Source organism: Oncorhynchus mykiss, chromosome 14 (genome assembly GCF_013265735.2).
Source record: "Oncorhynchus mykiss isolate Arlee chromosome 14, USDA_OmykA_1.1, whole genome shotgun sequence".
NCBI classification, from domain to species: Eukaryota; Metazoa; Chordata; class Actinopteri; order Salmoniformes; family Salmonidae; genus Oncorhynchus; species Oncorhynchus mykiss.
In genome coordinates, this window is record NC_048578.1 from 33,963,272 (window position 1) to 34,093,271 (window position 130,000).

Sequence of the window (130,000 nt, forward strand, 5' to 3'; positions counted from 1 at the left end):
TTTGCTGCTTATGTTTTTTGTTTGACATTTGTCTTAGGTGTTTTCTAATTGTTTTACATTCATTATCAAACCATTTGTCAGTAACATTTTGATTTTTGCTTCTGATGTTGCATTGCTTTGGTTTTCTCAAATTTGCTTTCAATGCTGCTTTTTGTAATATGCAGTTGATGTTTTGGGTAGCTGAATTGACACCATCTTTATTGTTTTGGTACTGTGAGTTATTGAAAAACTGTATAGAGTTCATCATTTCATTTGAGTTCAATGTTTCAATGAATGCCTCTGCACTGTTTGGAGCCCATCTGAACGATTGGTTTATGTTGTAAAGTTTATTGGGCTGTTTTTTTGAATGAATATTGCCGGTTAATTTCTTCAGAAACACGTTGATCTGACTGTGATCTGACAATGGTGTCTGTGGTCTGACAGTGAATGCACTAATGGAGGAAGGGTCAATGTCAGTGATGGCATAATCGACTACACTTGTCCCAAGAGCTGAGCAGTAAGTAAACTGACCTAAAGAGTCCCCTCTGATTCTACCATTAAGCATGTACAGGCCTAAGGCTCGACAGAGATGTACTAACTCTTTTCCATTTTTGTTCAGTATTTGGTCAGGACTGTTTCTACTATTTATAATAGGGCTACTGTACAAGGAGGGGTGTCCAAATATGTGGTGGTTACCTCCCGCATCAGTGTAGTCAGGCTCAGAACCTGTTCTTGCATTGAAATCTCCACAAAGAAGCACTTTACCCTGCGCCTGAAATGTAATGATTTCTGTCTGGAGATTGTCAAAAAACTGATCATCATAATATGATGAATCTGAAGGAGGAGCATAAGCTGCACATATGTATACATCATTGTCACAATAGATTGTACCTTTGTTAAGTTTTAGCCAAATGTGAGTGGTACCTTTTTTCATTTCATTCAGTGCTAAGTCCTGCTTATGCCAAATGATGATTCCACCTGAGTCTCGGCCCCGTTTAACATTTTTATGTTTGATTGATGGTAGTAAACTTTCTCTATAGCCTGAGGGACACTGAGTATCTATGTCTCCACGACACCATGTTTCCAGTAGGATTATGATGTCCTGTCCCTTGATGTTTTTAATCAATTCTGGATTAGTTGTTTTATAACCAAAATGTGAAGAGTATAGGCCCTGGATATTCCAAGAGCTGATAGTTAATGATCTCATTTATTATAAGTGATATTCACTGGTTTGAGTAAAGTACATCGAAAAAAACAAAAAAAATAAAATATGTATATATACACATATACATACATATATACACATATACATACATATATACATACACATACATACACATATATACATACACATACATATACACACATACATACATACATACATACATACACACACACACACACACATACATACACACACACACACATACATACATACATATATATACATATATATACACATACACATACATATATATATATATATATATATACACACATACATGCACATACACATATACACACATACATACATACATACACACACACGTGCACACACACACACACACACACACACCATTACATATAATAATTATTATAATACCGGTGTCAATACATTTAGGAATATTTGTAAACAAATGAATAAGAATGGAATAAGATTGCATTGTACTTATGTTATGTGCAATCTGCAACCCTGTGTGTTTGTGTGTGTGTGTGTGCGCGTGCGTGCCCGTGTGTGAATTAAAGGGACTGTCTAGCTCAGTAGTCTGCATATTAGTTGCAGTAGTTGGCGCACCTCTCCTATCTCTGATTGTTCTAGGGGTCTTCTGCCAGAGGTTACCTCAGCATATGTAGGCTGACGATCTAATTGATACATGGTGTGGACTGCATCGTGTGGTCTACTTCCCTGAAGGGCAGTGTTCTGACCGACCCTGGAGTAGTGGTCAGAGCTGTGTTGTGATGGGCTGGGTCTAGTAGAGCTGTGTTGTGATGGGACAGGTCTAGTAGAGCTGTGTTGTGATGGGCCGGGTCTAGTAGAGCTGTGTTGTGATGGGCCGGGTCTAGTAGAGCTGTGTTGTGATGGGCCGGGTCTAGTAGAGCTGTGTTGTGATGGGCCGGGTCTAGTAGAGCTTTGTTGTGATGGGCCAGGTCTAGTAGAGCTGTGTTGTGATGGGCCAGGTCTAGTAGAGCTGTGTTGTGATGGGCCGGGTCTAGTAGAGCTGTGCTGTGTTGGGCCTGGTCTAGTAGAGCTGTGCTGTGTTGGGCCTGGTCTAGTAGAGCTGTGCTGTAATAAGCCATGTCTGGCTCTTTTCTCCTCGGGATGGTGGAGGTACTGTTGTTTCAGAAGGTGGGGCGGGGGACCTTTGTTGCTGGGGTGATGGGTGTGTGGGTCCCTGCCAAGTGTTGCATCTTTTAGGTCCTTGGCAAAGGTTCTGATACTGTCCTGATCAAGATGTATATTATCATATAAGTGTTGACATGTCAGAGTGGGGTGGTGAGCCGTTCTGACGTTGAGCAGTGAGGCACAGTCCACAGTGATCTGTTGATTTATTTTGTCGATCAACTTTTCTGGGAAGTCTTTTCTTGGTAGGAGGGTGGACACAACTATATTGGTTGTTGGGAACATAGCCTGTGCCCGTTCTGCCACTCTTCTCACTGCCCCAGATACATTTTCACCTTTGGCATGAAGGTCGTTTGTGCCAGTGTGGATGATGATGTTGTCAGGGGTGTCAATCCTGGTCTGACTGAGTAGCTGCATTGCACTCTCAGTTGTAGGACACCAGAACTTATACACCTGGTGTCTAGGGAATAATCTTTCCTGGACTAAGAACTTCCCATTTGAATCAATTAGAATTGCAGTTGTGGGTGATTGTCTGGGTGGAGCAGACTGGGAGGCTGGTATTCTGACCTGGGCTGGAGCAGACTGGGAGGCTGGTAGGTTAACCTGGGCTGGAGCAGACTGGGAGGCTGGTATTCTGACCTGGGCTGGAGCAGACTGGGAGGCTGGTAGGTTGACCTGGGCTGGAGCAGACTGGGAGGCTGGTAGGTTAACCTGGGCTGGAGCAGACTGGGAGGCTGGTATTCTGACCTGGGCTGGAGCAGACTGGGAGGCTGGTAGGTTGACCTGGGCTGGAGCAGACTGAGAGGCTGGTAGGTTGACCTGGGCTGGAGCAGACTGGTAGGCTGGTGCAGTGTCATCCGGCTGTGTAGTGGAGGCCATGCTGGTCTCAGGTTCTGCTTGTGTTGTACCAAGCTGGTGGACATGTTTTCTAGATGCAGAGGACACAATGACTCTCTGCCGGTTGAGGGTGTCAATGTACCTCTCTTTTTGTTCGAGCTCCTTTCTAGTTGTGCTCAGATGGTCTCTGAGGTCATCATTTGTCTGACTCAGCTTGTCCATTCTGCTTTCTAATGTAGCTATGGATGCTCTGCTCTCCTCCCTGAACTGTTTCATCTCTTCTTTGAGTTTCTGGACAGTGTCCTCCTCTTGAAGCTTCTTCTCTCTGAGTTCTATGACCTCTGCTTCGACTAGAGAGAGGGTGTTGTGGAAACGTTGCATAGCAGGTGTTCTTATTGAAATTGTCATGTCCTTGACTCTGTCTGCTGCAGGTGAGGTAGGTAAAGGGACGTTGAGGGCTTCCTGCTGGGTCACAGAGACCATTGGGGTCTGCTTTTCTCCATCTCCCTCCTTGACTTTTTCCTCATTTTCTGAGATGATGTCAGCGTCTTCTTTTAGGGTAGCAAACCTATTCTCAAAAGCCTGGAGGCTTGAATCATTGCCTTGTATCAATACAGTTCCATTATTATATAAGTTTACTGTTTGATATGTGTTGCTCTGGTCAGCTTCTTCAAAAATGCTGATCTGACATCCTTGGCTGATGCCCCTCTTTTTTGAGAAAGGGAAATGGTTGCAAATAACCTTTTTCCATATGTTCCCTCGATTGGTATTAAAAATTAAATTTGCTCTTGTTTTGTAACTGGTAAGATCTGCAAACAGGCATTCATGGTTCTGTCCCATCAACAAACCTTTGAAACTTTTCTTAGCTTTCTCTGTTTGGATGTCTGGTGGGTAAACAATTTCCATAGCAACGCTGGTGATGTTGGCTACAATGTTGCAATAGAAGTGCTGTTTCTTGTATAATGCTCTCTTGTTTCTTCAGAGGACTGTTTCACTTTGTTGTCCTTTTTTCTTTTCCTTTTTCTTCTGTCCTTATTTTGTCCTTATTTTGTCTTCCTTTCTTCTGTTAACTAGATATTTTTTTTGTTATTCTTTGTAAGCTAGCTAGCTTCTTCCAGGAGAGTCCCTAGCAACTGCTTAGCAACATGTAAACAATTCAGCTAACAATTCAGCTACAATTGATTCAGCTAGCTAAGATAACTGTATAATTTTATGAAAAATAGTTACTTTTTCAAAATCCTGTCTTTTTGGTTTGTTGCTTGTATTGTCTTCTATTGAGTCTTGCAGTTTTCTTTTGATTTTTTCGATGTACTTCACTCTAAAAAACCATTTAAATCTCAATATATACAGGAGCTCATTTTTCAGCAGCTGCTCAATTTGGAACTCCGGAACTCTCTCTCTCTCCCTTTCTCTCTCTCTTCCTTTCTCTCTCTCTCTCTCTCTCTCTCTCTCTCTCTCTCGCTCTCTCCCCCTCTCTCTCTCACACACATACACACTCCATTGTAGACCGTAAGGGCTTCTCATGGTCCCTTCCATCTGCAGAATCTATCTTCCTGGGAAGAGAAGAAAGCCTGCAAATCTTGTCGAGCTCAGCGAGTATGGAGCCGCACACCGTATATGAACGCTGCATTAATGCCTGGGGGGGACTATTGTTTTTCACGCGCAGTGACATCACAATACAGACATGACTCACAGTAGATCATTCTTAACCTGTCAGATCTTCTCTTTCCACACATCAACAAAAGTCAACTAATAACCATGATGCTACCAAAACCAACTACACTACAGTACTGCAGCGTGATACACTACAGCTGGAGCATATTCATATGCCTCTGAATGTCTGTCAACCAACACACAAACAGCGCAGACTAGGTCTCTGTCCTAAATTGAACCCTATTCACTACATAGTGTACTATCACACCTTGGTCTGTTTCACCTGTCTTTGTGCTTGTCTCCCACCAGGTGTCTCCCATCTCCCCCCCTATTATCCCCTATGTTTTTATACCTGTGTATTCTGTTTGTCTGTTGGCAGTTCATCTTATCCCGTCAAGTCCCACCAGCATGTTCCTGTGCTTCCTGTGCTTCCTGTGCTCTAGTTTTTGTTTTTCTTCATCTTCCCAGTTCTGACGTTTCTGCCTGTCCTGACCCTGATCCTACCTGCCGTCCTGTACCTGCCTGAATTTGAATTGGGTTACGACTCTCTGCCTGCCTTGACTTACCTTTTGCCTGCCCCTTAGTTCTATAATAAACTCTGAGACTCGTACTGTCCGCCTCCTGTGTCAGCATCTGGGTCGTAGCCTGAGTCGTGATAGTGTACTACTTTGGACCAGGGCCCATCGATCCACATAACTTTAGGTACACAGCCCCCTGTTCAACCAAAACACATCCAAAGAGAAGCACATATTCCCTATGTAGCGCACTGCTTTTGACCAGAGCCCTATTGGTATGAAGTGGACTAAAGGCTGCAGGAAATAAGATTCTACTTGGAATGTAGCCTCATGTGAAAGGTGTGGCTGACTTTTCCAGAAGCCGTCTGATTCTCCAACTGATTGTTGTTGGCTGCTTGGATGAGGGGCGTGTCCTGCGTGCTTTAGTTGAGCCCTCAGTCACCAGCTTGCCAAACTCACTTCTATTACTTTCAGTGGTTTTCTGACTTGCTTTGTCTCCCTTGGTTGGAACTATTTATTTTTCTAACTGTACATTCTATATTGAGCACTGCAGCAAAACATGGGCCATTTGTTTAAGATGAAAGCAGTTACTCTAAGAACTGTGTGTGTGTGTGTGTGTGTGTGTGTGTGTGTGTGTGTGTGTGTGTGTGTGTGTGTGTGTGTGTGTGTGTGTGTGTGTGTGTGTGCGTGCGTGCGAGGGCGTGCGAGGGCGTGCGAGGGCGTGCGTGTGCGTGTGTGTGTGTGTGTGTGTGTGTGTGTGGGCAACACAAATAAAACAATGTACCCTAAATATCCATTGGTAATAGTTCACCAACTATTTGACCGCAAACTTGCGAAGGGACGCTGACAGTGTTCCCAATGTTTTGTGACAAGGTAATGCTGCCCCCCTGTGGTTCTGCCACAGCGTAGCATATCCAAACAGAGGATGAAGGGTTCCTCATACTCATACTGTAATACTGTGAAAGGTTAAACCAAGGCCAAATTCCCAATATAGTGCACAATATATCTACACTACCGGTCCAAAGTTTTAGAACACCTTCTCATTCAAGGGTTTTTTGTTATTTTTACTATTTTCTACATCGTAGAATAATAGTGAAGACATCAAAACTATGAAATAACATCATGTAGTAACTAAAAAACCAGCTTCACCTGGAATGATTTTCCAACAGTCTTGAAGGAGTTCCCACATATGCTGAGCACTTGTGGCTGCTTTTCCTTCACTCTGCGGTCCGACTCATCCCAAACCATCTCAATTTGGTTGAGGTTGGGGGATTGTGGAGGCCAGGTCATCTGATGCAGCACTCCATCACTCTCCTTCTTGGTCAAATAGCCCTTACACAGCCTGGAGGTGTGTTGGGTCATTGTCCTGTTGAAAAACACATGATAGTCCCACTAAGTGTAAACCAGATGGGATGGTGTATCGCTGCAGAATACTGTGGTAGCCATGCTGGTTAAGTGTGCCTTGAATTCTCAATAAATCACAGACAATGTCACCAGCAAAGCACCCCCACACCATCACACCTCCTACTCCATTCTTCACGGTGGGAACAACACATGCAGAGATCATCCGTTCACCTACTCTGCATCTCATAAAGACACTGCGGTTGGAACCAAAAATCTCAAATTTGGACTCATCAGACCAAAGGACAGATTTCCACCGGTCTAATGTCCTTTGCTCATGTTTCTTGGCCCACGCAAGTCTCTTCTTATTATTGGTGTCCATTAGTAGTGGTTTCTTTCCTGAAATTCGACCATGAAGGCCTGATTCACGCAGTCTCGTCTAAACAGTTGACATGAGTCTGTTACTTCAACTCTGTGAAGCATTTATTTGGGCTGCCAAGAGTGTGCAAAGCTGTCATCAAGGCAAAGTGTGGCTATCCAGACCCAGACACTTGGATCTATCTATGTGAAGCTATCCACACCCAGACACTTGGATCTATCTATAGGAAACTATCCACATCCAGACACTTGGATCTATATGTACAGTTCCTTCAGGAAGTATTCAGATCCCTTGATTTTTTTCAAATTTTGTTACGTGCAATGGAGATGCTGAGAGTCGAGAAGCAGGTGAAACGTTTAATTAAACAACCAACATGGAATGAGACAACATAACAGTAGTGTCTACGCATAAACACAGGAACAACACTGACTGGAGAAAGACCTAAGGGAGTGCCAGATTAAGGGGAAGTAATAAGTGAGGTAATGGAGTCCAGGTGTGTCTGATGATGACGTGCAGGTGTGAGTAATGATTGATGCCAGGTGTGAGTAATGATTGATGCCAGGTGTGAGTAATGATTGATGCCAGGTGTGAGTAATGATTGATGCCAGGTGTGAGTAATGATGGATCCTAGAACCGGTGGTTAGTATATCCCGGCAACGTTGAACTCCGGAGGGGAGATGTGGGAGTAGACATGACAGTATTCCCCTCGCCCCCAACTCACGACCCCAGCCGCAGGACGATGACAACCAGAGGGATGGCCCCGATGACAAGGAGCAGGCTGGTCAGGGACACGAAGATGGACATCACAGATGATGTTGGGATCCAGAATGTCCTCCACCAGAACCCAACACCACTCCTCTGGGCCACTCCTCTGGGCCAAATCTGCAGCAATCTACACACAACAATAACAAAGTAAAAACAGTTTTTTTGACATTTTACCACACTTATTTAAAATAGAAAACAGAAATACCTTATTTACATAAGTATTCAGACCCTTTAATTTGAGACACATATTGAGCTTAGGTGCATCATGTTTCCATTGATCATCCTTGAAATGTTTCTACAACTTGATTGGAGTCCACCTGTGGTAATTTCAGTTGATTGGACATGATTTACACCTGTCTCATTTTCACCTGTCTCAGTGGACTAATGCATTGAGGACTCCGGGGTGACGCCACAGTCCAAGAATATGGGGATTGTGGCTCAGATGCACAAGGAACATCTCTCTCCAGAATGCGCTCTCTCCCGCCATTTCATGGGTTCACAGTTTCATAAAAGGCACACAATTGTCAATGAAAGGTCCCACAGTTGACAGTGCATGTCACAGCAAAATCCAAGCCTTGAGGTCAAAGGAATTGTCCATAGAGCTCTGAGACAGGATTGTTTCGAGGCACAGATCTGGGGAAGGGTACCAAGAAATCTGCAGCATTCACCCAAGAACACAGTGGCCTCCATCATTCTTAAATGGAAGAAGTTTGGAACCACCAACACTCTTCCTAGAGCTGGCCGGCGGAAAAACTTCACACTCCACCAATCAACTTCAGTTAAAATAGCTACCATCCCAACTTCATTCAAGGCTTCAATAGCCACTCTGTGCGATATGGCTGACCCGATAACACTGGAGATCCTTGTCAGAGAGCTGGCGAAATCATGTAAAAGTTTTGCAGAAAAACTCCCCGAATTTCTGAATAACTCACTGGCGGCTGCTCTGGCTCCAATTCAGGCAGCCGTGGAAACCAAAAGGCAGCAGAACTCACCAAATTACTGAACAACTCACTGGCCGTGGCTCTGGCTCCAATTCAGGCAACCACGGAAACTATAAGGGGTTCTGTGGCATCGCACACTACCACACTGGTAGAAGTTGAGTCCGGGCTGTCGGGCCACAGCGACCAACTCACTACGCTGGAAAGCAGGCTTGACGATGTGGCTGCCACCAACAGCTCTCCGCAGCTACAAGTGGAAGATTTGATTTCACGTTCAAAACGCCAGAATATCCGCGTGATTGGACTGCCAGTTCATGGCAGAGCTGTTCAAAGAGGTTTTGGGCGATAAGGCTTTTCCCAATCTTCCTGAACTCAATAGAGCCCACCGCAGCCTTGCACCGAAACCTCACCCAGGTGGCCGACCGTGTCCCATCATAGTGTGGTTCCATCGATACAAAGAAAAGGAGCTCGTCCTTCGGTGGGCAAGGGAACATGGCGACATCACTTTCCAAGGATTTATGTTCTAGCCTGGCGAAGAAACTGGCCCCATTCAATGACATCAAGTCCACTCTGTACAAGAAGGGATTCCGCTTTGGTCTAATCCCAGAACACTTACTCCTTCCGGGATGGCAAAAGCTATTTCTACATTCATGACCCAAATGGGTTGTGTTGATCCATGGCGTTTCCTCCACCCGGTCACAAAATACTTCTCCTACTTTTCTCATGTTCATCATGCCTAGAGCCCTTCTCCCCTAAGTTAAAACTACAGAATATTCTGCGATAGTGATTTCGGACCATTCCCCCCCCACATTCTGGATTTAGCTCTTGCTCTAAATGCAAAAATTGAAGATTGAATTGAAGATTTAACATTGTCTAACAAAGAATTCTGTGACATTATTTCGACCAACATAGATGTATTCATTCAAACAAATAAAAATGATGGGTCCTACCCATCTCTTTGGGAGACTTTCAAAGCTGCATTACGGGGAATTAATTATATGCAGATTGGCTGAAACTTCAAACTCCATTTAATCTGCTGGTAGAGCAGAATTTCTGTTGCAACGAACAAAGGGGACGTCCTAGGAATATGGTGACAAGGCCAGATATGGTGACAAGGCCAGATATGGTGACAAGGCCAGATATGGTGACAAGGCCAGATATGGTGACAACGCCAGATATGGTGACAACGCCAGATATGGTGACAAGGCCAGCCGCCTTTTGGCACACCAACCTAAAGACCAGTCGGCATCTCATCTCATCTCTCAGGTATATGACTCCTCCCGTAATCTTACAAGTGATCCCTCTAATATTAATTCAACTTTCGTGTAATTTTATTCTAGCCTCTACAAATCCTAACCCCGTCACATAATACGGCTATGGACAACTTGTGCCCCTACTGTCCTTGTGTCCTTCAAAGTCTACTGGAAACCCCATTGTGTGACCCATTGTGTGCTTTGAAGATCTGGAGACAATTTCGTCAACATTTTAGACTTTCTGCCCCTTCTCTTCTAAGCCCAATCTGTAACAATCACCTATTTTTACACTCCAAACACTACCAGGCTTTTGTTTTGTGGCGAGAGAGAGGTTTGGTATGTTTCAAATATTTATTTTTAGATGGGAAGTTTGGCAGTTTTAATGATCTCATAGCTAAATGTAGTCTGTCTCATTCTAATCTTTTCCGCAATTTTCAAGTCCGAATTCATTTTCCCACCTTTCCACAACTACCTCCAAAGACGTTGCAGGAAGAGACCCCCCCCCCCCCTACACACACACACACCCCGTGGAGTTGGCAAGGTCTGATTTCTGGATTATATGATATTATGCTGTTCTCTGAACTTGAACTTGACCTTGCAGATGACTGGTGGGGTGAGGCTTTACAGATGACTGGTGGGAGGAGGCTTTACAGATAACTGGTGGGGTGAGGCTTTACAGATGACTGGTGGGGTGAGGCTTTACAGATGACTGGTGGGAGGAGGCTTTACAGATGACTGGTGGGGTGAGGCTTTAGAGATGTCTGGTGGGGTGAGGCTTTACAGTTGACTGGTGGGATGGGGCTTTACAGATCACTGGTGGGGTGAGAATTTACAGATGACTGGTGGGAGGAGGCTTTACAAATGACTGGTGGGGTGAGGCTTTACTGATGACTGGTGGGGTGAGGCTTTACAGATGACTGGTGGGGTGAGGCTTTACAGATGTCTGGTGTGAAGAGGCTTTACAGATGACTGGTGGGAGGAGGCTTTACAGATGACTTGTGGGATGGGGCTTTACAGATGACTGGTGGGAGGAGGCTTTACAGATGGCTGGTGGGATGGGGCTTTACAGATGTCTGGTGGGAGGAGGCTTTACAGATGACTGGTGGGAGGATGCTTTACAGATGACTGGTGGGATGAGGCTTTACAGATGACTGGTGGGGTGGGGCTTTACAGACGGCTGGTGGGATGGGGCTTTACAGATGACTGGTGGGATGGGGCTTTACAGATGTCTGGTGGGATGGGGCTTTACAGATGACTGGTGGGAGGAGGCTTTACAGATGACTGGTGGGAGGAGGCTTTACAGATGTCTGGTGGGAGGAGGCTTTACAGATGACTGGTGGGAAGAGGCTTTACAGATGACTGGTGGGAGGAGGCTTTACAGATGACTGGTGGGAAGAGGCTTTACAGATGACTGGTGGGAAGAGGCTTTACAGATGACTGGTGGGAAGAGGCTTTACAGATGACTGGTGGGAAGAGTCTTTACAGATGACTGGTGGGAGGAGGCCCTAGTGTTAACTCCACATCCTCATGTGCTCGGTTAAGTTTCATTCAGTTCAAGGTCTTGCACAGAATTCACTACACCAAAGAAAAACATAGTAATGTGATAGATGTTCATTCACACCGAACCACCTGACCACAGCCATATGTTTTATTCGTGTTCTAAGCTGTCTGAGTGGTGTAAGAGGTGAGTAACTGTCTGCAGGGAAGTCAGGCGCAGGAGAGCAGAACTGGGTAACAACCGGAGCAGTTTAATGAGACAAAACCGACGGCACTCATAACATCAAAATATGGGTTGAAATAACCTGTAGCAAACCAGTCTATAATGCACATGCACTTTACAACAAACAATTCCACACACAGACATGGGGGGAACAGAGGGTTATATACACGTCACGTAATGAGGGAATGAAACCAGGTGTGGGAAAACAAGACAAAACAAATGGAAAATGAAAGGTGGATCGGCGATGGCTAGAAGACCGGTGACGTCGACCGCCGAACGCCGCCTGAACAAGGAAAGGAACCGACTTCGGCGGAAGTCGTGACAATTGGTCATCCTTTTTAATACTCTCTCTAAAATTCTAGATCTTGACCTGCAGCCTTGCCCTCTGATAGCTATATTTGGAGTTCCATCTTTGTTGCCTAGTCTCACTAAAAGTAAAGTGGAAGTTGTAGCGTTTGCCTCCCTTAGAGCCCGCCAGTAGATCTTGCTTAGCTGGAAATCCTTCAAACCTCCCACTTTATCATCCTGGTTGAAAGATCTAATGTCTTTTCTACACTTAGACAAAATGTAATATAGTATTTTGAGAGACTGTACTTTTAACTTTTTCTTGAGATGGCAGCATTTAATTTCCTTTTTTGAACAGTTGCCTTCTATTGATCAAGAGTATGAATTTCGGCCAACAGGGGATACGGGAGGGCGTGTGAGGGAAGGGATAGTATGTTGTGATATTTTCTATCTATTTTTGTGCATGTGTATTTGTGTGCATATACAGTGGGGCAAAAAAGTATTTAGTCAGCCACCAATTGTGCAAGTTCTCCCACTTAAAAAGATGAGAGGCCTGTAATTTTCATCATTCAACCATGACAGACAAAATGAGAAAAAAAAATCCAGAAAATCACATTGTAGGATTTTTAATGAATATATTTGCAAATGATGGTGGAAAATAAGTATTTGGTCAATAACAAAAGTTTATCTCAATACTTTGTTATATACCCTTTGTTGGCAATGACAGAGGTCAAACGTTTTCTGTAATTCTTCACAAGGTTTTCACACACTGTTGCTGGTATTTTGGCCCATTCCTCCATGCAGATCTCCTCTAGAGCAGCTTCAACTCCCTCCAAAGATTTTCTATGGGGTTGAGATCTGGAGACTGGCTATGCCACTCCAGGACCTTGAAATGCTTCTTACGAAGCCACTCCTTTGTTGCCCGGGCGGTGTGTTTGGGATCATTGTCATGCTGAAAGACCCAGCCACGTTTCATCTTCAATGCCCCATGAATCTCACGATACATGGCCCCATTCATTCTTTCCTTTACACGGATCAGTCGTCCTGGTCCCTTTGCAGAAAAACAGCCCCAAAGCATGATGTTTCCACCCCCATGCTTCACAGTAGGTATGGTGTTCTTTGGATGCAACTCATCATTCTTTGTCCTCCAAACACGACGAGTTGAGTTTTTACCAAAAAGTTATATTTTGGTTTCATCTGACCATAAGACATTCTCCCAATCAACTTCTGGATCATCCAAACGCTCTCTAGCAAACTTCAGACGGGCCTGGACATGTACTTGCTTAAGCAGGGGGACACGTCTGGCACTGCAGGATTTGAGTCCCTGGCGGCGTAGTGTGTTACTGATGGTAGGCTTTGTTACTTTGGTCCCAGCTCTCTGCAGGTCATTCACTAGGTCCCCCCGTGTGGTTCTGGGATTTTTGCTCACCGTTCTTGTGATCATTTTGACCCCATGGGGTGAGATCTTTCGTGGAGCCCCAGATCAAGGGAGATTATCAGTGGTCTTGTATGTCTTCCATTTCCTAAAAATTGCTCCCACAGTTGATTTCTTCAAACCAAGCTGCTTACCTATTGCAGATTCAGTCTTCCCAGCCTGGTGCAGGTCTACAATTTTGTTTCTGGTGTCCTTTGACAGCTCTTTGGTCTTGGCCATAGTGGAGTTTGGAGTGTGACTGTTTGAGGTTGTGGACAGGTGACTTTTATACTGATAAGTTCAAACAGGTGCCATTAATACAGATAACGAATGGAGGACAGAGGAGCCTCTTAAAGAAGAAGTTACAGGTCTGTGAGAGCCAGAAATCTTGCTTGTTTGTAGGTGACCAAATACTTGTTTTCCACCGTAATTTGCAAATAAATTCATAAAAAATCCTACAATGTGATTTTCTGGAATTGTTTTTCTCATTTTGTCTGTCATAGTTGAAGTGTACCTATGATGAAAAGTACAGGCCTCTCTTATCTTTTCAAGTGGGAGAACTTGCACAATTGGTGGCTGACTAAATACTGTATATAAGTTGCAAAGAAAAAGCCATATCTCAGACTGGCCAATAAAAAGAAAAGATTAAGATGGGCAAAGAACACAGACACTGGACAGTTGAACTCTGCCTAGAAGACCAGCATCCCATAGTCCGCTCTTCACTGTCGACGTCGAGACTGGTGTTTTGTGCTGCTTTTGTGCTGCTTTTGATACCATCGATCACCACATTCTTTAGGAGAGATTGTAAACCCAAATTGGTCTACACGGACAAGTTCTGGCCTGGTTTAGATCTTATCTGTCGGAAAGATATCAGTTTGTCTCTGTGAATGGTTTGTCCTCTGACAAATCAACTGTAAATTTTGGTGTTCCTCAAGATTCCGTTTTAGGACCACTATTGTTTTCACTATATATTTTACCTCTTGGGGATGTCATTCGAAAACATAATGTTAACTTTCACTGCTATGCGGATGACACACAGCTGTACATTTCAATGAAACATGGTGAGGCCCCAAAATTGCCCTCGCTAGAAGCCTGTGTTTCAGACATAAGGAAGTGGATGGCTGCAAACGTTCTACTTTTAAACTCCGACAAAACAGAGATGCTTGTTCTAGGTCCCAAGAAACAAAGAGAACTTCTGTTGAATCTGACAATTAATCTTAATGGTTGTACAGTCGTCTCAAATAAAACTGTGAAGGACCTCGGCGTTATTCTGGACCCTGATCTATATTTTGACGAACATATCAGGACTGTTTCAAGGACAGCTTTTTTCCATCTACGTAACGGCGGAGATCTTTGTGGGCTATACTCGGCCTTGTCTCAGGATGGTAAGTTGGTGGTTGAAGATACCCATGTAGTGGTGTGGGGGCTGTGCTTTGGCAAAGTGGGTGGGGTTATATCCTGCCTGTTTGGCCCTGTTCGGGGGTATCATAGGATGGGGCCACAGTGTCTCCTGACCCCTCCTGTCTCAGCCTCCAGTATTTATGCTGCAGTAGTTTATGTGTCGGGGGGCTCATGTCAGTTTGTTATATCTGGAGTACTTCTCCTGCCCTATCCGGTGTCCTGTGTGAATTTAAGTATGCTCTCTCTAATTCTCTCTTTCTCTCTTTCTTTCTCTCTCTTGGAGGACCTGAGCCCTAGGACCATGCCTCAGGACTACCTGGCATGAGGACTCCTTGCTGTCCCCAGTCCACCTGGCCATGCTGCTGCTCCAGTTTCAACTGTTCTACCTGTGATTATTAGTATTTGACCATGCTGGTCATTTATGAACATTTGAACATCTTGGCCATGTTCTGTTATAATCTCCACCCGGCACAGCCAGAAGAGGACTGGCCACCCCACATAGCCTGGTTCCTCGCTAGGTTTCTTCCTAGGTTTTGGCCTTCATAGGGAGTTTTTCCTAGCCACCGTGCTTCTACACCTGCATTGCTTGCTGTTTGGGGTTTTAGGCTGGGTTTCTGTACATCACTTTGAGATATCAGCTGATGTACGAAGGGCTATATCAATACATTTGATTTGATTTGATTTTCTGGGTACTATTTAATGAAGCTTCCAGTTGACGACCTGTGAGGCGTCTGTTTCTCAAACTAGACACTCTAATGTACGTGCCCTCTTGCTCAGTTGTGTAACTGGGCCTCCCACTCATCTTTCTATCCTGGTTAAGGATAGTTTGCGGTGTTCTATGAAGGGAGTAGTACACAGCGTTGTATGAGATCTTCAGTTTCTTGCCAATTTTTCGCATGGAATAGCATTAATTTCTCAGAACAAGAATAGACTGACGAGTTTCAGAAGAATGTTCTTCGTTTCTGGGCATTTTGAGCCTGTAATTGAACTCACCAATGCTGATGCTCCAGATACTCAACTTGTCTAATGAAGGCCAGTTTAATTGCTTCTTTAATCAGTACAACAGTTTCAGCTGTGCTAGCATAATTGAAAAAGGGTTTTCTAATGATCAATTAGCCTTTTAAAATGATGAACTTGGATTAGCTAACACAACGAGCCATTTGAACACAGTGATGGTTGCTGATAATGGGTCTATGTATTCCATTCAAAATCAGCCATTTCCACATTAACAATGTCTACTGCATTTCTGATCAATTTGATGTTATTTTAATGGACAAAAATCTGCTTTTCCTTCAAAAACAAGGACATTTCAAAGTGACCACAAACTTTTGAACGGTAGTGTATAAACATGCACAAAAATGTATATTTATATATCATTATTTCCAATTGTATGTGTACATTTATTTGATTTTTGTATGTATGCTGCTTTTGTTGTTAATGGGAGGAAGGTATTTCAATAAGTACAGTGCCTTGCGAAAGTATTCGGCCCCCTTGAACTTTGCGACCTTTTGCCACATTTCAGGCTTCAAACATAAAGATATAAAACTGTATTTTTTTGTGAAGAATCAACAACAAGTGGGACACAATCATGAAGTGGAACGACATTTATTGGATATTTCGAACTTTTTTAACAAATCAGAAACTGAAAAATTGGGCGTGCAAAATTATTCAGCCCCCTTAAGTTAATACTTTGTAGCGCCACCTTTTGCTGCGATTACAGCTGTAAGTCGCTTGGGGTATCCAACCTCACTGAGCTCTATCAGTTTTGCACATCGAGAGACTGAATTTTTTTCCCATTCCTCCTTGCAAAACAGCTCGAGCTCAGTGAGGTTGGATGGAGAGCATTTGTGAACAGCAGTTTTCAGTTCTTTCCACAGATTCTCGATTGGATTCAGGTCTGGACTTTGACTTGGCCATTCTAACACCTGGATATGTTTATTATTGAACCATTCCATTGTAGATTTTGCTTTATGTTTTGGATCATTGTCTTGTTGGAAGACAAATCTCCGTCCCAGTCTCAGGTCTTTTGCAGACTCCATCAGGTTTTCTTCCAGAATGGTCCTGTATTTGGCTCCATCCATCTTCCCATCAATTTTAACCATCTTCCCTGTCCCTGCTGAAGAAAAGCAGGCCCAAACCATGATGCTGCCACCACCATGTTTGACAGTGGGGATGGTGTGTTCAGCTGTGTTGCTTTTACGCCAAACATAACGTTTTGCATTGTTGCCAAAAAGTTCAATTTTGGTTTCATCTGACCAGAGCACCTTCTTCCACATGTTTGGTGTGTCTCCCAGGTGGCTTGTGGCAAACTTTAAACAACACTTTTTATGGATATCTTTAAGAAATGGCTTTCTTCTTGCCACTCTTCCATAAAGGCCAGATTTGTGCAATATACGACTGATTGTTGTCCTATGGACAGAGTCTCCCACCTCAGCTGTAGATCTCTGCAGTTCATCCAGAGTGATCATGGGCCTCTTGGCTGCATCTCTGATCAGTCTTCTCCTTGTATGAGCTGAATGTTTAGAGGGACGGCCAGGTCTTGGTAGATTTGCAGTGGTCTGATACTCCTTCCATTTCAATATTATCGCTTGCACAGTGCTCCTTGGGATGTTTAAAGCTTGGGAAATCTTTTTGTATCCAAATCCGGCTTTACACTTCTTCACAACAGTATCTCGGACCTGCCTGGTGTGTTCCTTGTTCTTCATGATGCTCTCTGCGCTTTTAACGGACCTCTGAGACTATCACAGTGCAGGTGCATTTATGCGGAGACTTGATTACCCACAGGTGGATTGTATTTATCATCATTAGTCATTTAGGTCAACATTGGATCATTCAGAGATCCTCACTGAACTTCTGGAGAGAGTTTGCTGCACTGAAAGTAAAGGGGCTGAATAATTTTGCACGCCCTATTTTTCAGTTTTTGATTTTTAAAAAAAGTTTGAAATATCCAATAAATGTCGTTCCACTTCATGATTGTGTCCCACTTGTTGTTGATTCTTCACAAAAAAATACAGTTTTATATCTTTATGTTTGAAGCCTGAAATGTGGCAAAAGGTCGCAAAGTTCAAGGGGGCCGAATACTTTCGCAAGGCACTCTATAGGGGATAAAAGGACGTATCTGTTCAATTTGTAATTTGTATTTCTTTATATATCCAATATTTATATATATATATATATATATATATATATATATATATTTGGGACACAAACAACAGTGTGTAGATTGATGAGGGAAAAATACATTTTAATCCACAATTTGAGTTAGACCTGCCTGCGTAACGCTAGTGGGATGTTCAAAGAGAAGAGTGGAGATAACATCTTGCTGTCTAAACCTTCGGCAGGATACTGACAAGGCAAGGGGATATTCTTCAACAGAATACGGATCATTTCAAATCAAATCAAATCAAATGTATTTATATAGCCCTTCTATATCAGCTGATATCTCAAAGTGCTGTACAGAAACCCAGCCTAAAACCCCAAACAGCATGCAATGCAGGTGAAGAAGCACAGTGGCTAGGAAAAACTCCCTAGAAAGGCCAAAACCTAGGAAAAAACCTAGCGAGGAACCAGGCTATGAGGGGTGGCCAGTCCTCTTCTGGCTGTGCCGGGTGGAGATTATAACAGAACATGGTCAAGATGTTCAAATGTTCATAAATGACCAGCATGGTCAAATAATAAAAATCACAGTAGTTGTTGAGGGTGCAGCAAGTCAGCACTTCAGGAGTAAATGTCAGTTGGCTTTTCACAGCCGATCATTAAGAGTATCTCTACCACTCCTGCTGTCTCTAGAGAGTTGAAAACAGCAGGTCTGGGACAGGTAGCACGTCCGGTGAACAGGTCAGGATTCTATAGCCGCAGGCAGAACAGTTGAAACTGGAGCAGCAGCACGGCCAGATGGACTGGGGACAGAAAGGAGTCATCATGCAATTGGCTCATTCATCCCCCTCCTCTCCCCTGTAACTATTCCCCAGGTCGTTGCTGCAAATCAGAACGTGTTCTCAGTGAACTTACCTGGTAAAATAACGGATAAATAAATCAATAAAATGCCAGGTAGTCCTGAGGCATGGTCCTAGGGCTCAGGTCCTCCGAGAGAGAGAAAGAAAGAGAGAAAGAGAGAAGCATACTTAAATTCACACAGGACACCGGATAAGACAGGAGAAGTACTCCAGATTTAACAAACTGACATGAGCCCCCCGACACATAAACTACGGCAGCATAAATACTGGAGGCTGAGGAAGGAGGGGTCAGGAGACACTGAGGCACCATCCGACGATACCCCCGGACAGGGCCAAACAGGCAGGATATGACCCCACCCACTTTGGATATCAACAGACCACCAACTTACCATCCTGAGACAAGGCAGAGTATAGCCCACAAAGATCTCCGCCACGGCACAACCCGCAAGGGGGGGGCGCCAACCCAGACAGGAAGATCACGTCAGTGACTCAACCAACTCAAGTGACATACCCCTCCTAGGGACGGCATGAAAGAGCACCAGTAAGACAGTAACTCAGCCCCTGTAATAAGGTTAGAGGCAGAGAATCCCAGTGGAAAGAGGGGAACTGGCCAGGCAGAGACAGCAAGGGTGGTTCGTTGCTCCAGAGCCTTTCCGTTCATCTTCACACTCCTGGGCCAGACTACACTCAATCATATGACCCACTGAAGAGATGAGTCTTCAGTAAAGACTTAAAGGTTGAGACCGAGTCTGCGTCTCTGACATGGGTAGGCAGACCGTTCCATAAAAATGGAGCTCTATAGGAGAAAGCCCTGCCTCCAGCTGTTTGCTTATAAATTCTAGGGACAATTAGGAGCCCTGCGTCTTGTGACCGTAGCATACGTGTAGGTATGTACGGCAGGACCAAATCAGAGAGATAGGTAGGAGCAAGCCCACGTAATGCTTTGTAGGTTAGCAGTAAAACCTTGAAATCAGCCCTTGCTTTGACAGGAAGCCAGTGTAGGGAGGCTAGCACTGGAGTAATATGATAATTTTTTTTGGTTCTAGTCAGGATTCTAGCAGCCGTATTTATCACTAACTGAAGTTTATTTAGTTCTTTATCCGGGTAGCCGGAAAGAAGAGCATTGCAGTAGTCTAACCTTGAAGTAACAAAAGCATGGATTAATTTTTCTGCATCATTTTTAGGCAGAAAGTTTCTGATTTTTGCAATGTTAACGTAGATGGAAAAAAGATGTCCTTGAAACAGTCTTGATATGTTCGTCAAAAGAGAGATCAGGGTCCAATCAGCGGATTTCATCATGGAATCAAAGAGTAAATAATGAGTATGTGAAGAAGGAACCTGCTGATGTAATAAAACAATCTTCTGATGTCATAAAATCTGATAATTCAGTCAACCATTCTTTACCATTTAGAATACTTTCCTAAGGCACTGTAGGAAGCTATCCACACCCAGACAGGCGGCAGGTCTGGTTGCCAGGAAGTGCTTTGAAATGCTAGTCATGGCTCACATCAACACCATCATCCCGGAATCCCTAGACCCACTCCAATTCGCATACCGCCCCAACAGATCCAAAGATGATGTAATCTCTATTGCACTCCACACTGCCCTTTCCCACCTGCACAAAAGGAACACCTTTGTGAGAATGCTATTCAGATAACAGCTCAGTGTTCAACACCATAGTGCCGTCAAAGCTCATCACTAAGCCAAGGACCCTGGGACTAAACACCTCCCTCTGCAACTGGATCCTGGACTTCCTGACGGGCTGCCCTCAGGTGGTATATATCCATGTGCTCATATCCCCGAGCTGACAAGGTACAAATCTGTCGTTCTGCACCTGAACAGGCAGTTAACCCACTGTTCCTAGGCCGTCATTGTAAATAAGAATTTGTTCTTAACTGACTTGCCTAGATAAATAAAGGTAAAATAAATAAAAATAAATAAACATATTGGTTACTGTTAAAGTGGCAATCAGCAGTTCAAGCGTCCCCCGTCCCCCAGCCCCCGTCCCCCACCCCCCACCCCCCGTCCCCCGTCCCCCACCCCCCGTCCCCCGCCCATGTTTCGGTAAAAAGCCGAGGGACGGGTCTGGAGAAATGTAACCACTCTCAAATTCATAGACAGAGATATGGATGCAAAGACTGACCATCCATGGTATCAACATTATCCTTTGAACCATGTTTTTAGGCTGTAAAGTGTTTGTTTACATTTACTTTGTTTACAAACATTGGAGTAAAACAAGCTTATACTTTGGGTTCTGATGGGGTACGACAGTTGAACTAAGCTCATGAGGCTTTTATAAGGTATAATCTTCAAGAATCAATGGGTACATATCATTAATTCACAAGTCCAAAATTGTATGTAGCAATTGAAGATTGCCCTTTTAAAGCTACAGCAGGGTTGAGTCCTGACTCTAATCTTTGACAGGATGCAATAGAGATAACAATCTCATACACACTCACTCTGAAACAGCAGCATCGACAACAGAGCGGTGATAGAGAACAACATTTATTTAATTAACAGTCATCAACATGGTCTAGTTGGTGCCGTTTCGACCAATACTGAAGGATCAGTAGTCTTGATAAATCCCTAAAGCGTATTGCCTGATGTTTCAGTTAGTAATGGTTGACTGAATTATCACCCTAATTCCAACAGATTTTATGACATCAGCAGGTTCCTTCTTCACACACTCATCAATTTACTCTTTGATTCCGTGATGAAATCTGCTGAAATTATCTAGTGGTATTTAGTCATATTCTGTAGAAGAATATCCCCTTGCCTTGTCAGTATCCTGCCGAAGGTTTAGACAGCAAGATGTTATCTCCGCTCTTCTCTTTGAACATCCCACTAGCGTTACGCAGGCAGGTCTACCTCAAATTGTGGATTAAAATGTATTTTTCCCTCATCAATCTACACACAATACCCCAAAATGATGAAGCAAAAACAGTTTTTTTATGTTTAGAAAAATTAACTGAAATATTACTTTACATTAACTACCGGTCAAAAGTTTTAGAACACCTACTCATTCAAGGGTTTTATATTATTTTTGGTATTTTCTACTTTGTAAAATAATAGTGAAGACATCAACACTATGAAATAACACACATGGAATCATGTAGTAACCAAAAAATTATTAGGCAAATTAAAATATTATTTTAGATTTGAGAATATTCAAATAGCCACCCTTTGCCTTGATGACAGCTTTGCACACTCTTGGCATTCTTTCAACCAGCTTCATGAGGTTGTCACCTCGAATGCATTTCAATTAACAGGTGTGCCTTCTTAAAAGTGAAATTGTGGAATTTCTTTCCTTAATGCGTTTGAGTTGTGTCGTGACAAGGTAGGGGTGGTATACAGATGGTATACAGATGACAGCCCTATTTGTTAAAAGTCCATGTCCATATTATGGCAAGAACAGCTCAAATAAGCAAAGAGAAACGACAGTCCATCATTACATTAAGACATGAAGGTCAGTCCATCATTACATTAAGACATGAAGGTCAGTCCATCATTACTTTAAGACATGAAGGTCAGTCCATCATTACTTTAAGACATGAAGGTCAGTCCATCATTACTTTAAGACATGAAGGTCAGTCCATCATTACATTAAGACATGAAGGTCAGTCCATCATTACATTAAGACATGAAGGTCAGTCAATACGGAACATTTCAAGAGCAGTCTCAAAAACCATCAAGCGCTATAATGAAACTGGCTCTCATGAGGACCGCCACAGGAAAGGAAGACCCAGAGTTACCTCTGCTGTGATGAAACTGTCTCTAATGAGGACCGCCACAGGAATGGAAGACCCAGAGTTACCTCTGCTGTGATGAAACTGGCTCTAATGAGGACCCTCACAGGAATGGAAGACCCAGAGTTACCTCTGCTGCAGAGGATAAGTTCATTAGAGTTACCAGCCTCAGAAATTGCAGCCCAAATAAATGCTTCACAGAGTTCACATAACAGACACATCTCAACATCAAGTGTTCAGAGGAGACTGTGTGAATCAGGCCTTCATTTTATTAATTTATTTTCATGTATTTATTTCACCTTTATTTAACCAGGTAGGCAAGTTGAAAACAAGTTCTCATTTACAATTGTGACATGGCCAAGATAAAGCAAAGCAGTTCAACACATACAACACCACAAAGTTACACATGGAGTAACACAAACATACAGTCAATAATACAGTAGAAAATAAGTATATATACAATGTGAGCAAATGAGGTGAGATAAGGGGGGTAAAGGCAAAAAAAAGGCCATGGTGGCGAAGTAAATACAATTTGCAAGTAAAACACTGGAATGGTAGATTTGCAGTGGAAGAATGTGAAAGTAGAAATATAAATAATGGGATGCAAAGGAGCAAAATAAACGAATAAATACAGTAGGGGAAGAGGTAGCTGTTTGGACTAAATTATAGATGGGCTATGTACAGGTGCAGTAATCTGTGAGCTGCTCTGACAGCTAGTGCTTAGAGCTAGTGAGAGAGATAAGTGTTTCCAGTTTCAGATATTTTTGTAGTTCGTTCCAGTCATTGGCAGCAGAGAACTGGAAGGAGAGGCGGCCGAAGGAGGAATTGGTTTTGGGGGTGACCAGTGAGATGTACCTGCTGGAGCGCTTGCTACAGGTGGGTGCTGCTATGGTGACCAGCGAGCTGAGATAAGGGGGGACTTTACCTAGCAGGGTCTTGTAGATGACCTGGAGCCAGTGGGTTTGGCGACGAGTATGAAGTGAGGGCCAGCCAACGAGAGCGTACAGGTTTGCAGTGGTGGGTAGTATATGGGGCTTTGGTGACAAAACGGATTGCACTGTGATAGACTGCATCCAATTTATTGAGTAGGGTATTGGAGGCTATTTTGTAAATGACATCGCCAAAGTCGAGGATCGGTAGGATGGTCAGTTTTTCGAGGGTATGTTTGGCAGCATGAGTGAAGGATGCTTTGTTGTGAAATAGGAAACCAATTCTAGATTTAACTTTGGATTGGAAATGTTTGATGTGAGTCTGGAAGGAGAGTTAACAGTCTAACCAGACACCTAGGTATTTGTAGTTGTCCACATATTCTAAGTCAGAACCGTCCAGAGTAGTGATGCTGGACTGGCGGGCAGGTGCGGGCAGTGATCGATTGAATAGCATGCCTTTAGTTTTACTTGTATTTAAGAGCAGTTGGAAGCCACGGAAGGAGAGTTGTATGGCATTGAAGCTCGTCTGGAGGGTTGTTAACACAGTGTCAAAAGAAGGGCCAGAATTATACAGAATGGTGTCGTCTGCGTAGAGCTGGATCAGAGACTCACCAGCAGCAAGAGCAACATCATTGATGTATACAGAGAAGAGAGTCGGCCCGAGAATTGAACCCTGTGGCACCCCCATAGAGACTGTCAGAGGCCCGGACAACAGGCCCTCCGATTTGACACACTGAACTCTATCAGAGAAGGAGCTGGTGATCCAGGCGAGGCAATCATTTGAGAAACCAGGGCTATCGTGTCTGCCGAGGAGGATGTGGTGATTGACAGAGTCGAAAGCTTTGGCCAGGTCAATGAATACGGCTGCACAGTATTGTCTCTTATCGATGGTGGTTAAGATATCGTTTAGGACCTTGAGCGTGGCTGAGGTGCACCCATGACCAGCTCTGAAACCAGATTGCATAGCGGAGAAGGTGCGGTGGGATTCAAAATGGTCGGTAATCTGTTTGATGACTTGGCTTTCGAAGACCTTAGAAAGGCAGGGTAGGATAGATATAGGTCTGTAGTTTGGGTCAAGAGTGACCCCCATTTGAAGAGGGGGATGGCCGAAGCTGCTTTACAATCTTTGGGAGTCTCAGACGACACGAAAGAGAGGTTGAACAGGCTAGTAATAGGGGTTGCAACAATTTCGGCAGATAGTTTTAGAAAGGAAGGGTCCAGATTGTCTAGCCCGGCAGATTTGTAGGGGTCCAGATGTTGCAGCTCTTTCAGAACATCAGCTGACTGGATTTGGGAGAAGGAGAAATGGGGAAGGCTTGGGCGAGTTGCTGTGGGGGGTGCAGTGCTGTTGACCGGGGTAGGGGTAGCCAGGTGGAAAGCATAGCTAGCCGTAGAAAATGCTTATTGAAATTCTCAATTATATTGGATTTATTGGTGGTGACAGAGTATCCTAACCTGAGTACAGTGGGCAGCTGGGAGGAGGTGTTCTTATTCTCCTTGGACTTTACAGTGTCCCAGAACTTTTTGAGTTTGTGTTGCAGGAAACAAATCTCTGCTTGAAAAAGCTAGCCTTGGCTTTTCTAACTGCCTGTGTTTATTGGTTTCTAACTTCCCTGAAAAGTTGCATATCACGGGGGCTGTTTGATGCTAATGCAGAACGCCATAGGATGTTTTTTTGTTGGTTTTAAGGGCAGTCAGGTCTGGAGAGAACCAAGGTCTATATCTGTTCCTGTTTCTACATTTCTTGAATGGGGCATGCTTATTTATTTATTTTTAATTAACCAGGCATCCTCTACTGACGGGATGAGGTCAATATCCTTCCAGGATACCCGGGCCAGGTCGATTAGAAAGGCCTGCTCGCTGAAGTGTTTCAGGGAGCGTTTGACAGTGATGAGTAGAGGTCGTTTGACCACTGACCCATTACGGATGCAGGCAATGAGGCAGTGATCACTGAGATCTTGGTTGAAAACAGCAGAGGTGTATTTAGAGGGCAAGTTGGTTAGGATGATATCTATGAGGGTGCCCGTGTTTACTGCTTTGGGGTTGTACCTGGTAGATTCATTGATAATTTGTGTGAGATTGAGGGCATCAAGCTTAGATTGTAGGATGGCTGGGGTGTTAACTTCTTATGGCTGCAGGGGCGGTATTGAGTAGCTTGGATGAAAGAGGCCAAGAGGTGCCCAGAGTAAACGGCCTGCTTCTCAGTCCCAGTTGCTATATATGCATATTATTATTAGTATTGGATAGAAAACACTCCGAAGTTTCTACAACTGTTTGAATAATGTCTGTGTGTGTAACAGAACTCATATGGCAGGCAAAAACCTGAGAAGACATCCAAACAGGAAGTGGGAAATCTGAGGTTGGTCAATTTTCAACCCAGCCCCTACTGAATACACATTGGTAATGTTGCACTTCCACTAGATGTCAACCGTCTTTAGAAACTTGAATGAGGATTCTACTGTGATGTGGGGCCGGATGAGAGATCTTTGTGGTCTGGCAGAGAGCCAGGTCCTGGTCATGCGCATTTCACATGAGAGCGACCTGCGTTCCTACAGACAATGGAATTCTCCGGTTGGACCGTTATTGAAGATTTATGATAACAAAACCCTAAAGATGGATTCTATACTTAGTTTGAAATGTTTCTACGACCTGTAATATAACTTTTTGAAGTTTTTGTCCGACGTTCGGCTGGACCTGCATGAGCGTTTGGATTTGTGTACTAAACGCCCTAACAAAAGTAGCTACTTAGACATAAATAATGGACATTTTCGAACAAATCAAGCATTTTTTGAGGATCTGCGATTCCTGGGAGTGCATTCTGATGAAGATCATCAAAGGTAAGGGAATACTTATAATGTTATTTCTGATTTCTGTTGACTCCAACATGGCGGATAATTGTATTTGTTTTCTGAGCGCCGTCTCAGATTATTGCATGGTTTGCATTTTTGGTTAAAAAAAATCAAATCTGACACAGCGATTGCATTAAGGAGAGGTATATCTATATTTACATGTCTAACAACTGTATTTTCATCGACATTTATAATGAATATTTCTGTAAAAGGATGTGGCTCTCTATGAGACACAGTGCTGTTTTTTGTCAAGGGCTTCAGTGATATCATTTAAAATATTGGAACTAGTGAACGTATCGCGCCAATGTATACTGAGATTTTTTTATATAAATATGAACTTTATCAATCAAAACAAGCATGTCTTGTGTAACATGAAGTCCTATGAGTGTCATCTGATGAAGATCATCAAGGTTAGTGATTAATTTTATCTCTATTTGTGATTTTTGTGACTCTTCTCTTTGGCTGGAAAAATGGCTGTGTTTTTCTGTGAGTTGGTGGTGACCTAACATAATCATTTGTGGTGCTTTCGCTGTAAAGCCTATTTGAAATCGGACACTGTGGTGGGATTAACAACAAGATTACCTTTAAAATGGTATAAGATACATGTATGTTTGAGGAATTCTAATTATGAGATGTCTGTTGTTTTGAATTTGGCGCCCTGCACTTTCACTGGCTGTTGTTATATCGATCCCATTAACGGGATTGCAGCCCTAAGAAATTTTAAGCATGTCCCAGTTTCGGTCACCGAGCTCTGAAGATAGATGGGGGGCAATCAGTTCACATATTGACAGGTCAGGGAATCAGTATAAATATCATTCATCAGTGATTTAAAAATACCAATCGGGACAAGTTCTTCCAGTTTAAAAGTATTTTGTAAGGCGTTCCAAGACGATGGCGCAGAGTACATAAAAGCCCTTTTATCAAATTCAGTTCGGACATTTGGAACAGTTAGCAGGATAAAGTCCAGTGAACGAAGAGAGTACCCACCACATTTCTGAACAATAAAAATGCCCAAATAAAAAGGTAGCAAACCCAAAATGGCTTTGTAAATGAAAGTATACCAGTGCCTGAGCCTACGAGTGACTAGAGAAGGCCAGCCAACCCTGGTATAGAAAGTGCAGTGGTGCATAAGGGTTTTGCAGTTTAAAATAAATCTCAAAGTGCCATAGTAAAGGGTGTCAATTGATCTCAAACACTGAGCGGAAGCATTCATATATAAAATATCCCCATAGTCTAGTAAAGGCATAACTGTAGCTGATACTAGCCCCCTTCTGGCTTCAAAAGAAAAACAAGGCTTATTCCTAAAATAAAATCCCAATTTCAGCTTCAATTTTTTTGTAAGAGTTTGAATATGCAATTTAAAAGAGAGGCCGTCATCAATTAAAATTCCAATATATTTATATGAGGTTACAACCTCAATCTCCTTGTCCTGACAGGTAGTAATAGGTGAAAGGTTCAGAAGTCTATTTCTTACTTTAGAAAACACCATTAGTTTGGTTTAGTCAGTATTGAGGATAAGCTTCAATTGACATAAGGTATGTTGAACAGTATCAAAAGCAGTTAGCAAGTTCTGGAAAGCTTTTGTAAGAGACGTGGCACAACAGAAAATAACAGTATCATCAGCATAAAAATGAAGTTGCGCATTTTGGACATTTTTGTCTAAATTATTTATATAAATAGTGAATAAGAGAGGACCAAGTACAGAGCCTTGGGGCACACCATTAAAGACAGACAATTTAACAGACATAAGCCCATCAAATTAAGTGCACTGAGTTCTATCAGACAGATAGTTAGCAAACCATGCAACTGCATGCTCTGAAAGACCTACACTCGACAATCTCTGCCTTAGTATGGCATGATCAACTGTGTCAAAAGCCTTAGAGAGATCAATAAAAAGTGAGACACAGTGCTGTTTTTTGTCAAGGGCTTCAGTGATATCCTTTAAAACCTTCACGGCTGCTGTAATTGTGCTATGCTTCTTCCTGAAGCCCAATTGGTACATTGATAAAATAGAGTTAGTATATAAAAACTATTTTAGCTGTTCACTCACAAGGGTTTCAAGTATTGTCACCAGGGGTGACAGCTTTGAGATTGGCCTATAATTATTTAAAATAGTTGGATCTCCCCCTTTTAAAAGTGGTAGCACAAATGCTGATTTACAGATTTTACAGATTTCTCATTACTTTCCAGGGTTAGATTGAACAGATATGTAAGTTGTTCAGCTATGAAATCAGCTGTGAGATTTATAAAGCAGGGATCCAAAAGATCAGGACCTGCAGGCTTTCTCTGATCTAAGGATTTCATGGCTTTATATACCACCTGCACTAAGAATGGCAAAAAGCTAAAAGTTTGACCTGCTCTCACTGGTTCAGAGGCAGAGGACACTGAATCAAATAGCCTACCATATGATACAAAGTGCTCATTGAAACAATTCAGCATTTCAGTTTTGTCATATACGGCAACAGAGTCCGTCAAAACACATGACGGTAATTCATTAACATTACTGTTACCAGACATAGACTTAATATCCTTCCAGAACGTTCTAGTGTCATTCTGGTTATCAGTGGTAACAGACATAACATATTCAGACTTGGCATCCTGAGAAGAAAAGAACACTTGTTTCGTAACTGCCTAAAAATAAGCCAATCAGCATCAGAACATGATTTCCTTGCTTTAGCCCAGGCTAGATTACGGTCGGGAATAATACAAGACAGCTCAGAAGAAAACCCTGGATTATCCCGCCTTTAAACCCTGAACCTGTGGAATGGAGCATGTTTGTTTACTATTTGGAAAAAAAACATAATGAAAGAATTTCCAGGCAGTTTCCACATCAGGGATAAACTCAATCTTACTCCAGAGATAAACTCAATCTTGCCTGATGACCGCCAACCGTGGTTAGCTGAATACTAACGTTGGCTAGATTCTGGCTAGCTTCCGACCTCAACCAAATTGAGATGGATTGGGATGAGTCAGACTGCAGAGTGAAGGAAAAGCAGCCAACAAGTGCTCAGCATATGTGGGAACTCCTTCAAGACTGTTGGAAAATCATTCTAGGTAAAGCTGGTTGAGAGAATGCCAAGAGTGTGCAAAGCTGTCATCAAGACAGAGGTTGGCTACTTTGAAGAATCTCAAATCTAAAAAAAATTTTGATTTGTTTAACACTTGATGATTCCATTATGTGTTATTTCATAGTTTTGATGTCTTCACTATTTTTCTACTAAGCAGAAAATAGTCAAAATGAAGAAAAACCCTTGAATGAGTAGGTGTTCTAGAACTTTTGACCGGTAGTGTAAGTATTCAGACCCTTTACTCAGTACTTTGTTGAAACACCTTTGGTAGCGATTACAGCCTTGAGTCTTCTTCGGCATGACACTACAAGCTTGGCACACTTGTATTTGGGGAGTTTCTCCCATTCTTCTCTGCAGATCCTTAGACGTTATGACAGGTTAGATGGGGAAAGTCGCTGCACAGCTGTTTTCAGGTCTCTCCAGAGATGTTCAATCGGGTTCAAATCCGGGCTCTGGCTGGGCCACTCAAGCACATTCAACGACTTGTCTCTAAACCACTCCTGCTTTTTCTTGGCTGTGTGCTTAGGGTCGTTGTCCTGTTGGAAGATGAAGCTTCGCCCAAGTCTGAGGTCCTGAACAGTCTGGAGCAGGATTTCATCAAGGATCTCTCTGTACTTTGCTCCGTTCACCTTTCCCTCGATCTTGACTAGTCTAGCGATTTTAACGAGTTACAGTTAATTAAGGACTGGGGCGAAGGTTCCTCTTCCAACAGGACAACTACCCTAAGCATACAGCAAAGACAACACAGAAGTGGCTTCGGAAAAGTCTATGAATGTCCTTGAGTTGCCCAGCCAGAGCCCGGACTTGAACTCGATCGATCATCTCTGGTGTCGTGTCTTCGGAATAATTTTGCACGCCCAATTTGTCAGTTTTTAATTTGTTAAAAAAGTTTGAAATATCCAAAAAATGTCGTTCCACTTCATGATTGTGTCCCACTTGTTGTTGATTCTTTACAAAAAAAATACAGTTTTATATCTTTATGTTTGAAGCCTGAAATGTGGCAAAAGGTCGCAAAGTTCAAGGGGGCCGAATACTTTCGCAAGGCACTGTACTTTGTAGTATCGTCGTTGTGTGTTAGACTGGATTCGTCGTCCATCCTTTCCTAGCTCAGGTTTACAGCAGCCGCTGCTAACTCAACGGCTAGGAGGTATCACTTCTGCAGTGAATAAGAGTTCAAAGTTCATACCATTCGCAACCAACGCTCACGCTGAGGTTAGCTTCGTTCTGTAGTTATCTGAATCCTTCTGACATCGGACCGTCGCCCTAATGTACCCGGAACAGCAAGTTATTTGCCCTTTTAACGCAGAGGCTGCAGGCCTCGCGTACTCGGAACAGAAGGTTACATTTTCATCAAGGGCTTATATAGTGGAGGGAGAGAAGGGTGTGTTTCATAGTTTATAACTCATGTCTCTTCACAGGGGCGGGCCACTGATTGAGCAGAGCTCTAACCTTTTGAAAACACAATTCTCTAATTTGAAAGCAAAAATTACATTTAATCTTTTTACAAATAGTGTCAAATTCAAACATTTAAATTGCACAACAATTCCATGTGAATCTGATAACTAGAATGTGTAGACTTTCCCAGGTACAGTTTATGTCGTCCTGTCATCAGTCATAATGTCTCAGATGACAACCGAACTGACATCCTATTCATTATGTACCAACGCATATTTTCAACTGGTTCTATTACCCAAATAATAGTTCCTTTCCCCCCACTTGTTTGATGTTCACAGACTCTCTATGTTTAACAAAGGCTATTCAAGAGTCCTTCAGTAGAGTCAGAGAGAGAGAGGGGAGAAAGGTATTAATGGAGAGGGTCATAAACCAAGGCCAATGTCATGACTGTGTCATTGACTTGTTTGTGTTATTGGCTTGTTTATCGTTTACTCCATGTGTAACTCTGTGTTGTTGTCTGTATCTCACTGCTTTGTTTTATCTTGGCCAGGTCGCAGTTGCAAATGAGAACTTGTTCTCAACTAGCCTACCTGGTTAAATAAAGGTGAAATAAAAAAATAAAAAATGACACTGGAGAGACTTGAAAATAGCTGTGCAGCAACGCTCCACATCCAACCTGACAGAGCTTGAGAGGATCTGTAGAGAAGAATAGGAGAAACTCCCCAAATACAGAAGTACCAAGCTTGTGGAGTCATACCCAAGAAGACTCGAGGCTGTAATCACTGTCAAATATGTTTCAACAACAAAACAAGTACTGAGTAAAGGGTCTAAATACTTAGGTAAATGTAATATTTCAGTTTTTTTTATACATTTGCAAAAATATTAAAAACCTGTTTTTTCTTTGTCATGTGTTGTGTGTAGATTGATGAGGGGAAAAAACAAAGAACTGTACAAATAATACATGTGACATATATATAAATGGCTTATTTTATATTAATCAGTACAGTAATGTGAGATCTGTGTGTGAAATATTTATATTTGAGTCATTTAGCAGATAGTCATATCTAGAGCAACTTACAGCAAGTATATTCATCTTAAGATTGCTAGGTGAGACAACCACATATCAGTCAAATATACAGGATACCAACTTTCCATTACAGCTAAACAATGGATATATAGCGTTTTGTAACAAAACACATTTTAATACATCTTAAATATATGGACTAAAAAGTCTGAGAACAGTAATATTTTACAAATACGTGAAGGTACCCTTAAGCAATAATTTCTGATTTAATAAAAAAACACTGATGTGAAAGAAACATAGCGTTTTGGAATGCAATTTTTCACATGTTTTCCCTCTGTCAGTCAAGTTTCAGTTTGAAAAGATTTGATTGCTAATTGATTATATGCTATATGTCCATATAAGGACATCCTGGATGCTGATCATCAGAATTGTAGCTGTGACGTAGTGATCTCTATCTAGTGGGCTCTGTGAGGGTGTCAGCATCTAGTGACAATATAAGAGGCCTGTGTTTGATGTTGTAAGTCAGTCACATTTGAACTTTCTTCACCCCGAGACAGTATCAAGTCACAGCCTGCTACTACTACTACTACTGTAAAGCCATGAAGACTCTTGCTCTCCTCTTCTCCTTTGCATTTGTGCTGGTCTTCACTGCGCCCACTAAGACACCTGATGAGATTCATCTACTGCAGAGGATCATGAAAGAGGCTAACAAGACGCTCAAGGAAGACCCGGAGGTAAGAAGATTGAAATATGAAAAGTACAATAATACATTGTATCTACAGTGTTATCAAATGTTGCACTGCTCTATCGGATTAGAAAGTCTCTTGTTAAAAATGAAAAGGGGTCATGAAAAAATGCCACTATTGTGACGTTTCGTCATCCTTTCAGGCCCTTTTGAACCATCTAGTGCCAGCGGAATTCAATCAAGATCGCTGCAAGTTACACGGGGTAAGTTGCATCCATATTCTTGATGAAAACATGATAGACAGTGTGCAGGTTTCCACAGACACAGATTAAGCCTAGTCCTAGAGAATTAAAACTATGTTCAATGGAGATTCCCCATTGAAAGTGCTCTTTAGTCCAAGAATAGGCTTTAATCTGTGTCCGTGAAATTGTCCCCTCATGTCCATCAGTGATAACTACTGTTAATTGATCGGTTAACTTACTCATGTCAACACTTGTTGACGCAATCAGACACTTGTTAATGCTGACCACAAAGTTGACAAATGTATTTTAGAATTTTCTACAGGCTATTTTAACCATTACAGCAACAGATTCATCATACAACAATCAATAATTATAATAATCTTAAATTCCAGCCTAAAGATTTCTGCATAGCGGAGACGATTCTGTCTAACATAAACAAAACGCAGTACGGGACTTCAGACAACAACATAGAGACAATCAGCAGAGTGCTGGAGCAGTACAATAAGGTAAGGACTCATTCAGACAAATCAACTTGGTTGAGGGTGTACTCTAGCTTGGGTCGCAGACCTAAAGTGGTATGATGACACAAACAGACTGGTACCCAGGCTAGGCCAGGTGTATTCAGTGAAACATCCAAACTGTCGCAGATAGAAATGAACGAATAGAGATGTCTGTTCAACAGAACGTATTTATATCTTGTAACGTTGCTCCTACTTGAACAGAGCCCTGCTCTTGTCAATCAAACAGTAACAACTACTCTGACTGTTGGTCAAAACAATTACGTGTAAAGAAATACAAAATAAAATAAAAAGTAACTCAAAATGTATTTGGCGGTGTTCCAGACATGGATGAAGCCTAGTCCTGGACTAAAAAGCACTTTCTTTAATGGAAATCTGCGTATATGAAACTGTCTTCATCCTAGTCCAGAAAAACACCCCCATAATGCATTACTATTTGATTCATCCACAAAATAAAGTGTTTCTTAACACAGGATGTATTGAACAACATGCACCATGAGCCTTGTGGAAGTAGTTAGGGTTCTAAGGAAGTTTTCTGGGTTCTTTAGTCTATGGTTCTAAGTGGAATGTTCCGTTTTCTCCCCAGCTTCACCCTTTCAACTGCACTATGAAGACGAATGGAGACGAGGAACAGCTCCGCGCTCTCCTGATGAACCTCTACAACTGTGCCCAAGCCATCTATTCCCGTCCCCACCCTGTCACTCATCACAAAACGACCCCAACACTTTGAGGGGACTGAGGGGAACTCTTTCGACCGTGCATAGTCCAATAACACAAATTTTTATTTATTGAATTGTATTTAAATGTACTATGACATTTATTTTTGTACTATTTATGAATAAATTAACTAATTGGTAAAAACTATATATTTTTTTATAAATGTGGTTTATTGTTTAAGTGTTGATACTACTACAACAAAGATTTTCTAGATTTGACCTATTCCTGACTCTAGCCTCAAACTACATTTTATAATGTGGAATCACTCAACTGTCTGGCAGTCTCCACACTAAAGCACTGGTAAAACACAATCATTAACGTTATACTGTATCGTGTGTGGACCACTGGGCAATGGCCTCCAATTGCTCTTAAATACAAGTAAAACTAAATGCATGCTCTTCAACCGATCGCTACCTGTACCTACCCGCCTGTCCAACATTACTACTCTGGACGGCTCTGACTTAGAATACGTGGACAACTACAAATACTTAGGTGTCTGGTTAGACTGTAAACTCTCCTTCCAGACCCATATCAAACATCTCCAATCCAAAGTTAAATCTAGAATTGGCTTCCTATTTCGCAACAATGCATCCTTCACTCATGCTGCCAAACATACCCTTGTAAAACTGACCATCCTACCAATCCTCGACTTTGGCGATGTCATTTACAAAATAGCCTCCAATACCCTACTCAACAAATTGGATGCAGTCTATCACAGTGCAATCCGTTTTGTCACCAAAGCCCCATATACTACCCACCATTGCGACCTGTACGCTCTCGTTGGCTGGCCCTCGCTTCATACTCGTCGCCAAACCCACTGGCTTCATGTCATCTACAAGACCCTGCTAGGTAAAGTCCCCCCTTATCTCAGCTCGCTGGTCACCATTGCATCTCCCACCTGTAGCACACGCTCCAGCAGGTATATCTCTCTAGTCACCCCCAAAACCAATTCTTTCTTTGGCCGCCTCTCCTTCCAGTTCTCTGCTGCCAATGACTGGAACAAACTACAAAAACCTCTGAAACTGGAAACACTTATCTCCCTCACTAGCTTTAAGCACCAACTGTCAGAGCAGCTCACAGATTACTGCACCTGTACATAGCCCACCTATAATTTAGCCCAAACAACTACCTCTTTCCCTACTGTATTTAATTAATTTATTTATTTAGCTCCTTTGCACCCCCATTATTTTTATTTCTACTTTGCACATTCTTCCATTGCAAATCTACCATTCCAGTGTTTTACTTGCTATATTGTATCTACTTTGCCACCATGGCCTTTTTGCCTTTACCTCCCTTCTCACCTCATTTGCTCACATCGTATATAGACTTGTTTATACTGTATTATTGACTGTATGTTTGTTTTACTCCATGTGTAACTCTGTCGTTGTATGTGTCGAACTGCTTTGCTTTATCTTGGCCAGGTCGCAATTGTAAATGAGAACTTGTTCTCAACTTGCCTACCTGGTTAAATAAAGGTAAAATAAATAAAAAACAAAAAAAATTGTGGAACAAGTCAACTTCGTGGCAGTGCCATGGCGTAATAGCATCAACCAATCATTCACATTTATTTTATAAAGCCCTTTGTACATCAGCAGTTGTCAAAGCGCTCTACAGATACCCAACCTAAAACCCCAAAGAACAAGCAATGCAGAAGCACAGTGACTAGGAAAAACTCCCTAGAAGGCAGGAAGAAATCTAGAGTGGAAGAAACTTAGCATGATTCCAATCTTAAAACATGCTACACACCAGACAACCAGACAAATCAAAACAAGAGACTGAAATAAACAAAAAGAGGGATGTTGAAAAAGGAACAAGAAAGAGTGAGATTAAACATGTCCAATAATTTAATAAATTATTAAGAGATACAGGGGGGCTCAGTAGATGTAAACATTTGACATACAGTATAATACAAAATAAAGACACTTTGCTTCCACTATAATGCACCATAAACGATGACATGAGAAGGAAGAAATAAAAGCATAATAAGTGAGTTAGTGTTTAATGGGTGAATGGTACTACTATATAGACGGGTTAGCTGACAACGTCATGAAAATGACACGCACGTAGATAAGGCAGAAGTTCGTGTGGCGTTATGATTCTGAACGGTCAGACAGCTAGCAACAATGACAAGAAGCTGCCATGTGGGGAATCGTATGAGGCTGGTTTCAGCTTGTTGCATCTTCTTATTGATAACATGAGGTGTTTCAACTGATGCCACGTTTTTGCTAAAATGGCTGACATTCGCTATTTAACCAACAACAAGCGCTCATTGTGCAAATCTATTTATGTTTTCAAAGAACATTTGGAAACTAAATATATTTTGCCCTATAGTTGCTGACACGTCGGTATCGTTGCTAAACAACCAGCCCGTCTATAGAAGCGGTATGTCATGCACGTCCTACCATTCAGACATAAAGGAGGAAACTAAGTTTAAAGTACATTTTAGACTTCCATAAGTGTGATCCTTGAAATAAGGGGAATTATGACCTGTGGTATAGATATGAATTATTTCTAGAACAGTTTTTGATTTTGACTATGTTGAAGGGTATCAGATGTATCCTAATGATGTCCTGCCATTAGAAGTGGTGGCGTCTTCACCTCATAACAGAAGACTGTTGTTGTCATCGTTGTCTTGGCAGATGATGACGTGGTCACAAACCATGGCTTGTGCTCAGCATCGACTCACCTCTTTATGTCCCGAATGGCACCCTATTCCCTTTTAAGTGCACTACTTTTGACCAGAGCCCCATGGGACACCGTATGAGCCGTAGTCAAAAGTAGTGCCCTAAAAAAAGGGAAATAGGGTGCCATTTGGGATGAAATCAAGTGTGTTGCCACCTGAACTGTGCTCGATGGCTACATTAAGACGTCAACGTTAAGCTGATTATCCCTCAACACGTCTCCGTTTACTACAACACAAGGTACCTTCGACTTGGCCATTAACCCCCAGTTTAAAGGGAATGGCCCAAATCCTACAGTACAGTGGCGGCTCCCTCCTTCCCTCACCGAGACCAATGAACCAACGTCTGATCTCCATTCACATGTAGAACCTTACTATACAGTGTATTAAGATAACATATTTTGAAATGACGACATTCAACAATAAAGATCTTCAGGCTGGACTCTTGACTGACTGCTGTTGTTGTTGACTCTAAAGGTATAGTAGTGTAGATGAATTGCAGTACATGGGGCTCCAGCCCTGATTGGCTCTCTCCCTGTCTCGCTCACTGCAGCAGGGATTCCATCACAGCCTCGGGCTTCGATGATCTTTTCCTGTCAGGAGATAAGAGGGCAGCATTAACAAATTGCACCCTTTTCCCTATATAGTGCACTACTTTTGACCTGGGCCCATAGAGAATAGGGTGACACTGGGGACACAGATGAGATGATCATGGGGATAATATTCACTGAGTATACAAAACATTAAGAACACCTGCTGTTTACATGACAGACTGACCAGGGGCATCCAGCTGAAAGCTATGATCCTTATTGATGTCACTTGTTAAATCCACTTCAAATCAGTGTAGATGAAGGGGAGGAGAGGTTAAAGAAACTCAAAATGAGGAACGTGTGTCTAAACGCTGTTTTATACGCTCAGTGTATATATTTCTATAGTTCTAGGGAAGTGACATTAAGGTTGACCAGAAAGCAGCAAATATCTGATAATAACAACGTGTAGTATTTCTCAGAAGTGCAGAACGCTGTGATAACAGCTTTTACAGTAACATTTTACCATGGGACATAACACCTGACAAAGTGATACATTATAGTAAACCATTACTTCAGATATACTTTATAGTATTCTCTATAATCTGACATTTATTCAGAAATGAAATATTACTATTGTTGTTATTTTAATTTTGTATTATTCTGGATAATCATGTACCGACAGCAGCTGGGAGACAGGCGGTGGCGGTGGTTTACCTTCGTCCAGTCTTGGACCTACTACTCTTGGAGGTCCTGGGCCTCTCCAGCTTCATCAGTGACTGTCTCATACTCTCCTCTGTGTAGGCCAAGTACACATGAGACAGGTCCACCTCAAACGGCTGGGGGGGAGAGGGACAGAGGAAGGAGAGGGACAGAGGAAGGAGAGGGACAGGTGGAGGAGAGGGACAGGTGGAGGAGAAGGATAGAGGAAGGAGAGGGACAGGTGGAGGAGAGGGATAGAGGAAGGAGAGGGAGAGAGGAAGGAGAGGGACAGGTGGAGGAGAGGGACAGAGGAAGGAGAGGGACAGGTGGAGGAGAGGGACAGAGGAAGGAGAGGGACAGGTGGAGGAGAGGGATAGAGGAAGGAGAGGGACAGGTGGAGGAGAGGGATAGAGGAGGGGGAGAGAGGAAGGAGAGGGACAGGTGGAGGAGAGGGATAGAGGAAGGAGAGGGACAGGTGGAGGAGAGGGATAGAGGAAGGAGAGGGACAGGTGGAGGAGAGGGATAGAGGAAGGAGAGGGACAGGTGGAGGAGAGGGATAGAGGAAGGAGAGGGACAGGTGGAGGAGAGGGATAGAGGAAGGAGAGGGACAGGTGGAGGAGAGGGATAGAGGAAGGAGAGGGACAGGTGGAGGAGAGGGATAGAGGAAGGAGAGGGACAGGTGGAGGAGAGGGATAGAGGAAGGAGAGGGACAGGTGGAGGAGAGGGATAGAGGAAGGAGAGGGACAGGTGGAGGAGAGGGATAGAGGAAGGAGAGGGACAGGTGGAGGAGAGGGATAGAGGAAGGAGAGGGACAGGTGGAGGAGAGGGATAGAGGAAGGAGAGGGACAGGTGGAGGAGAGGGATAGAGGAAGGAGAGGAACAGGTGGAGGAGAGGGATAGAGGAAGGAGAGGGACAGGTGGAGGAGAGGGATAGAGGAAGGAGAGGGACAGGTGGAGGAGAGGGATAGAGGAAGGAGAGGGACAGGTGGAGGAGAGGGATAGAGGAAGGAGAGGGCAGGTGGAGGAGAGGGATAGAGGAAGGAGAGGGACAGGTGGAGGAGAGGAATAGAGGAAGGAGAGGGATAGAGGAAGGAGAGGGATAGGTGGAGGAGAAAGAGAATGTGAGGGTAGAATAATATTATCCAGATCCACCATGCTGTGTTTGTCTTGTTATGTAGGCGTGAACTAAGAACTCACATCTTTGTCTTTCTTGTCCGGCACGGGGGTCTGTTTTCTCATGTTGTTACCAGTGTAGGCTACACATTTCTGAGGACCAACAAGTAACCATGGAAACAATGTCATAAGCATGAAGCAATCACACCAGCGTTGCTCTGTACTGGCTATGTTAATGAAGAAACTCCCTCCCCTTAGCCTAACTATTCTCAGGTTAAATATTTTACTGTGGCTGATTGCAGAACTCACCAGCTGCCATTCCCCAATGTCCTCATTCCAGTGTACGTAATTCTCAATCATCTCCTGCACCAGACAGGAAGAAGCAGGAACCATATTAGCATCAGTGCTAACTAAATACTCGCTCACACAAGTATAAATCGACGGATGGACACGTACACACACACCCACCCACCTGGTATTCCTGTGGGATGAAGTTGTCTATGATGAGCATCTGCAGTCGTAGCTCTCTGCTGAGGTGGCGGATATTCTCCAGCAGGCCCTCGATCTCCCGGTGATGCTCCTGCTGCAGGTCGGCCATCTGACAACAACAACAACAACAACCTCTCAACAACCAACACAACAACCACTGAACCAATGTTATGTTAACGTTCTGCTGTAGGTCGGCCATCTGACAACACAACAACAATATCTGAATGAACACAGAACCAATGCTGTGTTAATGAAGTCATGAACCAATGATGTGTGTTGATGTGTGTTAATGAAGTCATGAATCAATGATGTGTGTGAATGAACACAGAACCAATGCTGTGTTAATGAAGTCATGAACCAATGATGTGTGTTGATGTGTGTTAATGAAGTCATGAACCAATGATGTGTGTTAATGAAGTCATGAACCAATGCTGTGTTAATGAAGTCATGAACCAATGATGTGTGTTGATGTGTGTTAATGAAGTCATGAATCAATGATGTGTGTGAATGAACACAGAACCAATGCTGTGTGTTGATGTGTGTTAATAAAGTCATGAACCAATGATGTGTGTTGATGTGTGTTAATGAAGTCATGAACCAATGCTGTGTGTTAATGTTCTGCTCTTGCTGCAGGTCATCAACAACACAACAAGGCCCCAGTCCTGTGTTTGAACCCACTTGGGATGCATCCTATTCACTATATAGTGCACTAGTTTTCACCAGAGCCCTTGTGGGACTTGGATTCTTACCTCTGACTTGGCAGCCATCAGCATGGTCCAGACTTTCTTCAGCTTCTTGGTCTTCCCCTGAGCCTCCTCCTGCAGACTGGTGTACTTCTCCTCAATGTCCAGACGCTCTGCCTGCAAAAAAGACCGGGAGTTTGGCATTTCATTTATTTCATCATTAACGGAAAATCTTAACACTTTTGAACCTCATTAATTATCTCCATGTAGATCCTGGAATGGTGCTGGAGATAATGAATCTGATGTTAAAAAGTTGTAAAGTGTCCCTTTAACACAGTAGTGGACCGCTCCAGACAGGGTCAACGGTAGTGGACCGCTCCAGACGGGGTCAACGGTAGTGGACCGCTCCAGACGGGGTCAACAGTAGTGGACCGCTCCAGACGGGGTCAACAGTAGTGGACCGCTCCAGACGGGGTCAACAGTAGTGGACCGCTCCAGACGGGGTCAACAGTAGTGGACCGCTCCAGACGGGGTCAACGGTAGTGGACCGCTCCAGACGGGGTCAACGGTAGTGGACCGCTCCAGACGGGGTCAACGGTAGTGGACCGCTCCAGACGGGGTCAACGGTAGTGGACCGCTCCAGACGGGGTCAACGGTAGTGGACCGCTCCAGACGGGGTCAACGGTAGTGGACCGCTCCAGACGGGGTCAACGGTAGTGGACCGCTCCAGACGGGGTCAACGGTAGTGGACCGCTCCAGACGGGGTCAACGGTAGTGGACCGCTCCAGACGGGGACAACGGTAGTGGACCGCTCCAGACGGGGACAACGGTAGTGGACCGCTCCAGACGGGGACAACGGTAGTGGACCGCTCCAGACGGGGTCAACGGTAGTAGACCGCTCCAGACGGGGTCAACGGTAGTGGACCGCTCCAGACGGGGTCAACAGTAGTGGACCGCTCCAGACGGGGTCAACAGTAGTGGACCGCTCCAGACGGGGTCAACAACAGTAGACCGCTCCAGACGGGGTCAACAACAGTAGACCGCTCCAGACGGGGTCAACAGTAGTAGACCGCTCCAGACGGGGTCAACAGTAGTGGACCGCTCCAGACGGGGTCAACAGTAGTGGACCGCTCCAGACGGGGTCAACAGTAGTGGACCGCTCCAGACGGGGTCAACAACAGTAGACCGCTCCAGACGGGGACAACGGTAGTGGACCGCTCCAGACGGGGTCAACGGTAGTGGACCGCTCCAGACGGGGTCAACAGTAGTGGACCGCTCCAGACGGGGTCAACAGTAGTGGACCGCTCCAGACGGGGTCAACAGTAGTGGACCGCTCCAGACGGGGTCAACAGTAGTGGACCGCTCCAGACGGGGTCAACAGTAGTGGACCGCTCCAGACGGGGTCAACAGTAGTGGACCGCTCCAGACGGGGTCAACAGTAGTAGACCGCTCCAGACGGGGACAACAGTAGTGGACCGCTCCAGATGGGGTCAACAGTAGTGGACCGCTCCAGACGGGGTCAACAGTAGTGGACCGCTCCAGACGGGGTCAACAGTAGTGGACCGCTCCAGACGGGGTCAACAGTAGTAGACCGCTCCAGACGGGGTCAACAACAGTAGACGGCCCCAGACGGGGACAATAGTAGACTGCTCCAGATGGGGACAACAGTACATGCAGGAAAACAATAATGCCTGAAGTCTTTCCCGCCCATTGTGGTTTTCTCTGGCAACAAGATTGAGTCAACAATGGCTGTCTCAAATGATACCCTATATAGGGCACTACTTCTGACCACTCGCTCATTTCAGCAGAACATTCAACAGATTTCCTCATGGAATCAAACGAGTAAATTGACGAGTGAAGAAGGAAACTGATGATGTCATAAAATAAACGTCTGATGTCATAAACTCTATATCAGGGAATACGCTTTTAGGGATTAAATCAAGACTACTGATCCTTCAGTATTGGTCTGTTATTGTCAGTTTGTAGCATGTATTATGTTGACAGATTACATTGTCATTTTGAGACTGAGAAAAGCAAAGCAGGCAGCTCATCTGAACTAGCAAGGTGCTGACTGGTGTGACTTTAAAGCAGAGGTATTCAAACTTCTTCAACATGGGCCCCATTTTTTTCCCACCAGAAATTCTGGTGACCCCCACCTCACCCAAAAATCTGAGGACAACGTTCAAATAGGTAAATGGTTTTCACATCAACAAATAATGTTAAAATCATTAAATTAATAGAACAAATGTATACATTTACAATATTTCTAATTATCTTGCACAAAAACATTTGTATATTGTCCCATAGAAGAATCTGTACTGTAAATGTTTGGCCCTCAGTCCAGCCTCTCTCAGCCTATTGTGGACAGTCTGAGCACTGATGGAGGGATTGTGCGTTCCTGGTGTAACTCGGGTAGTTGTTGTTGCCATCCGGTACTTGTACCGCAGGTGTGATGCTCGGATGTACCGATCCTGTGCAGGTGTTGTTACACGTGGTCTGCCACTGCGAGGACAATCAGCTGTCCGTCCTGTCTCCCTGTATCGCTGTCGTAGGCGTCTCACAGTACGGACATTGCAATTTATTGCCCTGACCACATCTGCAGTCCTCATGCCTCCTTGCAGCATGCCTAAGGCACGTTCACGAAGATGAGCAGGGACCCTGGGCATCTTTCTTTTGGTGTTTTTTAGAGTCAGTAGAAAGGCCTCTTTAGTGTCCTAAGTTTTCATAACTGTGACCTTAATTGCCTACCGTCTGTAAGCTGTTAGTGTCTTAACGACCGTTCCACAGGTGCATGTTCATTAATCTTTTTTCTCTCTGAGTTTACGTTAAATGACTCATTTCGGTACCCAATATGCTGGGAATGACGATGATGTCATATCCTGTCAGTGCCCTCATACCAAAATATAACATCTCCACTTATCACTGATCAACATCCCCTCTCCACTCAGACAGAGGAAGTTTGGTGGTAAGCATTTTGATGCAGAAATGACTGGCATGCTGTCAGAGTTAACCACTGAGGCATATATGCATTACAGCTCTTCAGTTGGCTGAACTAAGACTCAGCCTGGTTACCCCCCCTCCCCCCTTTCAATGTAGATGCTCTATTTCACTGTGTGCTATGACTCCTCTTCCTCCAGTTCTCTGCAGCGCTACTTTGAGTTGATAGTCCTACATCCATTTTGAGATGTACAGTGTTTTCAGAAAGTATTCACACCCCTTGACTTGTTGTTGTTGTTGTGTTACAGCCTGAATTTCAAAAAACATCATTCCACTTTGACATTATTGGGTTTTGTGTGTAGACCAGTGTCATCCATTTGTAAATTCAGGCGGTGACACAACAACATGTGGAATAAGCCAAGCGGCTGGGAACACTTCCTGAAAGTAATATATTGTGATACAGTGTGTAAGATGGTATACCTCCTTCTCCTCTAGCTCTCTGCGGAGCTGCTCAGCCCTCCTGCGTCTCTCCTCTAACTCATTGTTAGACTCCTGCAGTAGTTTCTCCTGCTCCTCAGCCTTGGCCAGGAGGTCCACTCCTCCTACGATCACCTTCTTCTCCAGGGCTGACAGCTTCTCCAGCAGCAGGTGATGCTCCTGCCTGGGGGAAGGAGGTTAGAGGTCAGTAGATCAGAAAATACCTTCAGTAGGCTAGGTGGAGTTTCTGGCATATTTCTTCAACCCTTCTAGGATGTCTCAAATCTACAAGAGGGCATCCGAAAGTATCTAGGAGTATGAGGGCAAGCCTATTTTAAAGCAGTAGATTATTCTTCAACCATGATTTCTGGAAAACTTGGGAATTTAGGGAATGTTTGTAACCCCAGACTCACTGCGCTTTGAGGAGATCCTTCTCTCTCTTCTCCAGTTCTGCCCTGACCTTGTTCCTCTCCTCCTCCTCCATGTCCAGCTTGGCTTCTAGCTCCTTCCTCTCCTCCTCGATCTTCGCCTGCATCTCCACCATCTTGTCAGGAGAAACCTTCTTCTTCTTCCCTTTAATAATAATAATAATAATAATAATATTAATAATGATAATTTATTTGACTTATAGAGCCATTCCTGAAGTCCACAGTCATCATGGACGTTTCTGAATGACATGTTATTGTTCAGATCCTCCCTACCACCTCAACCCACCCACTAAGGGGAGGGGGAAGTTTCCCCTAGGTACAGAATGCAGACGTAGGATCAGCTTCGACCAATCCCTAACCTTCACCGTTAGAACATGCAAAACTGATCTAAGATCTGCATCTAGGGGAACATCACCCTATACCCAACCCAGTCTGATTCGTAGGTTTGCTTAAACAGCACCAGTCTGGTCCCAGATCTGTTTGTGTCGTCTTGCCAACTCCTATGGTCATTGTCACACCGTGCACAAACAGATCTGGGACCAGGCTAAGACAGCACATCATATTACAATGGTCAATTAGTCAAATATTAGATGTAACACACTTATAGTCTCTCGCTCTCTCCAAGGTGTTAGATAGTAGCTACTGTCTTCTACAGAGCAGTAAAAAATACATTGGCTGTATGATTCAGCTCCTTGATGTACAGACTGCTGTCTCTTCTTTCTGCAGATACTATCCATTAGATTACGAGCAGGAAGTTAAAATGTGCTTTTAAAGATATCTGTGTGTGTCTCAAATGGGACCCTAAATCCCTAAATAGTGCACTATGCCCTATGGGCCAGGGTAATAAAGTAGTGCTCTACATAGGGAATAGGGTGCCATTTGAGAACAACTTCTAGACAGAGTGCAGGCCTCAGGCCTATTCACAAGGCACTCTCTCTCAGAGATATAGACATGGAGACAGTAAGTGATTGGAGAAGACCATGACAAAGTGGCAGTACAGTAATATAGAGAGAGAACCTTCAATCATACTGACTGACTGAACCAGATTTAATTCTGTTGCCGTTTTTTGTTAGCGTTAAAGCTAGTTAGTCAAGTCAATTAAATTCTATCAGTTCGATAATTAAATTAAATTCTATAGTTCACTGAAATAAATTACAAATATAACCTGGTCCCAGATCTGTCTGACAACCAGGGTAAAGAAGTTGCCTGTGCACATACAGATCTAGAACCAGACTAGAGACATTGGATGTGTCCTAAATGGCACCCTATTACCTATTTTGTGTCCTACTTTTGACCAGAGTCCTCTATGTAGGGAATAAGGTGCAGTGTGGAACAGTCTTCTAGACTCCTCAGAGAGGAGGCACAGACAAACCAAGAGAGAAATAGGAAACAGAGAAACAGAAAGACAGACAGACCAAGAGAGAAATAGGACACAGAGAAAGACAGATAAAAAGAAAGTATGAGAGACAGTTGAAGTCGGAAGTTTACATACACTTAGGATGGAGTCATTAAAACTAGTTTTTCAACCACTCCACACATTTCTTGTTAACAAACTAAAGTTTTGGCAAGTCGGTTAGGACATCTACTTTGTGCATGACACAAGTCATTTTTCCAACAATTGTTTGTTTACAGACTTATAATTCACTGTATCACAATTCCAGTGGGTCAGAAGTTACCATAGACTAAGTTGACTGTGCCTTTAAATAGCATGGAAAATTCCAGAAAATGATGGTCATGGCTTCAGAAGCTTCTGATAGGCTAATTGACATCATTTGAGTCAATTGGAGGTGTACCTGTGGATATATTTCAAAGCCTACATTTAAACTCAGTGCCTCTTTGCTTGACATCATGGGAAAATCTAAAGAAATTAGCCTTAGACCTCAGAAAAAAATTTTTAGACCTCCACAAGGTTCATCCTTGGGAGCAATATCCAAACGCCTGAAGGTACCACGTCTATCTGTACGAACAATAGTGGGCAAGTATAAACCCCATGGGACCACACAGCCGTCATACAGCTCAGGAAGTGTTCCGTCTCCTAGAGATGAACGTACTTCGGTGTGAAAAGTGCAAATCAATCCCAGAACAACAGCGAAGGACCTTGTGAAGATGCTGGAGGAAACAGATACAAAAGTATCTATATCCACTTGTAAAAACAAGTCCTATATCAACATTACCTGAAAGGCCACTTAGCAAGGAAGAAGCCACTGCTCCAAAACTGCCATATAAAAGCCAGATTAAGGTTTGCAACTGCACATGGGGACAAAGATCATACTTTTTGGAGAAATGTCCTCTGGTCTGATGAAACAAAAATAGAACTGTTTGGCCATAATGACCATTTTTATGTTTGGAGGAAAAAGGGGGAGGCTTGCAAGCCGAAGAATACCATCCCAACCGTGAAGCACGGTGGTGGCAGCATCATGTCGTGGGGGTGCTTTGCTGCAGGAGGGACTGGTGCACTTCACAAATCACGAGGCAGGAAAATGATGAGGATATATTGAAGCAACATCTGAAGACATCAGTCAGGTTAAAGTTAAAACTTGGTCGCAGATGGGTCTTCCAAATGGACAATGACCCCAAGCATACTTCCAAATTTGTGTAAAAATGGCTTAAGGACAACAAAGTCAAGGTATTGGAGTGGCCATCACAAAGCCCTGACCTCAATCCTATAGAACATTTGCGGGCAGAACTGAAAAAGCGTGTGCGAGCAAGGAGGCCTACAAACCTGACTCAGTTACTCCAGCTCTGTCAGGAGGAATGGGCTAAAATTCACCCAACTGATTGTGGGAAGCTTGTGGAAGGCTACCCGAAACGTTTGACCCAAGTTAAACAATTTAAAGGCAACGCTACCAAATACTAATTGAGTGTATGTAAACTTCTGAACCACTGGTAATGTGATGAAAGAAATAAAAGCTGAACTAAATCATTCTCGCAACTATTATTCTGACATTTCACATTCTTAAAATAAAGTGGTGATCCTAACTGACCTAAGACAGTGAATTTTTTACTAGGATTAAATGTCAGGAATTGTGAAAAATGTATTTGGCTATGGTGTATGTAAACTTCCGACTTCAACTGTTTATATAAGACCGGTAGGGCAGGCAGGGCAGGCAGGCAGGTAGGGGAGGTTAACATTAGGAGGGTCCTGAGAGAACTCCAGTCAATACTTTGAGGAGTTAGCCACAGCACCTACAGATCAAGGACAGTTTGTAGGTCTGGGTCTATCAGGCTCCTCAGAGTTGGGAGTGCTGATCTAGGATCAGGCCCCCTTGTCCATAAAATCATTATGATATAGGCCTAAAAGGCAAAACAGATCCTAGATGAGCACTCTCAACTCAGAGATGCTTTGTGAATACAGTCCCTGGACCATATTAACTAGCAGTTGGTGGTAGGGTTGGTAGTGCAGACAGCAAGCTGCTCCCACTCACTAGTCTGAGCCTTGGGTTTCTCCTCAGTGGTCTGTGCCTCTATAGAGGAGTCTGAGCTACTGATGCTGCTGCCACTGCCTGCAACACAGAGTAGAGTAGACACTCAACAGGGACACGTCAAACACAGAGAGAGATGGAGAGGGGGGGGGGGGGGGGGGTGATGGAAGGATGGGGAGAGGGAGGGAGAGAGAAGATAAGGAGAGAGAAAGAGAGGCTCCAAGGACACGCCGACCACGGAGAGTGAGAGATGGAGGAGAGCGAGATGGGGGCAAATGGGGACATTGAGAAAGCACAATAAACCTGGAGAGCAACCAGCCTACAAGCCAATCCTATACAGTTGATATAACCAGCTACATTAAGCAGTGCATGGACAACGGGCACACTAGGGCTGGGCGATATATCAAATGAATTTAAAGGTATGTTTTAGTGCGATGTTCCAAATGCCTGTATTGCAAGAATCGAGGTAAACTGTTTGATAAAATCCATTATAGTCAAATGTAGGAACTGGGTTCTACAGTTTGAACCCTTGCTGTCTCTGGCTCCACAACTACCCTGCTATCTAGATGTGTGAAGGTTAGTGTATAAGCATGATCCATCATGTATGACATTCCTGGGAGTGTGTCAAATTAAATGTTGTATTACCATATAATTTTTGTATGTATTCAAAGCTGATGGAACCAACAAAAATATATAGAAAAATTATGTTTTTTTGTTTGTATTATCTTTTACCAGATCTAATACGTTATATTCTCCTACATTAATTTAACATTTCCACAAACTTTAAAGTGTTTCCTTTCAAATGGTATCAAGAATATGCATATCCTTGCTTCAGGTCCTGAGCTACAGGCAGTTAGATTTGGGTATGTCATTTTAGGCAAATTTTTAGGCAAATACACTCAGGAAACTGTTGAATGTGAAAAACACAGCAGTGTTGCAGTTCTCAAACCGGTGCGCCTGGCACCTAATAACATACCCCATTGTCTTGCCTATTCACCCTCTGAATGACACACATACACCATCCATGTCTCAATTGTCTGAAGCATAAAAACATTTCTTTAACCCCGTCTCCTCCCCTTCATCTACTCTGATTGAAGTGGATTTAACAAGTGACATCAATAAGGATCATAGCTTTCACCTGGATTCACCTGGTCAGTCTGTCATGGAAAGAACAGGTGTCCTCAGTGTATCTCGTGAAAAAAATATATGATTTTTTGGCCATATCGCCCAGCCCTAACACACACACACACACACACACACACACTAATGTAATGTACAGTGCAGCACCATAGTATCCAACGTCTAATTTAAAGCGAACAGCACAAAGGTTATACACAGAGCCCAGAGTGTTTCCTGATCAGGTCACATGACCAAGAAAAACTGTCGAGACACTAGTTGTACTATGACAGCAGTGTAATAAAAGACTATCAGGAGGTCCCAATAAATATACAAATAATTTGAGAATGGCGTGTGAATGAACATTCTGACTTGAACAGTGCCTTCAGAAAGTATTCAAACCCCTCAACTTCTTCACATTTTGTTGTTGTTACAGCCTGAATTTGTAAGTGGTCTAAATTGAGATTCATTTTTTTGTCACTGACGAACACACAATACCCCATAATGTCAAAGTGGAATTATAATTAAAGTGAAAAGGAAATGCTGAAATGTCATGTGTCATAGTATTCAACCCATTTGTTATGACAAGCCTAAATAAGTTCAGTAGTAAATATTTGCTTAACAAGTCACATAATAAGTTATATGGACTCACTCTGTAATAATATCGTTTAACATGATGTTTTAATGACGACCTCATCTCTGTACCCCACACATACAATTATCTGGAAGGTCCCTCAGTCCAGCAGTGAATTTCAAACACAGATTCAACCACAAAGACCAGGGAGGTTTTCCAATGCCTCGCAAAGAAAGAAGGGCACCTATTGGTAGATGGGTAAAAATAAACAAGCAGACATTGACTATCCCTTTGAGGATGGTGAAGTTATTAATTACACTTTGGATGGTGTATCAATACTCCCCGTAACTACAAAGATTCAGGCGTCCTTCCTAACTCAGTTGCCTGAGAGGAAGGAAACCGCTCAGGGATTTCACCATGAGGCCAATGGTGACTTTAAAACAGTTACCGAGTTTAATGGCTGTGATAGGAGAAAACTGAGCATTGATCAACAACATTGTAGATACTCCACAATATGAACCTATTTGACAGAGTGAAAAGGTAGCATGTACAGAATAAAAAAATATTGCAAAACATGCATCATGTTTGCAACAAGAGAGTAAAATAATACTGCAAAACATTTGGTAAAGCAATTCACTTTTTGTCCTAAATACAAAGTGTTTTGTTTGGGGCAAATCCAATACAACACATTACTGAGTACCACTCTCCATATTTTCAGGCATAGTGGTGGCTGCATCATGTTATGGGTATGCTTGTAATCATTAAGAACTGGGGAGTTTTTCAGGATAATAAATAAACGGAATGGAGTTAAGCACGGGCAAAATCATAGAGGAAAACCTGGTTGTCTGCTTTCCACCAGATACAGGGAGATGAATTCACCTTCCAGCAGGACAATAACCTAAAACACAAGGCCAAATCTACACTGGAGTTGCTTCCCACGAAGACAGTGGCCGAGTAACAGTTTTGACTTAAATCTGCTTGAAAATCTATGGCAAGACTTGAAAATGGTTGTCTAGCAATGATCGACTTCAAAATTGACAGGTGTGGAAAGCTCTTAAGAGGCTTACCCAGAAAGACTCACAGCTGTAATCACTGTCAAAAAGGTCTAATATGTATTGACTCAGGGGTGTGAATATGTACGTAAATTAGATATTTCTGTATTTAATTTTCTATAAATTGGCAAGAAATTCTGAAAACATGTTTTCACTGTCATTATGGGTAGATGGGTGAGAGAAAAACATACATTTAGTCCATTTTGAATTCAGGCTGTAACATAACAAAATGTGGAATAAGTCAAGGGGTATGAATGCTTTCTGAAGCCACCATAGATGTGTACAGTTTCACATTTTCTTATCTTTTCCACCGTTTGCCTAACCTAAAAAGCCTTGGGGAACTTCCTAGCTCAGACTACCGAAACCAGTTTAGTGTTTATTAAGCCAGAGTACACACAGAGGCCATGGCTCTCTCTCTCTACATGGCTTCTGGGTACTTTCAGAGCGATTTCCTTCACATGGAGGATGCTGACTCATTTTAGTCATCAGGAAATAAGCCCACACTAATAATCATGTCTAACATCTGACTGACAACTTTCACATGAAGGCGGACAAACCTTTGATGATAGCGTCAACAATAAATGGCTAAGATGATTGTGTGTGCAAGAGTTCATGCATCAGTTTTTCCCCCGTTGTATTAGAGTGCATTAAAGTGCATCTTCCTAATGCAGGGCTGGGAGCAGAGTTGCCATAAATAAACCCAACTCTTCTATGAAAACATATTTTCTTCGTATATTAAGTTTTAAAAAGCATCAGGGGACATGGGGACTGGGGAGCAGTCAACTGCTGCATCCCAAATCACATCCTATTCCCTCCCTATATTAGTGGACAACATTTTAGTATACTTCACAGAAACCCAGTGACCTTCACAGAAACCCAGTGACCTTCACAGAAACCCAGTGACCTTCATAAGGAGCCAACACAGTCCTATTGGGAGAGAGGAAGAACGGGGCCCCTTTACCTCTCCGTTTCCTTCGTCCCTCTCCTCCTTCTCTTCCCTCGTCATCTCCTTCATCCATCTCTTCTGATCCACTGCCCTCCGACCCGGAGATCTCTTCCCCTGGAATAGCAGAACAGAAAACAATTTAGTTACAAACTCTCCTTAAACCCTTAGCGCAGGTTAACTCTCCTTAAACCCTTAGCGCAGGTTAACTCTCCTTAAACCCTTAGCGCAGGTTAACTCTCCTTAAACCCTTAGCGCAGGTTAACTCTCCTTAAACCCTTAGCGCAGGTTAACTCTCCTTAAACCCTTAGCGCAGGTTAACTCTCTTTAAACCCTTAGCGCAGGTTAACTCTCCTTAAACCCTTAGCGCAGGTTAACTCTCCTTAAACCCTTAGCGCAGGTTAACTCTCCTTAAACCCTTAGCGCAGGTTAACTCTCCTTAAACCCTTAGCGCAGGTTAACTCTCCTTAAACCCTTAGCGCAGGTTGACTCTCCTTAAACCCTTAGCGCAGGTTAACTCTCCTTAAACCCTTAGCACAGGTTAACTCTCCTTAAACCCTTAGCACAGGTTAACTCTCCTTAAACCCTTAGCGCAGGTTAACTCTCCTTAAACCCTTAGCGCAGGTTGACTCTCCTTAAACCCTTAGCGCAGGTTAACTCTCCTTAAACCCTTAGCGCAGGTTAACTCTCCTTAAACCCTTAGCGCAGGTTAACTCTCCTTAAACCCTTAGCGCAGGTTAACTCTCCTTAAACCCTTAGCGCAGGTTAACTCTCCTTAAACCCTTAGTGCAGGTTAACTCTCTTTAAACCCTTAGCGCAGGTTAACTCTCCTTAAACCCTTAGCGCAGGTTAACTCTCCTTAAACCCTTAGCGCAGGTTGACTCTCCTTAAACCCTTAGCGCAGGTTAACTCTCCTTAAACCCTTAGTGCAGGTTAACTCTCCTTAAACCCTTAGCGCAGGTTAACTCTCCTTAAACCCTTAGCGCAGGTTAACTCTCCTTAAACCCTTAGCGCAGGTTAACTCTCCTTAAACCCTTAGCGCAGGTTGACTCTCCTTAAACCCTTAGCGCAGGTTAACTCTCCTTAAACCCTTAGCGCAGGTTAACTAGAAATAGATTAAGACTAGTCTTGGACTAAAACGATTCTCCATGAAGCATACTTTTCAGTCTAAGACTAGGAAATGGGAAATCAGCCCATAAAAAGTTTTTGGATCCAATCCTAACTTGAACACAGAAGTGTGTTAGTCATTTTACAACTCCTGTCCCAAATGAAGACAGCATCAACAGAGAGGACCACTAACTGACCTTCTTGGAGTTTCTTCTTAAGGTCTTCGATCTCCTTCTGGAACTGCCGTAGCAGGGCATCCTTGGGGTCTTCATTGATCCGAGCTTTGTTCTTGATGTTCTTGGCCCGGTTGGCGTAACGCAGCGTGCTGATGGTCTCGTCGTAGTTGTAGTCCGCTGGGCCGATGTTCGCACACTGACCGTTGAAAAAGTTTATGAGAATACGATATATATTATGAGAGATTAAAATCTGACCTTTTATGAAAGAACAGCAAGGAACGAGAGCTTGGTAGACTTCATCATAATAAATGAAATATTTGTATATATGTATTTATTAATAGTTTTCAAAATTGGATGCTAGTTGGCATTTGTGTCACTTAATCTGATCTACCCCCAAGTAATAAGACGCATAAATAACTAACAAAATACACAAAACGCAACAATTTCAACAAGTTAAAGTTCATAAGGAAATCAGTCAATTTAAATAAATAAATGAGGCCTTGATCTATGGATTTCACATGACTGGGCAGGGGCTCAGCCTTGGGTGAGCCTGGGAGGACATAGGGCCAACCACTTGGTAGCCAGGCCCATCCACTGGGGAGCCAGGCCAATCAGAATGAGTTTTTCCCTCATAAAAGGGCTTTATCACAGACAGAAATACAGTTTCATCAGCTGTCCGGGTGGCTGGTCTCAGACGATCCCGCAGGTGAAGAAGTCAGATGGCGTGGATACAAGTGGTCTGCTGTCGTCAGGCCGGTTGGACGTACTGACAACATTTTCTAAAACTACATTGGAGGTGACTTATGGTAGATAAATTAACATTACATTCTCTGGCAACAGCTCTGGTGGACATTCCTGCAGTCAGCATGCCAATTGCACTCTCCCTCAAAACTTGAAAAATCAGTGGCGTTGTGTGACAAAATTGCACATTTTAGATTTGCCTTTTATTAACCCGAGCACAAGGTGCACCTGTGTAATGATCATGCTGTTTAATCAGCTTCTTGATATGCCACACCTGTAAGGTGGATAGATTATCTTGGTGAAGGAGAAATGCTCACTAACAGGGATGTAAACAAATGTGTGCACAAAATTTGAGAGAAATAAGCTTTTTTGTGCATATGGAACATTTCTGGGATCTATATTTCAGCTCATGAAACCAACACTTTACATGTTGCGTTTATATGTTTGTACACCTGCATATGTAAATATAGTATTGGAACTGACCCCGTATATAAAATGCTTACTTATTTACTGTTTATTCTACTGTTACATTGTTAGTGATTACTGAAAATGTTGGGTTTTGAGTTTACAAGAAAAGGCATTTCACTGCACTTATGCATGTGACATTAAAACGAATGAGTCATTGGCACCAATTAGTGTCAATGGTAGCAACACAGAACTAGAATGAGTAGAACGGGCCGCCACAACCAAGTCAATGATGTAGAAGGGGAGTACTGGGGTGCGTCACCTGATTGGGTTGATTCACTGATGTGGTCATCCTGTCTGGGTTGGCGCCCCCCCTTGGGTTGTGCCATGGCGGAGATCTTTGTGGGCTATACTCAGCCTTGTCTCAGGATGGTAAGTTGGTGGTTGAAGATATCCCTCTAGTGGTGTGGGGGCTGTGCTTTGGCAAAGTGGGTGGGGTTATATCCTTCCTGTTTGGCCCTGTCTGGGGGTGTCCTCGGATGGGGCCACAGTGTCTCCTCACCCCTCCTGTCTCAGCCTCCAGTATTTATGCTGCAGTAGTTTATGTGTCGGGGGCTAGGGTCAGTTTGTTATATCTGGAGTACTTCTGTCCTATTCGGTGTCCTGTGTGAATTTAAGTGTGCTTTCTCTAATTCTCTCTTTTCTCTCTCTCGGAGGACCTGAGCCCTAGGACCATGCCCCAGGACTACCAGACATGATGACTCCTTGCTGTCCCCAGTCCACCTGGCCGTGCTTCTGCTCCAGTTTCAACTGTTCTGCCTTATTATTATTCGACCATGCTGGTCATTTATGAACATTTGAACATTATAATGTTATAATCTCCACCCGGCACAGCCAGAAGAGGACTGGCCACCCCACATAGCCTGGTTCCTCTCTAGGTTTCTTCCTAGGTTTTGGCCTTTCTAGGGAGTTTGTCCTAGCCACCGTGCTTCTACACCTGCATTGCTTGCTGTTTGGGGTTTTAGGCTGGGTTTCTGTACAGTACTTTGAGATATCAGCTGATGTACGAAGGGCTATATAAATACATTTGATTTGATACTGGCAGCCATTTTGTGTGTACCCATAGCATTAAAGCAGCAGGAAGTAAAAGCAGGAAGTGTTGTTAGTTACCATCATGGTTTTGGAGTTTCCCCCCAGTGAGTCCTGCAGCAGGCGGGTGAGTTTGGAGTTCCTGTAGGGGACGTGGGTGCTCTTCCCGTCCACCAAGGCTGAGATGACGTTACCCAGCGTGGAAAGAGATAGGTTGATCTTAGTGGCCTCTTTCAGTCGCTGGCCAGTCGCTCCTGTCTTCCCCTGGCGCTCAGAACCCTGGGGGGGAGAGAGAAAGAGAGAGAACAGTGTGGGGGGGGGGTAACTGATGATTATGTTTTCTGTCTGTTTGCCATGTGTGGGCCACATGCCTTAAAGCCACAGATACATTTCCATTCCACAATAACATGTTGAATCTGATCTCGCTCAACAGGGCTTACTGACTTCACCTAGCGGCCTCTAAAAATGTTCATAAAAATCCTATATTGGAATTCAAATTATAATTCCCATTGCAGAGACTAAGAAAACCATAGGCAGAGAAATGTATGACGGTAATCTATACAGATTTGGTTCTTAAATCTCAAAAAACAGAAACCAAGTTACCAAAATGTGCTTACTCCTTCAAAGCATCAAGTTCACTCTCTGGGAGATTCCATCGGTTTGATATCTGTTGAGGTAAATTATATCTTTATTCTATTTCACAGTAAATGTTCATGTGACTTCCTTACCGCCAGATCCACTAAGTGGAGTTTTCCCATGCGTACGTGCTGGTCTCCATCCATACCCTTCTCGCTGCACTCGATGGTGATGGTGAAGATGGCATGAGAGCGAGAGCTGTGTTCATTCATGTTGGTGGAGCCAACCGAGCCTGGGTAGGATAAAGCAGAACACATTCAGAAACATAAAACTCAGACTGTATTTTCTTGGTTCACTTCATAATAACTTGGTTACACGTCATAGTAACTTCCTTGAGTGTGATTGTAACCTTTATTTAACCGGGACAATTTGCATTTATTTATTTATTTCACCTTTATTTAACCAGGTAAGCTAGTTGAGAAGAAGTTCTCATTTGGAACTGCGACCTGGCCAAGATAAAGCATATCAATTCGACACATACAACAACAAAGAGTTACACATGGAATAAACAAAACATACAGTCAATAATTACAGTAGAAAACAAAGTCTATATACAGTGAGTGAAAATGAGGGAGTTAAGGCAATAAATAGGCCACGGTGGTGAAGTAATTACAATATAGCGATTAAACACTGGAATGGTAGATATGCAGAAGATGAATGTGCAGGTAGAGATACTGGGGTGCAAAGGAGCAAGATAAATAAATAAATACAGTATGGGGATGAGGTAGGTAGATAGATGGGCTATGTACAGGTGCAGTGATCTGTGAGCTGCTCTGACAGCTGGTGCTTAAAGCTAGTGAGGGAGATATGAGTCTCCAGCTTCAGTGATTTTTGCAGTTTGTTCCAGTCATTGGCAGCAGAGAACTGGAAGGAAAGGCGGCCGAAGGAGGAATTGGCTTTGGGGGTGACCAGTGAGATATACCTGCTGGAACGCGTGCTACGAGTGTGTGCTGCTATGGTGACCAGTGAGCTGAGATGATGTGGGGCTTTACCTAGCAGAGACTTGTAGATAACCTGTAGCCAGTGGGTTTTGCGACGAGTATGAAGCGAGGGCCAACCAACGAGAGCTTACAGGTCGCAGTGGTGGGTGATGTATGGGGCTTTGGTGACAAAACGGATGGCACTGTGATAGACTGCATCCAATTTGTTGAGTAGAGTGTTGGAGGCTATTTTATAGATGACATCGCCGAAGTCGAGGATCGGTAGGATGGTCAGTTTTACAAGGGTATGTTTGGCAGCATGACTGAAGGATGCTTTGTTGTGATATAGGAAGCCAATTCTAGATTTAATTTTGGATTAAATGCTTAATGTGAGTCTGGAAGGAGAGTTTACAGTCTAAACAGACACCCAGGTATTTGTAGTTGTCCACGTAAGTCAGAGCCTTCCAGAGTAGTGATGCTGGACGGGCGGGCAGTGATCGATTGAATAGCATGCATTTAGTTTTACTTGCATTTAAGAGCAGTTGGAGGCCACGGAAGGAGAGTTGTATGGCATTGAAGCTCGTCTGGAGGTTAGTTAACACAGTGTCCAGAGAAGGGACAGATGTATACAGAATTGTGTTGTCTGCGTAGAGCTGGATCAGAGAATCACCAGCAGCAAGAGCGACATCATTGATGTATACAGAGAAGAGAGTCGGCCCGAGAATTTAACCCTGTGGCACCCCCATAGACTGCCAGAGGTCCGGACAACAGGCCCTCCGATTTGACACACTGAACTCTATATCAGAGAAGTAGTTGGTAAACCAGGCTAGGCAATCATTTGAGAAACCAAGGCTGTCGGGTCTGCCAATAAGAATGTGGTGATTGACAGAGTCAAAAGCCTTGGCCAGGTCGGTGAATACGGCTGCACAGTAATGTCTCTTATCGATGGCGGTTAAGATATCGTTTAGGACCTTGAGCACGGCTGAGGTGCACCCATGACCAGCTCTGAAACCAGATTGCATAGCAAAGAAGGTACGGTGGGATTCGAAATGGTCAGTGATCTGTTTGATGACTTGTCTTTCGAAGACCTTAGAAAGACAGGGTAGGATAGATCTGTAGCAGTTTGGGTCTAGAGTGTCACCCCCTTTGAAGAGGGGGACGACTGCGGCAGCTTTCCAATCTTTGAGAATCTCAGACGATACGAAAGAGAGGTTGAACAGGCTAGTAATACGGGTTGCAACAATTTTGGCAGATAATTTTAGAAAGAGAGGGTCCAGATTGCTGTGCCGGGGTAGGGGTAGCCAGGTGGAAAGCATGGCCAGCCATAGAGAAATGCTTATTGAAATTCTCAATTGTAGTGTATTTATCGGTGGTAACAGTGTTGCCTAGCCTCAGTGCAGTGGGCAGCTGGGAGGATGTGCTCTTATTCTCCATGGACTTTACAGTGTCCCAGAACTTTGAGTTTGTACTACAGGATGCAAATTTCTGTTTGAAAAAGCTAGCCTTAGCTTTCCTAACTGCCTGTGTATATTTGTTCCTAACTTCCCTGAAAAGTTGCATATCACGGAGGCTATTCGATGCTAATGCAGAATGCCACAGGATGTTTTTGTGCTGGTCAAGGGCAGTCAGGTCTGGAGTGAACCAAGGACTATATCTATTCCTGGTTCTACATTCTTTTGAATGGAGCATGCTTATTTAAGATGGTGAGGAAGGCACTTTTAAAGAATAACCAGGCATCCTCTACTGACGGGATGAGGTCAATGTCATTCCAGAATACCCCGGCCAGGTCGATTAGAAAGTCCTGCTCGCAGAAGTGTTTCAGGGAGCGTTTGACAGTGATGAGGGATGCAGGCAATGATCGCAGAGATCTTGATTGAAAACAGCAGAGGTGTATTTGGAGGGCGATTTAGTTAGGATGATATCTATGAGGGTGCCGTGTTTACTGATTTGGGGTTGTACCTGGTAGGTTCATTGATAATTTGTGTGAGATTGAGGGCGTCAAGCTTAGATTGTAGGATGGCCCGGGGTGTTAAGCATGTCCCAGTTTAGGTCACCTAGTAGCACGAGCTCAGAAGAAAGATGGGGGGCAATCAATGCACTTTGTTTTTTTTACCTTTATTTAACTAGGAAAGTCAGTTAAGAACAAATTCTTATTTTCAATGACGGCCTAGGAACATAATTTGTTTTACCTTGTCAGCTCGGGGATTCGATCTTGCAACCTTTCGGTTACTAGTCAACATGCTCTAACCGTTAGGCTACCTGCCGCCCCGACATATGGTGTCGAGGGCACAGCTGGGGGCAGAGGGTGGTCTATAGCAAGCGGCAACGGTGAGAGACTTGTTTCTGGAAAGGTTAATTTTTAGAAGTAGAAGCTTGAATTGTTTGGGTACAGACCTGGATAGTAAGACAGAACCCTTGAGGTTAGAAACCTATTTTGTGAGGGGGGGTCTGGCAAATGGTATATACTGTACGATCATGAATTCTAATGCTTAGAACTCTTATAAATGCTTTGTGTGAATCTTTACGGTTCTTGTGCCCCATTGTCATAATCCTGTCCATGTCATCAGCGTTGTTCACCACATAACCAGACAGGTCCTTGATGTAAACACCCACATCTGGCCTCTCCTTCACCTGGTGGTCACACAAACACAAATCAATGATATGAGTTAGGATGCGGCAATACTCTCGAATTGCTCTTATACATTCATATCTTAAATTGCCTCCTGGGAACCAACAACGTTATCATGCTCATCTGTATTAGAAACTAAAAGTGAATTATGAGAGGTTTAATCATCTATAGTTCCCTTAACAGAGAACATCCCAGTCATGTGCCATGTCCTGTTGTCTCCTTTCAGGAACCAATGATATTGATGTGTTATTGAGAAACTAATGGAGATTAGTTATGATAAGGAAATCATCTTCAATTCCCTTTCTGGGCCCCTAATATTGTGTAATGTCCCATTCTGTGCTTCTAGGCACCAACAACGTTATCATACTCATCTTTATCATTTGGTCACTGTGGTCTTATCTACAAATCTACAAAGCCACCGTGCTTCTACACCTGCATTGCTTGCTGTTTGGGGTTTTAGGCTGGGTTTCTGTATAGCACTTTGAGATATCAGCTGATGTAAAAAAAAGGATTTATAAATTTGATTTGAAATCAAACCAATAAGCTACTACCTATGAAGCTAGCACCAGTGTTTTTAAAAAAAATATATATTATTGTATGGTTAATCTAATTAATGGGATAATGTTCTTCATATCTACAGCTGCTTCTTGCTAAATTAATGGGATGGTTTTTCTGAGAAGCATATCATCATATCACATGAAACATCTATAACCTCTAGCCTCTGCATCTGGTCCTTCCCCAGCAGGTCCCTCACTTCTTCATTGTAAATCTCCAGATAAGACACGCGAACTAAGAACCTGCGGATGAGAGGTAAGATACTTATTTCAAATCAACCTCAAACTGAGAGACTGTCAGCAGCAAGCATGTCAAAAACAGCGCCTGTCTTTTTTTCTTGTAGGCCTAAGCATCTTCTGACTCCAACCAGTGTTGTGTGACTGAGGCCTTTTGCGCTCCTAGGGGCTGAAAATAATAAGTCAAGTCATAGCATGTTGCATCAAACAATTGCCTGGCAATGAACCAGTTCCGATTGTTTTGCCTGTTTGTGTTAATGTCCTTACCGGGTGTCGCCCTCTGCTTTGGCGATGTGGCCGAACACATGAGCAAAGGAGTTGGGGATTATTCCTCGGAGCTCTGGCACTGCCCTCACTCCCTCCATGGTGAACGTCTTTCCTGTCCCTGTCTGTCCGTACGCGAAGATGGTCCCTGGAGAAAACACAGGCTCAGTACTAAAACATGAAGAGGTTATTTTACCAGGTAGATGGAGCCTTATCCTGTACTAAAAAAACATGTTAAATGGAGAATTTCTACTATGCTTAATCTGTGTCCGCAAACCGCCCTTGATAGTCTCATCCATGCTTTTATTACAAGCAGGCTTGACTACTGTAATGCTCTCCTGTCTGGTCTACCCAAGAAAGCCATTGGTCAACTGCAAAACCTACAGAATGCTGCAGCACGGCCACTGACCTAGACCAGATGTAGAGCACACATTACACCGGTTTTAAGGTCTCTGCACTAGTTGCGTGTGAGTTTAAGAATACATTTTAAGATTATCCTATTGGTTTTTAAAATCAATCCACAATTGTGCACCCCAAAACATGTCAGACATGCTTTTAAGTTACGTACTGTTAGGCTCTATTACTAGAGTCAGAACTCTACAGACACTGTGAAAGCTCAAACCAAGTTTATTCTTCCCAGAGGGTCAATACAGCCGCGTTAGACAAAGACATGTTCCACCCGTGGTACTATACATACCCCACTTTGGGTGGAGTCTCCTCATCGCTAAACATTGCATCAATATTGCTAGTCAGGGAGCTGAGTGATATAGGCCTTAAGCGGTTCCTCCCCTTATCAATACTGCCACAGTTAACCATTTTCCCATTTTCCCATTTGCACTCAGCCCCTCCCAAACTTCATTATGGCACCCCTCGTGGTCTCTTTTATAACTAATGATGAATTATAGTTAAAGCTCAGAAATCCAAACCTTTCAGTACCCACTAGGTTCCTCAGGTCCTCTGGCCTTTTAATTATCTCAAAACCTAGGATCAAGAGGCATGGAGAGGCAGCCTTTAGTTATTATGCCCCCAGCCTCTGGAATAGTCTGCCAGAAAACCTGAGGGGGACCAAGAGGCATGGAGAGGCAGCCTTTAGTTACTATGCCCCCAGCCCTCTGCCAGAGAACCTGAGGGGGACCAAGAGGCATGGAGAGGCAGCCTTTAGTTACTATGCCCCCAGCCTCTGGAATAGCCTGCCAGAGAACCTGAGGGGGGGGGCCGTAACTGTGGACATATTTAAAAGAGATCTTAAAAGACCTTTGCTATTCCTGTTTCAGTTTGAGTTGTAGTAAATATTTCATATTTTATTTCCATTGTTTAACCCCCTGTAAAGCACATTGCACTGCATGTCTGAAATGTGCTGTAGGAATAACGCTTGATTTGATTTGAACAAATGCAATTGTGTAGTTCTGAATGGTGTGTCAGCAACAGTGATCATTTCAAATCCTCTCTCCACTTACCATTGTAACCCTCCAATACTGAGTCTATGATGGGGCGGGCTGTCAGATTGTAAACGTCCAGCTGTTTGCTGTCTGGTCCGAACACCGTGTCAAATGTGAAGGTCTTGGGGGGTTCGTGGGTGGTCTCTAATTTGTTGACGGTTATGGTCCCTCGGTTCTCATCCACACTGACGGCCTGCTTGTGGCCCATACTCCTCTCCTTCTGGTTCAGCGGGCGACATCGCACAACCACTTTGACGTTGTCCATGACCTCCGGCTTGTCAGATTTGTCCATCTTGTTGCTCTGCACGGGAGGGAAATAACTATTCATGATGCCAGCCACCTAGTAGCTACATGACTTCCGAGCCGATGCCTCATGTAAATGCAATATGAAAACATCGCTAATAGCTAACGTTAATAATCTCACCACAGCAAAGAGAGACAAACTGGCTGGCTTGCTATAATGAATCCAGTTAGCAAACGAACATTACTGTACAGCTAACGCTAGTTAAGATGGTTGAAAGAGCTATCTTGACAGTTAATTAGCTAACTGCTAGTTCAATGTATGGCCAAGACTTGAGGGCACGTAGCTAATCTGCAATGTATTGCAAACTCTTGCTGTTGCCAAGCAAACTAGCTAATGTTAGCATGTTTACTAACCAGCTGCTGCATTGTTATGCACAACGAATAAAACTTAGTTAACACAGTAACTTGGCTGACAGCATGCCCTTGCTGTATCCTGGTTGTAATGTATATGGCTGCATATCTATCAAATATAATGACACCGTCTAAAATAGGTTGAAAATAGCATTAGCTAGCTAGCTAAACTAACGCTAGCGTCATATCATTCGGGTGAAGGGAGGAACACCTCTGAAAAACAGCGGAATACAAAGGGCCCACTTACCGGCATTTTAAGACTTTAGTTTTGATGTTTAAAATGACATGAGACAATAGCAAACGCTTTTGGATGCTTTGATGGTAGTGTTTATCTTACAAAAATGATTTAGATGCCAACGCAGTGCCTATTTCATCAGTGGCCCATTTCCTCCGATGCTGATAAAATTGTCAAGCCTGATCGAATTGAGTCTGCGGCGGCGCAGTAGACTGGTGGGGAGGGGTAGTGTACAGTACATTAGAGGTGGCATCGCCATAGGTAGAGGACTATCTCACTATGTTTGCTTTAATGAACAACAATAATGTTTGTTGAAAAACGGGATGATATAGAGTAAAATGGAAAACAGAATAAGGGATCATGATCCATGCAACAGCCAATAAAATGAGTATTTTAGCTACAACGTGTCATACATGATTTATTTTCAGCACTCACAAAGTAAAGAGCAGAGAAGTAGAATTTGTTAGAGGACACCTGTGCATGTTTTCTGAAGTCTTCAAAGTGCAGGACAGGACACATAGGTGTGCAGTTATTTAGCAAAATCAGGTTGAGAATGTAACAAACGCATGCTATAGTTGACAGAAGCATTGTTTACCACTCACTCACTATATGATCATCACTTGCATACATTTTGCCTCTGGTAAGAGGGCTGTTATTGTTTTCAAATCTATACATTGTGGGCTTTGCAAAGGCACTGACTTGTGTGTTGTAATAGCTCTTGAATAAAGAGAACACTAATTATTTAAGCAAAACATTGGTCTGAGGTGGGTTTGTGCAACTGGGATTGGTAATAATAAATGTATACAGTAGGTCTATGCAACTCTCATGCTTCTGCACATCAACATATACACAAATATATCTCTGAACCTCATAGTTATCTAGTCTAAAACGGTCCAAAGAACCTCAAAAAGAAAAAATACACTACATGACCAAGAGTATGTGGACACATCACTCCAAAATGATGGGCATTAATATGGAGTTGCTGCTATAACAGCCTCTACTCTTCTGGGAAGGCATTACTATGGAGTTGGTCCCCCCCTTTGTGGCTATAACAGCCTCCACTCTTCTGGGAAGGCATTAATATGGAGTTGGTCCCCCCTTTACTGCTATAATAGCCTCCACTCTTCTGGGAAGTCATTAATATGGAGGTGGGCCCCCCTTTGCTGCTAAAACAGCCTCCACACTTCTGGGAAGGCATTAATATGGAGTTGTTCCCCCCTTTGCTGCTATAACAGCCTCCACTCTTACGGAAAGACTTGCCACTAGATGTTGGAACATTGCTGCGGGGACTTGATTCCATTCAGTAACAAGAGCATTAGTGAGGTCGGACACTGGATGTTGGGCGATCAAGCCTGGCGCGCAGTCGGCGTTCCAATTCATCCCAAACCCATTTCATGAAGCTCCCGACGAACAGTTGTTGTGCTGATGTTGCTTTGTAACTTGGTAGTGAGTGTTGTAACCGAGGACAGACGCGCATCAGCACTCTGCAATCCCGTTCTGTGAGCTTCTGTGGCCTACCACTTCGCGGCTGAGCCGTTGTTGCTCCTAGACATTTCCACTTCACAATAACAGCACTTGACAGGGGAAGCTCTAGCAGGGCAGAAATTTGACGAACTGACTTGTTGGAAAGGTGGCATCCTATGACAGTACCAAATATAAATTCACTGAGCTCTTCAGTAAGGCCATTCTACTGCCAATTTGTGTCTATGGAGATTAAAATTGATAACACAGCCATTCAAACACCTGTCACCAACAGGTGTGGCTGAAACAGCCAAATCCACAACATTTGAAGGGGTGTCCACATACTTCATATATAGTCACTATATGGCAGTATAATATATTATTTTCAACACACAGATAAAACACACACTTCCACAGTTTGGGCATCTCATTTGGCAGTGTCAACGTATGGAAATCCATAGAAATAGAATAGCTAGAATGGACATTGGTTTTCAAGTCAACATTACATGATGGGGTGGCCAAATTGATTGTACCGGGTTGGGCCAGCAGCCATATTGAGTGTACTATCAAATTGTCGCGGTCTAGGGAGCTTTTCCATGCTAGTCATTCTATTTCTATGTGAAAAACACACATATAATAATAACAACTAAACACTACAGGCAGTCAACTGAATCGGTCTAAGAACTGTAGAACACTGCTATGGAAGAGGCCCGTGTGGCCACTGCTCTCCTGGGTGAGCAGAACCCGGCCGTCGGGCCGATGTCTGTGGAGCAGGACAGGCTCACCCTGCATCAGGCTCATCTCTGACTCCGTCTGGGCCTGGTACGACGCCGCTACTCTGTGTCTGAGGGAGGAGAGATAAAGGTTCATGAGTGGAATTGAGAAAGAGATTTTCCATCTAACACATAACATAATAGATGCCATTTAGCAGACGCTTTTATTCAAAGAGACTTGCAGTCATGTATGTATACATTTTACGTATGGGGGGGCCCCAGCGGGAATCAAACTCAAATCAAATTAAATGTTATTTGTCACCGAATGCAACAGATAGACCTTACAGTGAAATGTGTACTTACAAGCCATTAACCAACATTTATTTTTCTAAAAACTGCAGTGTTAAGAAAGTATTTACAAAAATAAACCTAAGTTAAAACATTTTTTTTTTTTTTATGAAATAAATAATTAAAGAGTAACAATAAAATAACAGTAACAGAGGGTACCGGTACAGAGGCAATGTGCGGGGGAACATGTTAGTCGAGGTAATTGAGGTAATAATGTACATGTAGGTTGAAGTAAAGTGACTATGCATGGATAATAAACAGAGTAGCAGCAGTGTAAAAATGGGGTTGGGGGGGTCAATGCAAATAGTCTGGGTAGCCATTTGATTAGTTGTTCAGGAGTCTTATGGCTTGTGGGTAGAAGCTATTAAGAAGCCTTTAGGACCTAGACTTGCCATGCGGTAGCAGACAGAACAGTCTATGACTAGGATGACTAGAGTCTTTGGCAATATTTAGTGCCTTCCTCTGACACCGCCTGGTATAAAGGCCCTGGATGGCAGGAAGCTTGTCCCCAGTGATGTACTGGGCCAAACGCACTACCCTCTGTAGTGCCTTGCGGTCGGTAGGCCGAGCAGTTGCCATACCAGGCAGTGATGCAACAAGTCAGGATGCTCTCGATGGTGCAGCTGTATAACTTTTTGAGGACCCATGCCAAATCTTTTCAGTCTCCTGAGGGTGAAAAGGCGTTGTCGTGCCCTCTTCATGACGGTCTTGGTGTGTTTGGACCATGATAGTTTGTTGGTGATGTGGACATCAAGGAACTTGAAGCTCTCGACCCGCTCCACTACAGCCCAGTCGATGAGAACGGGGGTGTGCTCGGCCCTCCTTTTCCTGTAGTCCACGATCATCTCCTTTGTCGTGATCACGTTCAGGGAAAGGTTGTTGTCCTGGCACCACACTTCCAGTTCTCTGACCTCCTCCCTATAGGCTGTCTCATCATTGTCGGTGATCAGGCCAACCACTGTTGTGTCGTCAGCAAACTTAATGATGGTGTTGGAGTCGTGTTTGACCATGCAGTTATGGGTGAACAGGGAGTACAGGAGGAAATAACGACCCATGGTGATGCAAGCGAGCAACAGAGGACCACCATCACATTCAGAATACAGAAATCCTACTTCCTGAAGCAAGACACTAAGCAGGTCAGTTTGTGAAAGAGGTCGTGCTTGTTACCCTCATCACAGATCACAGCTGCCCCCATAACCATTACAATGTCAACATTGGTATATCTCCCTTTCCTGTAGAATTGATGTGTACTGTAATTTGAGTGAAACTCACTGTACCTGCTAGGGCTGCTGGACACTGATGATGTAGGTTTCTGATTGGATGTCAGAACATCCGAGGGGTTTGTCTCCAGACCTTTCCTAAGAACAGGAGCCTTGCCTTCTTTCAGTATGATCCCAGGCCCATCTCGCCCCAGTGTGAGTGATGGAGCCCAGACCTCCAGGGGAGGGGGACCAGGCCGGGTACTGGCGGGGGGCTGGCTACCCGAGGGCAGGGAGGTGGTTCTGGGCCGTGGTGGAGGGGAATCAGGCTGGGTCAGGAACCGCACTGACTTAGTGGGCTGAGGGATACAACACACAAACAATGTTGGCATTATGATACAGTAGTGGAATAGGAATAAAGATGATTGATGCTGGATATAAAAGACAGTGGCAGTCAGCATTTGCTACGTGAAAGAGTTCATGTTAAGAGAACATTTCCCAATAAAGACAATCTGAAATAGAAGTCAAAGTAGACATGAAGTCAGTCAACTATCCCTCCAAGCTACTTTTACATTTATTTTGTATATTTTTTTATTTAACCTTTATTTAACTAGGCAAGCCAGTTAAGAACAATTCTCATTTACAATGATGGCCTACACCGGTCAAACCCAGACGATGCTGCGCCAACTGTGCGCCGCCCAATCATGGCCGGTTATGATACAGCCTGTAATCGAACCAGGGTGTCCATAGTGACGCCTCAAGTACTGAGATGCAGTGCCTTAGACCGCTGTGCCACTACTTAATAATACCTAGACGGCAGGTGTGTTACCTTCTCTGTGTTGTTCTTGAGGGCGTCTGGTCTCACTAGGATGGAGTTGATGGACTGCTGACCATTCGATGCTGCTTGCCTTGTCTCCAACACCTGCCTATCAAACGTCTCTCTGGCAGCCGTGTCCCTGTCCTTCATAAAACCACCACTAGAGGGCGCTGGACATTCAGACATCCAGGCCAGAGATCTGTTGTGATTGGGCAGGATGCTCATGTGTTGTTTCTTCCTGAGCAGAGCAGGGGAGTAGCCAGGGGCCTGAATATGGCTAAAGTTCTGGCTGTGAGAATGGGATTGAGAATGGGGCTGAAGGCCTGAGGTGGCGCTGGTAGTGTGAGGGTAGTGGTTACAGCGCTGGGATGAGCTCTGACTGTGGGTCTGGGATTGAAGGGCTGAGCTGGAAGAGATGGTGGTGTGGGGGTAGTGGTTTCCCCGCTGAGATGAGCCTGAGGGGACATTAAAAAGACTTTGAAATCACTCAAAATGGATCCTTGTCAAATCAATCTAATTTCCACTGCACTGTTCTGGGTTCCATATTGTGATTATCAGACATATACAAACTAGAACAGAGAAGTCTTCACAGGTTTACTATCTGACTTAAATACTGCATAATGTTAGGATAATAACCAACCATTGAAAATGGAACTTTGTTGAGTTACGAACTTCCGCCACTCTCACCTCTGTGTGAACTATGGAAGACCCTCCTCACTGTGTCCCATCCCTCCGAGCCCACCCCGTGCCGGGACTTCCTGGTGGCGCCGCCTGATGACGTCACAGGCTGCGTGGCCATGGAGGCGGACTGCAGCGGAACCCGTTGTCCCGTAGAATAGGTGGTTTCATCGGAGTTGACCCTGTGGAGAGCTAGAACCACCGCTGGGGTCTTGGAGGAGGAGGACGAGGTTCTTCTTCCAGGGACTGTACCGGGGCCTGCCGTCACTGCCTTGGACTCCAAGAGCCTGGCAGAGGTTCTGTGGCAGACAGGAAATAGATAGATATTGCTGTCAAAATCAATAAATGAGGTGTCCATGACACAAATGAAAGTCAAAGAGATGGAACCACTGTAGGAGAGTAGTCAATAATGACACACACATCGTCTAACAGAAAGGCTGATCCTCTCAATGATTATATAAAACCACAACATTACAATCCCAATAACAATTGCCACTTGTTTCTCACGGTCCGCCTAATGAAACCGGTAGAAATGGCTCTCCCACTTACCTGAGGACAGGTGTGACGTAGTTGCCGGGCAGAATGCCCACTTACCTGAGGACAGGGGTGACGTAGTTGCCGGGCAGAATGCCCACTTACCTGAGGACAGGTGTGACGTAGTTGCCGGGCAGAATGCCTACTTTGCCCGTCCGTAGAGAGAGGCCTCGGAGCCAGCCCTCCTTAAACTTCCCATACACCCCCACCATCTCCCCCTTCCTCAGCTCCAGTTCCTCAGAACGACAGGGCTTGTAGGAGTACAGAGCAGCACACCTGAAGAACAGATTACATGTTACCACAATCTCACATAGATGACAAATTCTCTATCATCACTTGTGCTTCTACACCTGCACTGGTTGCTGTTTGGGGTTTTAGGCTGGGTTTCTGTACAGCACTTTGAGACATCAGCTGATGTTACTCAGTGTTACTCCAGTGTTATTCACAACGCTGATGGAGTCCCTAGGTGGCGGACTGCTTGGTGTCAGCGGAGGCTGTTACTCATATGTTACTACAAAGCTATTACTATGTTACTAACATGTTACTCACACACTGATGGAGAGCTGCTGAGTGGAGGACTGTTTGGTGTCCGAGGAGACGGAGGAGGACTGGGGGTTGATCAGAGCCATGGTGATGGTGGGAGGAGCTTCACCACTACTCATCTTCCTCACGCCCTATAGACAGAGAGGAGGAGGAAGACCAGGATGTAAATATGTATACTGCCATAGAGTGTTCTTCCTCTCAACCCTATATAGAGAGGAAGACCAAGATATCAAACAGTAAAGTCGGAGATGATATCATGTAAACTGACCTGTTAAAGACCGAGTAAGAATAAGATATTCTCATGTTAAATGTGAAAGGACATTTACGTGGTATCAATGAGAAATAAAGCAGACAAAGGAATGCTAGAAAGAGATAATGTGAGAGAGAAAGAAACAGGAAGATATGGCCTTAAACCTGTTTGATTTAAAATAATGATTTGAATTAAGCTAATATGGGAAATCCCTTTGAATTCAATCACTCCGACAGCATCCTTAGAGTGCTGGGCCAGTAACCAAAAGGTTGCTGGATTGAATCCCAAGCTGACAAGGTAAAAATCTGTTGTTCTGCCCCTGAGCAAGGCAGTTAACCCACTGTTCCCCGGGCGCCGAAGACGTGGATGTGATGAGGGAGTTGGTTTAAATATGGAAGACACATTTGAGTTGAAGGCATTCAGTTGTACAACTGCCTAGGTACCCCCCTTTCCCTTTCTATTTAAACACAATATCCATCTGTTTGCCCTTGGATGAAGTGGTTAGAAAGTTATTTTCAAAAGATTCGAAAATATATTTAAAAAAAATACAGTCTGCTTTGGCTACTTCTTCTTTGCAAGCATGTCATGCAGGAGACTGTGGCTGATTTCGTAGCTACTGTATAGCAGGGTCCCAAATGACTTCCTGTTTCCTACATAGGGCAGAACTTTTGATCAGAACCGTGTATGGGTGTGTGTGTGTGTGTGTTACACAGGCTGTTTTCACAATAACCAGAGAGAGAGTTGTTACCCCTCAAACACCCGGAGGGTAACACTACCGCTTCAATAATGTTGTCTAGCACCATGTATTAAACTGTTCCATGTCTGATTGCTGTACGGTAATCACAATCTCAATTATTAAAATGAATGCCCTGCCTCCTATCACCTTGATGACGTCCATGTTACCACTGCCTCCTCCTATAGATTCCTGGTCTAAACTGGACTCTGCCATAAAGAAGTTCATTTGTGGGAGAACGAAACCACAGATGAAATATGCAACACTAACGGAGAACAAAAGCATAAGGTGAACTTGCAGTTAGTTCCAAACCTGACATTTTAACACCCATCATTCCAAATGAATTTCCTGAAGCCCTGGTTGAACCCCAGATGGCTTCTGTTCCTTGGCGTCCTATAGGAGAGTCAGTATAGTTTCTCCAATAATATTTCAATATTTATTATCATTTGAATTGACTCTTTAAAAAAAGCGCATTATTGTTTGGATCCATTATAGCACACTCAGTAAACGTGTGGAAAGCTACAGAGAAGCAGATGAGATCTAGATCTTAATTCATACTCTCCAATATGGCGTATGTGAGTGGACCAAGTAATTGGGCGTCACTCTAAAGCGGAAGGTGGAATAAACGAGTCAGGAGTAGGTTTTCTTGATTGAACACAGTTCTCTATTGAGGGCATTTGGTCAACACAAACACTCCAACATAATCAATGAAAATCTTCCAAGGAAAAACATACATCTTCTTCTCCAGATGAAACAGGAACATAATAGGATTATCTTTAATCTACAACAAAAAGTCACGGGATTGTCACCGTCTTAGTGGTTCTTCCTGGATAGCTCCTCTCTCTCGGTGGCCATCTTCCAGAGATAGTTTTCCCCTCTCTGCTGGTTCCATTCTCTCTCTTATAGGGGAAGGAGAGTATGTCATTAGTACCGTCAGCTGTGCTTAATTGCCTCTGGTTACCTTGTCTCCCATGCCTTGTTGGGCTACTATCCATGAGCCCAGCCTGCCCTCTGGTGGTCCTTCCACACGTAATAAAGAATTCTTAGCACGTAAGAAACTATTTATATCAGATCCTTGGTCTAAGAAGGGTATTTATACTTTCAAAGACATATTCAATGTGAATAGACTCCTCAGTTTCCAGGAAATCTGCCAGTGTTGTAATGTCCCATGTTCATCATTTAGTCTTCAACTTCAACTCTGTCTGTCCACGCCAGCCTATGTGATCCCCTGGGGAGCAGAGCTAGCAGTACACCCATTGGTCAAACTTCTAACGGACAGACGCCACTCAAAAGGAGTTGTTTCTGACATCTACAGTCAGTTAATTCTAGCAGCACAAAAACCATGAACTCTATCCACTCTATTGGAAAAATATTTTACACTTGCTGACAGACAAATTAATTGGGAGGCAGTACAGGGGAAAAAATGTTGGATCATCTAGAAATCCCAATCACCAATTAATGAATTTTAAAATATTTTTTAAAAAATCACTTAAAAGACATCACATGGTATTAATCCATCACCATTATGTGATTTCTGGGGCCCTTGGCATTTTTCAGCCTGTCCTGTGGAAATGCCCAGGTGGGGTTGAATTCTGGGGGAAAGTCAACGATGTAACGTCTGTACTTATGGATAAATGAATGCCATTATATCCAACCTGTTTTTAAGCTTTTAAATTATATCCATCTATCTTTCCCAGTGCTGACGACATGGCCATCTCATAGTGTCGTACACAAAACGGGTCAACTTTCAGCACCTTCACCCCTGGAATGTTTTGGCATTCGGGTCAACAACAAAAAGTAACTTCTCAGCACTTCTACAAATATGTATGGAAGGTTGGGTTCAAATCAAAAAGGGGATTTACCCCATACTGTAGATACCAGGGGAGGAGGTAGCAACCTTCTGGCCCAAATGGTACCCTATTCCCTATATAATGCACTACTTGTCAAAAGTAGTGCACTATATAGGGAGCCATTTGGGCCTCACCTCAGTGTTTGGTAAAAATTGTTATTTCATGATGGGAACAGCAAAAAAAATGCTGATGCTGATGCTCTTAGCCAGCAGAGCTCCTTTCTGCCCTCGACTAGTCTCTTCACTATGAATATAGATTCATTTCCTATGAAATGCAGTAATGAGGAACTCTGAACAAGACACAGTGTGCCTAGTCTGCCTAGCGCGCTACAGAACGGACCTTTCAACTAGAAATCTCCACTTCAACAGAACTACAGAGAGCTGAACAGGTCCGTGAGTCAGTACTGATGCAGGTTTAGTGTGTCTCTAGTCTGAGGTGTGTCTGAGTCAGTACTGATGCAGGTTTAGTGTGTCTCTAGTCTGAGGTGTGTCTGAGTCAGTACTGATGCAGGTTTAGTGTGTCTCTAGTCTGAGGTGTGTCTGAGAGTCAGTACTGATGCAGGTTTAGTGTGTCTCTAGTCTGAGGTGTGTCTGAGAGTCAGTACTGATGCAGGTTTAGTGTGTCTCTAGTCTGAGGTGTGTCTGAGTCAGTACTGATGCAGGTTTAGTGTGTCTCTAGTCTGAGGTGTGCCTGTGAGTCAGTACTGATGCAGGTTTAGTGTGTCTCTAGTCTGAGGTGTGTCTGAGAGTCAGTACTGATGCAGGTTTAGTGTGTCTCTAGTCTGAGGTGTGCCTGTGAGTCAGTACTGATGCAGGTTTAGTGTGTCTCTAGTCTGAGGTGTCTGAGAGTCAGTACTGATGCAGGTTTAGTGTGGCTCTACTCTGAGGTGTGTATGTGAGTCAGTACTGATGCAGGTTTAGTGTGGAGCTACTCTGAGGTGTGTCTGTGAGTCAGTACTGACAACCTGAAGTGAGTCTCCCAACAGGTCAGACCACAGCCTTCAGGATAATGACCCTTCATTACATAACCAAGCCACTCAAAATAGACGGTGACTCATGTGCAGAGGCGTTGTATCTATGTGTGCCTCACGCACGTTATGCTATTAACAACATTAAATGTTCTCATTGCGTTGCCTAGGACTCTACGGTAATCTCAGAGTGTGTGTGTTGGCATTACGGTGATTACCGTACAGCAATCAGACATGGAACAGTTTAATACATGGTGCTAGACAACATTATTGAAGCGGTAGTGTTACCCTCCGGGTGTTTGAGGGGTAACAACTCTCTCTCTGGTTATTGTGAAAACAGCCTATGTAACACACACACACACACACACACACGGCTCTGATCAAAAGTTGTGTCCTATGTAGGAAACAGGAAGTCATTTGGGACCCTGCTATACAGTAGCTACAAAATCAGCCACAGTCTCCTGCATGACATGCACTTTGCAATGTAAAAAGCAATGCTATGAGGCAGAAGTAACGTGACACCAGGTGAGCATCCCATGGCCTGTCCTGGAGATATGCTGCTGTTGTTTAAGAGGATTCTGGAAGGGTGAATGGTGACAGTTCATTACCGGGCGTTCCACCGTCCAGAGAATAGGGTAGACAGCAGATAGAGCTATCTATTTGGGCTCTTCTTTAGAAACACTTGAAAGGTTGACAATTAGTCAATGGATGCAATCAAATGGTACCCTTTATAGTGCACTACTTTAGACCAGAGCCCCCCTATATAGTGCACTACTTTAGACCAGAGCCCCCCTACACAGTGCACTACATTTGGAACCGGCTGTTCTGACCAGAATGTCAACATCACTTCAGACTCTACAAACTGGCTGTTCTAACCAGAATGTCAACAACATCACTTCAGACTCTACAAACTGGCTGTTCTAACCAGAATGTCAACATCGCTTCAGACTCTACAAACTGGCTGTTCTGACCAGAATGCCAACAACATCACTTCAGACTCTACAAACTGGCTGTTCTGACCAGAATGTCAACAACATCACTTCAGACTCTACAAACTGGCTGTTCTAACCAGAATGTCAACAACATCACTTCAGACTCTACAAACTGGCTGTTCTAACCAGAATGTCAACATCGCTTCAGACTCTACAAACTGGCTGTTCTAACCAGAATGTCAACAACATCACTTCAGACTCTACAAACTGGCTGTTCTAACCAGAATGTCAACATCACTTCAGACTCTACAAACTGGCTGTTCTAACCAGAATGTCAACATCACTTCAGACTCTACAAACTGGCTGTTCTGACCAGAATGTCAACATCACTTCAGACTCTACAAACTGGCTGTTCTAACCAGAATGTCAACATCACTTCAGACTCTACAAACTGGCTGTTCTAACCAGAATGTCAACATCACTTCAGACTCTACAAACTGGCTGTTCTAACCAGAATGTCAACATCACTTCAGACTCTACAAACTGGCTGGTCTAACCAGAATGTCAACATCACTTCAGACTCTACAAACTGGCTGTTCTGACCAGAATGTCAACATCACTTCAGACTCTACAAACTGGCTGTTCTGACCAGAATGTCAACATCACTTCAGACTCTACAAACTGGCTGTTCTAACCAGAATGTCAACATCACTTCAGACTCTACAAACTGGCTGTTCTGACCAGAATGTCAACATCACTTCAGACTCTACAAACTGGCTGGTCTAACCAGAATGTCAACATCACTTCAGACTCTACAAACTGGCTGTTCTGACCAGAATGTCAACATCACTTCAGACTCTACAAACTGGCTGTTCTGACCAGAATGTCAACATCACTTCAGACTCTACAAACTGGCTGTTCTAACCAGAATGTCAACATCACTTCAGACTCTACAAACTGGCTGTTCTGACCAGAATGTCAACATCACTTCAGACTCTACAAACTGGCTGTTCTGACCAGAATGTCAACATCACTTCAGACTCTACAAACTGGCTGTTCTAACCAGAATGTCAACAACATCACTTCAGACTCTACAAACTGGCTGTTCTAACCAGAATGTCAACATCACTTCAGACTCTACAAACTGGCTGTTCTGACCAGAATGTCAACATCACTTCAGACTCTACAAACTGGCTGTTCTGACCAGAATGTCAACATCACTTCAGACTCTACAAACTGGCTGTTCTGACCAGAATGCCAACAACATCACTTCAGACTCAAAGCCTGTTGTTTCAAGTGCTATGTTGTGCAGCATTCTAATAATGGGAGAGAGACAGTGATAGATAGACAGAAATAGAGATAGAAAGATCCAAGAAACAATGACCTGAGAGCAAAAATAATGTATTATCAATTGAGAAGTTCTCTGATAACCACTGCATTTGAAATATCTTATGATGTTTAGCTTTTTGGTTTGTTTTTCTTCAGTCCGAAGACAAAACTAGCAGTGAATCTCAGTACCATATATTCTCATTCCTGCTCTCCTCCCCTCCTGTTCATGTTGTTATTTCTTAAGCATCTCACTCCTACCTTCAACCTCACACTACCCTCCTCCTCCTCCCTCTAATCCCTTTCCTCCTCCTCTCCTGTTGTAATGGTTGGTGGTTCACTTTATAGTCACTCTGTAAACACTACATTGTGGTGTTCCAGACCCAGGCTATTAGCATCACACCTCTAGAAACAGAGCCTGGCAGGGTGTTCCAGACTCAGGCTATTAGCATCACACCTCTAGAAACAGAGCCTGGCAGGGTGTTCCAGACCCAGGCTATTAGCATCACACCTCTAGAAACAGAGCCTGGCAGGGTGTTCCAGACTCAGGCTATTAGCATCACACCTCTAGAAACAGAGCCTGGCAGGGTGTTCCAGACTCAGGCTATTAGCATCACACCTCTAGAAACACATTCTAGCAGGGTGTTCCAGACCCAGGCTATTAGCATCACACCTCTAGAAACACAGCCTAGTAGGGTGTTCCAGGCCCAGGCTATTAGCATCACACCTCTAGAAACACATTCTAGCAGGGTGTTCCAGACCCAGGCTATTAGCATCACACCTCTAGAAACACATTCTAGCAGGGTGTTCCAGACCCAGGCTATTAGCATCACACCTCTAGAAACACATTCTAGCAGGGTGTTCCAGACCCAGGCTATTAGCATCACACCTCTAGAAACACATTCTAGCAGGGTGTTCCAGACCCAGGCTATTAGCATCACACCTCTAGAAACAGAGCCTGGGAGGGTGTTCCAGACCCAGGCTATTAGCATCACACCTCTAGAAACAGAGCCTGGCAGGGTGTTCCAGACTCAGGCTATTAGCATCACACCTCTAGAAACAGAGCCTGGCAGGGTGTTCCAGACTCAGGCTATTAGCATCACACCTCTAGAAACACATTCTAGCAGGGTGTTCCAGACCCAGGCTATTAGCATCACACCTCTAGAAACACAGCCTAGTAGGGTGTTCCAGACCCAGGCTATTAGCATCACACCTCTAGAAACACATTCTAGCAGGGTGTTCCAGACCCAGGCTATTAGCATCACACCTCTAGAAACACATTCTAGCAGGGTGTTCCAGACCCAGGCTATTAGCATCACACCTCTAGAAACACATTCTAGCAGGGTGTTCCAGACCCAGGCTATTAGCATCACACCTCTAGAAACACATTCTAGCAGGGTGTTCCAGACCCAGGCTATTAGCATCACACCTCTAGAAACAGAGCCTGGGAGGGTGTTCCAGACCCAGGCTATTAGCATCACACCTCTAGAAACAGAGCCTGGCAGGGTGTTCCAGACCCAGGCTATTAGCATCACACCTCTAGAAACAGAGCCTGGCAGGGTGTTCCAGACCCAGGCTATTAGCATCACACCTCTAGAAACACAGCCTAGCAGGGTGTTCCTACTCTCTCACCACTTGGTATAATCTCATACCATCTCCAGCAACATAACAAGTCAACTGTTAGCAGCAGGTAACTTCTGAGCAACTGTTAAACTGTTAGTGACCGTTAGCACAGATCTGTTTGTTTGTACTTCATTAGCCAACTCATCCCAAACATCACAATTCAGATCTGGCAAAGAAACAGGAGAAATAGACTGTTCTCCACAGACAGCCTCATAGCATTGTATATCCATGTTGACATGTTGATAATATTGACAGAACGTGGCTCTCTGATTATAAAGCCCGTACTGTATAACGTTAAATTAAAACTCTACAAACGAACAGCAATGTTAAAGATTGGTTTACCTCCTCTACATCCTTACCTCCTACAATCCCACCATCCACATCATGACATCACAACAAAGTGCTGAGATGGGAAGAAAACACACAACATTAACAACCTCCCTCTGTATAGCGGGGAGGGAGGGAGGGCAGGGAGGGCGGGAGGGAATGCAGGACCAGGCTTGTCTGCTATTATAGGCACAGCGATGTGAAGGACTGTTACCTGCTCAGTGAAGAGGAAGGAGCTCTCAGGCAGATAAAAGAGAGGGAGATGGGAGAGAAAGAGAGAGAGGGAAAGACAAAGACAGAAAGAGAGGGGGGGGGATCAGGAACGAGAGAGAAAGAGAGGAGAGAACAGAAAGAGAGGGGGGGGGGAAAATCAGGAACGAGAGAGAAAGAGAGGCGAGAACAGAAAGAGAGGGGGGGGGGAATCAGGAACGAGAGAAAGAGAGGAGAGAACAGAAAGAGGGGGGGGAAATCAGGAACGAGAGAGAAAGAGAGGAGAGAACAGAAAGAGAGGGGGGGGAAATCAGGAACGAGAGAGAAAGAGAACAGAAAGAGAGACAAGGGGTGCTGTTATATAACTGACTCTACAGAGTGACTCACCATCATCATCATAAGCATGTGAGGGATCAACAGAGAGACAGAGGGGCGCTCTGGACCCTCCTCCTCCTCCTCCTCCTCCTCCTCCTCCTCTTTATCCCTGCCTGAGAGCATGAGTCTACATCTGCACTTTCAACATGATTCTGTCCCTCCCTGACATGACATGGATAATTGCAGGGTAGAACAATGACATTTCTATTTAATCAACCTAATTATCTTAAAGGGGTAGGTCACCTGGCAACAGTCAGTGAGAAGTAGGTTACAAGGCTCTGCGGTGTGACCATTTTACTCACGTATAAATATTTTGCTGTGAGACCTGGAATTGTTATTAAGGAGTACCAGTGTACACAGAAGAATGGAGGAGTCTAGCTTTAATACCACCTAAACACATGTTTTCATTGTGCTCCTAAATCCCTGTGTGTGTAGCTACGTGTTTTAACTTAGAAGAAAAAAGGTCCATGTAGAGAGCCCTGAGGTTTGAAATGAAATCAGAGGTGTTTTTGTGTTGGTAAGACTGACATAGCACTAGCGTCAGAATAACCGGCTTTGAAATAACTACACAGCATAGTGTAGTCGTACAGTATCACTCAGGGTTAAAAGGTAGAGGATTCATTTCTTTATCTGGGACCAGGTACAACATAACACACGGTAGGTACTGCACCTGAGTCGGCGTAGGTGCATAGCTGACGCTGCATCAGCAGTCCAGATGATGTTTATGGTACATTAAGTAAGTTCAAGGTTGTTGTCCCCTTCATCTCGTCTCAGATACACCTTATTGAGCACCCTTCCTGTCTGTGGCTCCATACCAAATTGCAACCTACATAGTGCACTGCTTTTGACCAGAGCCCTGGTCTATATATGGAATTGGGTCCCATAGACCACAGCAGGCCAGGCTAGACCACAGCAGGAGCATGCTATGTCCTTTCAGACGGCTACTCATCAGCTTCAGGGAAGCCTAGTCTTACTGTTTCCTATAGACTCCACCTCATCTTTCACTACCTCCACCCACCTCTCATTCACTACCTCCACCCACCTCCCCTTCACTACCTCCACCCACCTCCCCTTCACTACCTCCACCCACCTCCCCTTCACTACCTCCACCCACCTCTCCTTCACTCCCTACACCCACCCACCTCCCCTTCACTCCCTACACCCACCCACCTCCCCTTCACTCCCTACACCCACCCACCTCCCCTTCACTACCTCCACCCACCCACCTCCCCTTCACTACCTCCACCCACCCACCTCCCCTTCACTACCTCCACCCACCCACCTCCCCTTCACTACCTCTACCCACCCACCTCCCCTTCACTACCTCTACCCACCCACCTCCCCTTCACTACCTCCACCCACCCACCTCCCCTTCACTACCTCCACCCACCCACCTCCCCTTCACTACCTCCACCCACCCACCTCCCCTTCACTACCTCCACCCACCCACCTCCCCTTCACTACCTCCACCCACCCACCTCCCCTTCACTACCTCCACCCACCCACCTCCCCTTCACTACCTCCACCCACCCACCTCCCCTTCACTACCTCCACCCACCCACCTCCCCTTCACTACCTCCACCCACCTCCCCTTCACTACCTCCACCCACCTCCCCTTCACTACCTCCACCCACCTCTCCTTCACAACCTCTATCCTTCACTCCTTCACTACCTCCACCCACCTCTCCTTCACTCCCTCCACCCACCTCCCCTTCACTACCTCCACCCACCTCCCCTTCACTACCTCCACCCACCTCTCCTTCACAACCTCTATCCTCCACTACCTCCACCCACCTCTATCCTTCACTACCTCTATCCTTCACTACCTCCACCTGTAATGATGCTTCCCCTCCCTCTGGTTCATTCCTAAAGCACATAGTCATAATGGTTCCATCCCCTAAGGTGTAGGGTGCACATAGTCATAATGGTTCCATCCCCTAAGGTGTAGGGTGCACAGTCATAATGGTTCCATCCCCTAAGGTGTAGGGTGCACATAGTCATAATGGTTCCATCCCCTAAGGTGTAGGGTGCACATAGTCATAATGGTTCCATCCCCTAAGGTGTAGGGTGCACAGTCATAATGGTTCCATCCCCTAAGGTGTAGGGTGCACAGTCATAATGGTTCCATCCCCTAAGGTGTAGGGTGCACATAGTCATAATGGTTCCATCCCCTAAGGTGTAGGGGGCACAGTCATAATGGTTCCATCCCCTAAGGTGTAGGGTGCACATAGTCATAATGGTTCCATCCCCTAAGGTGTAGGGTGCACAGTCATAATGGTTCCATCCCCTAAGGTGTAGGGTGCACATAGTCATAATGGTTCCATCCCCTAAGGTGTAGGGTGCACGTAGTCATAATGGTTCCATCCCCTAAGGTGTAGGGTGCACATAGTCATAATGGTTCCATCCCCTAAGGTGTAGGGTGCACATAGTCATAATGGTTCCATCCAGAAGGTGTAGGGTGCACATAGTCATAATGGTTCCATCCCCTAAGGTGTAGGGTGCACATAGTCATAATAGTTCCATCCCCTAAGGTGTAGGGTGCACATAGTCATAATGGTTCCATCCCCTAAGGTGTAGGGTGCACATAGTCATAATGGTTCCATCCCCTAAGGTGTAGGGTGCACATAGTCATAATGGTTCCATCCCCTAAGGTGTAGGGTGCACATAGTCATAATGGTTCCATCCCCTAAGGTGTAGGGTGCACATAGTCATAATGGTTCCATCCCCTAAGGTGTAGGGTGCACATAGTCATAATGGTTCCATCCCCTAAGGTGTAGGGTGCACATAGTCATAATGGTTCCATCCCCTAAGGTGTAGGGTGCACATAGTCATAATGGTTCCATCCCCTAAGGTGTAGGGTGCACATAGTCATAATGGTTCCATCCCCTAAGGTGTAGGGTGCACATAGTCATAATGGTTCCATCCCCTAAGGTGTAGGGTGCACATAGTCATAATGGTTCCATCCCCTAAGGTGTAGGGTGCACATAGTCATAATGGTTCCATCCCCTAAGGTGTAGGGTGCACATAGTCATAATGGTTCCATCCCCTAAGGTGTAGGGTGCACATAGTCATAATGGTTCCATCCCCTAAGGTGTAGGGTGCACATAGTCATAATGGTTCCATCCCCTAAGGTGTAGGGTGCACATAGTCATAATGGTTCCATCCCCTAAGGTGTAGGGTGCACATAGTCATAATGGTTCCATCCCCTAAGGTGTAGGGTGCACATAGTCATAATGGTTCCATCCCCTAAGGTGTAGGGTGCACATAGTCATAATGGTTCCATCCCCTAAGGTGTAGGGTGCACATAGTCATAATGGTTCCATCCCCTAAGGTGTAGGGTGCACATAGTCATAATGGTTCCATCCCCTAAGGTGTAGGGTGCACATAGTCATAATGGTTCCATCCCCTAAGGTGTAGGGTGCACATAGTCATAATGGTTCCATCCCCTAAGGTGTAGGGTGCACATAGTCATAATGGTTCCATCCCCTAAGGTGTAGGGTGCACATAGTCATAATGGTTCCATCCCCTAAGGTGTAGGGTGCACATAGTCATAATGGTTCCATCCCCTAAGGTGTAGGGTGCACATAGTCATAATGGTTCCATCCCCTAAGGTGTAGGGTGCACATAGTCATAATGGTTCCATCCCCTAAGGTGTAGGGTGCACATAGTCATAATGGTTCCATCCCCTAAGGTGTAGGGTGCACATAGTCATAATGGTTCCATCCCCTAAGGTGTAGGGTGCCATTTGGGATGCAGACCTTGGCTCTCCTCTGACTCAATTATCCTTTTAAAACAGCCTGTGTTAAATTAACTAGTTATGGTGAAAACAGCCTGTATTAAAGGACTAGTTATGGTGAAAACAGCCTGTATTAAAGGACTAGTTATGGTGAAAACAGCCTGTGTTAAAGGACTAGTTATGGTGAAAACAGCCTGTGTTAAAGGACTAGTTATTGTGAAAACAGCCTGTGTTAAATGACTAGTTATTGTGAAAACTGCCTGTGTTAAAGGACTAGTTATGGTGAAAACAGCCTGTGTTAAAGGACTAGTTATTGTGAAAACAGCCTGTGTTAAAGGACTAGTTCTCTCTCTAACCCTGGCATTCCACAGAGATCTTGAGACAACAGCAATAGAGAGACAGTTGATGGGGGAATTCCAAGGAGGAAGAATACAACAAAAAGAACCAGATGTATGAAGCACAAAGTCAACACCAAGACACTGAGCCACAGAGTAAATGGCTTGAAGCTTTATCCAAATCCTCTACGCTGCCTTGAACACAAACACACCTGAGGACTCACCTGTTGTGACAGGTGTCTGCCAGTTCTCACTGAGTTTCTCTTCACGCGCTGTGAGGTCACACCTGAGCGGTGAGAGGAGCTGTGGTTGGGAGGGGGGGCGGAGGGTTGGGACAGCTGGCTCTGTTGAACCTGATGGTTCAGGCTGTTGAGGGCACTGACGCTGGGTGGCTGCCCCCGCCCCTGGGTCGGCTGGTACCCACTGTTGATATTAGCAGGTTGTTGTGCCTGGGTTGACTGGTACAGACCATTGATATTCGAAGGTTGTGTCTGGTTGGACTGGTACAGGGTGCTGCTGTTAGCACGTTGCTGTTTCCCCTGGGTGGTGGTGGGGGGGTTGAGAGCAGAAATATTGGAGGTCTTCGTGGGGCTCTGGGTCGCCCCGAAGTAGGTTGCCCGGTCGGGGTTTGTTGAGTCACCAGTCCCGCTGTTGCTAAATCCACTCTCACTCCCGATCCCTGGGCGAGATTCAGCCGAGGAGTCACTCCCCTCCCAGGTCTTTCCCTCCAGAAGCTTGGCTGCTGCCTCTGTGAATGGCTGGGAGAGAAGAAACACATCAGATCTCAAATGATCAGAGTAAGAGAACAGAGGAGAGAGACAGAGAGAGAGACAGAGAGAGAGAGAGAGAGAGAGAGACCAAGCATAAATAGAGAACCCACTCACTCCTAATCTCCGAGTGAAAATAAAAGTGTTGATCACAAACAGAGAGGAAAATGTTCTTCCTCCCTCCTCCTTCTCCCTCTCTCAGCCTCTTTACCTGACATCCCATGGATCCTGACTGTGGTCTTCTCTGATCTGTGACGCAGCTGTTTTAAAGAGGCCTGTACTCTCATTCCACTGTGGTCTTCTCTGATCTGTGACGCAGCTGTTTTAAAGAGCCCTGTACTCTCTCACTCCCCAGCTCTCATCCTGCACTTGTTGGCTAGGCTCTAAGCAGTCAGGCAGGCAGGCAGAAAAGCACCAGTTGAGATAGGCAGTCAGTCGTGACTGGTGTTAAGAGGAGCAGGAGGCAGAGTGGAGCAGAGCGAGGCTGCTAAACAGGCAAAGCAGACTGGCAGGAAGGAAGGAAGGAAGGAAGGAAGGAAGGAAGGAAGGCAGGCAGGCAGGCAGGCAGGCAGGCAGACCAGACCAGACCAGACCAGACCAGACCAGGCAGGAAGGAAGGAAGGTAGACAGAGAGGCAGGCAGGCCGGCAGGCAGGCAGGGAGGAAGGAAGGGAGGGAGGGAGGGAGGCAGAGAGCGAGGAAGGAAGGAAGGAAGGTAGACAAACAGACAGACAGGCAGACAGTGCTAATGCTCTCACTCCCTACAGTGATGTGCTGTTATGCCATCCAAGCACAGAAAGCATTACTGTGTCCTTACGCTTCACTGCCTGACACGGGGTGTAGAGGAGAGGACGCAGGCTCAGAGAGACAGAGAAGAGAGAACATAACAGGAAAACAGAGGGATAAATATGAAAATCTAAAAGTGAAAAGAAGAGTGGAAGTTCAGAGAGGAGAGGACAGAAGAGTGGAAGGTCAGAGAGGAGAAGAGGAAAGAGTGGAAGGTCAGAGAGGAGAAGACAGAAGAGTGGAAGGTCAGAGAGGAGAAGAGGAAAGAGTGGAAGGTCAGAGAGGAGAAGAGGAAAGAGTGGAAGGTCAGAGAGGAGAAGACAGAAGAGTGGAAGGTCAGAGAGGAGAAGACAGAAGAGTGGAAGGTCAGAGAGGAGAAGACAGAAGAGTGGAAGGTCAGAGAGGAGAAGACAGAAGAGTGGAAGGTCAGAGAGGAGAAGACAGAAGAGTGGAAGGTCAGAGAGGAGAAGACAGAAGAGTTGAAGGTCAGAGAGAAGACAGAAGAGTGGAAGGTCAGAGAGGAGAAGAGGAAAGAGTGGAAGGTCAGAGAGGAGAAGAGGAAAGAGTGGAAGGTCAGAGAGGAGAAGACAGAAGAGTGTAAGGTCAGAGAGGAGAAGAGGAAAGAGTGGAAGGTCGGAGAGGAGAAGAGGAAAGAGTGGAAGGTCGGAGAGGAGAAGACAGAAGAGTGTAAGGTCAGAGAGGAGAAGAGGAAAGAGTGGAAGGTCAGAGAGGAGAAGACAGAAGGTCAGAGAGGAGAAGAGGAAAGAGTGGAAGGTCAGAGAGGAGAAGACAGAAGAGTGGAAGGTCAGAGAGGAGAAGACAGAAGAGTGGAAGGTCAGAGAGGAGAAGACAGAAGAGTGGAAGGTCAGAGAGGAGAAGACAGAAGAGTGGAAGGTCAGAGAGGAGAAGAAAGAAGAGTGGAAGGGTAAAAATAGAAAAGAAGAGAGTGGCGGATAGGAAATTAGGAAAATAGAAAAGGGCCCTGGGCAAAAGTAGTGCACTTTATAGGGATTTGGGCCAGACTCAGCAGAGAGAGTAGGATTAGAGCTATTCTCCTCAGTACACTGCAGTTCCGAAGGCAGGAGGTCTGACATTTAGGTATGAATCAAAGTACTGCCTCAGCAGAGAGAGGAGAGAGGAGAGAGAGAGAAGGAGAGAGAGAGAGAGAGGAGAGAGAGAGAGGAGAGAGAAGGAGAGAGAGAGAGAAGGAGAGCGAAGGAAAGAGAGACTAGGTGAGTAAGAGGCAGCACATGTAACGTGTTAAGAACAGAGAGTGTTACACCTGCAGAAGGAACCACTCAGAGAAGCTCCTCACTCAATCCCTCCTCCCTTCAACACAATGTGGCATCTACTCTGTCTGTAGGCCTCTCCTGTTCCTCTCTACGTACAGCCCTTCTCTCGCTACGTACAGCCCCTCTCTCTCTCTCTCCTGTTCCTCTCTACGTACAGCCCTTCTCTCTCTCTCCTGTCCCTCTCTACGTACAGCCCCCCCCCCCCCCCCCCTGGTTACGTACACCCCCCCCCCTTGTTACGTACAGCCCCCCCCCCCCCCCCTCGTTACGTACAGCCCCCCCCCTCGTTACGTACAGCCCCCCCTTCGTTACATACAGCCCCCCCCCCTCGTTACGTACAGCCCCCCCCCCCCTCGTTACGTACAGCCCCCCCCCCCCCCTCGTTACGTACAGCCCCCCCCCCCCCCCTCGTTACGTACAGCCCCCCCCCTCTACGCATAGACAACTACCCACAACTAAGGTGGCAAAACAGGCTGCCTAAGTATGATTCCCAATCACAGACAACGATAGTCCCTGATTGAGAACCATACCCAGCCAAAACATAGAAACAGAAAACATAGAAACTAAACTAGAACGCCCACCCTAGTCACACCCTGGCCTACCCAAAATAGAGAATAAAAGCCTCTCTATGGCCAGGGCGTGACAGTAATGATGTGCAAAAAGTACAAAAGGGAAAATAAACAGAAATATAGGTTGTTGTTCTTCACTGGTTGCCATTTTCTCTTGGCAACAGGTCACAAATCGTGCTGCTGCGATTGCACACTGTGGTATTTCACCCAGTAGATATGGGAGTTTTTCAAAATTGGATTTGTTTTCAAATTCTTTGCAACCATCTGCTTTCCAAAGAAGCATTGCTAGAATGTGTTCCTTAATGCAGAGTGTGAATGAGAGAGTGCTAAGACCTTTATATAAGTCCTTCCTCTCTAATCCTCCCTCCTTCACGGTAAGAAACACTGCATCAGAGGTCTCTGGGAGAAAGAAAGAAAGAAAGAAAGAAAGAAAGAAAGAAAGAAAGAAAGAAAGAAAGAAAGAAAGAAAGAAAGAAAGAAAGAAAGAAAGAAAGAAAGAAAGAAAGAAAGAAAGAAAGAAAGAAAGAAAGAAAGAAAGAAAGAAAGAAAGAAGGTAGAGACAGACAAAGAGCTAGTGGGTTTATAAGTTTCTATTGTTTTTCTCAGAGCCTTTAAAAGAAGTGCAGAAATGAAAATTTGAGATCTGAAATAAGTAAATTTGAAGTAGAAGTGTTGATGAATATTATTTTATGAATCTACTAACTACAGGCTTGATGGGTACAGAGCACCAAGGTACGGTGGGTTTATACACAATGATCTGTTAACTAATAATCAACTGATCAAACCCTAACCCTAACCCTAACCCTATACCTAATTTGAATAAGAACGACACAATCTCTGAGAAAGAAAGTAATGTATTCACATGCTAGAAACTACTCTGTCAGGACAGGCCTCTCAATGTGGCGACCCACAGGGTGTGCATGGCCAGTACGAACACATCTGACTAAATGAATCACGGTCTGGATGATTAGTTCCATTTAACAAGAAGGTGTAGTCCTATATTTCTTTTTAGCTTTATTTAACCAGGGGTAACTCCTGGAGACCAGGGTCCCATTTACAAGGGTACCCTGGGACACTATAAATGTACAATTACACAGTACAACAAATTACATTCAAAATCGACAGACAAAATTACACATCAATCAAAACAGGTGCAGTTCTCCTTTACAACATTTATCCTCAAAATCCGCAACTGTCCCTTCCAGACCAGAGAGTTATACCTCAAACTGTCCCTTCCAGACCAGAGTTATGCCTCAAACTGTCCCTTCCAGACCAGAGAGTTATGCCTCAAACTGACCCTTCCAGACCAGAGAGTTATGCCTCAAACTGTCCCTTCCAGACCAGAGAGTTATACCTCAAACTGACCCTTCCAGACCAGAGTTACGCCTCAAACTGTCCCTTCCAGACCAGAGTTACGCCTCAAACTGTCCCTTCCAGACCAGAGTTACGCCTCAAACTGTCCCTTCCAGACCAGAGTTACGCCTCCAACTGTCCCTTCCAGACCAGAGAGTTATGCCTCAAACTGTCCCTTCCAGACCAGAGAGTTACGCCTCAAACTGTCCCTTCCAGACCAGAGTTATGCCTCAAACTGTCCCTTCCAGACCAGAGTTATACCTCCAACTGTCCCTTCCAGACCAGAGAGTTATACCTCAAACTGTCCCTTCCAGACCAGAGAGTTATGCCTCAAACTGTCCCTTCCAGACCAGAGAGTTATGCCTCCAACTGTCCCTTCCAGACCAGAGAGTTATACCTCAAACTGTCCCTTCCAGACCAGAGAGTTACACCACAAACTGTCCCTTCCAGACCAGAGAGTTATGCCTCAAGCTGACCCTTCCAGACCAGAGAGTTATACCTCAAACTGTCCCTTCCAGACCAGAGAGTTACACCTCAAACTGTCCCTTCCAGACCAGAGAGTTACACCTCAAACTGTCCCTTCCAGACCAGAGAGTTATACCTCAAACTGTCCCTTCCAGACCAGAGAGTTATACCTCAAACTGTCCCTTCCAGACCAGAGAGTTACACCTCAAACTGTCCCTTCCAGACCAGAGAGTTATACCTCAAACTGTCCCTTCCAGACCAGAGAGTTACACCTCAAGCTGACCCTTCCAGACCAGAGAGTTACACCTCAAACTGTCCCTTCCAGACCAGAGAGTTACGCCTCAAACTGTCCCTTCCAGACCAGAGTTATACCTCAAACTGTCCCTTCCAGACCAGAGAGTTACACCTCAAACTGACCCTTCCAGACCAGAGAGTTAAACCTCAAACTGTCCCTTCCAGACAAAGAGTTATACCTCAAACTGTCCCTTCCAGACCAGAGTTATACCTCAAACTGTCCCTTCCAGACCAGAGAGTTAAACCTCAAACTGTCCCTTCCAGACCAGAGTTATACCTCAAACTGTCCCTTCCAGACCAGAGAGTTACACCTCAAACTGACCCTTCCAGACCAGAGAGTTACACCTCAAACTGTCCCTTCCAGACCAGAGAGTTACACCTCAAACTGTCCCTTCCAGACCAGAGTTATACCTCAAACTGTCCCTTCCAGACCAGAGAGTTACACCTCAAACTGACCCTTCCAGACCAGAGAGTTACACCTCAAACTGTCCCTTCCAGACCAGAGTTATACCTCAAACTGTCCCTTCCAGACCAGAGAGTTACACCTCAAACTGTCCCTTCCAGACCAGAGTTACACCTCAAACTGTCCCTTCCAGACCAGAGAGTTACACCTCAAACTGACCCTTCCAGACCAGAGTTATACCTCAAACTGTCCCTTCCAGACCAGAGTTACACCTCAAACTGTCCCTTCCAGACCAGAGTTATACCTCAAACTGTCCCTTCCAGACCAGAGAGTTATACCTCAAACTGTCCCTTCCAGACCAGAGAGTTATACCTCAAACTGTCCCTTCCAGACCAGAGTTACGCCTCAAACTGTCCCTTCCAGACCAGAGAGTTATACCTCAAACAGTCCCTTCCAGACCAGAGTTACACCTCAAACTGTCCCTTCCAGACCAGAGTTACGCCTCAAACTGTCCCTTCCAGACCAGAGAGTTACGCCTCAAACTGTCCCTTCCAGACCAGAGAGTTATACCTCAAACTGTCCCTTCCAGACCAGAGTTACGCCTCAAACTGTCCCTTCCAGACCAGAGAGTTACACCTCAAACAGTCCCTTCCAGACCAGAGTTATACCTCAAACTGTCCCTTCCAGACCAGAGAGTTATACCTCAAACTGTCCCTTCCAGACCAGAGAGTTATGCCTCAAACTGTCCCTTCCAGACCAGAGTTATACCTCAAACTGTCCCTTCCAGACCAGAGTTATACCTCAAACTGTCCCTTCCAGACCAGAGAGTTACACCTCAAACTGTCCCTTCCAGACCAGAGAGTTATGCCTCAAACTGTCCCTTCCAGACCAGAGTTATACCTCAAACTGTCCCTTCCAGACCAGAGTTATACCTCAAACTGTCCCTTCCAGACCAGAGAGTTACACCTCAAACTGTCCCTTCCAGACCAGAGAGTTATGCCTCAAACTGTCCCTTCCAGACCAGAGAGTTATACCTCAAACTGTCCCTTCCAGACCAGAGAGTTACACCTCAAACTGTCCCTTCCAGACCAGAGAGTTACACCTCAAACTGTCCCTTCCAGACCAGAGAGTTACACCTCAAACTGTCCCATCCAGACCAGAGTTATACCTCAAACTGTCCCTTCCAGACCAGAGTTATACCTCAAACTGACCCTTCCAGACCAGAGTTATACCTCAAACTGTCCCTTCCAGACCAGTTACGCCTCAAACTGTCCCTTCCAGACCAGAGAGTTATACCTCAAACTGTCCCTTCCAGACAAAGAGTTACGCCTCAAACTGACCCTTCCAGACCAGAGAGTTACACCTCAAGCTGACCCTTCCAGACCAGTTACGCCTCAAACTGTCCCTTCCAGACCAGAGAGTTATACCTCAAACTGTCCCTTCCAGACAAAGAGTTACACCTCAAACTGTCCCTTCCAGACCAGAGTTATACCTCAAACTGTCCCTTCCAGACTAGAGAGTTACACCTCAAACTGTCCCTTCCAGACCAGAGTTATACCTCAAACTGTCCCTTCCAGACTAGAGAGTTACACCTCAAACTGTCCCTTCCAGACCAGAGTTATACCTCAAACTGTCCCTTCCAGACCAGAGAGTTACACCTCAAACTGTCCCTTCCAGACCAGAGAGTTACACCTCAAACTGTCCCTTCCAGACCAGAGAGTTACACCTCAAACTGTCCCTTCCAGACCAGAGTTATACCTCAAACTGTCCCTTCCAGACCAGAGTTATACCTCAAACTGACCCTTCCAGACCAGAGTTATACCTCAAACTGTCCCTTCCAGACCAGTTACGCCTCAAACTGTCCCTTCCAGACCAGAGAGTTATACCTCAAACTGTCCCTTCCAGACCAGAGAGTTACACCTCAAACTGTCCCTTCCAGACCAGAGAGTTACACCTCAAACTGTCCCTTCCAGACCAGAGTTATACCTCAAACTGTCCCTTCCAGACCAGAGAGTTACACCTCAAACTGTCCCTTCCAGACCAGAGAGTTATACCTCAAACTGTCCCTTCCAGACCAGAGAGTTACACCTCAAACTGTCCCTTCCAGACCAGAGAGTTATGCCTCAAACTGTCCCTTCCAGACCAGAGAGTTATGCCTCAAACTGTCCCTTCCAGACCAGAGAGTTACGCCTCAAACTGTCCCTTCCAGACCAGAGAGTTATACCTCAAACTGTCCCTTCCAGACCAGAGTTATACCTCAAACTGTCCCTTCCAGACCAGAGAGTTACACCTCAAACTGTCCCTTCCAGACCAGAGAGTTATGCCTCAAACTGTCCCTTCCAGACCAGAGAGTTATACCTCAAACTGTCCCTTCCAGACCAGAGAGTTACACCTCAAACTGTCCCTTCCAGACCAGAGAGTTACACCTCAAACTGTCCCTTCCAGACCAGAGAGTTACACCTCAAACTGTCCCATCCAGACCAGAGTTATACCTCAAACTGTCCCTTCCAGACCAGAGTTATACCTCAAACTGACCCTTCCAGACCAGAGTTATACCTCAAACTGTCCCTTCCAGACCAGTTACGCCTCAAACTGTCCCTTCCAGACCAGAGAGTTATACCTCAAACTGTCCCTTCCAGACAAAGAGTTACGCCTCAAACTGACCCTTCCAGACCAGAGAGTTACACCTCAAGCTGACCCTTCCAGACCAGTTACGCCTCAAACTGTCCCTTCCAGACCAGAGAGTTATACCTCAAACTGTCCCTTCCAGACAAAGAGTTACACCTCAAACTGTCCCTTCCAGACCAGAGTTATACCTCAAACTGTCCCTTCCAGACCAGAGAGTTACACCTCAAACTGTCCCTTCCAGACCAGAGAGTTACACCTCAAACTGTCCCTTCCAGACCAGAGAGTTACACCTCAAACTGTCCCTTCCAGACCAGAGAGTTACACCTCAAACTGTCCCTTCCAGACCAGAGTTATACCTCAAACTGTCCCTTCCAGACTAGAGAGTTACACCTCAAACTGTCCCTTCCAGACCAGAGTTATACCTCAAACTGTCCCTTCCAGACCAGAGAGTTACACCTCAAACTGTCCCTTCCAGACCAGAGAGTTACACCTCAAACTGTCCCTTCCAGACCAGAGAGTTACACCTCAAACTGTCCCTTCCAGACCAGAGTTATACCTCAAACTGTCCCTTCCAGACCAGAGTTATACCTCAAACTGACCCTTCCAGACCAGAGTTATACCTCAAACTGTCCCTTCCAGACCAGTTACGCCTCAAACTGTCCCTTCCAGACCAGAGAGTTATACCTCAAACTGTCCCTTCCAGACCAGAGAGTTACACCTCAAACTGTCCCTTCCAGACCAGAGAGTTACACCTCAAACTGTCCCTTCCAGACCAGAGTTATACCTCAAACTGTCCCTTCCAGACCAGAGAGTTACACCTCAAACTGTCCCTTCCAGACCAGAGAGTTATACCTCAAACTGTCCCTTCCAGACCAGAGAGTTACACCTCAAACTGTCCCTTCCAGACCAGAGAGTTATGCCTCAAACTGTCCCTTCCAGACCAGAGAGTTATGCCTCAAACTGTCCCTTCCAGACCAGAGAGTTACGCCTCAAACTGTCCCTTCCAGACCAGAGAGTTATACCTCAAACTGTCCCTTCCAGACCAGAGTTATACCTCAAACTGTCCCTTCCAGACAAAGAGTTACGCCTCAAACTGACCCTTCCAGACCAGAGAGTTACACCTCAAACTGACCCTTCCAGACCAGAGAGTTACACCTCAAACTGTCCCTTCCAGACCAGAGAGTTATACCTCAAACTGTCCCTTCCAGACCAGAGAGTTATACCTCAAACTGTCCCTTCCAGACCAGAGAGTTACACCTCAAACTGTCCCTTCCAGACCAGAGAGTTACACCTCAAACTGTCCCTTCCAGACCAGAGAGTTACACCTCAAGCTGACCCTTCCAGACCAGAGAGTTATACCTCAAACTGTCCCTTCCAGACCAGAGAGTTACACCTCAAACTGTCCCTTCCAGACCAGAGAGTTATGCCTCAAACTGTCCCTTCCAGACCAGAGAGTTACACCTCAAACTGTCCCTTCCAGACCAGAGAGTTATACCTCAAACTGTCCCTTCCAGACCAGAGAGTTACACCTCAAACTGTCCCTTCCAGACCAGAGTTACACCTCAAACTGTCCCTTCCAGACCAGAGAGTTACACCTCAAACTGTCCCTTCCAGACCAGAGAGTTATACCTCAAACTGTCCCTTCCAGACCAGAGTTATACCTCAAACTGTCCCTTCCAGACCAGAGTTATACCTCAAACTGTCCCTTCCAGACCAGAGTTATACCTCAAACTGTCCCTTCCAGACAAAGAGTTACGCCTCAAACTGACCCTTCCAGACCAGAGAGTTACACCTCAAGCTGACCCTTCCAGACCAGAGAGTTATACCTCAAACTGTCCCTTCCAGACAAAGAGTTACGCCTCAAACTGACCCTTCCAGACCAGAGAGTTACACCTCAAACTGTCCCTTCCAGACCAGAGAGTTATACCTCAAACTGTCCCTTCCAGACCAGAGAGTTATGCCTCAAACTGTCCCTTCCAGACCAGAGAGTTACACCTCAAACTGTCCCTTCCAGACCAGAGAGTTACACCTCAAGCTGACCCTTCCAGACCAGAGAGTTACACCTCAAACTGTCCCTTCCAGACCAGAGAGTTATGCCTCAAACTGTCCCTTCCAGACCAGAGAGTTATGCCTCAAACTGTCCCTTCCAGACCAGAGAGTTATGCCTCAAACTGTCCCTTCCAGACCAGAGAGTTACGCCTCAAACTGTCCCTTCCAGACCAGAGAGTTACACCTCAAGCTGACCCTTCCAGACCAGAGAGTTACACCTCAAACTGTCCCTTCCAGACCAGAGAGTTACACCTCAAACTGTCCCTTCCAGACCAGAGAGTTACACCTCAAGCTGACCCTTCCAGACCAGAGAGTTATGCCTCAAACTGTCCCTTCCAGACCAGAGTTATACCTCAAACTGTCCCTTCCAGACCAGAGTTACACCTCAAACTGTCCCTTCCAGACCAGAGAGTTACACCTCAAACTGTCCCTTCCAGACCAGAGAGTTATGCCTCAAACTGTCCCTTCCAGACAAAGAGTTATACCTCAAACTGACAGCCAATGTTGGGCCCTTCTGGTAGTCAGAGACTCCCAGCCAACAGAACTATATAAAAGGCAATGATGTGTACAAAAATTGTCTCCAGTGATAAAACACAAGGTTGAGTGATAGACTGAATCTAAATGTTTTAAACCAGAGGCTATTGCATCCATGTAGATTAAATCACTATAGTCAAGTACGGGGAGGAGCGATGCTTGAACAATCTTCCTCCTGTTTTCAAAAGTAAGGCAGGACTTATTTCTATAGAGGAACCCGAACTTAATTCGTTAGTTTTTCAACGTGTGTTTTAAAAGGCAGTTTTATCATCAATCCAAATGCTTACAATTTTATTTGACCTTTATTTAACTAGGCAAGTCCGTTGGTTAGCAGATGTTATTGCGAGGGTAGTGAAATACTTGTGCTTCTAGTTCCGACAGTGCAGCAATATCTATCAAGTAATCTAACAATTCCACAACAACTACCTATTACACACAAATCTAAGTAAAGGGATGGAATAAGAATATCTACAGTTGAAGTCGGAAGGTTACATACACCTTAGCCAAATACATTTAAACTCAGTTTTTCACAATTCCTGACATTTAATCCTAGTAAAAAATGCCCTGTCTTAGGTCAGTTAGGATCACCATTTTATTTTAAGAATGTGAAATGTCAGAATAATAGTCGCGAGAGTGATTAATTTAAACTTTTATTTCTTTCATCACATTCCCAGTGGGTCAGAAGTTTTCATACACTCAATTAGTATTTGGTAGCATTGCATTTAAAGTGTTTAACTTGGGTCAAACGTTTCGGGTAGCCTTCCACAAGCTTCCCACAATAAGTAGGGTGAATTTTGGCCCATTCCTCCTGACAGAGCTGGAGTAACTGAGTCAGGTTTGTATAGGCCTCCTTGCCTCCTCTCCTCCACACATCTTCTATGGGATTGAGGTCAGGGCTTTGTGATGGCCACTCCAATACCTTGACTTTGTTGTCCTTAAGCCATTTTGCCACAACTTTGGAAGTATGCTTGGGGTCATTGTCCATTTGGAAGACCCATTTGTGACCAAGCTTTAACTTCCTGACTGATGTCTTGAGATGTTGCTTCAATATATCCACATCATTTTCCTGCCTCATGGTGCCATGCATTTTGTGAAGTGCACCAGTCCCTAATGCTGCAAAGCACTCCTACAACATGATGCTGCCACCCCCGTGCTTCACGGTTGGGATTAGAGGTCGACCGATTAATCGGAATGGCCGATTAATTAGGGCCGAATTCAAGTTTTCATAGCAATCGGAAATCGTTATTTTTGGGCGCCGATTTTTGCAGATTTAAAAAAAGATATGGTTTATTTAACTAGGCAAGTCAGTTAAGAATAAATTCTTATTTTCAATGACGGCCTACTGGGGAACAGAGGGTTAACTGCCTTGTTCAGGGGCAGAACAGCAGATTTTTACCTTGTCAGCTCAGGGGATTCAATCTTGCAACCTTACAGTTAACTAGTCCAACGCTCTAACCACCTGATTACATTGCACTCCATGAGGAGCCTGCCTGTTACGCGAAAGCAGTAAGAAGCCAAGGTAAGTTGCTAGCTAGCATTAAACTTATCTTGAAAAAACAATCAATAAATCATATTCACTAGCTAACTACACATGGTTGATGATATTACTAGTTTATCTAGCGTGTCCTGCGTTGCATATAATCGATGCGGTGGCATTTGCGAAAAAGGACTGTCGTTGCTCCAACGTGTACCTAACCATAAACATCAATGCGTTTCTTAAAATCAATACACAAGTATATATTTTTAAACCTGCATATTTAGTTAATATTGCCTGCTAACATGAATTTATTTTAACTAGGAAAAATGGTGTCACTTCTCTTGCAACAGAGTCAGGGTATATGCAGCAGTTTGGGCTGCCTGGCTCATTGCCAACGGTGTGAAGACTATTTCTTACTAACAAAGACAGCCAACTTTACCAAACGGGGGATGATTTAACAAAAGCGCATTTGCGAAAAAAGCACAATCGTTGCAAGACTGTACCTAACCATAAATATCTATGCCTTTCTTTAAATAAATACACAGAAGTATATATTTTTAAACCTGCATATTTAGCTAAAAGAAATCCAGGTTAGCAGGCAATATTAACCAGGTGAAATTGTGTCATTTCTCTTGCGTTCATTGCACGCAGAGTCAGGGTATATGCAACAGTTTGGGCCGCATGGCTCGTTGAACTAATTTGCCAGAATTTTACGCAATCATGACATAACATTGAAGGTTGTGCAATGTAACAGCAATATTTAGACTGATGGATGCCACCCGTTAGATAAAATACGGAAAGGTTCTGAAAGAATAAACGTTTTGTTTTTCGAGACGATAGTTTCCGGATTCGACCATATTAATGACCTAAGGCTCGTATTTCTGTGTGTTATTATGTTATAATTAAGTGTATGATTTGATAGAGCAGTCTGACTGAGCGATGGTAGGCACCAGCAGGCTCGTAAGCATTCATTCAAACAGCACTTTCGTGTGTTTTGCCAGCAAAATCGGCGTCCGAAAATACCAATTTCCGATTGTTATGAAAACTTGAAATCAACCCTAATTAAATCGGCCATTCTGATTAATCGGTCGACCTCAAACTGTTTTACAGTGAATTATAAGTGAAATAATTTGTCTGTAAACAATTACCTGTGTCATGCACAAATTAGATGTCCTAACCAACTTATCAAAACTATAGTTTGTTAACAAGAAATTTGTGGAGTGGTTGAAAAACGAGTTTTAATGACTCCAACCTAAGTGTATGTAAACTTCTGACTTCAACTGTACATACAAATCTATGGATGAGCAATGACCGAGTGGCATAGGCAAGATGCAATAGATGGTATAAAATAGAGTATATTTTTAATTTGAGGAGACCTGGAGAACAACATCAACTTGGCTGGAGTAACAGCCTGTGGGTCTCCAGGAGTAACAGCCTGTGGGTCTCCAGGAAAAACAGCCTGTGGGTCTCCAGGAAAAACAGCCTGTGGGTCTCCAGGAAAAACAGCCTGTGGGTCTCCAGGAAAAACAGCCTGTGGGTCTCCAGGAAAAACAGCCTGTGGGTCTCCAGGAGTAACAGCCTGTGGGTCTCCAGGAAAAACAGCCTGTGGGTCTCCAGGAAAAACAGCCTGTGGGTCTCCAGGAAAAACAGCCTGTGGGTCTCCAGGAAAAACAGCCTGTGGGTCTCCAGGAAAAACAGCCTGTGGGTCTCCAGGAAAAACAGCCTGTGGGTCTCCAGGAAAAACAGCCTGTGGGTCTCCAGGAAAAACAGCCTGTGGGTCTCCAGGAAAAACAGCCTGTGGGTCTCCAGGAAAAACAGCCTGTGGGTCTCCAGGAAAAACAGCCTGTGGGTCTCCAGGAAAAACAGCCTGTGGGTCTCCAGGAGTAACAGCCTATGGGTCTCCAGGAGTAACAGCCTGTGGGTCTCCAGGAGTAACAGCCTGTGGGTCTCCAGGAGTAACAGCCTGTGGGTCTCCAGGAGTAACAGCCTGTGGGTCTCCAGGAGTAACAGCCTGTGGGTCTCCAGGAAAAACAGCCTGTGGGTCTCAAATACATCAAAGTAATTCAAGCCTGTCCCTGTAGTAGTATATACAGTTAAAGAGAGACAGGCAGACGCACCTTGTGGAAGGTGAGACAGTCCTTGCAGTCATCCAGATTCACGTCCATCTCTTTGGAGTCAAAGTCGTACAGGGCTTTGCAGAGGGCTAAAGGCTGAGACTGGAATTGTGGCTGGGTCTGGGATTGGGACTGTTTTTGGGATTGACACTGTGGTGGAGTCTTATGCTGCTGGTCAATAATCTGTATCACGTTAGCAGCGACCAGCCCACTACTGCTGTTCGTGTTTCCATAATACCAGTTCTCATCCACCTTCTGTCTCAGAATGATGATGTCACCAGACGCCATGTCAATCACTCCCGGGACGTTCTGTCTGTGGTCGTACAGGGCTCTGGCAATGAACTGGACACAGGATGGGAAAATAGAGTTTGTTACTGTACATTTGCCAGGAGGTACAGTGCCTTGCGAAAGTATTCGGCCCCCTTGAACTTTGCGACCTTTTGCCACATTTCAGGCTTCAAACATAAAGATATAAAACTGTATTTTTTTGTGAAGAATCAACAACAAGTGGGACACAATCATGAAGTGGAACGACATTTATTGGATATTTCAAACTTTTTTAACAAATCAAAAACTGAAAAATTGGGCGTGCAAAATTATTCAGCCCCCTTAAGTTAATACTTTGTAGCGCCACCTTTTGCTGCGATTACAGCTGTAAGTCGCTTGGGGTATGTCTCTATCAGTTTTGCACATCCTCCTTGCAAAACAGCTCGAGCTCAGTGAGGTTGGATGGAGAGCATTTGTGAACAGCAGTTTTCAGTTCTTTCCACAGATTCTCGATTGGATTCAGGTCTGGACTTTGACTTGGCCATTCTAACACCTGGATATGTTTATTTTTCAACCATTCCATTGTAGATTTTGCTTTATGTTTTGGATCATTGTCTTGTTGGAAGACAAATCTCTGTCCCAGTCTCAGGTCTTTTGCAGACTCCATCAGGTTTTCTTCCAGAATGGTCCTGTATTTGGCTCCATCCATCTTCCCATCAATTTTAACCATCTTCCCTGTCCCTGCTGAAGAAAAGCAGGCCCAAACCATGATGCTGCCACCACCATGTTTGACAGTGGGGATGGTGTGTTCATGGTGATGAGCTGTGTTGCTTTTACGCCAAACATAACGTTTTGCATTGTTGCCAAAAAGTTCAATTTTGGTTTCATCTGACCAGAGCACCTTCTTCCACATGTTTGGTGTGTCTCCCAGGTGGCTTGTGGCAAACTTCAAACGACACTTTTTATGGATATCTTTAAGAAATGGCTTTCTTCTTGCCACTCTTCCATAAAGGCCAGATTTGTGCAATATACGACTGATTGTTGTCCTATGGACAGAGTCTCCCACCTCAGCTGTAGATCTCTGCAGTTCATCCAGAGTGATCATGGGCCTCTTGGCTGCATCTCTGATCAGTCTTCTCCTTGTATGAGCTGAAAGTTTAGAGGGACGGCCAGGTCTTGGTAGATTTGCAGTGGTCTGATACTCCTTCCATTTCAATATTATTGCTTGCACAGTGCTCCTTGGGATGTTTAAAGCTTGGGAAATCTTTTTGTATCCAAATCCGGCTTTAAACTTCTTCACAACAGTATCTCGGACCTGCCTGGTGTGTTCCTTGTTCTTCATGATGCTCTCTGCGCTTTTAACGGACCTCTGAGACTATCACAGTGCAGGTGCATTTATACGGAGACTTGATTACACACAGGTGGATTGTATTTATCATCATTAGTCATTTAGGTCAACATTGGATCATTCAGAGATCCTCACTGAACTTCTGGAGAGAGTTTGCTGCCCTGAAAGTAAAGGGGCTGAATAATTTTGCACGACCAATTTTTCAGTTTTTGATTTGTTAAAAAAGTTTGAAATATCCAATAAATGTCGTTCCAATTCATGATTGTGTCCCACTTGTTGTTGATTCTTCACAAAAAAATACAGTTTTATATCTTTATGTTTGAAGCCTGAAATGTGGCAAAAGGTCGCAAAGTTCAAGGGGGCCGAATACTTTCGCAAGGCACTGTATATGCAGAACAGGTCTATTTTGTTCTTAACTGGAGGACAGCTGAATGTATTTTTTCTATAAGGGTGTGAATCCGGGACAATGAGGTGTTTGAAATCGCTGGTTAATCGATGACATTCATTGAGATTCATTGGTCTATTAATTACACAGGAATAAACAAAACCAGCAGTGCTGTGTGTGACCATCGAAGACAGTAATGTAACTGGATAGCCCTGTAATGTAACTGGATGGCCATGTAATGTAACTGGATGGCCCTGTAATGTAACTGGATAGCCCTGTAATGTAACTGGATGGCCCTGTAATGTAACTGGATGGCCCTGTAATGTAACTGGATAGCCCTGTAATGTAACTGGATGGCCCTGTAATGTAACTGGATAGCCCTGTAATGTAACTGGATAGCCCTGTAATGTAACTGGATAGCCCTGTAATGTAACTGGATAGCCCTGTAATGTAACTGGATAGCCCTGTAATGTAATTGGATAGCCCTGTAATGTAACTGGATAGCCCTGTAATGTAACTGGATGGCCCTGTAATGTAACTGGATAGCCCTGTAATGTAACTGGATAGCCCTGTAATGTAACTGGATAGCCCTGTAATGTAACTGGAACTGTAATGTAACTAGATGGCCCTGTAATGTAACTGGATAGCCCTGTAATGTAACTGGATAGTCCTGTAATGTAACTGGATAGCCCTGTAATGTAACTGGAACTGTAATGTAAATGGATGGCCCTGTAATGTAACTGGATAGCAGTGTAATGTAACTGGATAGCCCTGTAATGTAACTGGATAGCCCTGTAATGTAACTGGATAGCCCTGTAATGTAACTGGAACTGTAATGTAACTAGATGGCCCTGTAATGTAACTGGATAGCCCTGTAATGTAACTGGATAGTCCTGTAATGTAACTGGAACTGTAATGTAACTGGATGGCCCTGTAATGTAACTGGATAGCAGTGTAATGTAACTGGATAGCCCTGTAATGTAACTGGATAGCCCTGTAATGTAACTGGATAGCCCTGTAATGTAACTGGATAGCCCTGTAATGTAACTGGATAGCCCTGTAATGTAACTGGAACTGTAATGTAACTGGATGGCCCTGTAATGTAACTGGATAGCCCTGTAATGTAACTGGAACTGTAATGTAACTGGATAGCCCTGTAATGTAACTGGATAGCCCTGTAATGTAACTGGATAGCCCTGTAATGTAACTGGATAGCCCTGTAATGTAACTGGAACTGTAATGTAACTGGATGGCCCTGTAATGTAACTGGATAGCCCTGTAATGTAACTGGAACTGTAATGTAACTGGATAGCCCTGTAATGTAACTGGATAGCCCTGTAATGTAACTGGATAGCCCTGTAATGTAACTGGATAGCCCTGTAATGTAACTGGATAGCCCTGTAATGTAACTGGAACTGTAATGTAACTGGATAGCAGTGTAATGTAACTGGATAGCCCTGTAATGTAACTGGATTGCAGTGTAATGTAACTGGATAGCCCTGTAATGTAACTGGATAGCCCTGTAATGTAACTGGATAGCCCTGTAATGTAACTGGATAGCCCTGTAATGTAACTGGATAGCCCTGTAATGTAACTGGAACTGTAATGTAACTGGATGGCCCTGTAATGTAACTGGATAGCCCTGTAATGTAACTGGATAGCCCTGTAATGTAACTGGAACTGTAATGTAACTGGATAGCCCTGTAATGTAACTGGAACTGTAATGTAACTGGATGGCCCTGTAATGTAACTGGATAGCCCTGTAATGTAACTGGAACTGTAATGTAACTGGATAGCCCTATAATGTAACTGGATAGCCCTGTAATGTAACTGGATAGCCCTGTAATGTAACTGGAACTGTAATGTAACTGGATAGCCCTGTGATGTAACTGGATGGCCCTGTAATGTAACTGGATAGCCCTGACGTTCTGTAGAGTCTTGTTGGATATTTGTAATGAAGGAAATTATTCATAAAAGTAGTCAAATAAAAACAAATTGTGTGTTTGAACAGTTTGGGGGCGAGAAGCCCCTAACTGTTTCCATGCCGTGCTTCTTCTACTTTCCCATGATGTCAGATGTAAACGGCGTCTCGTTGCCAAGACAATCACCTGCTTTTCCTTCTGGTGTAACACAGGACTCTGAGTCTCTGACCTCGATCTACTCTGCCTCCCAAATGGCACCCTATTCCCTATATAGTGCACTACTAACGCAAAGGGCTCTGGTCAACAGTAGGTAAGGAGCCTTGGCTTGTGCCAGCCAGAAAGGATCCTGCTCCCATCTCCTGTTTTCGTAGCATGAGGCAGCTTGATGTACACCCCCCTGGACAGGACGCTAGACTTGCACAGGGCCCAAAGGTAGTGTACAACACAGGGAGCCATTTGGGCCTCAGTCAAGTCTGACAAACTAAGGAGGGGGAGTCAGGAACTGTATTCACAGAAAGTCTCAGAACAGCCGTTCTGATCTCCTCCAGCGAAGCCAGCGGAGTACACAACAAGGTGTTGAAAGAAGAAGTGTTTCAACAGTCATGAAACCTGTCAGTAAACTTAGCTTGACTGTTATTTCTATTGAACTGCTCAGATAAGAGCCTCTTACTACGATCACTGTAGGAGCACTATATCAGCATGGATCAAATCACCGTAGGAGCACTACTGTATACCAGCATGGATCAAATCCCTGTAGGAGCACTTTACCAGCATGGATCAAATCCCTATATGAGCACTATACCAGCATGGATCAAATCCCTGTATGAGCACTACTGTATACCAGCATGGATCAAATCACCGTAGGAGAAAAATACCAGCATGGATCAAATCACCGTAGGAGAAAAATACCAGCATGGATCAAATCACTGTAGGAGCACTACTGTATACCAGCATGGATCAAATCACTGTATTATAACAGGGCAATAAAGAAATAAGTCCAACTTTTTGGAGAAATGTCCTCTGGGCTGATGAAACAAAAATAGAACTGTTTGGCCATAATGACCATTGTTATGTTTGGAGGAAAAAAAGGGACGCATGCAAGCCAGAGAACACCATCCCAACCGTGAAGCATGGGGGTGGTAGCATCATGTTGTAGGGGTGCTTTGTTGCAGGAGGAACTGATGCACTTCATAAAATAGATGGCATCATGAGGCGGGAAAATGATGTGGATATATTGAAGCAACATCTCAAGACATCAGTCAGGAAGTTAAAGCTTGGTCACAAATGGGTCTTCCAAATGGACAATGACCCCAAGCATACTTCCAAAGTTGTGGCAAAATGGCTTAAGGACAACAAAGTCAAGGTATTGGAGTGGTCATCACAAAGCCCTGACCTCAATCCTATAGAAAATGTGTGGGCGGAACTGAAAAAGCATGTGGTAGCAAGGAGGCCTACAAAACTGACTCAGTTACTCCAGCTCTGTCAGGAGGAATGGGCCAAAATTCACCCAACTTACTGTGGGAAGCTTGTGGAAGGCCACCCGAAACGTTTGACCCAAGTTAAACAATTTAAAGGCAATTAGCCACCTAGCTAACGTTAGCCACCTAGCTAATGTTAGCATTAGCCACTTAGCTAACGTTAGCCACAACGAATTGGAATTCGTACCATATGATACGTTTTGCAAAGTTGTAACAGATTGTACGAATCGAAGAAAAAAATTGCACTGAGTCTCTTGCACTGGCTCTATGCACACTCACTGGACTTTACCCACACACTCACATACTACACTGACACTCCAATACACACAAAACACACACAAGCATATTGACGCCACACACACACACATTTTCACACACTTTATCACTCTTCACATCTGCTGCTGCTACTCTGTTTATTACCTATCCTGATTGCCTAGTCACTTTTAACCCCTACCTACATGTGTAATTGAGGTAATATGTACCTGCATATTGACTCGGTACTGGTACTCCTTGTATATAGCCATGTTATTACCTCGTACCCTTGCACATTGACTCAGTACTGGTACTCCTTGTATATAGCCATGTTATTACCTCGTACCCCTGCACATTGACTCGGTACTGGTACTCCTTGTATATAGACATGTTATTACCTCGTACCCCTGCACATTGACTCGGTACTGGTACTCCTTGTATATAGCCATGTTATTACCTCGTACCCTTGCACATTGACTCGGTACTGGTACTCCTTGTATATAGCCATGTTATTACCTCGTACCCTTGCACATTGACTCAGTACTGGTACTCCTTGTATATAGCCATGTTATTACCTCGTACCCCTGCACATTGACTCGGTACTGGTACTCCTTGTATATAGCCATGTTATTACCTCGTACCCTTGCACATTGACTCGGTACTGGTACTCCTTGTATATAGCCATGTTATTACCTCGTACCCTTGCACATTGACTCGGTACTGGTACTCCTTGTATATAGCCATGTTATTACCTCGTACCCCTGCACATTGACTCGGTACTGGTACTCCTTGTATATAGACATGTTATTACCTCGTACCCCTGCACATTGACTCGGTACTGGTACTCCTTGTATATAGCCATGTTATTACCTCGTACCCTTGCACATTGACTCGGTACTGGTACTCCTTGTATATAGCCATGTTATTACCTCGTACCCCTGCACATTGACTCGGTACTGGTACTCCTTGTATATAGACATGTTATTACCTCGTACCCCTGCACATTGACTTGGTACTGATACTCCTTGTATATAGCCATGTTATTACCTCGTACCCTTGCACATTGACTCGGTACTGGTACTCCTTGTATATAGCCATGTTATTACCTCGTACCCTTGCACATTGACTCGGTACTGGTACTCCCTGTATATAGCCATGTTATTACCTCGTACCCTTGCACATTGACTCGGTACTGGTACTCCTTGTATATAGCCATGTTATTACCTCGTACCCTTGCACATTGACTCGGTACTGGTACTCCCTGTATATAGCCATGTTTTTACCTCGTACCCCTGCACATTGACTCGGTACTGGTACTCCTTGTATATAGCCATGTTATTACCTCGTACCCTTGCACATTGACTCGGTACTGGTACTCCTTGTATATAGCCATGTTATTACCTCGTACACCTGCACATTGACTCGGTACTGGTACTCCCTGTATATAGCCATGTTATTACCTCGTACCCCTGCACATTGACTTGGTACTGGTACTCCTTGTATATAGCCATGTTATTACCTCGTACCCCTGCACATTGACTAGGTACTGGTACTCCCTGTATATAGCCATGTTATTACCTCGTACCCTTGCACATTGACTCGGTACTGGTACTCCCTGTATATAGCCATGTTATTATCTTACTATATCCTTTTTTTTATTAAGCAAATTGTTCTTACTTTTTAACTCTGTATTGTTGGGAAAGAGCTCGTAAGTAAGCATTTCACAGAAAGGTCTACACCCGTTGTATTTGGCACGTGACAATAAAATGTTTATTTGATTGTAATTCGTAACATATCATACTAAATGGATGATGGACAACCAGAAATGAATACATACCATAGGAAACGTAACATACCATACTAATTGGGGTGTACAGGATTGACATTTACTATGTTGGACGAGAAGAACTGCACTGTTCAACCCAGTAAATGTGGAGGAGGAGTTAAGATGGGGTGTGGCCCATAGAGATGGAAAGAGGCCTCATTGTATCCGTGCAATTATGGCGTCTGTGACAGCGCCTTTGAGGCCATCTCCATTTTGAAGTAGTACATTTTCTTCTTCACGATTAGTTGATCTCTCCTGATGACCCGGTTGGACATGACTCCAACAGTGTCAACCAACAGGGATCAGACAGTGAAGTCGGAAGTCCCACCCAGTTGACTACGTTAAAATGGTGCAGTATTTCCTGGTGATGGCGCTGCCCATGGTAATACGGCATTTTGGCCACTGGAGGCCTCTATCGTCTATGTAGCCTTGTTAATGTCCAAAAGCGGAAGTGGGTTCACAGGGTCTTTCCATTTCTCATGAAAACCGGAACATCCGGTTGTTGCTAGTAGGCTACTTTTATGATGACATTATTATGGATAAATGCTAGATCATTTTTATTTGTCAAAAGGCAGCCAAGCATCAGGTCTTATTCTGGTGACATGATTATTGATGCTTGGCTGCCTTTTCACAAATAACAATTATTTAGTGGAAAGCAACTGCATAAACTGCATGTTTTCCCGAGTCGTAGTGGGAGGACCACACAACATATCATCATCGCTGGACTCCAGTACTTCCATATGATGGTTATTATATCAATATTTGTGCATGTGGCGTTTCCACTGCCATTTCTCACATAATTACAGCGTATTTTGTTTTGTAGACATTAGTAGTTTGCCGACAGATTGGCTGTATCCATCTGGCCTTTCGTGACATTTCTTTTATCTGACTTGAACTTTACTCGTATGAAAAGGTTGGATGGAAACCTGGTTAACATGGGTAAATCATTTATCCATTGGATGTAAGAAGGCGAACTTGGAGTTTGGAGTTGAGTGTGTGGATGAAATTCTAGCCATGAATGGGATCAAATCCCTGTAGGAGCACTATACCAACATGGATCAAATCCCTGTAGGAGCACTACTGTATACCAGCATGGATCAAATCCCTGTATGAGCACTACTGTATACCAGCATGGATCAAATCACCGTAGGAGAAAAATACCAGCATGGATCAAATCCCTGTAGGAACACTACTGTATACCAGCATGGATCATATCCCTGTAGGAACACTACTGTATACCAGCATGGATCAAATCACTGTAGGAGCACTACTGTATACCAGCATGGATCATATCCCTGTAGGAGCACTACTGTATACCAGCATGGATCAAATCACCGTAGGAGCACTTTACCAGCATGGATCAAATCCCTGTAGGAGCACTACTGTATACCAGCATGGATCAAATCACCGTAGGAGCACTTTACCAGCATGGATCATATCCCTGTAGGAGCACTACTGTATACCAGCATGGATCAAATCACTTTAGGAGCACTACTGTATACCAGCATGGATCATATCCCTGTAGGAACACTACTGTATACCAGCATGGATCATATCCCTGTAGGAGCACTACTGTATACCAGCATGGATCAAATCCCTGTAGGAACACTACTGTATACCAGCATGGATCAAATCACTGTAGGAGCACTACTGTATACCAGCATGGATCAAATCACTGTAGGAACACTACTGTATACCAGCATGGATCATATCCCTGTAGGAGCACTACTGTATACCAGCATGGATCATATCCCTGTAGGAACACTACTGTATACCAGCATGGATCAAATCACTGTAGGAGCACTACTGTATACCAGCATGGATCAAATCCCTGTAGGAACACTACTGTATACCAGCATGGATCATATCCCTGTAGGAGCACTACTGTATACCAGCATGGATCAAATCACCGTAGGAGCACTTTACCAGCATGGATCAAATCCCTGTAGGAACACTACTGTATACCAGCATGGATCATATCCCTGTAGGAGCACTACTGTATACCAGCATGGATCAAATCACTCTAGGAGCACTACTGTATACCAGCATGGATCATATCCCTGTAGGAGCACTACTGTATACCAGCATGGATCATATCCCTGTAGGAACACTACTGTACACCAGCATGGATCAAATCACTGTAGGAGCACTACTGTATACCAACATGGATCAAATCACCGTAGGAGCACTTTACCAGCATGGATCAAATCACTGTAGGAGCACTACTGTATACCAGCATGGATCAAATCCCTGTAGGAACACTACTGTATACCAGCATGGATCATATCCCTGTAGGAGCACTACTGTATACCAGCATGGATCAAATCACCGTAGGAGCACTTTACCAGCATGGATCAAATCCCTGTAGGAGCACTACTGTATACCAGCATGGATCAAATCACTCTAGGAGCACTACTGTATACCAGCATGGATCATATCCCTGTAGGAACACTACTGTATACCAGCATGGATCATATCCCTGTAGGAGCACTACTGTATACCAGCATGGATCAAATCCCTGTAGGAACACTACTGTATACCAGCATGGATCAAATCCCTGTAGGAACACTACTGTATACCAGCATGGATCAAATCACTGTAGGAGCACTACTGTATACCAGCATGGATCAAATCACTGTAGAAACACTACTGTATACCAGCATGGATCATATCCCTGTAGGAGCACTACTGTATACCAGCATGGATCAAATCACTCTAGGAGCACTACTGTATACCAGCATGGATCATATCCCTGTAGGAACACTACTGTATACCAGCATGGATCATATCCCTGTAGGAGCACTACTGTATACCAGCATGGATCAAATCCCTGTAGGAACACTACTGTATACCAGCATGGATCAAATCACTGTAGGAGCACTACTGTATACCAGCATGGATCAAATCACTGTAGGAACACTACTGTATACCAGCATGGATCATATCCCTGTAGGAGCACTACTGTATACCAGCATGGATCATATCCCTGTAGGAACACTACTGTACACCAGCATGGATCAAATCACTGTAGGAGCACTACTGTATACCAACATGGATCAAATCACCGTAGGAGCACTTTACCAGCATGGATCAAATCCCTGTAGGAACACTACTGTATACCAGCATGGATCAAATCACTGTAGGAACACTACTGTATACCAGCATGGATCAAATCCCCGTAGGAGCACTATATCAGCATGGATCAAATCCCCATAGGAACACTATACCAGCATGGATCAAATCCCTGTATGAGCACTATATCAGCATGGATCAAACCCCTGTAGGAGCACTACTGTACACCAGCATGGATCAAATCACTGTAGGAGCACTACTGTATACCAGCATGGATCAAATCCCTGTAGGAGCACTACTGTATACCAGCATGGATCAAATCCCTGTAGGAGCACTACTGTATACCAGCATGGATCAAATCCCTGTAGGAGCACTACTGTATACCAGCATGGATCAAATCCCTGTAGGAGCACTACTGTATACCAGCATGGATCAAATCACTGTAGGAGCACTACTGTATACCAGCATGGATCAAATCCCTGTAGGAGCACTATATCAGCAGTATTTTCCACTTTAAAATGTATGTCAAACAAAAACCAGTGATTAAAGTTAAACAAACCAAACAACTATTTGCACACTTAACACATTTTACCAAAACACATTTAGTTGAAGATCAGTCCAAATGTAAAGTTTAGTAACAGAATACCAGTTGGTGCTGTCATTCTGCACTAGTCATTGAGTGAGTTTCACATCATAACTTCAAAGGAGAGTGGATCCATAATAACACCCAGCTAGCTACTCACCTCATTCTTTCCATGCTGCCTCTCTCTGTGCTGCTGATCAGACTGTGGGTTCTGTTGTTGTTTCTGATGCTGCTGCTGGGCCTCCCTGCCCCTGGCAGAGGTTTCCATATATCGGACAGACGGTTTGTTCCTGTCCCGACCTGGCTCCATGGACCCCTGGTTGAGCCCCTTCAAGAGGCGAACCAGGAGGTTAGGGGGCAGCTCCTCCACCGACTTGGCCTGGACCAGGGTATGACACTCTGGGCAGTGGAGCGCAATCTTGGCCCCGGGCCTGGAGTTCTCCTGTTGATGCAGGCTGGGCTTCCAGGGGGTATCCTGGCAAGGCAGGACCTTGGCTGAAACATCCAGCCGCTCTAAACACAGCGGGCACGTCAATAAGTCCAACACAGCCAGCTCCTCCATCTTAGAATGGGTGCAGGGTTCTGCTTCGGTGTGGCTGTGTGTTCTCATTCATCAGACTGATTACAGCATTCTGGAAAGGAGGATAAAGAAATCATAAGTTATATAAAGATTTTCCTTTAAAAAAAATCTCCCATGTATACAATTCTATACTACGTAATGTATTGTTATTACATTAAATACAGGCTAGTGATAATACTTTCCATTTGTAAACATCGCATCGAATATGGTTTCTTCTTCTCTTGAGCTGTGCAGATCGCGCACAAGTGTCATGTCACCTGCGGTTAGGCCGACTGTTCAGGTAACCGGAAGTGCAATACCAAGCGACATACCTGTCTACTCAATCGAAAAACACCAACATACTCGCTGTAATGAATAACGTACCGTGCTTGTTAAAATTACAGACAGTATACGGTAGATTTCAATAAACGTATGAAAATAAATGGCAAAGAAATTGGTTACTCGCTGGAACTGTCTCTGGCGCCTCCGCTGACGCAGTGGAAAGCCACACAATTGACAAATCTCCTTGTCGATTTACAGACACGCGTTTCAATGCAATGTTTTAAATTCAAACCACATATTTGTCCACAATATCAATACATAGCCTACCTCTTTTGTCGGTAACACTCTTCTAAAGGCAAGTATGCTAACAAACATTCCCACGTCTAAACTGAACACGTTTTGCAAGCCAGACACTCGTATCGGTTTACACGTCTCATTCCTTAACCCTTGACTGGTAGGTGGCGGAGATTTCACCACTAAATCATTATATGTGGTTGTAAACAATCAAAACTGGAAAGGTACGTAGTCAGCCCGTAACCAAACCATCACCACACAGCGGGCTATATCGTCAATCGCCAAACTGTAAAATACATACAAGTCACCTACATTATCTTTCTTAGTTTATCAAAACGGTAATAGTTATTTTTCTTATGGAATATTTTGAAGTAGGCCTGACCATATACGGCCTGTGACAATGTGATGGGTGAGTATTTAACTGAATAGAAAATGTGTACTACTGTGAAGCTATAATGAAGATTGTATCTGTACAATAGAAATTGATGCTGGCAGAAATAAGTAGGCCTATCAGCAGGCTAATGATTTGAAGTGTCATGAAATTGCCTCTGTTGTCCGAGCCGGCTGTCTCTCTCTATCATGTATCATGTCCTCCCTCTAGTGGTAGAAGGCACATTTCACACATTTAATCGGAAAATAGAGACATCTGCTATTACCATCTTTTAACTACGTATTATAACAGGGCAATAAAGAAATACTGTAATATTTCAGGCTCAAACCTCTGACATTTAATGCATTTTTTTGGAAACTCTTTGAACTTATTTATGTCAGTTAAATGACAATGATGAGGCGAGTAAGAAGAGGAGGACTGTGGTGGTGGTGGTGATGATGATGTGGGTGATGAAATGCCATTCATGGCTAGCATTTCATCCACACACTCAACTCCAAACTCCAAGTTCCCTTTCTTACATCCAATGGATAAATGATTTACCCATGTTAACCAGGTTTCCATCCAACCTTTTCATACGAGTAAAGTTCAAGTCAGATAAAAGAAATGTCACGAAAGGCCAGATGGATACAGCCAATCTGTCGGCAAACTACTAATGTCTACAAAACAAAATACGCTGTAATTATGTGAGAAATGGCAGTGGAAACGCCACATGCACAAATATTGATATAATAACCATCATATGGAAGTACTGGAGTCCAGCGATGATGATATGTTGTGTGGTCCTCCCACTACGACTCAGGAAAACATGCAGTTTATTAGACAAGAAATGAAATAAATTGTGATGAACTTCACAGGGTGGTGAAATTGGATGGTGATGAGCTTGATACTGCTTTCCAATAAAAAATTGTTATTTGTCAAAAGGCAGCCAAGCATCAATCATCACGTCACCAGAATAAGACCTGATGCTTGGCTGCCTTTTGACAAATAAAAATGATCTAGCATTTATCCATAATAATCTCATCATGAAGGTAGCCTACTATCAACAACCGGATGGTCCGATTTTCATGAGAAATGGAAAGACCCTGTGAACCCACTTCCGCTTTTGGACATTAACAAGGCTACATAGACAATAGAGGCCTCTAGTGGCCAAAATGCCGTATTACCATGGGCAGCGCCATCACCAGGTAATACTGCACCATTTTAACGTAGTCAACTGGGTGGGACTTCCGACTTCACTGTCTGATCCCTGTTGGTTGACACTGTTAGAGTCATGTCCAACCGGGTCATCAGGAGAGATAAACTAATCGTGAAGAAGAAAATGTACTACTTCAAAATGGAGATAGCGCCTTTGAGGCTATCACAGGCGCCATAATTGCACGGATACAATGAGGCCTCTTTCCATCTCTATGGGCCACACCCCATCTTAACTCCTCCTCCACATTTACTGGATCGGTTGAACAGTGCAGTTCTTAGTAAGATAATAACATGGCTATATACAAGGAGTACCAGTACTGAGTCAATGTGATGGGGTACGAGGTAGTTGAGGTGTAATTGAGGTAATATGTACATGTAGGTAGGGGTTAAAAGTGACTAGGCAATCAGGATAGGTAATAAACAGAGTAGCAGCATCAGATGTGAAGAGTGTTAAAGTGTGTGAAAATGTGTGTGTGTGGCGTCAATATGCTCGTTTGTGTTTTGTATGTATTGGAGTGTCAGTGTAGTATGTGAGTGTGTGGGTAAAGTCCAGTGAGTGTGCATAGAGCCAGTGCAAGAGACTCAGTGCAATTTTTTTCTTTGATTCGTACAATCTGTTACAACTTTGCAAAACGTATCATATGGTACGAATTCCAATTCGTTGTGGCTAACGTTAGCTAAGTGGCTAATGCTAACATTAGCTAGGTGGCTAACGTTAGCTGGGTTAGGGTTAGGGTTTGGAGTTAGGTAAAAGGGATAGGGGAATGGTTAGCTAACATGCTAAGTAGTTGCAAAGTAGCTAAAAAGCTAAAGTTGTCCGTGATGAGATTCAAACACTCAACCTTTGGGTTGCTAGATGTTTGTGTCATATTCGTTTTTGCCTTAAGTAACCTTCTGTCTTATGTAAACATACAAAACTTAACATATCATACTAATTTGGGTCTCACAGATTTACATTAACTATGTTACGTCTAGTCTATGAGAGCAGGCTGTCTCGTCAAGACCAGTATCTAGTTTCAGGCAGGTTAGATTAGTAGACTACCCACACTGTGTCTGTGAGCTGTTGGCTCGAGCCCACGTGCCAAGACCAGAGTTTATTTTTTTATTTAAATGTTTTATTTCACCTTTATTTAACCAGGTAGGCCAGTTGAGAACAAGTTCTCATTTACAACTGCGACATGGCCAAGATAAAGCAAAGCAGTGCGACACAAACAACAACACAGAGTTACACATGGGATAAATACACAGTCAATGGGCACATTCGCAGAGTGGGCACATTCACTATATAATGCAAAATGTTTTGTGACAAAACCATCAGTATGGAGTTGTAAATACAAACCATCAGAGTTGTAAATACAATGGAAATCAAGTTATCTTGTATTTTGAATTCGGTACATGGGAATTTAACTGCAAAAGTAATTTTTATGGGCACTACTTCATCTTAGTATATTCACATGCAAATATGTTGCCAATTGGATAAAAACCTAGCTATTGGCTGTGTACTGAAAGTTCAGGACATTCACTTAAATCTTTTAAACAAGCATGAATCTTTTATCTCTTTTGCATGTCAACAGAACACCAGAGCACGGGGGAATTTTTAAATATAGCTTTTAAAAAGAGGGATGGAGAATGATAGAAAGAGAGAGGAGATACTTGTCATTACTTATTCACATGTTGACGCAGGAGACACAGTCCAAGCATTACAGCAGCCAATGGCTGTTGAGTGGAAAGGTATAGTTAGGCTATCTGATAAACACAGAATCGTGTTTTATTATATGTTTATAATTTAACGAGGCAAGTCAGTTAAGAACAAACTCTTATTTACAATGACGGCCTACACCGACCAAACGTGGACGACACTGGGCCAATTGTGCGCCTGCCCTATGGAACTCGCAATCACGGCCGGTTGTGATACAGCCTGGAATCGAACCAGGGTGTCTGTAGTGACGCCTCAAGCACTGAGATGCAGTGCCTTAGACTGCTGCCCCACTCGGGAGCCCAAATATTTCATTGGAACAGAGCATTTTCACTGTACATTATTTATTCTGGATAATAAAATCTCTACACGGACAGGACTGATGGTATAACTCGGGCCCTGAGTTTCTCCTGGTTATGTGATCTCACCAGGAAATACTGTAGTATTTAACTAGGGCACTGAGTTTGTCCTGGTCATGTGATCTCACCAGAAAATACTGTAGTATTTAACTAGGGCACTGAGTTTCTCCTGGTCATGTGATCTCACCAGGAAATACTGTAGTCTATAACTCGGGCACTGAGTTTCTCCTGGTCATGTGATCTCACCAGGAAATACTGTAGTATTTAACTAGGGCACTGAGTTTCTCCTGGTCATGTGATCTCACCAGGAAATACTGTAGTCTATAACTCGGGCACTGAGTTTCTCCTGGTCATGTGATCTCACTAGGAAATACTGTAGTCTATAACTCGGGCCCTGAGTTTCTCCTGGTCATGTGATCTCACCAGGAAATACTGTAGTCTATAACTCGGGCCCTGAGTTTCTCCTGGTCATGTGATCTCACCAGGAAATGCTGTAGTCTATAACTAAGGCCCTGAGTTTCTCCTGGTCATGTGATCTTACCAGGAAATACTGTAGTCTATAACTCGGGCCCTGAGTTTCTCCTGGTCATGTGATCTCACCAGGAAATACTGTAGTCCTCCAGTGGGATGAGGTCTTAGCATGTTTGTTTATTATGGGGTGCATTCCAAATGGCACCTTATTCCCAATATAGTGCACTACTCTTGACCTGAGCCCTATGGGGTGTAGAATCTCTAGGGGTTAGCTGGGAGTGGTATCTCTAGGGGTTAGCTGGGAGTGGTACCTCTAGGGGTTAGCTGGGAGCTGGGAGTGGTATCTCTAGGGGTTAGCTGGGAGTGGTATCTCTAGGGGTTAGCTGGGAGTGGTACCTCTAGGGATTAGCTGGGAGTGGTATCTCTAGGGGTTAGCTGGGAGTGGTATCTCTAGGGGTTAGCTGGGAGTGGTATCTCTAGGGGTTAGCTGGGAGCTGGGAGTGGTATCTCTAGGTGTTAGCTGGGAGTGGTATCTCTAGGGGTTAGCTGGGAGTGGTATCTCTAGGGGTTAGCTGGGAGTGGTATCTCTAGGGGTTAGCTGGGAGTGGTATCTCTAAGGGTTAGCTGGGAGTGGTATCTCTAGGGGTTAGCTGGGAGTGGTATCTCTAGGGGTTAGCTGGGAGTGGTATCGCTAGGGGTTAGCTGGGAGTGGTATCTATAGGGGTTAGCTGGGAGTGGTATCTATAGGGGTTAGCTGGGAGTGGTATCTATAGGGGTTAGCTGGGAGTGGTACCTCTAGGGGTTAGCTGGGAGCTGGGAGTGGTATATCTAGGGGTTAGCTGGGAGTGGTATCTCTAGGGGGGAGCTGGGAGTGCTGTCTCAGGGAATATCAGGCCCTGTCACACACTGCAGCATGAGGAGAGGAGAGTCTCTCTCTCTCAATCTTTCCCTCCCTCTCTGTCTCTGGCCTGCATGGCTTTCATGTTTTATTTAAAGTCCTGTCTAACTCACAGAGTGCTGCTAACTCATTGAATGTGATTTGTTTGAGCAATGCCTCTCGCCGTGTGTGTTCAGTGTGTGTGTTCCAGTGCGTGTGTTCCAGTGTGTGTGTTCCAGTGCGTGTGTTCCAGTGTGTGTGTTCCAGTGTGTGTGTTCCAGTGTGTGTGTTCCAGTGTGTGTGTTCCAGTGCGTGTGTTCCAGTGTGTGTGTTCCAGTGTGTGTGTTCCAGTGTGTGTGTTCAGTGTGTGTGTTCCAGTGTGTGAGTTCAGTGTGTGTGTTCCAGTGTGTGTGTTCCAGTGCGTGTGTTCCAGTGCGTGTGTTCCAGTGCGTGTGTTCCAGTGCGTGTGTTCCAGTGCGTGTGTTCCAGTGTGTGTGTTCCAGTGTGTGTGTTCCAGTGTGTGTGTTCCAGTGTGTGTGTTCCAGTGTGTGTGTTCCAGTGTGTGTGTTCCAGTGTGTGTGTTCCAGTGTGTGTGTTCCAGTGCGTGTGTTCCAGTGTGTGTGTTCCAGTGCGTGTGTTCCAGTGTGTGTTCCAGTGCGTGTGTTCCAGTGTGTGTGTTCCAGTGCGTGTGTTCCAGTGTGTGTGTTCCAGTGTGTGTGTTCCAGTGTGTGTGTTCCAGTGCGTGTGTTCCAGTGTGTGTGTTCCAGTGTGTGTGTTCCAGTGTGTGTGCGTGAGTGTGTCAAAGAAAATTGGACTCAAAAACTATATTTTGGTATTTGTTTCATTAGTACACTGTTGATACAATCCTAAAATGTTTTGCATGTCAGCAATCAAGTTTTTAACTTATAGAACTTTCAAAATACAGAACGTGTCATGCATCATCCTACAAAACCTATCATACTACATCATACTGCATCACACTGCATCATAATACATCATACTGCAAAATGTATCATACTACTGCATCATACTGTATCATACTGCATGATACTGCAGAATGTATCATACTACTGCATCATACTTCATCATCTTGAAAAATGCATCATACTGCATCATTCTGCAAAATGCGTCATACTGTATCATACTGAACCATACTGCATCATACTGTAGTATATTGTATCATACTTCATTATACTGCAAAACGCATCATACTGCAGCATCCTGCAAAATACATCACACTGCATCATACCACATCATACTGTAAATGGTCAATACTGCATCAAATCAAAGTGTATTTGTGACGTGCGCCGAATACAACAGGTGTAGTAGACCTTACAGTGAAATGCTGAATACAACAGGTGTAGTAGACCTTACAGTGAAATGCTGAATACAACAGGTGTAGTAGACCTTACAGTGAAATGCTGAATACAACAGGTGTAGGTAGACCTTACAGTGAAATGCTGAATACAACAGGTGTAGTAGACCTTACAGTGAAATGCTGAATACAACAGGTGTAGGTAGACCTTACAGTGAAATGCTGAATACAACAGGTGTAGGTAGACCTTACAGTGAAATGCTGAATACAACAGGTGTAGTAGACCTTACAGTGAAATGCTGAATACAACAGGTGTAGGTAGACCTTACAGTGAAATGCTGAATACAACAGGTGTAGGTAGACCTTACAGTGAAATGCTGAATACAACAGGTGTAGTAGACCTCACAGTGAAATGCTGAATACAACAGGTGTAGTAGACCTCACAGTGAAATGCTGAATACAACAGGTGTAGGTAGACCTTACAGTGAAATGCTGAATACAACAGGTGTAGTAGACCTTACAGTGAAATGCTGAATACAACAGGTGTAGGTAGACCTTACAGTGAAATGCTGAATACAACAGGTGTAGGTAGACCTTACAGTGAAATGCTGAATACAACAGGTGTAGTAGACCTTACAGTGAAATGCTGAATACAACAGGTGTAGTAGACCTTACAGTGAAATGCTGAATACAACAGGTGTAGTAGACCTTACAGTGAAATGCTGAATACAACAGGTGTAGGTAGACCTTACAGTGAAATGCTGAATACAACAGGTGTAGTAGACCTTACAGTGAAATGCTGAATAAAACAGGTGTAGGTAGACCTTACAGTGAAATGCTGAATACAACAGGTGTAGTAGACCTTACAGTGAAATGCTGAATACAACAAGTGTAGTAGACCTCACAGTGAAATGCTGAATACAACAGGTGTAGGTAGACCTTACAGTGAAATGCTGAATACAACAGGTGTAGGTAGACTTTACAGTGAAATGCTGAATACAACAGGTGTAGGTAGACCTTACAGTGAAATGCTGAATAAAACAGGTGTAGGTAGACCTTACAGTGAAATGCTGAATACAACAGGTGTAGGTAGACCTTACAGTGAAATGCTGAATACAACAGGTGTAGGTAGACCTTACAGTGAAATGCTGAATACAACAGGTGTAGGTAGACCTTACAGTGAAATGCTGAATACAACAGGTGTAGTAGACCTTACAGTGAAATGCTGAATACAACAGGTGTAGTAGACCTTACAGTGAAATGCTGAATACAACAGGTGTAGTAGACCTTACAGTGAAATGCTGAATACAACAGGTGTAGTAGACCTTACAGTGAAATGCTGAATACAACCGCTGTAGACCTTACAGTGAAATGCTGAATACAACCGCTGTAGACCTTACAGTGAAATGCTGAATACAATAGGTGTAAGTAGCCCTTACAGTGACATGCTTACTTACAGGCTCTAACCAATAGTGCAAAAAAAGGTATTAGGTGAACAATAGGTAGGTAAAGAAATAAAAACAACAGTAAAAAGACAGTGAAAAATAACAGTAGAGAGGCTATATACAGTAGAGAGGCTATATACAGTAGAGAGGCTATATACAGTAGCCAGACTATATACAGTAGAGATGCTATATACATGTGAAGGCGCTATATACAGTAGCCAGGCTATATACAGTAGCCAGGCTATATACAGTAGAGAGCCTATATACAGTAGAGAGGCTATATACAGTAGCCAGGCTATATACAGTAGAGAGGCTATATACAGTAGAGAGGCTATATACAGTAGGGAGGCTATATACAGTAGGGAGGCTATATACAGTAGAGAAGCTATATACAGTAGAGAGGCTATATACAGTAGCGAGGCTATATAGAGTAGAGAGGCTATATACAGTAGAGAGGCTATATACAGTAGCCAGGCTATATACAGTAGAGAGGCTATATACAGTAGAGAGGCTATATACAGTAGAGAGGCTATATACAGTAGAGGGGCTATATACAGTAGAGATACTAAATACAGTAGAGAGGCTATATACAGTAGCCAGGCTATATACAGTAGCCAGGCTATATACAGACACCGGTTAGTCGGGCTGATTGAGGTAGTATCTAGATATGGATAAAGTGACTATGCATAGATGATGAACAGAGAGTAGCAGCAGCGTAAAAGAGGGGTTGGGGTCATGATCATACTACATCATACTACATCATAGTACATAATACTACATCATACTGCATCATAGTACATAATACTACATCATAGTACCTAATACTGCATCATAGTACATAATACTACATCATAGTACATAATACTACATCATAGTACATAATACTGCATCATACTGCATCATACTGCATAATACTACATCACACTGCATCATAGTACATAATACTACATCATACTGCATCATAGTACATAATACTACATCATACTGCATCATAGTACATAATAATACATCATACTGCATCATAGTACATATTACTACATCATACTGCATTATAGTAGATAATACTACATCATACTGCATCATAGTACATCATACTATATCATACTGCATCATAGTACATAATACTACATCATACTGCATCATAGTATATAATACTACATCATACTGCATCATAGTACATAATACTACATAATAGTACCTAATACTGCATCATAGTACATAATACTACATCATAGTACATAATACTACATCATAGTACATAATACTGCATCATACTGCATCATACTGCATAATACTACATCACACTGCATCATAGTACATAATACTACATCATACTGCATCATAGTACATAATACTACATCATACTGCATCATAGTACATAATACTACATCATACTGCATCATAGTACATAATACAACATCATACTGCATCATAGTACATAATACTACATCATACTGCATCATAGTACATCATACTATATCATACTGCATCATAGTACATAATACTACATCATACTGCATCATAGTATATAATACTACATCATACTGCATCATAGTACATAATACTACATCATAGTACATAATACAACATCATACTGCATCATAGTACATAATACTACATCATACTGCATCATAGTACATCATACTATATCATACTGCATCATAGTACATAATACTACATCATACTGCATCATAGTATATAATACTGCCTCATACTGCATCGTAGAACATATTACTACATCATACTGCATCATACTGCATCATAGTACATCATACTACATCATACTACATCATACTGCATCATAGTACATCATACTACATCATACTGCATCATAGTATATAATACTACATCATACTACATCATAGTACATAATACTACATCATACTACATCATACTGCATCATAGTACATAATACTACATCATACTGCATCATAGTACATAATACTACATCATACTGCATCATAGTACATAATACTGCATCATACTGCATCATACTACATCATACTGCATCATACTGCAAAACCTGATTGTTGACATGCAAAACATTGTTGGGATTGTATCAACGGTGGACTAATGAAACAAATACCAAAATATAGTTTTTGAATGGTATTTCCTTTATGTGTGCATGTGCATGTGCATGAATATAATTCAGGTGTGTCTGTGCACACAGTCGCACCAGTCTTGCAAGGTGTTAGTCATGCAGCATAGCTAATCCTGCAGCAGCGGTATTTTGAAGGGGATTAACAGTAAATCTAACAGCTCTTTTGTTTATGTCACCAAGGCCATGCGATACACTTTTTCCTGTTCTGACCAGATAGTCCCTCAGTTCCAAAGTGGCATTCCTTCTGACAGTATAGTTCTGAGGTTCTGGATTAAATGTGTTACTCATGTCTTTTACCTACCAAGGTCCTAGGACATATCATCTAGATCAGGGGTCTCCAACCTTTTCCTTCATAAGAGCTACTTCAAGTTAATAACATGTTAAAAGGTCTACTGTAGAGATGGGTTCCTTCATGTTAATAACATGTTAAAGTCTACTGTAGAGATGGGTTCCTTCATGTTAATAACATGTTAAAAGGTCTACTGTAGAGATGGGCTACTTCATGTTAATAACATGTTAAAGTCTACTGTAGAGATGGGTTCCTTCATGTTAATAACATATTAAAAGGTCTACTGTAGAGATGGGTTCCTTCATGTTAATGTTAATAACATGTTAAAGTTTACTGTAGAGATGGGTTCCTTCATGTTAATAACATATTAAAAGGTCTACTGTAGAGATGGGCTACTTCATGTTAATAACATATTAAAAGGTCTACTGTAGAGATGGGTTCCTTCATGTTAAAGTCTACTGTAGAGATGGGTTCCTTCATGTTAATAACATATTAAAAGGTCTACTGTAGAGATGGGCTACTTCATGTTAATAACATATTAAAAGGTCTACTGTAGAGATGGGTTACTTCATGTTAATAACATGTTAAAGGTCTACTGTAGAGATGGGCTACTTCATGTTAATAACATATTAAAAGGTCTACTGTAGAGATGGGTTACTTCATGTTAAAGTCTACTGTAGAGATGGGTTCCTTCATGTTAATAACATATTAAAAGGTCTACTGTAGAGATGGGCTACTTCATGTTAATAACATATTAAAAGGTCTACTGTAGAGATGGGTTACTTCATGTTAATAACATGTTAAAAGGTCTACTGTAGAGATGGGTTACTTCATGTTAATAACATGTTAAAGTCTACTGTAGAGATGGGTTACTTCATGTTAATAACATGTTAAAAGGTCTACTGTAGAGATGGGTTCCTTCATGTTAAAGTCTACTGTAGAGATGGGTTCCTTCATGTTAATAACATATTAAAAGGTCTACTGTAGAGATGGGTTACTTCATGTTAATAACATGTTAAAGTCTACTGTAGAGATGGGTTACTTCATGTTAATAACATGTTAAAAGGTCTACTGTAGAGATGGGTTACTTCATGTTAATAACATATTAAAAGGTCTACTGTAGAGATGGGCTACTTCATGTTAATAACATATTAAAAGGTCTACTGTAGAGATGGGTTACTTCATGTTAATAACATGTTAAAAGGTCTACTGTAGAGATGGGCTACTTCATGTTAATAACATATTAAAAGGTCTACTGTAGAGATGGGTTACTTCATGTTAATAACATGTTAAAGGTCTACTGTAGAGATGGGCTACTTCATGTTAATAACATATTAAAAGGTCTACTGTAGAGATGGGTTACTTCATGTTAAAGTCTACTGTAGAGATGGGTTCCTTCATGTTAATAACATGTTAAAGGTCTACTGTAGAGATGGGCTACTTCATGTTAATAACATGTTAAAGGTCTACTGTAGAGATGGGCTACTTCATGTTAATAACATGTTAAAAGGTCTACTGTAGAGATGGGTTCCTTCATGTTAATAACATATTAAAAGGTCTACTGTAGAGATGGGCTACTTCATGTTAATAACATATTAAAAGGTCTACTGTAGAGATGGGTTACTTCATGTTAATAACATGTTAAAAGGTCTACTGTAGAGATGGGTTACTTCATGTTAATAACATGTTAAAGTCTACTGTAGAGATGGGTTACTTCATGTTAATAACATGTTAAAAGGTCTACTGTAGAGATGGGTTCCTTCATGTTAAAGTCTACTGTAGAGATGGGTTCCTTCATGTTAATAACATATTAAAAGGTCTACTGTAGAGATGGGTTACTTCATGTTAATAACATGTTAAAGTCTACTGTAGAGATGGGTTACTTCATGTTAATAACATGTTAAAAGGTCTACTGTAGAGATGGGTTACTTCATGTTAATAACATATTAAAAGGTCTACTGTAGAGATGGGCTACTTCATGTTAATAACATATTAAAAGGTCTACTGTAGAGATGGGTTACTTCATGTTAATAACATGTTAAAAGGTCTACTGTAGAGATGGGCTACTTCATGTTAATAACATATTAAAAGGTCTACTGTAGAGATGGGTTACTTCATGTTAAAGTCTACTGTAGAGATGGGTTCCTTCATGTTAATAACATATTAAAAGGTCTACTGTAGAGATGGGCTACTTCATGTTAAAGTCTACTGTAGAGATGGGTTCCTTCATGTTAATAACATGTTAAAGTCTACTGTAGAGATGGGTTCCTTCATGTTAAAGTCTACTGTAGAGATGGGTTCCTTCATGTTAATAACATGTTAAAGTCTACTGTAGAGATGGGTTCCTTCATGTTAATAACATGTTAAAAGGTCTACTGTAGAGATGGGTTACTTCATGTTAATAACATATTAAAAGGTCTACTGTAGAGATGGGTTACTTCATGTTAATAACATATTAAAAGGTCTACTGTAGAGATGGGTTACTTCATGTTAATAACATGTTAAAGTCTACTGTAGAGATGGGTTCCTTCATGTTAATAACATATTAAAAGGTCTACTGTAGAGATGGGTTCCTTCATGTTAATAACATGTTAAAGTCTACTGTAGAGATGGGTTACTTCATGTTAATAACATATTAAAAGGTCTACTGTAGAGATGGGTTCCTTCATGTTAATAACATATTAAAAGGTCTACTGTAGAGATGGGTTCCTTCATGTTAATAACATGTTAAAGTCTACTGTAGAGATGGGTTACTTCATGTTAATAACATGTTAAAAGGTCTACTGTAGAGATGGGTTACTTCATGTTAATAACATGTTAAAGTCTACTGTAGAGATGGGTTACTTCATGTTAATAACATATTAAAAGGTCTACTGTAGAGATGGGTTACTTCATGTTAATAACATGTTAAAAGGTCTACTGTAGAGATGGGTTACTTCATGTTAATAACATGTTAAAAGGTCTACTGTAGAGATGGGTTACTTCATGTTAATAACATGTTAAAAGGTCTACTGTAGAGATGGGTTACTTCATGTTAATAACATGTTAAAGTCTACTGTAGAGATGGGTTACTTCATGTTAATAACATATTAAAAGGTCTACTGTAGAGATGGGTTCCTTCATGTTAATAACATGTTAAAGTCTACTGTAGAGATGGGTTACTTCATGTTAATAACATATTAAAAGGTCTACTGTAGAGATGGGTTCCTTCATGTTAATAACATATTAAAAGGTCTACTGTAGAGATGGGTTCCTTCATGTTAATAACATGTTAAAGTCTACTGTAGAGATGGGTTACTTCATGTTAATAACATGTTAAAAGGTCTACTGTAGAGATGGGTTACTTCATGTTAATAACATGTTAAAGTCTACTGTAGAGATGGGTTACTTCATGTTAATAACATATTAAAAGGTCTACTGTAGAGATGGGTTCCTTCATGTTAATAACATATTAAAAGGTCTACTGTAGAGATGGGTTCCTTCATGTTAATAACATGTTAAAGTCTACTGTAGAGATGGGTTACTTCATGTTAATAACATGTTAAAAGGTCTACTGTAGAGATGGGCTACTTCATGTTAATAACATGTTAAAGTCTACTGTAGAGATGGGTTCCTTCATGTTAATAACATGTTAAAAGGTCTACTGTAGAGATGGGCTACTTCATGTTAATAACATGTTAAAGTCTACTGTAGAGATGGGTTACTTCATGTTAATAACATATTAAAAGGTCTACTGTAGAGATGGGCTACTTCATGTTAATAACATGTTAAAAGGTCTACTGTAGAGATGGGCTACTTCATGTTAAAGTCTACTGTAGAGATGGGTTCCTTCATGTTAATAACATGTTAAAGTCTACTGTAGAGATGGGTTACTTCATGTTAATAACATGTTAAAAGGTCTACTGTAGAGATGGGCTACTTCATGTTAAAGTCTACTGTAGAGATGGGTTCCTTCATGTTAATAACATGTTAAAGTCTACTGTAGAGATGGGTTACTTCATGTTAATAACATGTTAAAAGGTCTACTGTAGAGATGGGCTACTTCATGTTAATAACATGTTAAAGTCTACTGTAGAGATGGGTTCCTTCATGTTAATAACATATTAAAAGGTCTACTGTAGAGATGGGTTACTTCATGTTAATAACATGTTAAAGTCTACTGTAGAGATGGGTTCCTTCATGTTAATAACATGTTAAAAGGTCTACTGTAGAGATGGGTTACTTCATGTTAATAACATGTTAAAGTCTACTGTAGAGATGGGTTCCTTCATGTTAATAACATATTAAAAGGTGTACTGTAGAGATGGGTTCCTTCATGTTAATAACATGTTAAAGTCTACTGTAGAGATGGGTTACTTCATGTTAATAACATATTAAAAGGTCTACTGTAGAGATGGGTTCCTTCATGTTAATAACATATTAAAAGGTCTACTGTAGAGATGGGTTCCTTCATGTTAATAACATGTTAAAGTCTACTGTAGAGATGGGTTACTTCATGTTAATAACATATTAAAAGGTCTACTGTAGAGATGGGCTACTTCATGTTAATAACATGTTAAAGTCTACTGTAGAGATGGGTTCCTTCATGTTAATAACATGTTAAAAGGTCTACTGTAGAGATGGGCTACTTCATGTTAATAACATGTTAAAGTCTACTGTAGAGATGGGTTACTTCATGTTAATAACATATTAAAAGGTCTACTGTAGAGATGGGTTACTTCATGTTAAAGTCTACTGTAGAGATGGGTTCCTTCATGTTAATAACATATTAAAAGGTCTACTGTAGAGATGGGTTACTTCATGTTAAAGTCTACTGTAGAGATGGGTTACTTCATGTTAATAACATGTTAAAGTCTACTGTAGAGATGGGTTGCTTCATGTTAATAACATATTAAAAGGTCTACTGTAGAGATGGGCTACTTCATGTTAATAACATGTTAAAAGGTCTACTGTAGAGATGGGCTACTTCATGTTAAAGTCTACTGTAGAGATGGGTTCCTTCATGTTAATAACATGTTAAAGTCTACTGTAGAGATGGGTTACTTCATGTTAATAACATGTTAAAAGGTCTACTGTAGAGATGGGCTACTTCATGTTAATAACATGTTAAAGTCTACTGTAGAGATGGGTTCCTTCATGTTAATAACATATTAAAAGGTCTACTGTAGAGATGGGTTACTTCATGTTAATAACATGTTAAAGTCTATTGTAGAGATGGGTTCCTTCATGTTAATAACATGTTAAAAGGTCTACTGTAGAGATGGGCTACTTCATGTTAATAACATGTTAAAGTCTACTGTAGAGATGGGTTCCTTCATGTTAATAACATATTAAAAGGTCTACTGTAGAGATGGGTTACTTCATGTTAATAACATATTAAAAGGTCTACTGTAGAGATGGGCTACTTCATGTTAATAACATATTAAAAGGTCTACTGTAGAGATGGGCTACTTCATGTTAATAACATATTAAAAGGTCTACTGTAGAGATGGGTTACTTCATGTTAATAACATGTTAAAGGTCTACTGTAGAGATGGGCTACTTCATGTTAATAACATATTAAAAGGTCTACTGTAGAGATGGGTTACTTCATGTTAAAGTCTACTGTAGAGATGGGTTCCTTCATGTTAAAGTCTACTGTAGAGATGGGTTCCTTCATGTTAATAACATATTAAAAGGTCTACTGTAGAGATGGGTTACTTCATGTTAATAACATATTAAAAGGTCTACTGTAGAGATGGGTTACTTCATGTTAAAGTCTACTGTAGAGATGGGTTCCTTCATGTTAATAACATATTAAAAGGTCTACTGTAGAGATGGGTTCCTTCATGTTAATAACATATTAAAAGGTCTACTGTAGAGATGGGTTCCTTCATGTTAATAACATATTAAAAGGTCTACTGTAGAGATGGGCTACTTCATGTTAATAACATATTAAAAGGTCTACTGTAGAGATGGGCTACTTCATGTTAATAACATATTAAAAGGTCTACTGTAGAGATGGGCTACTTCATGTTAGTAACATGTTAAAGTCTACTGTAGAGATGGGTTACTTCATGTTAATAACATGTTAAAGTCTACTGTAGAGATGGGTTCCTTCATGTTAATAACATGTTAAAAGGTCTACTGTAGAGATGGGCTACTTCATGTTAATAACATATTAAAAGGTCTACTGTAGAGATGGGCTACTTCATGTTAATAACATGTTAAAAGGTCTACTGTAGAGATGGGTTACTTCATGTTAATAACATGTTAAAGTCTACTGTAGAGATGGGTTACTTCATGTTAATAACATGTTAAAGTCTACTGTAGAGATGGGTTACTTCATGTTAATAACATGTTAAAGTCTACTGTAGAGATGGGTTCCTTCATATTAATAACATGTTAAAAGGTCTACTGTAGAGATGGGCTACTTCATGTTAATAACATATTAAAAGGTCTACTGTAGAGATGGGTTACTTCATGTTAATAACATATTAAAAGGTCTACTGTAGAGATGGGCTACTTCATGTTAATAACATGTTAAAAGGTCTACTGTGCTACTCTCTCTCACCCAGACTGTTGTAGTCTAGGCCTAGTTAGGAACACTAAAAGGAAACAGGTCTAACCGGACCAACCTGAACATCTGCATTGTACCGTGGCTATGTGTATGTGGTGGGGGTGGGAGGGCAGTTGTGTTTTGTGTGTGTGTGTGTGTGTGATTTCTTGCACTATCCCAGATGGGTTCTCTCTGGGCCCTCCCCTTGCAGATGGAGTCAGTCTTCTCTCTCTCTCTCTCTCTCTCTCTCTCTCTCTCTCTCTCTCTCTCTCTCTCTCTCTCTCTCTCTCTCTCTCTCTCTCTCGCTCTCTCTCGCTCTCTCTCTCTCTCTCTCTCTCTCTCTCTCTCTCTCTCTCTCTCTCTCTCTCTCTCTCTCTCTCTCTCTCTCTCTCTCTCTCTCTCTCTCTGCCAGGCAGGAGAGGAAACAACAGAGCATTGTGCTAATGGTTTACAGTAAGTTGACTTTTCAATCCTGGGATAGTTAATCAGGCCTGTCTGAAAGCATGCAATCTAATTTAGAATGGACAGATGTGGCGGGCAGCAGGCTGAGTGGAAGAGTAGGTGTGAGGGGAGGGTGGTGTGTGTGAGTACGCAGGTGGTCCGTAAGCCAGCTCCTTCCTAACATCTATCTGCAGCAGTGAGCTACTTCACAGTTGCACAGTAGTTTCTCTCTCCGCCCACAGTTAGGTGCGGCCGGCAGGCAGGCAGGCAGGCAGGCAGGCAGGCAGGCAGGGCGGGCGGGCGGGCGGGCGGGCAGGCAGGCAAGCAGGCTAATAAATATTGATGGTGATGTGAAATGGGATAAAATAACCCGTCTTAAAAAGTAAAGTGTAAAAACAGACAGGTTTTATACTTCCATCCACTGAACTAAGTTACATACTTGGATCTGTAATGACAATGTTTTTTGCATCCCAAATTGCATCCTATTTCCTATGTAGTGCCCTAAAGTGGACTGCACTCCATCCTATTCCCTATGTAGTGCCCTAAAGTGGACTGCACTCCATCCTATTTCCTATGTAGTGCCCTAAAGTGGACTGCACTCCATCCTATTCCCTATGTAGTGCCCTAAAGTGGACTGCACTCCATCCTATTTCCTATGTAGTGCCCTAAAGTGGACTGCACTCCATCCCTAACAAACGCAGCTGATTAATCAAACTGCATTCTAAACTGAAGATCGTGATTAGGTGATAATTGGAGTCAGGTGTGTTAGCTGGGGCTGGGACAAAACTGTGACCAATCAGGCCCTCGAGGACTGGAGTTACCGAACCCTGTAAAAATAAAAATAAACTATTGCTTGCCTTGAACATATAATAAAAATATATATATATCAAAAAATACATTTTTCCTAACGAAAAATACATCCATTTACTATAATCAGTCCACCGCCCCGCCCTCTTTGAGCTTTACTCTTGAGTACAGTACCGATATATTTTATTATGATTTCGCTATGTAGCCTATACCGTTGTGTCTTACTTAAATCATATGTGACATTTGAATGGTCCATTTTGTATATTTTTCTACTACAGATTTCTATGCTAATATACCTCGACTCCCCATTCGCTGGTATCTAATTAATTAGATGGCTGCACCAGCTTGTTACTCACAGCAGGTGTGTGTACTTAAGTCCGTGCCTCTTCTCTTGTCTTCCTTTCTACAATCCTAATGAAGGCCCCCCCCCCCACCCCACACACAGAAAAAAATGGTATGCTTTCGAATATGGATTGAACTAAGAATATGTATATATTTGCATTTCAGCTTCCTTGGGTTATTCCTTTTCATGGTTTGAGTGCGAGTACCTTTTGAACATGTTACTTGAACTGGTCCCCAGTGGATCTCCAGTCTAACATGCTGAGTTGGTCCCCAGTGGACCTCCAGTCTAACATGCTGAGTTGGTCCCCAGTGGACCTCCAGTCTAACATGCTGAGCTGGTCCCCAGTGGACCTCCAGTCTAACATGCTGAGTTGGTCCCCAGTGGGTCTCCAGTCTAACATGCTGAGCTGGTCCCCAGTGGACCTCCAGTCTAACAGGCTGAGCTGGTCCCCAGTGGATCTCCAGTCTAACATGCTGAGTTGTTCCCCAGTGGACCTCCAGTCTAACAGGCTGAGCTGGTCCCCAGTGGATCTCCAGTCTAACATGCTGAGTTGTTCCCCAGTGGACCTACAGTCTAACATGCTGAGTTGGTCCCCAGTGGGTCTCCAGTCTAACAGGCTGCGCTGGTCCCCAGTGGATCTCCAGTCTAACATGCTGAGTTGTTCCCCAGTGGACCTACAGTCTAACATGCTGAGTTGGTCCCCAGTGGACCTCCAGTCTAACATGCTGAGTTGGTCCCCAGTGGACCTCCAGTCTAACATGCTGAGTTGGTCCCCAGTGGACCTCCAGTCTAACATGCTGAGTTGTTCCCCAGTGGACCTCCAGTCTAACATGCTGAGTTGGTCCCCAGTGGACCTCCAGTCTAACATGCTGAGTTGGTCCCCAGTGGACCTACAGTCTAACATGCTGAGTTGGTCCCCAGTGGACCTCCAGTCTAACATGCTGAGCTGGTCCCCAGTGGACCTCCAGTCTAACAGGCTGAGTTGGTCCCCAGTGGGTCTCCAGTCTAACATGCTGAGCTGGTCCCCAGTGGACCTCCAGTCTAACAGGCTGAGTTGGTCCCCAGTGGGTCTCCAGTCTAACATGCTGAGCTGGTCCCCAGTGGACCTCCAGTCTAACATGCTGAGTTGGTCCCCAGTGGGTCTCCAGTCTAACATGCTGAGCTGGTCCCCAGTGGACCTCCAGTCTAACAGGCTGAGCTGGTCCCCAGTGGACCTCCAGTCTAACATGCTGAGTTGGTCCCCAGTGGACCTCCAGTCTAACATGCTGAGCTGGTCCCCAGGGGACCTCCTACAAACACTGCTTCAAGCTGCCCCCTGGAGGCCATTCTACATTTTTCTTCAGATATTCATATCCTCCTGTTGCAGGATTATTTTCCTCCTGCGACAAAACAGGTCAAATTAAGAGATGACATCTGTAACAGCATGGTAGCTCAACCTGACCCAGCAGGTTTTTCAAACTCATGCTGTGCTTTATTTGTGTCAGGTGGGGGATGGGTGTGTGCTTGTATGAGTTATCCCCACACACACACACACTCTCTCTCTCTCTCTCACTCACACACACACACACACACACACACTCTCCATCCCATCAAAATTGAAACAGTTCTTCTGTACCTACCCATCTCTGAACTCCCTTTGAATACGGGAGATGCCTTTGCTTCGTGTTGACTGTGGGGCTGCTGAAGCGCTGCCGTGGCAGTCTCTTAGTAATTTAGTGTTTGAACGCTCAAACAGCTGTCTGAGTAGGAGACAGACATGAGGGAAACTAAAAATAGTCCACACACACCTTGGAGCCAGCTGCCTGCCTCCCTCTCCCTGCCTCTGGGACTTCCTGAGCTCCTCTGCCCTCTCTCTCGGGCTTGGGTCAGAGGCAGTGAGGGCTGGTGTCAGAGGCAGTGAGGGCTGGGGGTCAGAGGCAGTGACGGCTGGGGATCAGAGGCAGTGAGGGCTGGTGTCAGAGGCAGTGAGGGCTGGTGTCAGAGGCAGTGAGGGCTGGGGGTCAGAGGCAGTGAGGGCTGGTGTCAGAGGCAGTGAGGGCTGGGGGTCAGAGGCAGTGAGGGCTGGGGGTCAGAGGCAGTACGGGTAGGGGGTCAGAGGCAGTACGGGTAGGGGGTCAGAGGCAGTACGGGTAGGGGATAAGAGGCAGTACGGGTAGGAGGCCAGTAAGGCCTGTGTTCAGAGGCGGTAAGGAATAGGTTTAGAGACTGTAAGGAATAGGTTTAGAGACTGTAAGGAATAGGTTTAGAGACTGTAAGGAATAGGTTTAGAGACTAAGGAATAGGTTTAGAGACTGTAAGGAATAGGTTTAGAGACTAAGGAATAGGTTTAGAGACTGTAAGGAATAGGTTTAGAGACTAAGGAATAGGTTTAGAGACTGTAAGGAATAGGTTTAGAGACTAAGGAATAGGTTCAGAGACTAAGAAATAGGTTTAGAGACTGTAGGGAATAGGTTTAGAGACTGTAAGGAATAGGTTTAGAGACTAAGGAATAGGTTTAGAGACTGTGCTTCTACACCTGCATTGCTTGCTGTTTGGGGTTTTAGGCTGGGTTTCTGTACAGCACTTTGAGATATCAGCTGATGTACGAAGGGCTGTATAAATAAATTTGATTTGATTTGATTTGTAAGGAATATGTTTAGAGACTAAGGAATAGGTTTAGAGACTGTAAGGAATAGGATTAGAGACTGTAAGGAATAGGTTTAGAGACTGTAAGGAATAGGTTTAGAGACTGTAAGGAATAGGTTTAGAGACTGTAAGGAATAGGTTTAGAGACTAAGTAATAGGTTTAGAGACTGTAAGGAGTAGGTTTAGAGACTAGGGCATATGTTTAGAGACTGTAAGGAATAGGTTTAGAGACTAAAGAATAGGTTTAGAGACTAAGGAATAGGTTTAGAGACTGTAAGGAATAGGTTTAGAGACTGTAAGGAATAGGTTTAGAGACTAAGGTATAGGTTTAGAGACTAAAGAATAGGTGTAGAGACTGTAAGGAATAGGTTTAGAGACTAAGGAATAGGTTTAGAGACTGTAAGGAATAGGTTTAGAGACTAAGGAATAGGTTTAGAGACTGTAAGGAATAGGTTTAGAGACTAAGGAATAGGTTTAGAGACTGTAAGGAATAGGTTTAGAGACTAATGAATAGGTTTAGAGACTGTAAGGAATAGGTTTAGAGACTAAGAAATAGGGTCAGAGATGGTAAGGAATAGGGTCAGAGACGGTAAGGAATAGGGTCAGAGATGGTAAGGAATAGGGTCAGAGATGGTAAAGAATAGGGTCAGAGACGGTAGGAAATAGGGTCTGAGACGGTAAGAAATAGGGTCAGAGACGGTAGGAAATAGGGTCAGTGACGGTGAGGAATAGGGTCAGAGGAAGTGAGGACTGTGGTCAGAGGAAGTGAGGACTGTGGTCAGGGGAAGTGAGGACTGTGGTCAGAAGAAGTGAGGAATAGGGGTCAGAGGAAGTGAGGAATAGGGGTCAGAGCAAGTGAGGAATAAGGGGTCAGAGGAAGTGAGGAATAGGGGTCAGAGGAAGTGAGGAATAGGGGTCAGAGGAAGTGAGGAATAGGGGTTAGAGGAAGTGAGGAATAGGGGTCAGAGGAAGTGA

The 130,000-nt window shown here is 43.6% G+C and overlaps 3 protein-coding genes across 4 annotated transcripts; 1 reads left to right on the forward strand and 2 right to left on the reverse strand.

Annotated features, from left to right (window-relative positions):
• The first annotated feature begins 32,124 nt into the window (after positions 1-32,124).
• On the forward strand, positions 32,125-34,411 carry LOC110489171. Its single transcript, XM_021561785.2, has 4 exons — positions 32,125-32,522; positions 32,677-32,736; positions 33,108-33,221; positions 33,820-34,411. The coding sequence occupies exons 1-4, from the start codon at positions 32,388-32,390 to the stop codon at positions 33,961-33,963; spliced, it is 453 nt and encodes a 150-aa protein (XP_021417460.2). The 5' UTR covers positions 32,125-32,387; the 3' UTR covers positions 33,964-34,411.
• A 23,852-nt stretch (positions 34,412-58,263) lies between these two features.
• LOC100305231 (kinesin family member 3A) lies at positions 58,264-62,383 on the reverse strand. Its single transcript, NM_001165135.2, is given in 5 exon segments — positions 58,264-58,798; positions 59,509-59,593; positions 59,855-59,999; positions 61,309-61,591; positions 62,192-62,383. Coding segments are annotated over 5 exon segments (729 nt in total). The 5' UTR covers positions 62,198-62,383; the 3' UTR covers positions 58,264-58,588.
• Positions 62,384-63,738: 1,355 nt separating this feature from the next.
• On the reverse strand, positions 63,739-108,303 carry sh3rf2 (SH3 domain containing ring finger 2). Of its 2 annotated transcripts, XM_036943369.1 has the most exons (9): positions 108,167-108,303; positions 107,159-107,630; positions 81,361-81,894; positions 68,479-68,603; positions 68,035-68,205; positions 67,405-67,694; positions 66,730-67,172; positions 65,979-66,259; positions 63,739-64,484 (listed from the first exon to the last, which is right to left on the reverse strand). In XM_036943369.1, the coding sequence occupies exons 2-9, from the start codon at positions 107,606-107,608 to the stop codon at positions 64,304-64,306; spliced, it is 2,475 nt and encodes an 824-aa protein (XP_036799264.1). In that variant the 5' UTR covers positions 107,609-107,630; positions 108,167-108,303; the 3' UTR covers positions 63,739-64,303. The 2 variants fall into 2 exon arrangements, with proteins under 2 accessions (XP_036799264.1, XP_036799265.1); XM_036943370.1 differs by lacking the exons at positions 107,159-107,630; positions 108,167-108,303 and adding an exon at positions 82,115-82,497 and having other exon boundaries at positions 63,740-64,484.
• Between the last annotated feature and the right edge of the window lie 21,697 nt (positions 108,304-130,000).

What these genes read in the sequence shown, in the direction of transcription:
- LOC110489171 (XM_021561785.2), top strand. Translation starts at nt 32,388, where the DNA reads ATGAAGACTCTTGCTCTCCTCTTCTCCTTTGCATTTGTGCTGGTCTTC. An exon ending in ATCGCTGCAAGTTACACGGG is followed by an intron (nt 32,737 to 33,107) that starts GTAAGTTGCATC and finishes CTTAAATTCCAG; the next exon opens with CCTAAAGATTTCTGCATAGC. An exon ending in TGCTGGAGCAGTACAATAAG is followed by an intron (nt 33,222 to 33,819) that starts GTAAGGACTCAT and finishes TTTTCTCCCCAG; the next exon opens with CTTCACCCTTTCAACTGCAC.
- sh3rf2 (XM_036943369.1), bottom strand. Translation starts at nt 107,608, where the DNA reads ATGAGAACACACAGCCACACCGAAGCAGAACCCTGCACCCATTCTAAG. An exon ending in CAGCAGCTCTCCATCAGTGT is followed by an intron (nt 68,206 to 68,478) that starts GTGAGTAACATG and finishes TCTGTTCTTCAG; the next exon opens with GTGTGCTGCTCTGTACTCCT. An exon ending in CTTCCATAGTTCACACAGAG is followed by an intron (nt 67,173 to 67,404) that starts GTGAGAGTGGCG and finishes ATGTCCCCTCAG; the next exon opens with GCTCATCTCAGCGGGGAAAC.